This window comes from Gymnoscopelus microlampas (assembly GCF_963454915.1).
Source record: "Gymnoscopelus microlampas genome assembly, chromosome: 22".
NCBI lineage: Eukaryota > Metazoa > Chordata > Actinopteri > Myctophiformes > Myctophidae > Gymnoscopelus > Gymnoscopelus microlampas.
The window spans coordinates 12,655,280-12,796,859 of record NC_139959.1 but is presented as its reverse complement, the minus strand read 5'-3'; the positions used below and the strand labels follow the sequence as shown (position 1 = coordinate 12,796,859).

At 40.6% G+C, this 141,580-nt stretch overlaps 7 protein-coding genes across 11 annotated transcripts; 3 read left to right on the top strand and 4 right to left on the bottom strand.

Moving 5' to 3' along the window:
* Nucleotides 1–31,910: 31,910 nt before the first annotated feature.
* drd3 (dopamine receptor D3) lies at nt 31,911–63,581 on the bottom strand (the record flags this gene model as incomplete). Its single annotated transcript, XM_084048538.1, has 8 exons — nt 63,473–63,581; nt 56,879–57,214; nt 55,040–55,152; nt 49,347–49,483; nt 44,623–44,816; nt 41,266–41,313; nt 39,185–39,551; nt 31,911–32,107 (listed from the first exon to the last, which is right to left on the bottom strand). The coding sequence occupies exons 2-8, from the start codon at nt 57,170–57,172 to the stop codon at nt 31,911–31,913; spliced, it is 1,350 nt and encodes a 449-aa protein (XP_083904664.1). The 5' UTR covers nt 57,173–57,214; nt 63,473–63,581.
* A 4,011-nt stretch (nt 63,582–67,592) lies between these two features.
* Nucleotides 67,593–71,965, bottom strand: LOC311038703 (thiosulfate:glutathione sulfurtransferase). The gene is made up of 4 exons (XM_084048274.1): nt 71,692–71,965; nt 70,185–70,307; nt 69,427–69,589; nt 67,593–67,972 (listed from the first exon to the last, which is right to left on the bottom strand). The coding sequence occupies exons 1-4, from the start codon at nt 71,813–71,815 to the stop codon at nt 67,918–67,920; spliced, it is 465 nt and encodes a 154-aa protein (XP_083904400.1). The 5' UTR covers nt 71,816–71,965; the 3' UTR covers nt 67,593–67,917.
* A 4,827-nt stretch (nt 71,966–76,792) lies between these two features.
* On the top strand, nt 76,793–78,824 carry LOC311038724 (cystatin-B-like). Its single transcript, XM_084048312.1, has 3 exons — nt 76,793–76,960; nt 77,571–77,672; nt 78,472–78,824. Exons 1-3 carry the CDS (start codon nt 76,892–76,894, stop codon nt 78,598–78,600), a joined length of 300 nt encoding a protein of 99 aa, XP_083904438.1. The 5' UTR covers nt 76,793–76,891; the 3' UTR covers nt 78,601–78,824.
* Nucleotides 78,825–81,806: 2,982 nt separating this feature from the next.
* mix23 (mitochondrial matrix import factor 23) lies at nt 81,807–88,078 on the bottom strand. The gene is made up of 5 exons (XM_084048330.1): nt 88,013–88,078; nt 86,093–86,218; nt 85,391–85,537; nt 83,704–83,763; nt 81,807–82,148 (listed from the first exon to the last, which is right to left on the bottom strand). The coding sequence occupies exons 1-5, from the start codon at nt 88,061–88,063 to the stop codon at nt 82,098–82,100; spliced, it is 435 nt and encodes a 144-aa protein (XP_083904456.1). The 5' UTR covers nt 88,064–88,078; the 3' UTR covers nt 81,807–82,097.
* Nucleotides 88,079–88,976: 898 nt separating this feature from the next.
* On the top strand, nt 88,977–94,025 carry fam162a (family with sequence similarity 162 member A). Its single transcript, XM_084048493.1, has 5 exons — nt 88,977–89,141; nt 90,500–90,628; nt 91,361–91,475; nt 92,723–92,831; nt 92,937–94,025. The coding sequence occupies exons 1-5, from the start codon at nt 89,099–89,101 to the stop codon at nt 93,063–93,065; spliced, it is 525 nt and encodes a 174-aa protein (XP_083904619.1). The 5' UTR covers nt 88,977–89,098; the 3' UTR covers nt 93,066–94,025.
* Nucleotides 94,026–95,037: 1,012 nt separating this feature from the next.
* kpna1 (karyopherin alpha 1 (importin alpha 5)) lies at nt 95,038–105,853 on the bottom strand. The gene is made up of 14 exons (XM_084048467.1): nt 105,809–105,853; nt 103,999–104,132; nt 103,075–103,188; nt 101,850–101,949; nt 101,649–101,743; nt 101,056–101,187; nt 100,801–100,889; nt 100,610–100,709; nt 99,971–100,134; nt 99,092–99,170; nt 98,265–98,390; nt 98,050–98,177; nt 97,439–97,614; nt 95,038–97,161 (listed from the first exon to the last, which is right to left on the bottom strand). The coding sequence occupies exons 2-14, from the start codon at nt 104,122–104,124 to the stop codon at nt 96,974–96,976; spliced, it is 1,617 nt and encodes a 538-aa protein (XP_083904593.1). The 5' UTR covers nt 104,125–104,132; nt 105,809–105,853; the 3' UTR covers nt 95,038–96,973.
* A 14,276-nt stretch (nt 105,854–120,129) lies between these two features.
* On the top strand, nt 120,130–135,378 carry LOC311038726 (uncharacterized protein). Of its 5 annotated transcripts, none has more exons than XM_084048317.1 (24): nt 120,130–120,348; nt 121,460–121,500; nt 122,561–122,616; nt 122,709–122,782; nt 123,692–123,752; nt 123,875–124,055; nt 124,279–124,380; nt 124,510–124,596; nt 124,704–124,829; nt 125,124–125,222; nt 125,616–125,702; nt 125,796–125,873; nt 126,908–127,018; nt 127,124–127,249; nt 128,204–128,335; nt 128,949–129,583; nt 129,711–130,178; nt 130,374–130,627; nt 130,718–130,857; nt 131,989–132,056; nt 132,199–132,345; nt 133,660–133,823; nt 134,981–135,071; nt 135,239–135,378. In XM_084048317.1, exons 1-24 carry the CDS (start codon nt 120,313–120,315, stop codon nt 135,319–135,321), a joined length of 3,447 nt encoding a protein of 1,148 aa, XP_083904443.1. In that variant the 5' UTR covers nt 120,130–120,312; the 3' UTR covers nt 135,322–135,378. The 5 variants fall into 5 exon arrangements, with proteins under 5 accessions (XP_083904443.1, XP_083904442.1, XP_083904441.1 ...); XM_084048316.1 differs by having other exon boundaries at nt 130,715–130,857; XM_084048315.1 differs by having other exon boundaries at nt 130,374–130,857; nt 133,669–133,823.
* Nucleotides 135,379–141,580: the final 6,202 nt, after the last annotated feature.

The following is a 141,580-nucleotide window of genomic DNA, read 5'->3' as shown; positions in this document are numbered from 1 at the left end:
GGAATATATGAATTTATCACCCAATTACTGCGTTCAGTATTGCACAAGTTGATTGTGTATTCAGGACAAATCTAGTTGTATTGTGTGGATTTGTTGGCACATGGAAACCTTTATTGATGTTACCATTGTACAGTGTGTATACTGAAAAATCTATAGATTTGTTTTTTATTGACTGACGAAGCATATGGACAAAACAACCGATTGCACATTTTGCTCAAAAGGGTGACACAAAAAACCCAGAAGGCTTATTTCCATTGTGGTCCTATTTGGTGTTGTGACAAGGGGAGAAACACAAAATACAGCAAGAAAGCAATAAAATACATTAAATTCAGTTAAAACCAGGACCAAGTGGTATTAAGAAAACCCTTTAAGGATGGATGGTTGACAGCCCTAAAACAGTTCTGGAGGCCAGTGGTGAAAGTGGTGAAAGATCATTGCTGTCCTTTTCCCCTTTCAGGCATCTTGGTTTCTGGGTGGAAAAAATATGAAACATTCACACATGCTCATTAACTCTAACCTTGGAAAATAAACCATGGTATTTAAAAATATCCACATCTGACTAAAACTTATATATTTATTATTTATATTTTGGATACTTAGCGCTAATCTTTGTTTATCCATCTTTCTCCTCAGTGGGTTGGCATCGTCAAATTTATTGACGCTCTTTATTGGCATTTTTTGACACAGGCTATGTCATCTGTAGTGCTAGTCTGAAGTCTGCACAAAGTTTGGGCTATATGGAGTAGTTATTCGCACTAGTTGACGCACTTTAGTAAAAATAGTAACCCCTTTTAATACTGGATGTGTATTTTCCGTTAGCCCCTGCGCATAGCCAATAGAGGGAGCTTTTTCTCTCTAGTACCAACCGAGAAAAATCAATGTGAAATATTACAAAAATATATATTACAGATAGAATGTAAATCTTTTGATTTATATTCAACACACTAATGGGAGCCAGTGTTTCTTGGAGAACAAACATGCTGTTTTACTGAATTTGGAAACGCCACTAAATCCAGTTAAGGTGTATTGTGCTGGCCGTTTTGGCGTAAACATGATGACCATTAAGGAAGTCAATTATTTTCATGAAGCTGTGTGTGTGTGTGTGTGTATGTGTGTGTCAGTTTCACTGCTACAGTGTGAGTGACAGTGGGGCTCCCTTTCAAAGAGGCCTGATTTCCACACAAATCTCCAGGTGGCCCATGTAGCTTGTCTGAACCAATTATACAGAAGTAAAAGTGCTCCTCCAGCGGATCATTAAAAGTTTCTCTCTCCATTCCTCTTCTCTCCTGGACAGCTTCTGCTGTGTGAATAAGGCCTCACCTTTATCTCACACACCCAGATTGCTATTGACTATTATGGCAGCACAAAGAGCCTACCTGCTCTACAAGCAATAAAGTGGCCCTTCAGAAGAGCCAGAGGTACACGATACAAGATTCTTTATTTTTTACATCCCTTTATATTATTATGAAGAGTACAATTCTTGGGTTTTGACTCCTTGACATTGCAGCAACATGAGAAAATAGCAAAAAAATAGCAATGAAATAACTACAAATGGCAGTAAAATGGTATTGAAAATACAGCAATTGCAACAATATAGGTGCCTTTGTTAGGCAATGTGTGTATGGGTCCTATCCCTCTCTTCATTTCATTCATGTATCCGTATACATATCCTTTATGAGGGAACATAAACAAATATATAGTTAATACAAAAAAAATAAAAATAAAGGGGGGGGAGGGGGGCGGTTAGGCTTTGTTGTGTCATTTTGGTAATAGGTCTTCTGTTTTATTTTATTTCGTTTTTGTTTCTGAATACTTAATATTTAAACAAACATTTCTTCTTAAAAATATAGTCCTTCTAGCGTCATTAATCAAGTTACATTTATTTGAAAGATAGAGAGCCCTTTCCAACAGCTGGTTATTAGTTTGAGAGCTGTTATTCATCAGAATCCCAAAAATGTATACATCTTCCCTCTGTAAACCTTTGGGAAGTGTTCCCAAAAGTATATTGTGTTTTTCTAAGTTAACAGCTCTTCCAATATTTGTTCTATAGTTTGTGAAACTTTGGACCAAAAAGTTTGTATTTTGGGACATGTAAGGAAAATATGGGTATCGTCCGCCTTATTCTCCCTACATCCCCTCCAGCAGAGTTTAGTGTGTACTTGGATATCGACAGATGTTTGGAAATACCTTATATTCATCTTTCAATCATATTCCGGCCAAAAAAGGGATCTTGTATGATTGAAAATGTCTTTAAAAATCTGATTCCACTCATTTCCTTGTATAATTATTTTCAATTATTTATCCCATTTATCCTTAATGTGATCTAGATCTTAAATTTTGTTTTCCTGAAATATTTTATAAACTTGCCCAATTGTGTTTTTGTAATCATGTCTATGATGGGATTTGACTATATATCTCAGGAGAGGGTCTCCAAGAGTTCTAATTTTGAGATTCTCTTTTAAGTAGCTCCTCACTTGCAGATATCGATAAAAATGATGACAAGGAAGACCATATTGATCTGCATTCGAAAGAGATCACCCCTCTTCTGAGACCTTTCCCTTCCCATATTTTAAAAACAATCAATACTGTTTGGAGTGAAATCTGAGTCACATGGCATTTCTCTCAGATAGGTAATTTCTTGTTCTTTGACTTTACTTATTTTACATATTGTTTTCCAAATTTTAAATGTATTACGTATAGAGTGATTTAGTCTGTATTTTATTATAAGATGTAAAAAATCAATACTGAGTGGCTCAACTAAATTAGACTATGAGCTTCCATTTAAGGCTCTCATTATTCATCCAGATTAAGATGTTTTTTTTTTAGAAATTAGGTCCTACCCCTCTCACGCTCTTGCTCTCTCGTTCTCTGTCTCCTCCTCTCTTCCCCTCTCTCTCTCCATACAGTATACTGTGTGTGTGTGTGTGTGTGTGTGTGTGTGTGTGTGTGTGTGTGTGTGTGTGTGTGTGTGTGTGTGTTTTATACATACATAGATACTAGACCGTCCTTGGGAACGATGCAAGTCGGGAACAATGCAAATTGTGAATACATGCATTGTGCTAACATGTTGCGTCATGACGTGTCGATCAGTGTGTTCAGGTTTTGGTAATCCTTTTCCACCACAGGCCAGTGTGCTCATCCCCGGTGAGATCCTTGGTGATGTGAACACCTGGGAACCCGAACTTGCTGCCGACTATACAATACAGCAGATCCGTTGATGGGAATGGCTTCCATTCTTCATCCTCTCTTCCTGTAGCCTAGTCCACAATCAGCCCCTTGTGATCAGTCCTATCACTGTCATTGGCAAACTCAACCAACAAGGTGGTGCCATGTATGGCTACGCAGTCGCGGATGTACAGGGAGTAGAGGAGGGGGCACACTGCCCTGGGAACCTGCTGTGTTGAGGGGCAGATCGAGTGTTGTAGTCCATCCTCATTCCTCACCACCTGGCATTGACTCCACAGGAAGTATAGGATCCAGGGGTTGAGTCCTAGGTTCCTGCATTTTGGTGTCGAGTCTAGAGGAGACTATTCAGTCGAATGCTCAACTGTGGTCTACAAACAGCGTTCTCAATTTACTCAGGCATTTAGCAGACGCTCTTATCCAGAGCGACTTCCAATTGGGGAGTATGCAAACTAAACATGAACGGAACCCAGATGGATTATAATCCGATCTAATTGGCTTTGTATGCTGTATACTTCATGTAAGTTGTGACTGCCTGACTTTACAGGTTGAGCTGAACATTTTTATTTTACAAAGAGTACATCCAAAGGGAATATGATTAGATATAGTTAAAATGTGTTCTATGTGTACAAATACAATGGTGAACAATATAATTATAGTTATAGTGCTCAGTGCGAACGGCCCTTTACTCTGTGCCTCTGCCCCAGAGGTCAGAGAAAGTTAAATGAATGGTCAGCTACATTTAGTTTAGTAGGACAGAGGAATGAACAAAAAGATCATACGTAGCCAGATGTGACCTTTACTTATGAGCATCGTCATCAAGTAATTCTGGAGCTGGGAGGGAGATATTTTCATTCAGGATCATTACTTTGCTGAACAGGTTGTTGAAAAGTCAGAGAGTGCAATGTGGAAGACGATTGCGTTTGCCTAAAGCTGAGGTTCTTTCACCCTTGTACTGTATGTAATTGCTACCACACACTGTAATCAAGGGATATGGCTTGATGTGATACATTATGTCTCTGTAGGGCTCTTTGCACTTTTTTACCATTGCTTGACATGTCATCTAATGATGCTGTGACTGCAACGTACCTCAACAGAATGATAGATATATCGATAGATAAATAGATAGATAGATAGATAGATTAGATAGATACTTTATTAATCCTGAAGGAAATTTGTTCTGTTCAACTGCTCCAGTTGCCATACATTCATACAGATTTGTCAGTAAAAGAAGCTGATGAATATAAAATACATTACATCAATAGAAATAGAATTCAGTGAAAAACGAATATGTTATAAAGTAAAAAAAACGCAACACAGTTAAACAAACACAGCTCAGCTATAACTGTGTGCTGATTGGGGGAATGGAAATGATATATACATGTATCATGCAACCAAATGTAGTGGGTGTTGTTTGTGCTATTTCCAGGGCCATAATTATTATCAGGGGTAATTTGCAATGCAAGTTTAAACTAAATTTAATTAAGTGCCACAGTAGCACGTGACCTATTTGCCTTTATTCCCACAGGGACAGAAATATACGCAAGAGCGATGATATTCTATTTAGCATATCACCATGTTTAATTTCCGTCTAACCCTTCAAACCAATGCAAATAGTCGATCAAGCGACAACTCAAGTGTTCCTGTGTTGGTTGCCATTACTTATTCATGAAATCCCCCAAATAACCTCCTGACTGGCTTTTTATTGTAACACCAGCCTACTTACCCAGCCTGGGTTGTAGAGCAGGAGCACAAACAAACCAACAAAAACATGCTTAGAAGTAACCTCAGCAGTTGTCTACCACACCAGTGATAAAGTGAGAAGTGTCTCTTGTTTCATGACAGATCTGAACTGGACATTGGTACTGTTCTTGTGTGAGGAAACACATAAGAACAAACAAAACAAAACACCCTGCTCAAATTGGCGTGTAATTATGTTTTTCTTTTACACAGTGTTTTGGTTATTATAATGATGAAGTGAGTCTGTCCTTTCGCTGCCAAGATCCTAACGTGGTGGATTGGCCAGTGTTACATGGGACACGATTTGGTGCTGGATGTGTCTACCATCATTTTAGGGCACCATAGGTCTAAAGAGATATACTGTACATTTGATTGATTTTATTGGCAAAAATGCATATACATAATTTGTCCATGAAAATATCTCTCACTTCTCACCGTTTTGACCAAAAAGGTCCAGGAATTTAGGAACTATAAGCTCTTGGAAACGTGAGAATATGGCAACAAGAACACAACAAAGAGAAATGTGGTGGGAGTTGCTGAATTCATAGTGTCATTCATTGTTTATTTTGCACAACTGATTTTTTAATCATCGCCAATTAAATACTTTTATTTGGTCTGGTACATTCTGCAAGATGCACTGATGTGCCTGCAACACCAATAACTCTGCTGCTACTATTGCCTCCTGTGTGTATATTATAAACAAGTGCAGTGTGGAATGTAAATACATAAACATTCATGTAATTTCCTGTTAGACAGCTTAACTAAAAAACACTGTAGAGCTCAAGACCCTGATGCTAGATAGGAGAGTGTGGAGGGCAGCGATTCAGGAGTCCCGAGTTGGTGTTGGCTAGACTGCACTCTCGCATCGCATATTCAAATTTATGCCCTTTCATAACTCTATATTTTTATGCCTCCGCCGATGACAGCCGTGGCAAGAGGCATATCATATTTTCGGGGTATCCGTCCGTCTGTCCGTCCGTCCCATTTTCATGAATACGATATCTCAGCAACGCCTGGAGGAAATGTCATTACATTTGGCATCTGACATCTGATTAGAATTTGGGGGCCAAAGGTCACTGTGAACACACATTTTAATTAATTCAAGTTGATTGATTGATATAATTCATAATTATACCAAAATGTCACACAAATGTCTAATAGGATAAAATGATGACGTTTGCATTAACCACTTGAACCCTCGCATTCCTATTCTGGGTGGAACATTCACCAGAAATAGAAGATCTACAAGCCCACAATGTGTCGCACTGCGTATTGAACTGTATATTGAATACAATATGTAGTGGAGGTCCCTGCTTCATCTCTCTGTCAGCTAGGGGTCCTTGGCCTGAAAAACATTGAAGACCCCTGGATTAGGACATGGACATTGAAAGTCTGTAATTGCCTTTAAAATTAGTGGGAGGGACCTATTTCTTACCAACAAAACTAAAAAGCCATTATATTATGAACACAACATCCAATGAATCCCAAAATGGAATCAAATGTTGAGAGGCCTCCATAGAGCGCACCGCCAAACACACGCACACTCCTGCCCATACAGGACACCACAAATGCAAAACGTTGCACCATATGTCGTAGACATTCTATTTCCCCTGCAGCTTCCTCACGTCCTGACGGCTGTAATCCATGACTTAGTACACAAGCCCTGGCTAGGCAACCCAGCCTGGCAGAGATATGCGCTCTGTGGAGTGCCCCTTTCTAGTTTCCATTGAAATGGCTTTGAACATGAAGCAGAAACATGCAACTATAAACACAATCCCAATGAAATACCTAGCAAAGACATGCTTTCTTGTGAAAATAGACTGATAATTAACACATATTGGAATAGTTCTTAAAGTCTCCTGCTGTGCAGGAATTAAGATATGCAGGTGTTAGAGGCTGGAGCTTTTGAGGAACTTGAGATTTCTGAAGGTTTTTTGTTTTATTGGTATTTTCTTTTCTTACATACAGAAAAAAAACAGAAAAGAAAGAGCCACAACCCTGGTATCTTGTTGTACCATAACACAAAAAGTACAAACAAAAGAGACACAATTTCAATGAAAGTTGAAAGAAAATGTAAAACAAAGATGAAAACAAGTCAAAGAAGTTAAGTATACACAGGAGATTTCTGAAGGTTTTAATCACTTTACATGTTTGTTGCCTACGACAAAGAGGTTTGTAGAAGGAATTAGAAATGAGAAATCTTAGACTGTTTCAGAGAGCACTGTACTTCTAACATTGTGTCATTTGACTGGTATTTGTACCCCACTTGAGGATCAATTATCCATGGCCTAGTACTGTATCTTCCCTGCAGACAGCAAAAGTGGAAGCTATTCCTCTTGTTATCACTCTGTGAAGATACCAACCGTTTCGCCTTTGTGGTTTGACATCAATGTTTTCTCTGACTTTCAATTTCACTGAGCATGTTGCTGTGTGTGTGTGTGTGTGTGTGTGTGTGTGTGTGTGTGTGTGTGTGTGTGTGTGTGTGTGTGTGTGTGTGTGTGTGTGTGTGTGTGTGTGTGTGTGTGTGTGTGTGTGTGTGTGTGTGTGTGTGTGTGTTTTCAACTGCAATAAAGTGCTGAATGCTTTTTTTCCCAGTACAAATGAGAGATTTATGGAACGGTTAGAATGTTTTGCCTGATTCCATCTCCTTGTGTACTGAGGCATGCAGTATTGATCCAGGGGAAACCGAGCGTTAAATGACTTTGCTTTGGACATGGCACTAACATGCAATACACATTCCCCGTTGAGGGACACGGTGCACTGTAATATATTCTTTTCAACTAATGTGAGTTTTGGCATACATTACAATTTATTTATAAAATAGGACAATTTTCCTTCATAATGTAAAATATAAGATGAGATGAGATATAGTTTATTAATCCCCGAAGGGAAATTGTGGCGTTACAGCAGCACAGTGTAACAAATAGATAATTAATCTACAGACAAACAGAAACACATCAAACACAGATGTGTATATCATGCACAGTATACATTGCTGCTATGCTCACGCACCTTTTTATATCTTATCTCAGGTACTAGTGTAAATATGTAGATAACTTGTTTGGTTTTTCTTTGTTCTCTTGTTTGATCTACTTTTTCACTTGACCCCCCCCCCCCCCTCTTCTTCCTCCCCTTCTTCTTTCTATGGAAATAACGTTACGATGGGAACTATGCACAAAAACAAATTTCACCCTCTTTTTTAACTCTGTAAACCTGTGATGTGACAATAAACCTGATTCTGATTCTGATGGACATAATCACACAAGACCAGGGCCGACACAGGACCATATGTATTGAGGTAGTCCTAACCCTAGACCCATGTTAGTGTGTGTGTGTGTGTGTGTGTGTGTGTGTGTGTGTGTGTGTGTGTGTGTGTGTGTGTGTGTGTGTGTGTGTGTGTGTGTGTGTGTGTGTGTGTGTGTGTGTGTGTGTGTGTGTGTCTGTGTGCGTGCGTGCGTGCGTGCGTGCGTGCGCGCGTGTGTGGAAACAGGGATACTGGGATACTGGCAGCAGCTGAGGTTGTGCTGTAGCCACTCATCCTCTTCCTGTTTAAAGGGATAGTTCACCCAAAAATTTTTTTTTTCTATCGATTAGTCACCCCATGGAGACTTGAATTCATGGACATTTTTTTGTTTTTGTCACATTCCTAAGCCAATAACACACACACACACACACACACACACACACACACACACACACACACACACACACACACACACACACACACACACACACACACACACACACACACACACACACACACACACACACACACAGAGAGAGAGATGCAATGCTGAAGTAATCAAATAAGCAGCAGGTGTTGTGTTTATTTTCATTGAGTTGGAACAGCGTGTCTGTCTGTGTCCACGCATGCGTTCTGTAACTCGAAACGTATGACACATATCGCGTCAGTGCACAGGGCAAAATGTGGGAGAAAATGGCAAACATGTATTGATTATTAGAAGTGGAGACACATGTAAAGGTAAAAAATTAAATGGTTTTCATGCCAGAGCCATGAGCGATTTTTGTGGCAAGTTTGAAGAGAATTGGACAACTGCTGTGCTATGAGTTTGTAGTCTGCATACATACAGGCTGGCTGGGGCCGAGCCGGGCTTCAATTATAGTAGAGAAGATAGTGGAGAAGATGGAAGGTATTAACAAGGATTCTGCTACATTGGCCATATTTATCAATTATAGTAGAGAAGATAGTAGAGAAGATGGAAGGTATTAACAAGGATTCAGCTACATTGGCCATATTTCAACCCTTGGTTTTTCATAATCAGAACAGGAAATGCCTTTCATGGTCTAGACCTGCAGTAAAGTATTAATTGTCAGTGGATGCCCCTGAAAAAATACTAGAGAGCAAGAGTAGAGCGAGGAATGTAATTATGACTCAAATAGGCAAAGTGAGGAAAGACCCAAACCAAAAGTGAGAAAAAAGATTCTTCTGGCAGCTGTGAAAAGTGTAATAAATCAACTCAGAATGTTTTAAAACCTGGCTGGCATACTGTTCTGGGATGTTCCAAAATAGATGACCCCCCCCCCAGAAAGAGGGTGGGGGTCTGAACATTTTGAACCCCATAGTTTGGAGTCTAGAACCAAGAAGCAGTTTCCTTTGCTGTGTGTCACTTCCCGTCCCCGTCTCTCTCCTTGTTTCTGTCACTCTGTCTACACTGTACATCAAAAAATAAATAAAGGCAGAAAAGCCCAAAAATATCTAAAAGGAAAAAAACATAAATTTGAGATCTTTTGTTGATTCTTCCCATCACTCAATTATCTCTTGAAACCTTCTCACCTTGCGACCTTCACATACTGTACAGTATGGGGAATAGCCAATGCACTTACACAGCAGTCAATAAACACACACATTCTTACTGTCCATTATTCCTACCGATCAATAACATTTTCACACAATCTCTAATGAGATATATAAACACGAGCAGGCGAAATTGAACGATTCAGGCTGATTGACATGGGAGAAACTAAGTGAGCGTTATAGGAAGGAGGGTGGCAGTGGAAGACAAAGGATAACTCATGGATTGGATGCTACACTGCGTAGCCTCAAGACTATTGCTGTTCACCACTGTCGACAAATGCCTTGACTGGCTTCCCCCAGCAGAGAGGGGGAGGGAGGTGAAAATGGATGCAGGTGATGGTAAGCACCAAGGACAGCAGAAACCTTTTAGAAACCAAAGGTTTCTGCTGCCCTCGGTGCTTCATCTGTTGGAGTAGTTTAAACGGATACAGTTAGAGTGGGCACCAAGGAAGAGTGGGCTCCTTGATGCAAAATTGACTATTTTGTCCAAAATGTAAAAAAAATATATATTTGAAAAATGGTCTTAAGTAATGTAAAGTATACATGATGTGAACATGCACGGTACATTATTATCAGACTTGCCGTAAATGCACCCTTCAGCTTCTTGTTTCTGCCCCCAAAAAATAAAAGAAATACAGGTTTTGTAACAATTTGTAGCAATTGTAGAAATATTAGGCCTTAATTGTCAAATGTTCAATCATGTTCTAATCATGTATACTTCACATTACTTAAGACAATTTTCCAAATATTAAATGTTTTAACATTTTGGACAAAATAGCCAATTTTACATAGAGGTGCATGCCCACTCTTCCTTAATGCCCAGACTGCCCACTCTTCCTGTTAACGTTTAAACCAGTGGTTCTCAACCAGTGGTCCGGGGACCACCAGTGGTCCTTGAGGGGGTTCCAGGGGGTCCCCAGCCAAATTAATAGTTAGGAACCAATTTGACCCTTACTGTAGGCCTATGTGTCTGTAACTCTGAGAGAACCAAATGGACCCTAACGGGTCCATTTGGTTCTATTTGTACACTTTCAGAGTTAAATGAACACTAATGATGATGATACAGTATAGATTGGGACCCCCAAGAAATCAAAATGGTTGAGTCCCAGGCATATCTTTTCAAATGGGGGTCCGTGGGCTAATATGTGTCAATTTGGGTCCTTGACACGAAAAAGGTTGAAAACCACTGGTTTAAACTACTCAAACAGATGAAGTTAGTCTATGAGCTATAATGAAGGCCATGTGTTGCATTCGAACGCTGCTGCAGATGTCATGAAACAAAATTAAAACTGGGGCCCAGTATCAGACCTCAAACCTATGTCCCTGTCCTGAATACTTATATGAATGGAGGACCCGGTGTAGCAGCGATGGAGAGGAAGGGCGTTCTCATGCCTGGTTTATAAAGGATTTGTGTGTTGTGAATGTGACTGGAGAAGTACAATATACTGTACATCCTACCTCTATTTGTCGGATAATTGGCAGCCTATACTTAGAAATGAATGACGGGTACGAGAATGAAATGTGTAATTAATTAGTCATTATTTATGACACTTTTTGGACATCATTTTAATGTAATTATATTTTATCTGGTGCTGCTGTCACTCGTCCTCTGTCAGAATAAAATAGATGAGGACCAAGCCCCCTCTGTCTACCGTATCTCTCACACTGACACATTCACATTTCCTCTCCCCCTCAACCCATTCACTCACTGAGGGTCTCCCTCCCCCAAGAACCACCACCACCATCCCAAGGAAGGCTTATAGCTTTAATTGCTCGACAGAATGCCAGAATGAGGGAAGTCTAGGTGCTGCTGAGGGCTCAGACTGAGACAGGTGTGACCGTGCACAGAATGCATTACTTATGAATGCCTGTAGTGATGAAATATTGACTATGTTCTTAAGAGTGCTTATCTGCGGCAAAAAGCAATGTCCTTCCATTTGGGTAAAATTGTAATTTTGTGGCTGTAATTCGCTCTTATATCTGCCTCTGCATCCAAGGTGAATGAAAATGAATCACCCCCCTCGGGAAGTACTGGCAGGCTCCCACTTTTAGATTTGCTTCCAGTAAAGAGACGGAGGGAGGAGGACTGATTAATTCTGATTCATCGGCTCCCTCATTAACTCTTAAAAGCAACATTTCCAAGGCCGAGACCTGGTCTGAAAAAGATAATCAAGAGTGTCTTTGTGATGTTAATTCTGGGAGCTTGGGACCCTAATCACTTTTAAAAGAGATTAATCCAAAAAAGCATCAATGAAGCCCTCACGCTCTAAAATACAATGCAACTTTGGTCGAGGTTTTGGTATGTGTAGTTACCTTGCCATTATGTGACTCAAATATTGGGAACATATCTTCAGTTGCTCCCGTAGTAACTCTATTCTATTATTATTGTCTTTATTATTATTGTGCGTCTCGTTTAATGACCATTATTAATGGTCATTAAATTAAAGGGTCTTTCATATTTTTCATATTCCATCTTGATTGGCTAAGAATGGCTTCCAAAGTTTGCAGAACTGCTCTGTTTTGAACAAAATGCCTCAAAACATGAACACAGCATGCAATTTCTGTGAAATTTTGCACGCACATTCCCACTACGCAGAAGGAGAAATGCCACCTGATGTAAAACGTTGTATGTGCACTCATAGAAGCCAAGGAAAAAACCTTTGCCCTGCATTTTTCACATCTGCCTTTTATAGCGCCACCAGGAGGCCGACTTATGTAAAACATATTTTTGGATATTACTCCTTCAGATGACATCTAAAGTTTGCAGGAGTGTCCTGTTTTGAACAAAATGACGCAAATCATGAACGCAGCGTCCGATTGCGGTGAAACTTTTGCACAACCTTTTTTTATATTTGTCATACAGGTACAAGCAGTGAAATGTTTCATGTTCTGCAAAACAACAGCAATTCAATATACAATGAGATAATGATAGATGTAATACTGGATTGTCATGAAATAAAAAATAAGAATACCAAAAATAAGGTTAAAACTGCAGGCAATACACATTCTAACCTTCAGTTGAAAAAAATGTAAAGACGTAAAAAACGGAAAGACAAAAATTTGCAACAGGCTACCCTTGTAAATCGGCTGTCTATTTTTGAGGAATTTTGAAAATCTGAGATGGTTGATGGTCAAACTTTATGAATTAATATAAATACATTTTTAAATATTAGTTATATTAATAACTGTTGTACCCCTTCTCCTAAATGAGTATCACCTTGCTTTCACTGAGATCAATATCAATGTCATCCCTTTAAGTAAAGTAGTGTATCAGATAAACTAGCAACTTGTACTACTACTTATTATTTGCATCATGAGGCTAAGGCAAGTTTGAGGTTTTGACATTTTGCTAGCAGAGGCAAAGCTGTAACAATTACAGCCTATCATATACTGCACCCCTTCCCTGTTGTTGTCGAGGTGGGAGAGGTTGGCATGCAGAACCTTAGAGATGGCGTTGTCAGTGGATCTGTTAGGACGGCAAAATGATTTGTTTTGATTTCAATAACAAGGCAATTCAATGTGCTTTTATACAAAAGAAAACACATTATAAAAGGACGTTTGAATTCAGTACAGTAAAAAGAAAGGAAAAAGGTGCTTGGGTGGCACAGTGGTAAAAGTGCCTGCCCACCACTGCAGAGGTTGTGGGTTCGAATTCACCGTGGTGCATCCGCCCGGGCGGGGAGAGTGTTACTCCACGTAATCCTACAGGCTGCGGTGACTCCTGTCAGCAGGGATTATTGGGCGGGAAGAGTAAGGCTCTATATGCTCCTGCTGGCAGGTGAGTCAGTAAGATTCAATAGCAGTGACAACACAGCAATGTGTGTGGGGAGAAATAAATTGGCATAACGACTAGATTGAGACACATAAAAAACACATTCAGGACACAGAGCAAAAAACTAATAGTAAGACAAAAGAAGTGAAAAAATAATGAAGAATACGAATACAAATTAAATTACAGCACAGAAGGATAACAAAAAAAAACATCTCAATGCAAGGCAGCATGTTTATTCATGCAGTGTGATGGGGTTCCTCTGGGAGTAGGGACTCTTCAGTGGTTATCTTGGTTTAGGGCAAATTAAGCTCTGGCAGTGCAGAACCCTTTACACACTTTCGATCTCATTTACAGACTACAATCGATACTGATAACTAGCAATAGCTCATTACAAATGCACAATCACAAAACATTCGGCCCTCGTTTAGGTGTTTGTCATTCAACCTGAGCCGAAGAGAATGGTTTCTTAATTAATCAGGGGCCATGACACCTCACAGGGGACATGTAAACTATGGATGAGTTGCAAATGAGTGTGGGCTCAGCTCCACTTCATGGGTTGACGTAGGAAGGGGTGTTTGGGCATCGCCTATAGCCTAATGCATGAAGAGATTTGCAATGTTAATAGAGGCTGTGGGGCAAGATTCACCAACTGCTGAGGAAGATAACAGCCAATTAAGAGTCTTTAAGAGTTTTCCACAATTATACTACTTCTACACTGGCCAATCAATGCCCCATAAAGAGTCCAGGGTGAAAAGGCCAAAACGTATCCATCTGCATGCAGCATCTCATTGTCAAGATTTTTAAATTATGCAAAAGCTCTATCTGTGGTAGCTTTTAATTGATGTGCTCTCATGCGGCTCTTTAAATATGTTTTCCCTTTTTATGGTTTATTTTTTAAATTATAACTCCTTTTGGTTTTCACATAAGTTCAGTCATGAACAATTCATGTGCATTCAGACACAGCGTGTAAAATAAAACACACAAAACAAACACAAATATAGCTTCTAGCAGCAATACGGGGGCCAAGCAATGCAATATGCAACATAGAAAAAGCAATGTGCAATATGCGCAATAAGGCATTGAAACATAATAGACTGAAAAAGACTGCAATTAACAAACGACTGTGTTTATTATGTTGCTTATAATGGTAGATTTCAAACTCTTGTTAAAATTTCAGTTATCAAGATAAAGGTTTGACCATTTCTGTACTTCATCTAGACAACACAGATGGATTGTAAGTATTCTAATTAGGTTTATGCATTTTATCACTATAGGGACAATATGCATGTAGTTAATCGGCTTCATTTTTTGACAGTGGAGGTCGGGGTGCCCTTCTACCACTGTAAGAAGTTTGGAAGAAATAATGCCCGTTGCATTTAAGCCTGAAATAGGAAATAAGCTACTAGCGCCACCATTTTGTTTTCACAGGTCAATATTTGAGGTCAGGGTGCTGTTTATAATAAAGATCTTATATGATTCTAACAGGGGAAACTAGGTTTCAGCTTTACCCAGCTGTGGTGATCATATTTAGCAAGCAGGGGCGCAACTAGGGGACAAGATTAGAACCCAACTCATGGACACCTCAACCCATGGCCAGGGACAGGAATCAAACCATTGATCTTCAAACTCACAGGCTGCCACTCTACCCATTGCGCCATGGCCACCCTGTTGGTGTCTGTTGATGAGCATAAGGTCATGAACCAAGCCCCTGTTTCACTCACACTACTCTAGCTCAGTGGTTCCCCAACCTTTTAGAGAACCAAAAGAGAAATTTGATTGCCGTTCCGGGACCCAAACTAGTGAAAATAGCCGATCTACAAGCTCACAATACACTGAGATACGAAAAGTTGAGAGCTTGTGGATCGGCTATTTTAAAAAGGAAATATGTTGTATATTGAAATGAAATACTCTCAAAGTAGAATTTCATGTTATCTTTAAAAAGTCCACATGCATTAATTAATAAGGTCATGATTTGTGTGTGGCAATTTAAATCAAACCTGCATAAGGCAAAGCTCGAACCAGGGACCTAAGGACTCACAGACAGGCACTCTGTGACTTGAACTACTGCTGCTACACCCAAGCTGTGATCGAGAGAAAGCAACCTATGCGGTTAACAAATGAGTATTGGAAACAGACAGTTGCGCAGCATACTGAGGGATTCTGGGTATTGTAGTATCTTTATTATACAATATTCATTGGCTCACGTAGCAACACAAAATGTTGAAAATACGGTTGATTTTATGTTTTTGCACATCAAACACTCAAACACTTTGGACTGACGAATGAATGTAATTTCATAAGTTGATATTTGTGTCCTCTTTTGGAAATATAGAGTGGGAAGTACAGCTGCTAAAAATAAATAAATGCTCCATTCCCATTGTAATGCAATGGCATAATCCACCCTACAGTATACATAATTTAAAAGTGCAGTGTGACCGTGCCCTAAGCCAATATAATACAATATATTGTTGTCATTTTTTCACATACAAACTTCTCTTCAAGTGGATAGATAGTGTGTAGAACGTTTCACGCAAATCACTCAAAAATTCCAAGCGGAGTAAAAATGTAAGTGTTTTTCAAACTGCTAATGAGTCAATGAGTCAAGGCACATGTGTAAGCAAGTTTTATGGCTATAGGCCAAACAAGGCATGACTTATGCTTGTTAGTAAGTTAGCATTTTCAAACAATTGCTATTGCCCCCCCCTTTGGCCAATTGGAGTAAGGTTGGTTTCAGCGCCATTTGGAATGACTGTGTATTGAAGTTTCATGACTGTAGCTCAAACAGGGCATGAGTTATACCTGTTTGCATTTTGACCCTTTGGTCAGTGGTTGTGAGTTTTATTTATTTTCCATGACCCTCTAGCATTACACCAAGTTTCGTAAAAAGCGACTGCACAGTTTGGCCAAAAAACGGCGGAAGAAAAAGAAGAACAAAACCAACAAAAACAAAAGGGTGCCTTTAATTAGCACTGACGTGCTTGGCCCCCTAATAATAATATCAGTCCTACTATGAATGTGCAAAATTTCTGTCCATATCCAGAGACCAGAGTTCCTGAGTTCTCTCTGATATTTTTCACTTTCTTTGGCTCTGGAGCTCTACGTGTGAGGGTCAATGAAACAATCATCCAGCACAGCTAGGACAATGTTTGGGAAATTTGAGATGGCAGAGATAGCAAACATTTTCAGAAGGCCACAACAAGCCTGAGGGTGCCTTAAATTGGGAGTACAGGCGATAATACAACGTTGCACACATGGCTGGACCTCCTCTGTATAGTTGTCTGTCTGTAAGAAAGTACTAGTGGGCTTACCCTGTATTTCAGGGTAAGCCCTTTGAGTTCTCAACACCAGAGTTACCACCACCTTGTTTTACAGTACAGTAGCCCAAGCACCTGGCTTTTTAACTTTGGGTGTGCATGCTTTATTGTCTCCGCCAGGCAGAAAGGCATGGCGAGAGAGTATGTTTTACCCCCTGTCCGTCCGTCCGTCCGTCCGTCCGTCCGTCCGTCCGTCCGTCCGTCCGTCCGTCCGTCCATCCGTGTGTCCGTGTGTCCGTCCGTGTGTGTGTCCGTCTGTGAACAGCTAATCTCCGGCACCGTTGGCTTGATCGCAGCGGAACTGTGCACACACACTCCCTGGATGCCAATTCAGAACCTCTGGCCCAAATGTTTCACATGGGCCTGTTATAGCGCCACCAGGAGGCCGCTTTTTGTAAAACACATTTTTTCACAGTACTCCTACAGATTTTGTCCAAACATCACGCAAATCGGTACACTGTATCTCTATAGTCATTAAACGAAATGGGTCTTTCAGATTTTTCATATTCCTTCCTGATTGGCTAAAAATGGCTTCCAAAGTTTGCAGGACTGCTTCGTTCTCAAATCATGAACGCCGCTTGCCATTTCCATACAATTGCCCACGCATATTCCCACTAGGCCGAGGAAGAAATGCCACTTGAAAGTTTTCAAATCAGCCTCATGGTGGCGCTATAACAGGCCGATTTGCATTTTTAACTATAACTGCACCGATCTTCGTGAAACTTTGCACGCACACTCCCTAGAGGCCAAGGAAAAACATCTACACTGCATTTCTCACATCTACTTTTTACAGCGCCACCAGGGGGCCGACTTATGTAAAATACATTTTTGTAGATTATTCCTTCAGTTCTTCTCTGTGGCTGAACAGCAGCACTGCAGCAGCTCATGGAACAGCGGCGTTCCCAGGAATTACATTTAGGGCAGGCGAGACCCCCCCCCCCCCCCCCCCGGGGGTACTCGGAGAAAGATCTCGGGGGAAACAAGTTAACAACAACACTACACACACTGACTACAAAACTGAAAAACGTTAATAAAAACAATATGCAAGTATAATCAATCAATCAATTCTTCAGCGGTGGTCTCTTTAGGTTGTAGTTTAGTAATGAATGGCTCAAGCTGCTCTCAGAGCCCCTTTTATACCAGGTGAGTACAGGTGATGGCCCAGACCCCCACCCCGGCACTCCTGGTACCCCATGAAGACGAAGGCATACATTTGCATCACTATATAGGCTGCCTGTTTTTCAGTCAGTCTTTTACTTTATTTTCTAGGGGAGGCGAGATTCTAGTTCCTGCCTCTATGGTGGGTACGCCACTGAGAGCGTCACAATCATTTTTAACCACTTAGCTTTGGCTATTCGAAAATAGCAGATCTACAAGCTCATAGCGCGGCACTCGGTGCTGCGCTATGAGCTTGTAGATCTGCTATTTCTGCTAAAATCTTGAAAATGTGTGCATATCTTTGAAATATATATACATTTTTAAAGCGAACATTTTTAACTCAAATCTTTGCTTCTGGGGGTCCCTGGCACAAAACATTTTCAGATGGGGGTCTGCGGCCAAATGTATATCAATTTAGGGGTCCTTGGCATGAAAAAGGTTTAAAACCACTGTTCTAAATGGCAGTGGTTCACAAACTTTTTAGCTCAAGAGTCTTGAGGCTTGGGTCCCGGCTCAAGACCCAAAAGAGAAATTTGATGTCTACCCGGAATCATACGAGAAAGTAAAATGTATAATAAGCAAGAAAGGAAACACGGCTGCAATAAATGAATCCAGGGAGAAAGCGTGGCAAAGTAGGCTATTGCCTACAAATTAAATGCACAAGTTGTCCAAAAATATATACAATTTATATACAAGTCCATAAATATATAATTCAGTTAGGCTTAAACATGAGGAGTGTATAGTGAATATTGGAATTATCGCCTACTAATCTACAATGCATAGCCTATTATATGCGCCATGCATCCAACCAATATGTCTGAGTCTGTGCTCAGGAATGTGTAAAAAACAAAAAATCGACATGAATATAAGGCTTCACGGAGTGTGTAATTGATAGAAAATAAGTATGTTTTGGGTGAACTAGTCTTTTAAGAGTCTTGTTCAGGGACACTTGCTGAGCCCTGGGATTAAACTTGTGATGTATGGCTTGACAGGCAGGCTCTCTAACCATTCAGCTATGGCCACATCATCAGCAGTGATTCTAAGGCAGTTCTACTCTGTAACAGTAAAGGGGTTTCAGGGGAAACCAGCAAAATGAGGAATAATATAATAAAAGACTGTCTTGCTAATAAAGCGTCATGTCTCTCATTTTCTACAATGTATTTGATATTACCTTTTTATTATTTAATAAATTATGCATTTCATCCTCTATATATTGTCCAGCAACCTTTATGATAAAGGCGAAAAGGTAGTAGACCCGTAGGAGCCAGATTGCTCAGATGCCAAGGAGCCTATGCTGGGATTCCATCCCATGACCTTGTGGTGTGAAGTCAAGAGCTCTTCCAACAGAGCTAACCAAGCACACTGACCTTTGTACATTGACATTACATGAACGTGATGGGTCATTCCACCAAATTAATTAAAGTAATTTGGCTCATGCACTTTACAAGTGGGCTTATTGTCAGCAACAGCCAAGAACACGGGAGTCTATCCCTATTACAGCACTAGACCCCAGGGAGACAGACACATGCTGATTTGCCATTTCCAGGATTTGATTTCCAGGATTTGAGTCTTGAGTCCCAAGACTCAAGACCCAAAAGAGTCTTGAGTCGAACGTGTTAGATCCACGGAGACATCAAATTTCTCTTTTGGGCCTTGAGTCTTGGGACTCAAGGCCCAAAAGAGAAATTTGATGTCTCCGTGGATCTAACACGTTCGACTCTGATCCGGGGAGACATCAAATTTCTCTTTTGGGTCTGAGTCGAACGAATTACTCCCGCGGAGACATCAAATTTCTCTTTTGGGCCTTGAGTCTTGGGACTTGGGACTTGTTTAGTAGGAACAAGTCAATAGGCTACAGCTGTAGAAATATTGTGTTTGGTTATTACAAAATATACACCCTATGAATCTCTCAAGCACACTGCACACATACTATAGGCTGTAGGCTAATAGCAAACACGCACGCACGCACGCACGCACGCACGCACACACGCACGCACGCACGCACACACACACACACACACACACACACACACACACACACACACACACACACACACACACACACACACACACGTTTGACCTTATGAAAGCAGAAGGTTTAAGGATCAAACCTCCTGAAGAACATTTTCACTGTCCATCTAAATTCTAAAAGGTGGGTTAAGTATGACGTTCCCAGTTATAGCTTCCATGCCAGCGTGGCTTAAAAGGTAAATACGTGGTTCATAAACCCAGGATTCCTGGTTCAAATCGCACTCAAAACAACTCAAAACAACTACTAAATAAAAGCTGAAAGGGTAAAACAACTCAAATGAAACTGTGGTCAATACAAACTGGTGATGGAAAAAAAACACTAAACAATACAAAAAACACCTCGATCAAAGTCATGTGAAAAAACGGAGTCCATAAAATCACAAAAAAAGAAAAGACTTTGCATAATATGTACATTTCTTAAGCTTTCACATGTATTAGGATTTTGAGGTTAGATTTAAGAAGTTAAAGCAAGAGGTGACAGGTCAAAAGACGAAAATTGAGCCAGAAATAGTAGCAGAAATACAGCAATACATAAGGATGCTGTTATCAGATCATGGCCTCTGATCCTTCAATGTATGTTATTTCTGACATACAGCAAGTCAGACTGCGGGTGGGAAGTTGGTCGGCGCAGCTGTTGTCAAGAACTCCACCCAAACTTTTTTCAAATCTGCCTGTTACAATTCTTTTTAAGTATACTCTCTCACACGCACGCACGCACGCACTGTAGAAGGTAGAAGCAACATTGTCAAGTGATGTAACCTGGTTGTGTCAATTGAAGTATTTTTCATAAGAATATTATAATATACAGGAAAACTGTGGAATAATGAAATGTGAAATTAAACATAATCCTCTGTTGCAGTGAAATGAAATGGGTTTTTTTTTACATAATGATGATTTTTAGAAAACATGTTTTCTCTGCATTATGTCCCGCTCAATGTGACAAAATCTGCCAAAAAATACATCTAGAGATAATGCTAATACAATCTACTTGATTTTATATTTTAAAATAAAGTCATATTTTTAGGCACACTTTCATTCTCCATCTAAATTCTACTAGGTTAAGTATTTCGTTCTCACTTGCATTTTCTGTGCCAGCGTGGCACAAAACATAATGTCAGGGTTTTATAAACCAAAGGTTCTAGGTTCAAAGCTCAAACTCAACAAACAACTAAAACAACTGTGAGATCTAACTGGTGTGATTAAAAAAGCTGGTTCAATAAAAAACTAAAACTACCATGAAATCGTACCATGAAAAAAACACTAACAGCTGTCAAATTAATAAACAATGGGAAAAAGAAACTAAAGGGGGAAAAAACAACAAATAAGTCTAACAAAAAGACCCACTAAAGAATTGTACAAAGTTATGTTTGACCATTTGAAAATAGATCTACAAATCACAACGCATTGTGAGTTTGTAGATCTGCTATTTTCAAAAGATTTTGATACATTTTGAAAACTTGAAATGGGACTTCTGCACTTTAAGTACATTTTGATACCAATACTTTTGAATTCCTGACTTTTACTTTAGGGTAGTGATACTTTTAAAATGTGAGTACTTTTTCCACCACTGTTTCTTAGTTGTCTACTGTCTTGCATGCTCTTCAGCAGTGGTGGAAGAAGTAAACCCCAGCATCCCTATTCTCGGGGCGAACATTCGTCAAAATTAACCAAGTTACAAGCTCACAACGTGTCGACGTGTTGTGAGCTTGTAGATTAACTATTTTTAGTGAAGAGATGTGGTGTAGACGGGAAAAAGGTAAGCGGTCCAAGTAAAGTTGCAACTTTACAAAGAATAGAGGGTTTAAGTGAAAATATCAATACCACAATGTAGAAATATCCTGTGCATCTAAATTCTAAAAGGATAAGTATTTCCCTCCCATCTGAATGTTTCATGTCTCTGTGGCTCAAGAGATGTGTCACTGTTTATGAACCAAAGATTTTAAGGTTCAAAGCTCCTAAAGAACATTTTAGCTGTCCATCCAAATTCTAAAAGGTGGGTTAAGTATTACGTCCTCCAATGCATTTTCCATGCCAGCGTAGCTCAAGAGATTATTCCAGAGTTTTTAAACGTAAGATTTAGTATTCAAAGCTCCCACAGAACATCTTCCTTGTACGTCTAAATCCTGAAAAGGTGGGTTAAGTATTACGTTCTCAGTTGCATCTTTCATGCCACCACGGCTTAAGAGAAAGCTCTGGGGTTTGTAAACCGAAGGGCTGGAGTTCGAAACTCCTGGAGCACATTTGGATTGTCCATACCTGTGTGGCTCAATAGATAAGTACAGGGTCTGAAAGCAGAAGGTTTGGAGTTCAAAGCTCCTGACATCTAACTTCTAAAAGGTGGGTTAACAATGAGGTTCCCAATTGTAACTTGTATGCCAGCGTGGCTTAAAGGATAAATACATGTTTCATAAACCCAGGGTTCCTGGTTCAAAGCTCAGATTTAGGGTTCAAACCCCCTGTAGAACATTTTCACTATCCATCTAACTTCTAAAAGGTGGGTTAAGTATGACGTTCCCAATTGTAACTTGTATGCCAGTGTGGCTTAAAGGATAAATACGTGGCTCATAAACCCAGGGTTCCTGGTTCAAAGCTCAGCTTTAGGGTTCAAACCTCCTGTAGAACATTTTCCCTGTCCATCTAAATTCAATATGGTGGGTTAAGTATGACGTTCCCAATTGTACTTTCCATGCCAGCGTGGCTTAAAAGATAAATACGTGGTTCATAAACCCAGGGTTCCTGGTTCAAAGCTCACTCAAAACAACTCAAATAACAACTAAACAAAAACTGAAAGGGTAAAACAACTAAAGTGAAATTGTGGTCAATATCAACTGGTGATGGGGAAAAAAAACAATGAACAATGAAAAAAACACTATAAAAAAAAACATCGACCAAATTACTGTGAAAAATCGTCTCATAAAATCGCAAAACGATAAAAAAAAAACTTTGCATAATATGTAAATTTCTTAAGCTCCTCCCCCTGGAGGTGGACTCCGTCCATGCTCCTCCCTCTCCTACCGGAGCTAAAAGAGGGCGTGAGGAGGGAGGCGGGCTTCATCCATGCTTCTCGCCTTAAAAAGACCAAAAATTGAGATCTTCCCTGACCAAGATTCAAACCCACAACCATCCGCTTGTGAAGCATATGCTTTTCTCTTGCACCACCAGGCCTTTCACATTAATTAGGATTTTGAGGTTATATTCAAAGTTAAAGCAAGAGGTGACAGGTCAAAAGACTAAAATCCACAGCAAACACCTCTACCCCTGACAGAATGACTGAATCTACTAGATACACCCTCTGATGATCAGGGAAAGGGTTCATTATGACACAACTGAGATTTAGGTTGTTTAAAACCATCTGTTAGAAAACCTTTACTCTGACTGAGTCTGAACCCAGATTTACACCTTCATTGAAAGCAAACAGAGAGATGTTTCGTAATGTCATTAAAATGCATACCCTTTTTGTCATTTATAAATTCCTTAGTTTCAGATGATCAAAACTATAGCAGTTTTGGTGTTAAATCAAGTAGGCTACATTGTTCTCACTTTGGACTGGACATTAGAAAATATGTCTGGAAAGTGTTCCACTATAGTTCCTCAAACAGAGCTGTATTATGACCACAAATCCTCTTTGATTAGCTGAATTAAGTTTGAGAAAATACCACTTTGCACTCATGGCATGCTGCATATCAATCAAATCAATGATCAATTATAGGCCGAGCTCCATACTTCGTTTTGAGGTATTCCAGTGACTCAGGGATAACAAATTACGTAAATTGAACCCAACCACTTAAATGTAATGTATTTATTGCAACAACCAAACAAATGGCTTTGTTTGTAACAAAATGAGGAAACAAAGAAGGTTTAAATGATTTTATTAAAACTAACTTAACCCCATATGGGTAACCGGTGTCCCTCAGGGCTCAATACTAGTGAATTTTCTGTTTTGTGTTTGGGGGGAAAGCTTTGGCAGAAAATAGCCCATCGACAAGCTCACAACGTGTCGTAGTGAGCTTTTCAATTGGCTATTTTCTGCTATAGCTATCTCCACAATACGGATACTGGGGTGGTTAACAGTGCTTAAAGGGCAAGACCACTTTGGTAGACGTTTGGGTTGTGTAGTTACCTTTCCAAAGGTGGGCAAGAAATCTAAAATAATTGCTCCATTGATAATTCAAAATATGCTCATTGAATTACATTGTATGCTGAAACGGCTCTCAAAGTCACTTTTAGCATAAACGAACGCAAATAAAGTTGATTCAGACAATATAAATCACCAAACCCAGTACCGTTTGTTTTTGAAATAAGGCTAACATCCTGTTGATTTTGCCATTTTTATTAAAAAGAAAACCCGGACTGGATCCGCAGACCAGGATTCGGATCTTCAAATAGTAAAATCAGCAGGAAGTTGACATTTTTATTTAAAAGAAAAAACAGTACTGGGTTTGGTGATGTTCTATATTGACTGGATCGCTTTGTGTTCGTTTATGTGCTAAAAGCGTGACTTTGAGAGCTGTTTTACCGTACTGTACAATGTAGGCATATTTTGAATGATCAATTTCTATTCAATGGCGCAATTATTTTAGATTTCTTGTTCACCTTTGGAGTTACATCATGGCAAGGTAACTAACTATACAACCAAAACCTCTACCAAAGTAGTCTTGTCCTTTAACAACCAAAATCCAAAAGGCCGGAGTGCTTCCAGTGAGCTTCATGGTGAGAGAGAGGACAAGAGTGAAGTCCAGCCACCTATTTTATAGAGGACAATCCAGGTGGACCAGATCTCCACTGATGACACACTCCGCCCTCCAATCATTCTGAAACACATGACACATGGTTAGTAACCATGACAACCACACCATTTACCCTGACAACCCCCAGGATTGTCACAAGAATTAAATATAAAAATAGATAGCTGTGCTGTAAACAATTTAGGCTGACAAGAACAAAAGTATTATGGCATTGAATAGCTTTCTTTTTTTTTAACAACAGGACTGTATGGCATTTTGTTTAAGCAAAAGTATTGTATGACTTCATTTTTTTAATGACACAGTTGATTTCTTATACCAGGGGTCTTCAACCTTTTCAGGCCAAGGACCCCTTAGCTGAGACAGAGATGAAGCAAGATCTAAAATGTCTTTCTGTAAAACCTTAGCTGGGCAGAGTTCTTTCAGACATAACACCCCACCTTTAACTATCAGGAAACAGGGGAGGGACGCAGTCCATGGGTCTTGAACCTGCGAACTGTCTGTAGCAGAGGTAACCGATCAAGCACACCACACCACTGCGCCAACGCACCTATGGGTTCAACAGGTGTCTCTTCGTGGTTTTGACTTTCTTTTTTGTATTTTTGTAAATTTCAAAGTACTACAACTTTGAAGAATGGGAGGACTGGGCTTTGAACATGGAACCTCTGTGCTAAGAGTCCAACCTTTAGACCACTACCCCATCTCTCAGCCACTCCCCCCTCATGTCTCTTTGTGATTTTGACTTGCTTTTTGGCCTTGAAAATTTCAAAGTACTACAAATTTGAAATATGGGATGACTAGGATTTGAACATGGAACCTTTGTGCTGAGAGTCCAACCTTCAGACCACTACACCATCTCTCAGTCACTCCCTTCACATGTCTCTTCGTGGTTTTGACTTTCTTTTTTGTATTTGGCCTTGAAAATTTCAAAGGACTTTGAAGTATGGGATGACTGGGATTTGATCATGGAATCTCTGTGCTGAGAGTCTGATCACTATCCCACTACACCATCTCTCACTGACTAACAGCAGATATCTCTTAGTACTTTTGAAGTGTTCTTTTATATGTCAGCCTTCAGTTTGTAAAGTTGAAAAACAATGAACCATAGAAGTGCTGGAATTTGAACATGGAATCTCTGTGCTGAGAGTCTGACCTTTAGACCACTGCACCGTCTCTCAGCACTCCCTTCACATGTATCTTCGTGCTTTTGACTTGCTGTTTTGTATTTTGGCCTTGAAAAATCTCTCAGCCACTCCCATAATATGTATACAGTTAGTAAAGTTGAAAAGCAATGAACCATGGGATTTGAACATGGCATCTCCTTCCTTGGTGAGAGTCTGATCTTTAGACCGCTACACCATCTCTCAACCACCCCCAGTATATGTCTCTCCGTACTCTTGAAGTGTTTATATGTCTACTTCAGTTAGTAAAGTTGAAAAGCAATGAACCATAGAATGACTGGGACTTGAACATGGCATCTCCATGCTGAGAGACTGATCTTTAGACCCATTTTCTCCCATTACACCTACAGCTTTTAACCAAACGTCATGCAAATCTGTACACAGCATCTCTATAGTCATGTGATCAACCCGGATCTGTCCGATTTCCCATATTGCATCCTCATTGGCTAAGGTTGGCTTCCAAAGTTTGCAGGATTGGTCCGTTTTGAACAAACTGCCTCAAATCATGAACGCAGCTTGCCATTTCCATAAAATTGCACACGCACATTCCAACTAGGCCGAGGAAGAAATGCCACTTGAACATTTTCAAATCAGCCTCATGGTGGCGCTATAACAGGCCGATTTGCATTTTTAACTATAACTGCACCAATCTGCGTGAAACTTTGCATGCACACTCCCTAGAGGCCAAGGAAAAACATCTGCACTGCATTTTTCACATCTGCTTTTTACAGCGCCACCAGGAGGCCGACTTATGTAAAATACATTTTTGGAGATTATTCCTTCAGATTCTGTCCAAAAAACATGCAAATTGGTACACAGTATCTCCATAGTCATGTGATTCTGATGGATCTGTCCGAATATTTCATATTCCATCCTATTTGGCTTACAGTCGCTTCCAAAGTTTGCAAGATTGGTCAGTTTTTAACAAAATGCCTCAAAACATGTGCAATTTCCGTGAAATTTTGCATTGCAGATTCCCACTAGAAATGCCCCCCTTTTCACATTCACATTGGCCTGTTATAGCACCACCAGCAGGTCTAATTTAACAAAACACATTTTTGGTACAAAATACCTCAAATCATGAATGCAGTGTCCGATTGAAAGGCCTAAGAAGAAATGCCACCCTTTTCACATTGGCCTATTATAGCGCCACCAGGAGGCCACAATGACCTACATGACCTGGTGGAGACCTGTGCTCCTAGGAACTTTTTCTAGTTCAAGTAGGCTCTCTCCCACTCCCTCCCCCTCTCAATGTCCCTTTCTCCCTCTCCTTAACTCCATCCTTCTCACACACACACACACACACACACACACACACACACACACACACACACACACACACACACACACACACACACACACACACACACACACACACACACACACACACACACACACACACACACACTTTCTGGAAAGTTACTACCCCAGTGGCATTAGTCTTTAATATTGATGAAGAGATCATACTGATTCATTCATCCATAAGGCATTCATTTTAAGTTGTTGTCATGCCTGAGCAAGTATGATACGGTTTTGTGCATTTGTCATGTTCTGTGTGAAACGGTGTGTGTGTGTGTGTGTGTGTGTGTGTGTGTGTGTGTGTGTGTGTGTGTGTGTGTGTGTGTGTGTGTGTGCATGCATGAGTGTGACTAAGCGATAGAATGAGTACAGTAGGAATTGCTCCATATTTTTGCTTTGATCAAGTGTGACTTGTTGAAAAAGGCTTTAAGCTTGCTCCCCGCCACATCTGAACACTACACGTGTGCCAGGCTGCCACGGTGAGATCACATGTTGTGGCTCTTCATTTGCTTGAGATCTATTAGTGGTTCTAAGACTTCAGCAACCGAGGGCTTGCATCTAATTACTGACAAAAAGATTATTAATTGCCACCATGCACTTAAAGCTGTCCCTATACTGTGCATATACTGTATGCATGCATATATGGTAGAGGCATGAGGCTTTTCCCGTATTTCAGTCATATCTCTCTCTCTCTTGCAGATACTTTGCAGGTTAAACAGACGTGTGTAGGAAGGTTAGGGGGCCTAGCGGTCATTAATGCAGATGGAGAAGAAAGTGGCTTTATACCTCTTGACATTCCATCTGCCGCTGCTCCTCTTGCTACCTCCGTCTCTCACCCCTTTCCTCTCCCCAGGGTCTCAAAACCCTAATTTCATTACGAAGTGGAAGTGTTGGGCCGCCAGGGGCTGAGCCTTTTATAGCCTGTTTGTCTTTCCATTATAAACAGAGTGAACAGGGGCTGTGTGTGGGGCTATGGTGTTGCTATAGTAGCAGTCAGCCCTTTTCTGTTATGCTAGCCGGCTATACCATTAACCACTTAATCCCTATATTTGTCGTACGACAAACAGCGAAAATAGGCTGATCTACAAGCTCACAACATGTTGCATGGCGATGTGTTGTGAGTTTGTAGACAGATTTTAGTAGCCAATAATTTGTACCCCTTTTTCTCCCCAATTTAGTCGTTATGCCAATTGATTCCTCCCCACACACATTTCTGTGTTGTCACAGCTGTTGTATCCTACTGACTCACCTGCCAGTGAGAAGCCCCCAACAGGAGGACGTAGAACCTTCGTCCTACTCCTCCCGCCCAACACTCCCCGCTGACAGGCGCCGCCCTAGCCGGTAGGAGTACATGCAATGACCAATATCACCCTCCCCGCCCGACCTCCCTCCCCCGAACACTATGCATGTGTTTGCATAGACGCCCGACTAAGCCGGTTGCACCACGTGGATTTGAACCCGCAACCTCCGTGGTGGCGGGCAAGGACTTGGTGGGCAGGGACACCTCCAATGTTATAAATTGTTTGCACTTTATGAACAAAAATATATACATAAAAAGAAAAATAGAAAAAGCTAAATATATATATATTTTGTACCACAGACAGTTTTTTTGTGTTATTTATCTATCCACAATCCTTCCAACAAATCCAACAAATTGAAAAATGGTCTAATAAAGAATCGCCACTGCCCACGTGGACCAGTCAGTCATCTTTGACAATAGTATGACTCCAAATTTGGGCAAGGTTTCAGCCCGATTCGAGCCCCTTCACTTATAGGCTCGTCAACCATGCATGCCACACAAATACACACCTGCCCATACAGTACATGCCCAAAGACAGCACATGTTTGCACTTGCACAGACATGCATACACCTGACATCACACATGCCAAGATGCATGATGCAACAAATACACCACTATTTGTACACAAACAAACGTAGCATACCAAATGTAAGGGATAATGCATTGGGGGTATGTTATGTCTTTTATGAGAAAATAACAGGAGGCTGCCACAGCCACAGGTAAGAGAAGATGCAGGGGGAAGTTTGGGATGGAGGCATGCGTAGCCTAGGAGCATGAGTGTGGGATGAAGACTCCAGGTGGGAGGAGTGCAAGCCAGAGACTTTGCCTTGGGGGGGTCCATTGAGCGTGGGAGTCCGGTGAAGGAAGCTGAACGTAAAAGGTACAGAGCACACTGACAGGTTGCATTATATCTGCTGCCATTCAGCTGGCAGGAGATGTAAGTCACAGAGCCGAATCGACGTAATGTGTAAAAAGGCACAGCCGGCAGGACAGTTGGGTCTGTCAAGGCCTTTCACAGGAATGTCAGGCTCTGTCACAGCCCTGTCACAGGGATGTCAGGCCCTGCCAACAACCCTGTGACATGATACCATGATACTGACATCATCAGCACCATGGTCAGTATCCGGACAGTATCATGGTCAGTATCAGGTCAGTATCATGGTCAGTATCATGTCACGGGAGCCACATCATTGTTAGACCACTTTTCTATTTGTTAATCAAAGTAATTGAAAGGATTGAGGATAGAGGTAAAAAGAAAAAAGAAAGAAAGAAAGAAAAAGGTTCTAAGAGATTTTATATATATTTTAGTTTTTTATATTTGTATTTTTATGTATGTATTTGTGTTCATAAAGTGCAAACAATTTATAACATTGGAGGTGAAGCTGAGTGTTTCCAAGTTGCCAGTTTTTACATGCCATGTTACGAAGCACACACAGAGGTGGCTGTGTTTGGTTCTGTGTAAATGTTTGTCCTGAACGACCGAAACGTTGAAATAATAAAGAGCATCTTTTTTTGTAGGTTCCAGACAGTGTGTGGGACCTTTTTCTTTGACTTCATAGATCCCTTTCTGGTTCTGTGTAAAAACAAAAAGCAAAGCTGGCACAGGATCTCTGTGTAACAGTGGCTTCTGTCTCTACAGCTATCCATCTTTTCTCCTCCTCCGTGTGTCTTCTTCCCATCTTCAGCAACCCTGTTCCCCATAGTCTTCCGTTTTCTTCCTCCTTTCTTACACACTCCTACACACTGTTTTTCATCTCTGTCATCATTCTCTGACATATTTCCCTTTTTCACTCTCAATTCAATCACCTCCTCACCCTGCTCCTGTCTCTCTTGTTCTCTTTCATACTGTAGATCAGATTCCTTTTTATCTAAACCTCCCTCTTCTCTTTACACTCAGCTGGGTTCTTGATGTGAGCTGCGTTCCCAAAGGCCAACTGGCTTTCTAATCCACTAATTCCCCATGATATCGCGGAACACATATACAGTAGACACAAGTGTTAGTGTATGCGAGAAAGAGACAAGGCCTTTGTGAGAATGTACATACTGACAAGCAGCTTACGAATGTTCCATTAACTTTATTCACAACACAAAAGTAGCATAGCCTGCCAATTTCACAGTTTTTATACCCCTGCCTGAATTGTTAAGAACACAAATTCCCACCCACAGCTGACTTCGAGGCAACATCCTCAGATCTTTCAAGCACACAGCAGGCAGCTCTAAATCATAGGAGAGCTTCATCAATAAGCTGACAGGAAAGTACAAAATAAACAATTGAAATGCCTTCAATGGGTACAACATCAAAGTCTCACATTTGGAAAAGACGCCATGTTGAGCACAGTGCCGTTACAAAATACATGACAATCTTCATAATGATTCGAGTCTCATCAGGGACTTGGTTGACTTTTTTCCCCTGCACAATGCAAATTAACTACATGGTATTGTGACTTGTACATGCTTTGGTGAGTAAACATGATGGGAGGTGGTTGGCAGCAGCAGGCTATAGGCAGCCTTAGGGTAGTATTGTCTCTCAGCCTCATATCCGAGGTCTATTCATTGTTCGTCTCAAATCTCCATCTCAGCTACTTTTGAAATGAGTTCAATCTTGTGTCAGAACCAAGTGGGAAACTTCTTTATTTATGTATTTCCAATTAAGCTTTGTTTTTTTCATCCAAGTGTCGTTATGCCAACTCCCAAATTCCCCACACATTTCTGTGTAGTCTTGTCACTGCTGCCCCTACTTGCACACCCGCCAGTGATGAGTCCCCACCGGGAGGACATATGAAGAAACACCCAACTTCTCACTGTTCCAACACCCCGCACTGACAGGTCCTGCCCCAGACTGTATACGCTGGTGCAGTATCAACGATTGCCAGTTGTGATTACGGACGCTTAACCAGAAATTTAAAACCTGAATTCTATCTACAGGTAATGGCGAACATTGGGCGAACAGAAAGCAGTGAACAGTAGAACCATTTAACCAAGCAGTGCACATATATCACGTCCACAAATAAGTCCACACACTGTTACATCAATAAAACAAAATTGAACATAAATATGTTGAGGAGTGATGCCATTCAGAGGGTGCCTCAGCCCTCTTTAAAAAAACAAACACTTGAATTGGTGGAGTCTTGTTTCGGAATGAATCTAAGTAACATTTGTTTGTCGGCTGCATTTATTGCACATCCCTTTATGAGATCATTTGCATGCTTCATGTTGGCGCCATGGTATGTCTTCTGGTATGGTCTGAAACAGGTACCTACAGTATTGGGCCCCGACATGGCCGCCATGTTCTATGTGAAGCAAATGTCCCCAGGCGCAGAGGAAAGAAATGGCATGCATTTCCATATCGGCTTCAAGGCACTCCCTCTGTCCATCAGCAGCTGAGGATCTTAATGAAGGCCCGTCTGAACTCAATATTGAAGGTGGTGTAGATGACTGGGTTAAGGGCACTGTTGACGTAGCCCAGCCAAGTGAAAGCGCCGTAGAGTTCTGGGGGTATGTAGCATGTCTTGCAGTGGGTGTTCAGGATGTGAGTCACGAAGAATGGCAGCCAGCAGATGAGGAACACCCCTGAAGCACCCAGATATAGAGGGAGATGGACAGAGCAGGGTAGGTGAATGGGTCAGGGGACACGGTGGGAATAGAAAATAAACAGATGAGGCCGATAAAAGGATGGTAAAAAACGAATGTGAAAATGGGTGAGTGGGCGTGCGTGTGTCCGTGTGCACGCGTGTGTGTAGTGAAGCAAGCGGGAACACAGTTTGAGAGTGTGAAGAAGGTGGGCCGTAGGAGTGGAGAGGAGAGGAAAAGAGATTAAAAAAAAACATTAGTCACACTAATTAAATACTTGCATGCTTTTGCAATCTAGTTAGTTAGTTAATCAGTTAGTTTATTTGTTTCGGTCATGGTTTAGAAAAACAAACAGTTGAGCATACAAAAATATTTTCAACAAGATCATTTGACCGAAAAGGTTTGGGCTGAAGCCGAAGCTTATTATGCCCACCTTATTAATATTCAAATTAAATTACTGTCACAAAAGAAAAGGAAACAAAAGAGTAAAAAAGAAAACAACCAAGTGTCAACGATGCTACAAGTCTTACATATCAAAACAAGCGAAACAAGCGAAACAGAATGAAGAGAAACTTTTTTAGCGTTGCATCCATTACACAGAAAAAACAAAAAAACTAAACAAAACTAAAATATTTGTATTTATCTATATGAAGTGGTAGCTTCATATATATAAATATGTTCATTGTTTATATTATGTTAAAGTCAATTAGATTCACATACATATTAGTATACATACACACATATATACATATACTGTGTGTATATATATATATATATATATATATATATATATATATATATATATATATATATATATATATATATATATATATATATATATATATATATATGTGTGTGTATTCATATAAATACGCAAGTGTGCTCGTATGCACACGTACATATGTGGAAAGATGTAATTAACTATATCACTAGTGATTCCATATATCTATTTATTACCTTTGCTTTATATGTTAATTAGAATTTTCTTATAGAGTTGCTCAGTTTAAGTTCATTGTCTAATTTATTCCAAATGTTTACCCCGGTGGCAGATAGGCATCTTTCTCTAGTGTTTGTCCTTGCAAATGTATTTTTATATATAGCCGTTCCCCTGAGTTTGTACCTGCTTTCTCTGAGCTCAAATCTAGCTTTCTTTTTAAGCTGTACTTTGTTAATACATATACCTATACTGTATGCTCAAGATGTATAAAAGGGGGAAGAAGCCAACTGTCATGAGTCACCTAACCAGGTACGTCTCACCCCAACATTGTATTATCGTTTACAAATGACCACACTGTGCCATCATTGGGGGGCACATGGACTTGACTGAGCGCAATTAGGTCATCTTACCACGATAGATGAGTGATCAGTGCAGTGGTTCAGGGTTAGGTTTAAGAGCCAGGCCAGAGCCATGTAAAGAGAGAGTCGTGACAACAGTCCAAAATGTTTGATCATCATATGATTCATGTAGACCTCAGATAGTTCCAGTTACTGTACATGTTACATGATTGTGGATGATAATATACAATCTGATTCTTTAAACGTCTTATGTTTTAAAAGTGCATCACAAATGCACAATTCTGCTGCAACTCTACTGTGCTACAAGTGTTTGCTGCAAACATCCGGGATCTATGGAGACAATTGCTCTATCGGAGTGAACAGAGATGTGGCGACTCTCTCTTTACATGGCTCTGAGTTGGACCATGCCTGCATCGACATGGCTGATAATTGAAGCATGTGAGAAGCTAATTAAACCAGTGTCAGGTGCTACTTCGTCTAGACCAGTGCTTCTCAACCCTTTCAGGCAGCAGCCCCTCAAAATAATAAAATTTGAACTGGGGAGCCCCCAAAATGATCATATTTGAACTGGGGACCCCTAAAATAGGGTACCCCCAAAATAATCATATTTGAACTGCATTTATTTTTTACTCGGTTCCACAGATAAATATTGTGAAAATAGCCAATCTACAAGAGTTGCGAGGCGTTGTGAGCTTGTAGATCGGCTATTTTCACAATTTCTGATTCCTATTCCTCTTTCTGATATTATTTGACAATTTGGCCAAAGTTTGACCAGTTGTTGTAGTATACCGGTAGTTTGTTAATTACATTTGATGCAGTAATGGCAAGGGCGTCAATGTGGGCTGAAGCTGGGGGGGGGGGGGGGGGCAAGCGTAGCGTCCACAATCCATTCCGTTCTGCCAAACTTCCCTCATTAACCTTAGTTAACACCGTTCTCGTTGTTGTTGTCGTAGCACTAGCAGTGTTGCCAGCTTTTGCGAGAGAAACAAGCAACCATGTATATGAAAACAAGCCCATAATCAGACTTGGCAACACTGCCAAAACCATTGTGGGGATTATACACGGGGGGGTGAGGAAATAAATCCTTCAAAAAGCATCGTGTTTGTGTGGGAATGATATTAAATAGATATTTTAAAATTCTTATTTGTTCATTTTGTATTCATTTACTGGTCTAGACACATGTGTGAACCTCCTCACCCCTGAATGTGCCAGACTGCATGGCGTTTCAGTTTGTTGCACCTCACTGCAGAGATGTGCAGCAAGGGATAATTGTGGTGTGACGGTTGATTTAAGCAGTCAAACATGGCCCGAGGCAAACTAATTACACTCAGGGCTGAGTGTGAAGCACACCTGTAGTGCCTTGATCAAATCGATGCACTACACACACTCAAATGAGATGTCATGACAACACTATTTCCATCTGCTTTTACCGTCTTTTCTCAATCACATTCTCTTTGAAATGCATTGACCAGACGTCCTGCTGTGGCCAGGTTTGCGTGCCAATAAAGCGGATGCTTTATTGGTGGGTTTCAAGCGTTAGGCTTTGGCTTGGCATAAATTTGGTGTTGGGAGTATTGTGTGGGTGGTGGCTGAATTAAGCAGTCACACCTGGCCCGAGTTAAACAAATTAGACAGTGGGGCTGGGTGTGATCAATCTGGGAACCCATTCGGTTAAAAACCTTAATACCAGCTTGTGGAGCAAGCTGGTCTATATTCAGTTCCTGCGCTAGTAGTGAAGGTAATGGTAGGTAATTATAAATAAGGTACGGTCATCTACATCATTTTCGCTATCCGGCAATTCTAGCCGGCAGTTTTGTCGTACTGGGAGGCAAGCTGCAGCCGTGGAATACACTGGAGTCAATCAGAGCCAGGTGGACCAGCTTATGAAGAAACACTATATTTCTGAACGATTGAGACCCTTATAGAATACTCGGTCCAGGAAAATAAAAGAAGACATATCACACATTGTTTTCTGCTGTGCTGCTTTTTCGGTGTATACACTGTATACGTTTATTGGGGTATCTAAAGACCACAAAGTATGTTTCTGACCGTGTCAAATTATCGCTAGCCTGTCCATCATTGACCGTCTGGCAACCAAATCTCACGATACCGCCGAGACAGTATGGGTGAAGAGTAGTGTGTCTGTATCTACTGTAAGTTAGCGACGGTAAATTAGCGACTGTTGCGCTGAATTTGGTGACCAGTCAAATTCTTAAATTAACTTAATTAAGGTTTCGAGGCCAATAGGCTCGAAGCCTTATTACATCTGTAAGAGTTCATGATCTTCCGCCGGTTTTGCCAGTTCTGGCCTAACCGCGTGGTCACTTTTTATGAAATTCGGCAATATGGTAGAGGGCTATGCCAAACGGCGAAAACCCGAAACTCACAAACATTGGCCAAAGGGTGGCGCTGTAGCACTCAATTGAAAATGCCAACTTTGAACAGGTACAGCTCATGCCCTGTTTCACCTACAGCCATGAAACTTTGATACACACATGCGTCTCCTCATGCCTAACAACTTTCACTGTTTGACTTTTGACCTCTGACCTTTAGATCTCCCACCATTTCGAATTCTATGAAAAGCAGTAAAAAGCAGTAAAAAGCCTACTCCTCCTGGGATTTATGAGCAATCAGTACGAAACTGTATACACATGAACTTTGGACCAATGCCGACAGACGTAACCAAGCGGATTTTCCATAAGTGAAAACGTTAAGCTTTTATAAGCCAATGAAAATTGCAGCTTTTTTTAAATTATTCATCTGCCCCTAACACATACATGCAGACTCACATTTGTTTGACACTTTGCAATATTGTAGAGGGTCCTTCCAAGTATCACTGAAACCAATCTTACTCCAATTGGTCAAAGGGGGGCGCTATAGCAATTTTTTGAAAATGCAAACTTTAAACAGGCAAAAGTCATGCCTCGTTTGGCCGACAGCCGTTAAACCTGCTTACACATGTGCCTTGACTCATGAGGAACACATGTATCACTTTGACCAGTAAGCTCTGCCCTTAGATTGTCTGCAATTTTGAGCAGTTTGAAAAACATTTAAATCCAGGATTTCTGAGCAATTTGCATGAAACTGTGTCAAATACATGTTTGAGGCCCTTTTCACAGGTTCAGGTGTGTTGGTTCAATAGCTTGATCGCTTAATCATCTGCCTTGAAACCATAGGGTAGCCGGTTCGAATCCCACCTCAGGTAGACTTAATTATAATTGCATTGCACACAACATGACTATATCAATGAATACATGTGCAATTGTTAAAGATGACGAGAAATGCATACTTGAAAGTAGTCATTTTCAATGTATGACGTACTTCATTCGCGCTTTTGTTTTGTTTTGTTGGATTCTCCCTTTTCACTGTCTAAGGCTGTGTATTGGATAGCTCCACCAGTAGAGTGTGAGTCTCATGTGCCGAAGGTCCCTGGTTCGAATCCCACTTATTACAGTTCACATTTAAATTGCATTGTACAAAACATGACCCTGTTAATTCAGACAAGTGCAATGTTTAGACAATAACACGAAATGCTTTTGAGAGTAGTTTTTTTTTATGTATGACATACTTTCTTGTGAAAATAGCCGATCTACAATCTCACACCTTTTTAGATAGCAACGCGTTGTGAGCTTGTAGATCGACTATTTTCCACTAGTTTCCATTCCGAAATATATTGAGCAGTTTGAAAAACATTTAAACCAAGGATTTCTGAGCAATTTGCGTGAAAGTGTGTCATGTGTGTGAACTCCCTTTTCACTAGTACAGGTCTGTTGGCCCAATGGCTTAATCATCTGCCTTGAAACCACAGGGTTCCTGGTTCGAATCCTACGTCATGTAGAATTCATTATAATTGCATTGCACACAACATGACTGTATCAATGAATGCATGTGCGATTGTTAACCAGTAAACTCCGCCCTTAGATTGTCTGCAATTTTGAGCAGTTTGAAAAACATTTAAATCCAGTATTTCTGAGCAATTTGCGTGAAAGTGTGTCATGTGTGTGAACTCCCTTTTCATCAGTTCGGGTCTGTTGGCCCAATGGCTTAATCATCTGCCTTGATACCAGAGCGTCGCCGGTTCAAATCTCACCTCATGCAGACCTCAACTCAATTGCATTACACACAACATGACTGTATCAATGAATAAACATGCAATTGTTAAATGAAACGCTTATTGAGAGTAGTTGTTTTCAATGTATGATGTACTTCATTCCCTCTTTTGTTTTGTTTTGTTTTGTTGGATTCTCCCTTCTCACTGACCAAGGCTGTCGATTGAATAGCTTGATCAATACAGTGTTAGTCTCATGTGCCAAAGGTCCACGGCTCAAACCCCACTTGTCACAGTTTACATTTAAATTGCATTATGCAAAACATGACCCTGTTAATTCAGACATGTGCACTTTGCTCTCTCTCTCTCTCTCTCTCTCTCTCTCTCTCTCTCTCTCTCTCTCTCTCTCTCTCTCTCTCTCTCTGTCACAGTCTGTCTGTCTGCCTGTCTGCCACTCTGTCACTGTCTGTCTGTCTGCCAGTCTGCCACTCTGTCACTGTCTGTCTGTCTGTCTGTCTGTCTGTCTGCCAGTCTGCCACTCTGTCACTCTGTCACAGTCTGTCTGTCTGCCTGTCTGCCACTCTGTCACTGTCTGTCTGTCTGTCTGTCTGTCTGTCTGCCAGTCTGCCACTCTGTCACTGTCTGTCTGTCTGTCTGCCAGTCTGCCACTCTGTCACAGTCTGTCTGTCTGTCTGCCAGTCTGCCACTCTGTCACTGTCTGTCTGTCTGCCAGTCTGCCAGTCTGCCACAGTCTGTCTGTCTGCCAGTCTGCCAGTCTGCCACTCTGTCACTGTCTGTCTGTCTGTCTGCCAGTCTGCCACTCTGCCACTCTGTCACAGTCTGTCTGTTTGTCTGTCTGCCACTCTGTCACAGTCTGCCAGTCTGCCAGTCTGTCACAGTCTGCCAGTCTGCCACTCTGTCACTGTCTGTCTGCCAGTCTGCCAGTCTGCCACAGTCTGTCTGTCTGCCAGTCTGCCAGTCTGCCACAGTCTGTCACAGTCTGCCAGTCTGCCAGTCTGCCACTCTGTCACAGTCTGCCACTCTGCCAGTCTGCCACTCTGTCAAAGTCTGCCAGTCTGCCAGTCTGCCAGTCTGCCACTCTGTCAAAGTCTGCCAGTCTGCCAGTCTGCCACTCTTGTCACAGTCTGCCAGTCTGCCATTATTCTCGAAACCGCTAATTGCTGCTTGCAGCTATATTATTTAGTTGTTTTGGTCATGTTTAGTAAGATGCAAGAGTCATGACAGTACTTTTCAAGGGTTTCAGCTTGGCTCAAGCTGGTATAATATGACAGTTTCATTCATGTTTTTTTTTAGGTGTGATTGATAATGGATGCATAGGATGAATCAGCCATCTGCACACACACTAAGGAGAGACAGCCTCTGTCATAACAGGGTGTTTCCATCTGCTCTGGCTTGCACCAACTTCCCCTTTCTACAACAAATGTGAGTGTTTGTACTTTGTAGCATGTCCCTGTGTGTCGAAACCCATAAAGCCACTGAGGTGGTGTGTGGCAGGCAAATTGGCACAGCCATCATCACAGACAACCTGGTGGACACTGCTCGTGACCAGCTGCTGTTGTAATGTGTTCCTATCTACAGTAAGTACGCATATGGCAATGCAGCAACAGGTGCATTAGAAATATTTATTTAAAAAGGAAAGAATTTATATAATATATAAAATGTGAATAGTTATATCTGTATCCTTTTCTCAGCACAATGCAATAAGCACTCACCGAGCACAATGGCCAACATCTGAGTCGCCTTCTTCTCACGCGTGTGCAAGCTCCTGAACCGTGGTTGGATGGACTGGGAGTGGGGTAGGGGCTGGATTGCGGTGTGTATGCGTCCGTTGGACACCTCCTTCACCTCACAGCTCCTCCTCCTCACCGGAAGCTGCTCCTCCTGTTTGACCCCCTCTCCTTCTTCTTCACCCTGGTCAAAGTCAGTGCGGCCACAGGTTGGGTGGGTAATGCTGCAGTAGTTCTGCATGTCCACTTTGGGAAGTAGGTTGTTTTCCGCAGGGCCTGTCCGTGGTCGTTTCCGCCTCAGGCATCCTGGAAACAGTTTGGACTTGGGGGGCCCGGGGGGCTCCGCACTCTCCTGTTGGTACAAATGACACAGCAAAGCTACGTAGGCTAATAGCACAGCCTCAGAACTGCTATACAGTTCTATAGTTGTCCGCTGCTTCCTATTAAGCAAACACACGCACACCTGAGACAACTTAACTCAATTTATTTGTATATAGCCCTTAGCCACTGTTACAATCTCAACAAACTTTACAGGCCCGCATTTGACAATGGAAACAAAAACAACACCCCCTGTCCTTCAACCGGGTGAGGGAAAACTCCCAGGAAAAGACCCCCTTCAAGGGTGACAGGCGTGTAATAGGTGCCGAGTGGTAGTAAAAGTAGCAAATAATACATAGTAATAGTATTAATACATTAATAATAAATACTCTAAAGGGGGACTATTACGGGAGAATACGTTTCACAAGATAATTGCCATAAAATAGAGGGCCGATGCAGGGCACCAGGCCCCTAGCTCGGAATCCTGATTTCTGTTTCCTTCTCTGACCCCGAGGCTATGTCATAGTTGTAACAATACATGTTTGTGCATGAGCAAACTTAGCTTTCCGTGGCCATAAATTGCACCCTACAGGAACCAAATATTGGGACATTTCTTGGTCTGGCGGAGCTGCATGCTGAGTTCGACCCAGTGATGAGTGAACAGGTCAGACAAGAAATAGTCTGGGAGACGGCTCAGCGCCTGCACAGCAGGGGCGCGGCCACTGCGTTCTGATTCAAATCAACAGCCAATGAAGAAAAGGGGGCGGGATCCACATGCAGTGGGTGTTGCATGTAAATATGAGCGACGGGAAGCAATTTCTCCTTGAGAAATTGCGGCCGCCATTGTTGTGTACTGCTGTTTGCCTCTCGTCGGACTGTTTAGACGAGTTGCACAGCTCTCAGACCGGTAAGAGTCGTGTCCGCTCAGATTCTGAGCGTAAGTTACATCCCGCACACAAATACCGGGGCTCTGGCCCAGAAGTTCCTCGCCCCTCCCGTTTGTATGCGAGAGCTGGCGAAAACTTCTGGGAACTCAGATTAGACAAGAAAGAAAGAGAGTGCTGGCGAAACAATATTACTTTTTTATTTATTTAATGTGAGTGTGAGCTTAAGCTGTTTTCTATCTATAACTGTCCATGGTGGAAGTGCATATACAGTAGCCTAATGGGTAATATGGGGGCCCCACATTAGCTCTTGCAACGGGCCCCCAGAGGCTGCCCCTGCACACACACACACACACACACACACACACACACACACACACACACACACACACACACACTTCAAAGGCTAAAGAAACAGCACTGACTCTGGATCAATGAGAATATGATAACACAGTCATAAGGGTTAGTCATCCAGTAGACCAGTGGTTCTCAAACTGTGGGTCGATCTAGAAGCTCGGCTATTTTCACGATGCTTATCTGTGGAACCGAGTCAAACTAAATTGAATGCCTCAACTCCTACTTTCCAAGTGCTTGTCAGGGTGGGGGGGGTCCCCAGTTCAAATTATTTTGGGGGGTCACGTCACGGCCTGAAAAGGTTGAGAACCACTGCAGTAGACCAGTGCTGAACTCGTATACACCCACGCGAGCACACGCACGCACGCACGCACGCACGCACGCACGCACGCACGCACGCACGCACGCACGCACGCACACACACACACACACACACACACACACACACACACACACACACACACACACACACACACACACACACACACACACACACACACACACACCTACCACTGTAATCCTGGTTGGTGATAGGCCACTCTTGACCTTGGGGGTCTCCTATGAGACATCACAGGAAGAAATTACAAAAGCTTGACAAGATGAGCACACTTTATAAAGCCTTGACTTCATACACAAGTCAAATGTTGTTATTATTAATTAATTAATTTGTATTACATTTCTGTCCCAATGCATTGTCCCCAGTGTAGACCCGTTTAACCACTGAAACCCCAGCATCCGTATTGTGGGGAAAGCTTTCGCCAAAAATAGAGAGCAGATCTACAAGCTCACAACTCGCTGCGGTGTGAGCTTGTAGATCGGCTATTTTTGGCGAAGAGATTTGGTGTAGAGTACTGTTGGTCGCGGACCAATTTTTGTGGGTCGTGAGTATATCCCCTTTTTTTGCTTCCTACATTAAAAAATATTATTATTATTTCAAAACATTTAAAAAAGTTGAAACAAAAAAAGTCACAACTTTTCATCAATTAAAAACAATAACAACATTTTTCAAAAGTATTTCATAAACAAAATAATCTGTAGATCTGCTATTTTCATCTAGTTTGGGTCCCGGGCAAATGTCTAATTTCTCTTTTGGTGTAGAGTGAAATAAAGCAGTTGTAACTCAGGTCCACTTTACTAAGAATAGAGTATGGAATACAGAGTGGTTAAAATCGATAGGTATTCCAATGGAGCTCTCTGGGCCTGAACGCCTCAATGCCTACAGCTTCACCTAATGAATCCAAAAACACTCAACTACAGCAATTACTTTACTATACTATCAGAGAGGGACTGCCAGCTGATTAGGGCCAGGTGTGTTTGATTTAGTTTGGCTTTTCAGTTCAGTATGTTGCATGCATTAGATGAGGGAATTTAATTGAGAGCTATTTTTGTTTGACATGCTATTCCTTGTTTTTTTTTTGCGTTTTGACTGTAAACCATGTATATATTTTATTTAGCAATTTGGGACTGTTTAAATTCGCTATCACTGTATATTGTATGTATATATTTTTTATTATTGTCATTCTATTCTATTTTCTAGCTTTAATACTTTTTTTGTTACTGTATATGTAGCACAATCTGCGGGACAAGTCCCAACAACATTTTGCTGCTTGTACCTGTATAAGTCAGTGACAAATACAACTTCTTGAATCATGACACGCACGCACGCACACACACACACACACACACACACACACACACACACACACACACACACACACACACACACACACACACACACACACACACACACACACACACACACACACAAAACACTTTCTGAAATTAAAAGCACCATCTGGCTCACAACACACACACAAGCATAAAATAAACATATGCCTAAGACCTCACTTCCCCCACAAAGATCGAACATTTCTCCTTCAAAGGAATATTATTCGATTTCACATTCAACAGAAAATTTAAAACAGAACAATACATGCTGAATTCAACTGCATCCTCCTACGACTACTGTATATATCACCACTAAGTACCATCTCTCCCTGTCTCTCCCATATGTCTCCACCGAGACTCCTCTTCTATCATCTCCACTGAGACCTCACCTAAATCCCAGAATATTCACACAACCTCACTGAAATTGTCTGAAACAGACACATTTATCAGCCATTTCTAAAACTGTATCTATATGTTCCAGGCAGTATGCACAAAACAGAATACTCTAACAGAATATTTCTACATTGCTGTATTCATACTTATAATTAATTAAAGAAAATACATTTTCCATCACTGGTAGCCTCTACCTCCTGATTCTTCACCTCCATTTTCTTATCGCAGACTGTCAGCCGAAGCTCCTCGCTCAACATGGCTCTGTGTAATGGAAGGGTCTGTGGGAGCGGATAGATAGATGTGACAACAGAGGAACCAGGGCAAGCTTCAAGCTCCACCTCAGCTTTCACCACCTACCCTGCAGTGACAGTGATCAAACTCGCCCCCAAGCATCTCAACTCCTTTGCATTCAATGCACTTGCACATTAAACAAGCTAGCAATGAGCTCCTTAGTGCCAAAGCGAAAAGTTGCCAACCAGAAATATGTATATACAGTATCACTTGACTTACCCACCAACATTTTTAGCGGTGCCAACCGCTCTATATCTGACTTTGTCCGTGTGTCCGTGTGTCTGTCCGGGTGTCCGGACACCCGGACATTCTTATTGGCTGGGCTATAAACAAATATTGATGACAACATCAATACGGGGCTCATCAAAGGCACCGCTTCCTTCACACAGGGTTTGATTTTTTTAATGCTATTACCGGTATGCTAAAGTAAACAACATGATCGTATGATTTTGTCAGCAAATCATTTAGATACCAGCTACCAATAGTCAATATAATAGGCCAATACCAATATGCAATGCAAGAACCAATTGTGAAAACATAGGTCAACAGCAACTTATGTGATCTTATACAGTCACCTACTGTATAAGAGACAAGAGGCCCTATACAGTATATTGCATGGCGTCTTATGCCTTATGACCAATCTTATTAGGCCTTTTTATTATTTTGAAAAACAATTTAAAATAGTGAAAATAGCCGATCTACAGTGACGTGTTGTGAGCTTGTAGTCGTCTATTTTTTACAATTTTAAAATATTTTTCAAAATAATAAAGAATGCCTAATAAGACATAAGACGCGAGCAAAATAGGGCCCTATAGCTTTTATGTTTGAGCTGGGAGACAAAACCGTAGCCTACTACAACAAGCCACATCATAATCTACTAGCACTTAAAGGAAAAATGGCTTTGACAGTATGTACATTAGTGGCTATTATTGCAGCTACAGATAAGAAATATCCATGTAGAAGTTAAACTGGTGTTCATGGTATACACAAGCTAAAGGTTTGTAATACATTTCTCACTTGCCCTTATATCAGGCTAATGGAATTATTATCTCCCGTTCCGTTCGACAATAACCATCTCAAAAGTAGTGAAAAGCTGTTTCCTAAGCCAGTGATTCAACCCTTTTAATTGCAAAGACCCCAGTTAGGCCACGGACCCCCATAACGCTGACAGTACAAATGAAACCAAATCCATTTTGCTCCTAACTATTAATCATTTAGCTGGCCTCAGGGACCCCCGAGGCCATGTTGAGAAGAACCAGTGTGTAGGTACTGTAGCTTACAGCAGCAACATATTTTTTTGGACAGCACACAGCAGGCTCTGAATATTAAAACATTTAGCAGCCTCCTCCTGACCTCACGTATTTATTTTCTTGTCTCTCGCAGGCAGTTGCATCCGCACAACGTTGTGAGCTTGTACATCTGCTACAGTATTGTCGGCATGCGACACTGTCGTACGACGGAGTGTAAAACCTGGTAAATGCCTAAATTGTAACTGTAATTGTGTTGTGGTCTCACCGCAGATGGTAGGACTGAGTCTGGCTGGACTTTCCCGCTGGCCTGGCGGAAGGTGATCCTCTTCCGTCTCATCCTGAGGAAGATGTAGATACGTATGTACACCATCAAAGTGACGATGAACGGCAGGTAGAAGGACACCACCGATGAATAGATCACAAAGTCAGGGTTGGAGATGGAGCACACAGTGGGATCATCTGAGAAAGGGGGAGGGAGGTTACAACCATGTGGCACACAATGTCAAAATCTCACATGTAAAACAGACCTTGGCAACTATTAGACTTTTGGGACCTAGATTCCATCCAGAGCCATGTTTTATTTATTTTTATCTCAGAGAATGGGTGGGTGTCACAGGGAGTGTCCTTGACTGGTTTTCAGTCTTATCTCACAGGCAGATGTTTTTCAGTTGCAGTGGGCCCTCATATGTCTGTCCCCCTTTCCTGTGGGGTCCCCCAGGGCTCTGTGCTTGGTAGAATTTTATTTGCACTGTATTTGCTGCCACTAGGACACATTATTAACTCTTAACATCTCCTACCATTTTTACGTGGATGATATCCAGCTGTATTGCTCTTTTAACCCTGACTGCCCTGATGATTCTAATTCTAATTTGAACTGTTTTACATGAGTGTTTGTCTGCTATGAAGGTCTGGTTGGCAAGTAACTTTCTCCAACTAAACATGGCTGAAACCGAGGTGCTCATTGTGGCCTCTGTTGCTTCTAAGGTGGCTGGTTGCGTTCCAAGCTCAGGAACCTTGGGGTCAATTTTGATCAGGCCATGCACCTCAACATGCACATCAAGTCAGTGACCCGTACCTGCTTTTTCCACCTCAGGAATATCCCGAAGCTCAGGTCGATTGTCTCATATACTGACCTAGACATTATTATTCATTTCCTCTCGCCTTGACTACTGCAATTCGGGTTTTCACCTGCCTCAATAAAACTTCCATAGACCGCCTCCAATTTATTCAAAATGCTAGTGCTCACTTGTATAGAGCTCTGCATGGTCAGGAACCTGAATATCTAACTGACCTGCTAAAATGATAAGTGCTCAGCAGGACCCTAAAGTCAGCTGACCACTATAGGTCATTACAGAGCCAGGAACTTTTTTTTACATTAACCACCTAGCATCCCCATTCTGAGGGGAACGTTAGCCGAAAATAGCAAATCTACAAGCTCACAATGCTTCGTGCTGCAAGGCTTAGTGAGCTTGTAGATCAGCTATTTTCGGCAAAGAGGTTTGGTGTAGGAGGTAAAAAGAGCAGACCAAGTACAAGTTTACTAAGTATTGAGAGTTTAAGTGGTTAACTGTCTGAAAATGCACATTAATATGAATCCAACACAACGCTACACAACGATAGTGCTGTCAAACAAGTCTATGAAGCTATCTATGAAAAGGTTTAATCTGCAACGCAATTTTATACAATATGTAGTGGGGGTCCTGTTTCATCTCTCTCTCAGCTCATTGGCCTGAAAAAACTTGAAGACCCTGGTCTAGGGGTTCAAATTCACAGTAGTGCAGCCGCAAGTACACAAATACCCTTGGAGGGAATGCAGGCAGGGAGAGTAATAAATGTCACTGCACGGACACAGGGTGGGGCGGCGCCTGTCAGTTGGGGTGTTAAACGGGAGGAGTAGGAAGGAGGCACTATGTCCTCCCGGTGGGGGCTCCTCACTGGCAGGTGAACCAGCAGTGGCAACACAGAAATGTGTGGGAGCACTGGGAGGGTTAATTGGCATAAAAACTAAATTGGAAGAAAAAAATGGCAAAAAATTATTATCTCCTCTTGGAATTTAGAAGAAGAAAGGAACTATCTGAGGAGCACAATTGGGACAGGATAGCGTGAGTGGATTGATCAGGTAAAGGAGCTGGACATAGGGTGCATTATGGATGACTTCATGGAACCCAAAGTGGTGAGTACTTGATGAACTGACAGGTCGTCTGCCAATTTTTCTAAACATTCTAGCTATTGATCATGTACAACAGTGATTGATCATTAATTTTAAGCGGGTTTGAAAATGACAAGATTGCTGACAGTGGTGCTGAACAATGATGTGTGTGTTTTGTTTGTCGTGTGTAATCTGTACTGTAGTGTCAGGCACACACTGTGGTGTTATTTTGTTTCCCTTGTTTGTCCATTTTAACTAATCAATCAATCAACATGAAATAAAAAATAAAATTTAAATCTTATAAATGTTTGCGAGGATGTCTCAAATGGTTTGAATTTGTGTGAGAAAGATTGACATAGATGGAGAATAGGCAAGACACCATTATTTGCATGATTTCTTTTCTGGGACAGACACAATGAAAGTTCAGAGGGAGACAGCTCTAGGAAACTATAGTACATCATTCCGTAATACAGTTGACCTTGTCACACCAATATGACTGCTAACGTTCCTGCAGGCAGTTTATGTGCACTTAATTTTGAGTTGTATCTACTTGTAACTGACACTGCTTTGTCATTAGTTTTGAATGATGTCCTCTTCGTCTGCCTGTCTCTTGAAGCCTGTCTCTTGAAGTGATGTGTTTGACGCAGTGACTGATTATATTGCAGGTCGGTGAGAGAGATTTGACAGCGATAAAATGAAGATGGATTACTGCCTGTGGAAGATTATTTGCACTATTTGTTATTATAAATGTCCTGTGGTGTCCCTGGCGGTGAGTAGTTGACGATAGACTTACCAACATGCCTCAGGGCATGCTTATATTTGTTATTTTTTATATTAATGTGTTATTGTTTGCCTATGGGAATGCATCGGAGGGAATTATATATTGTGATAAATGTTACTGGTTTGTGTTCATGTAATCGTTTATTTTATCCTATGGGAATTGGGCTGAAGCCATGATTGAGAGGAGTACCGTATTCATGTGAGCATGTATTTATACCCCCCCCCCCAACAATTAAAGTATTCCTACTGTGAACCAACGCCATGCGTATTGATCCCAAAATGTATTACAGTATTAACATCCCTTGACATAATTTCCCTTAAAAATGAAATGTTTTTTTCCTAATAAACAATGTATGATCCCTCTAAATCATCACCCACAAGAAGTGTGTGTCTGCATCTGCATATGTCCTTCCCTCAGCCTGTATTTCTTATTTTACTTTGTTGTCTCCGCCAGGCCGAAAGGCATGGCGAGAGAGTATGTTTTACCCCCTGTCCGTCCGTCCGTGTGTCCGTGTGTCCGTGTGTCCGTGTGTCCGTCCGTCATTCGATCTGTCTGTGTACAGCTAATCTCTGGCACCGTTGGCTTGCTCGCAGCCAAACTGTGCACACATAGTCCCTGGATACCAGAGCAGAACCTCTGCCCCAATTTTTTCAAAGGGGCCTGTTATAGCGCCACCAGGAGGCCGATTTGTGCAAAACACATTTTTTGACAGTACTACTACAGATTTTGTCCAAAAATCCCGAAAATCGGTACACAGTATCTCTATAGTCATTAAACGAAACGGGTCTTTCAGATTTCTCATATTCCATCCTGATTGGCTAAAAATGTCTTCCAAAGTTTGCAGGAGTGCTCCGTTTTGAACAAAATGCCTCAAATCATGAACACAGCATGCAATTTCCGTGAAATTTTGCACGCACATTCCCATTAGGCCGAGGAAGAACTACCATTTGAACATTTTCAAATCAGCCACATGGTGGCGCTATAACAGGCCGATTCGTGTTTTTACCTATAATTGCACCGATCTGGGTAAAACTTTGTACGCACACTCCCTATAGGTCAAGGAAAAACCTTTGCCCTGCATTTTTCACATCTGCCTTTTATAGCGCCACCAGGAGGCCGACTTATGTCAAACACATTTTTTTATACTACTCCTTCCAATTTTATCCAAATGTCACGCAAATCGGTACACATGATCTCTATAGTCATGTGATCACGAAAGATGTGTTTGATTTTTTATATTCCATACTGATTGGCTAAGATTGACATCTAAAGTTTGCATTATTGGCTTGTTTTGAACAAAATTCCGCAAATCATGAACGCACCGTCCAATTGCGCTCAAACTTTGCAAGCACATTCACACTATGTTGAGGAACAAATGCCACCCTTTTAACATTGGCCTGTTATAGCGCCACCAACAGGTCTAATTTAGCGAAACACATGTTTTTAACAAAATGCCTCAAATCATGAATGCAGTCAGTGTCCGATTGTCGTGCAAGGCCTAAGAAGAAATGGCACCCTTTTCACGTTGGCCTATTATAGCGCCACCAGGAGGCCACAATAGCCTACCTGACCTGGCGGAGACCTGTGCTCCGAGGAGCACTTTTTCTAGTTTGGGATGTTTCCGTACATCAACCTTTGTGCAGTATATACACACAAATATTGGTTCCTCAGTAGTTCTGGAGCAGTTAATTGGGGTGGTTGAGGCGCTATAGCACTGCTACTGCATGTACAAAGAACCCGTTAAGCCCCTTTATGGCTCTTTAGAGGTTCAATATTGTTTATTCAGCTCAGTTTCCCCTATGATTACGGGGAAAAATTAAGAGGGGCAAACTTTGAATAATGTGTTTACAAACTGCAAGTGACAAATGCTACTTGTTATACGGTACCTTTCATTGAGTTTCTTTATGTGCATTTCAACTTCCATTACTAACTGAAGCTGTACTTCTGTCAGAGCTAGCCAATACCCTTGTCCCACAACCTTACGGGTCAATTACACTCAGCTAAATGAACACTCCGGATTTTGTACTTTGTTGCTGCCCACCACTGGTTGACCACTGACCTGTGGTGTTGAAGCCAAACAGCAGGGGGCACGATACAGCAAACGCCAGGACCCACACTGTGGCAATCATTACAGACACCCTCTTCCTGGAGCTGTGGGTAGTGTTGTACAGGACAGGCATCACCACGGCTGTGTACCTGTGTGTGCACACGCACGCACGCACGCACGCACGCACGCACGCACGCACGCGCCAACACACACACACACACACACACACACACACACACACACACACACACACACACACACACACACACACACACACACACACACAGAAAGAGAAAGACATACACAGCATTAACGTACTGTGACAAGGGGCTTGTGGAAGACATTTTAATTAAGGAAAATAAGTGCTGACAAAATGGAAAAGGAGTGATAATTAGAGAAAGAGGGAGATAAAGTAACGAAGAGAGACCAAGAGAGAGAGACTAAGAGAGAGACAGAAAGACAGACAGAGAGAGAATGTAGTTGTTGAAAGAGGAGTGTGATCGGGATGTCAGAGAGATGGGAATAAGCAGCAAACGTAGCACTCTGCCTTCTTCAACAAACATGTGTATGCCACGAATGTATAATAAGCCTGGGAAAAGGGTTCAGAGCATAAAGCCATTGTGCTGGAAATCAACCAAGGACAGATGTGACATTATGTTGTAGACAACTGCCATGAATGCTTCATCAGAGTAATTATTCTATTCTCAGGGTAAAACACAGGGTGAAGACAGGGGTACAACAGCAGACTCCATGTCTCATTAACATCACAAATATGATGAAAAACTAGACAGACAGACAGACAGACAGACAGACAGACCTTTATGAAGTTCAGTTGTCATGGCAGTACCGCAGTTATGAAACACAGGACAGGACAGATACAAAAAAGGATACAGCTAGGACTACGAATAAATTAATAATAATAGTAAAAGGCTGCAGATCAAAACGCACATGAACTCTTGAATGACTCTTAAAGACAACCTCTGCACTCATCCCTGTCACCGACAAGACATTGCTGTCGAATTCTGGTCTGACTCTGTGACAGTACATTGACTCGAAGCTTATTGCTATACCATAACCAACAACACGTCTTCATAGTGAACAAACGCATCACGTAGGCCTCCATGGATTGATTAATTTGTCTTCTCTGTCTGACATGGAAGCACAGATTTGCTATGAATGGAAACATCTGTTTAATACCTATCTATTTCGTATTTCTATGGTTGTAATCAATCGCTAAAACCATTGAGAAGGGAGACCACTGTACAGAACCAGCTCATTGTGAATTGTACCCATGAATGTACAGTATAGTATTGCCATAGTTTTCTGCAATCTTGCACGTACCTGTGGAGGCACACTATCTTGCACACTAAGAGGCATACATTATAACAAGGGTTCCCATAGTTCTCAGACCCCACAAAATAATCATATTTGAACTGGGGACGCCCCACCCTAACTAGCACTTGGAATTGTAGGAGTTGAGGCACTCAATTTAGTTTGACTCGGTTCCACAGATAAAAATTGTGAAAATAGCCGAACTACAAGCTCACAATGCCTCGCAATGCGAGGCATTGTAAGCTTGTAGATCGGCTAATTTCACACACACACACACACACACACACACACACACACACACACACACACACACACACACACACACACACACACACACACACACACACACACACACACACACACAATATATATATATATAGAGGTTGTGATGACTGCGCAGAGACCCTGGGGAGACGTATTAAATATTAAATATAACACGGAGAGGAAAACAAGTAGATACATAATGTAAATACTGGATGTACTGTGTAGAATATCAAGGTTAAACATGCTAACTAATGCACAACACTCGGCTGTACTAACATACCAGTGGAGTACAGTTAATATGCCATAGTCACGCAATTTACCAGCAGTGGTGGAAAAAGTACTCAAATGTTTTTACTCAAAGTATCAATAGTGCAATGTAGCAATACTCTGTTACAAGTAAAAGTCCGGAATTAAACATTTACTTGAGTAAAAGTATTGTTATCAAAATGTACTTAAAGTACCAAAAGTTGAAAGTACTCATTATGCAGAATGTCCCGTTAAAGTTTTTTCTTTTTGTCTTTTGAAAATAGCAGATCTACAAGCTCACAATGTTTCCCATCGCAACGCATTGTGAGCTTGTAGATCAACTATTTTAGATCGGCTCGTAGATCGGCTATTTGAAAATGGCCGAAATGTATATAGGGCTGAAGTGGTTACTCATAATGGATGTAAAGATGGATGGATGCTGGATATGTATCAAGGGAAATCGTGCAATGAAAGGAAATGAAATACTTTATGGGGGTAAACGATGTTCAAGGAACCAAAACTATGTTGAAAATAGTATTTTGAAAACGTAATCTTTCAATTTAATTAAAAAAAAGTTTAATACTACATTTTTTATATTTTTTATATCTATACAATACTATCTAAATGTACAAATATAAAGTGCAAAGCCTGTATGTGTAATTTTGAGTATGAACTGCAGACGTATGTATGCGTTAGACTGTTTTGTAATAATAATCCAAATCTACAAAGTAACTATAGTAACTAAAGTTTTCAAATAATTGTAGTGGAGTAAAAGTAAAGTAAAAAATACACTATGTTCTCTCCACGTTTCTCTCTAATTCAGATTGCAATTGCACAAGCACACACCTGTCAAGATCTATAAGTTAACGCAGGTTGAAGAGAAATGGCTTAGACACATGAAAACTTCATACAGGGCATGAACTGTTCATGTCATGGGAGAATGGTATAAATATGGTATAACTAGAGGGACTAGGACAACCAAGAGAGAATTACTTATTCATTCCGTTGGATACATCAGGAATGAAGAGGGTACGGGAATCAGTCTGGTTTGTTTGTTTGTTTGTTACTATAATACCTTGTGATGGTACTTTTTTCCCCATGTTTACTAATTTAGTTTAGATTGCTTTTCAGAACTACATACAAACTGAAATAACTACACACAGAGCCGGCGTAAATACAACACACTGTTTATTGAAGTTGCTTTATCAGAAGTTATTTAATTTGCATTCAATTTAGTTTTCTTTGAGTAACCAGTTCTGTGGAGAGCTGCTGGAGGTGATTGGCTGACCAAGGAAAGAGGGACCAGCTGCTTCAGATCTGCTTAAGGTGATGGGGAAATTGGACTGCACCATTTTTCCTTCTGGGAGAGGCAGGGTGTTTATTACATTTAATACATCACATTAAAGCCGCCCCCACCCTTGCCCTGTTCAAAGCCTCCCTCAAAACCCACCTTTTCAGACTTGCATTCCCTGCCTAATTCTATTCCCCATCTCTGCCTTTTAATTTTAATGAAGTTTTTTGGTTCGTTTTTAGCCTTTTAACTGTTGTTCTCTTAATAAAGTTGTTACTTTTTTGTTCTGTTTTGTAAAGTGACTTTGAGTACCAAGAAAAGTGCTATATAAATTGGATGTATTATTATTATTATTATTATTATTATTATTATTATTATTATTATTATTATTATTATTATTATTATTATTATTATTATTTATTAGATTTCTGAACAAAATTTATTTTGGGATGTTCAGTTGCATTGTAATTTAATTAGTTAATATTAGTTAGTGTTGTATTGGTTTATGTTGTAGTTATTGTTGCTTGTTTAAATGTTATGTCTCAGTGTATTTCCCTTTCTGTTAAGATTGGACTGATCACCCAATATTATGTTCCCATCGTCTCATTTTGATTGGGTCAGTCATGCTATGCAGTTGAGTTCTGTTTAGTTTGTATAAGTTGACCTCATTTGTTCATCTATAAAAAAAAAGTCCAAAACAAATCCACAAGTCTCCCTGTGTCTCGCTTGCCAAACAAACTCGGTCCCTGACATATAGCTTGAAGATCATTTAGCTGCCTGAAGAGATGATTAACATTTGGGTCCAAAATCAAGAACAGATAGTCGGATATTCATGAATTAGTGAATGATCACTAGTCTGCCCTGACTAGCAAAAATAACACCACAACTGATCTGTGGATTTTAATTAGGTGAAAGTGATCACTAGGCTGTTCCAGTTCTTACAAACACAACATCAGACTTTCATGAAACTTTGTGGGAGTGATCAGTAGGCTGTCGACTGTTAACAAAAATAACACTTGTATATTCATGAAACTTGGTTGGAATCATGATCATTAGGCTGTCCCGGCTGCTAGCAAAAATAACCCCATACTGATATTCATGAAACTTGGTTGGGGATATGCTGCCCAGAGTTCGCAATCAAAGCCAAGGTAAACATCAATTCATGCAACTTGGTGGGGATGATCAGTAGGCTGCCCCGAAGAGGTGAAGTTTCTGGGGATGCCTCACCTGGTAGAGTTCATATACAATCACAGTACTTACACAGCTGGCCTGAGGCCCTTTGCTGCATGTCCTTCCCCATATCTCTCTCCTGTCACTTCCTGTCTCTCTCCATTGTCGCTATCAAATAAATCCTTGAAAATGCCCAACGAATGTGGGTGTTCGAATATATATAAATATATATCTGTATGTAGGTATGAGTATGTGAATCTGTGTTATGTGTGGAGGTACATGGCTTGAATTATATTTTATATTATGTACATTTTTGTATCTTTTATTTCTTGTATTTTATTTCTCTATGTGTGTATTTAATTTTTTTTTCTTATTTTTCTGCAATATTTGGAAGCCTTTTCACCATGCTGTTAGAATTAGGAATGAATCATTGGAATATCTACTGGCAAACTACCATGGACTTTACCATCAAGGAGAAACAAACTGAGAACTTTCTAAAAAAGGACTGAAGTTGCTTTAGATAAGGATCCCTCTCCTCTGGACTGAATAGCAATATAATGAGTGTTAAAGGGATTCTAGGCAACATTAAGCCTAAATTTAATATATATATATATATATATATATATTTTGCATTTTTTCCCCTCTATCAGCCACTATATAATGATGCTGGGGTGTTTTCCTGCATTGAAACACAGTCCTCTTTCTGAAATCCGTATTTTCCCTGTTTATGTTTGTCCGGGGCGTAAATTAACGCACGCATGTGCACGTCCGTGCGCGTCCGTGTCCGTGTGAACTTTTTACTTTCGGTTTTAAAACGCTCTCAAACTTCGTTTTTGAGGCACAGAATTTACTTTTAAGATAGCGTTTGGATAGAATTTAGTTGTTTAACTTCATATATGTGGTCAATTTATCATGAAAGAGCCTATTTAAAAATACAAATTCAGAGAACCAGCAGGGGCGGGCAGTTCCGCGAATTATATCCGAATAAAGCAACCTATTTTCGGCATGGCCCCTTCAGAAGTCCCCTTAGCTCTATGGAAGTCCCTCCTGCGTCACCCCCTGGTGGTCGGGGAAACGAACTGCTGGAGGCGCGGTGTTTGTTTATCTCTGACTCGCCGTCAATGCCTTTAAAGATACTTGAAATGTACTAATTTAATGTAATGTGATGCCCAAAATGACCTGTCTGTTCTAAAAACGTAAGAAAAAAAAAGCCCAACGAAATATCTATTTTTAAAAAAAGAGAGCGATGAAGTTTTGGGTTGAAAAGGTGAAATGTCAAGGTCATAATCAAGAGTCATAGAACAAGAGATTTAGGTGTGGGCAGGGTTCAGACCCTAATTGTTTAATTATTTCTGCCCCCCACCCCACTCCCACCACACACACATACAGAATACACACTCACCTGTCAATGCTGATGGCGCACAGGTTGAGGATGCTAGCGGTACACATCATCACATCCAGCGTGACAAATATGTTACAGTAGAGCCGACTGAAGAGCCAGGCACCGCCAACTACCTGGACAGGATATACAGACACGTCAAACCACACAGAACTCCTCCCTCCCTCTCTCTTTGAATCTACATACACATGACATGCAGTGTGGATCATTTGCATGCTTGTACGCCAAAAGGCTTCAAAGTGTGACTGTGCTCTCATGTTCTTCACTTGACTGGTGCCACCTGCCCTCTTTATATTCCGCACTCCCCTCACATGTCCCAGAGTCGTAAAAACGATGGCATTTGCAAGTTGTCTCTATCCTCCCAACGCATGCTCGCATGCACGCACGCACGCTGGGTGAACAAGACAGCACAAAGGTTCGCATCAATCCCCAGCCAATCTCACACAGATCCTCCCACTCAGGTTTGTCTTTAGGGAGTTTAATGCTGTATATTTAATAACTGAAAATATAAATTGCCTGTAAACTGTAACTGTACACTACAGTATCTCCAATACGAGTGTATAAGCCCATACAGAAAGCATATTGGGTGCACGGGGAGCGCACGCCCATTAGTGAGGACCATTTATATGCAGATACAGTAGGTTGAAAATGGGTGAAGTGGTCCTTTTGACCTTGTGTGTTTAGCTAGTTTAGTGTGTGTGTGTGTGTGTGTGTGTGTGTGTGTGTGTGTGCGCGCGCGCGCGTGTGCTCGTGCGCGTGTGCGTGTGCGTGTGCGTGTGCACACTTACACACAGTCAAAGAATATCTCCAGTGCATTTAGAATTCTGTGCCCAATGTCTAATGGGTTCAACAAAACAGAAGTTTGTTCTTAAATAAGTGCGCAGGAAAGAGTGAAAAGCTAAATAATTTTGCAAGACACATCGTCCTAAAATGTCTTGAATAGTGAGTAGTCTGTAGAACACTGGAATTTGTCTGGCTCAAATAAAAACACAAATGTATTGAATGACTCATGATTTGCAGTTGGCTTGCTTTGCACATCGTTATTTTTTTGGGGCCAAATCAATTATTGAATGCAAATTAAGTAATTATGAGTCAGTCAGTATGTCTACAACAGTTAGTCATTATGTACCATAAATCAGGGGCGTGTGGTTGTGGAGATACGCTAGCACGTTTTCAATGGATGAAATGGTTAGTAGAGGGCTATGCTTGGCAATGAAATATTTCTGCAGGTCACACTACGTACATAGTGTATAGCGTAACACGGTAGAACACACCACTGATTCATCCCCAAAAATTATGATGATGAACAACACCGATTTGCACATGTGTCCAGTGGGTGCATCTGAAACGCCCATATATGGGCATATCAGTCGGATCTGCGGTACGACGTAGGTGTACCGAACTCTAGATGTGAATGCCACGTAGCGGTCCGAACCTCTATGCATTTCTAAAAACCACAGACACACTTAACTACTTTCACTTTCAGAATTGTCAAAAAATATAAAAAATAGAATATATACAAGCTCACAAACACGTAGCGATGCGACACATTGTGAGATGGTAGATCAGCTATTTTCGGTACTTTCGTCAGAAACTGTTGTTCAACGAGGTAGGGGATTCATTTACGGAAAGAAAAGAAAAAAGATAAAAAGTTGACATATGGCAATACAAGGTTTCTGCCCGACAGCAGTGATATCGTAATTGATAATAATTTGACCCCCGTTTTGGGAACCACTGCCTTAGGCAACGACAAATGCCTCGGTGACAATTTATCTTTAATCTGTCAAATGTGGACCCAAGCCTAATGAGAAACTTTGGAAATGCAGGCCGTGAAGTCCTCACCTCCAAGTAGACAGCCCAGGGCATGACCAGCGAGGCCACCAGGAGGTCAGCAACAGCCAGGCTGACCACCAGGTAGTTGGTGGTGGTTTGTAGGGAGCGCTCCCTCAGCACAGCCAGACACACCAACACATTCCCAAAGACGATGGCCAGGATGAGCAGAGAGTACAGCATGGCGTAGTAGTTACGCTCTGTGTCCTCCTGACTCCCTGCTGCCTCCAGGCTCCCGTTCCCTTCATCTCCTGCGAGACGGTCGGATTCATTCCAGAAGCGCTCAGCGCTGCTAAACATCGCCATGTGGACGTCCCGCTGACATGGGAGATGAGACGGAGGAGAGACCTGCCAGAGAGGAGCAGAGTATGATTTTTGTCTTCCCATCATAACCCCTTTCCCCCAAACAAACATTACTGTATGTAACATATAGGCAGTAGTTCAGTGCTCATTGCATGCGGTACCACGGCGTCCCACCAGTCTTTTGAGCAGGAGCACGCGCACACACATGCACGTCCGTGCATGTGCGTACCCGTGAGAGTGCGTCTACCTCGCGTATCGATCAAAAACAACTATTCACACCTTAGCACACAGTACTTAGCAGAACACACAATGAACCATTGATATGCATCTAGCCAGGGTCATTCCTATGTTAATTCATTCACACTGTTGACACTCGGCAGGTTACTTATCGATACGCGAGGTAGTTTTTGATCAAACTCACGGGTACGATCGATCTCACGGGTACGCACGTGAACATCCGTGCATGTGCGTGCCGCGTGCGTGTGCTCCTGCTCAAAAGACTGGCGGGACGCAATGCAATGCAATGCACCACTGCCACTATACAACACTGCATATAGGACAATCCTTTCTTTATCTCTTGCCTAACCTCTCTCCACACTTGCACAGACACATGCACGTGCGTGCGCACACACACACACACACACACACACACACACACACACACACACACACACACACACACACACACACACACACACACACACACACACACACACACACACACACACACACACACACACACACACACACACACACACAAAACACTTTCTGAAATTAATGGCAGGACAGACATTTTAATGGGAAAGCGCCTTCTGGCTCCTGGAGAATCCCACTGGTTTAGAGGGATAATCAGTGAAATGAAATTACATTAATTTCAGCTCAGAAATACAATAATATTCATAATTATTATAAAAGTTAATAATGAATAGTCACTACTTTTCCAACAGAGAACAAGAGATATTTCATAGAACAGGAGCTCTTTTATTGTTCAAGGTCTCTTAATACTTTTTTTTGCAAATTGTTAATAAAGTATTCAATAAATCAATACTCTTCATGTTTAAGGCAGGTTTTTTCTTTTTTACACTAGAGAAGAGTTTCATACAAAAGTATAATACAAAGCTGCAAAGCGTCTGCATCTTCACAAAAAGTCTGTTAATGGGGTGTTGTTTGTCTTCTTATAAATAACATCAGCACATTGGTCCCAGTATAGTTTATGATCTATAATAAGACCAAGACATTTATACTCCAACACTAACTCAATGTCCTCTGATACTAGAGTGGGTGGTGAAGCATGACATTGAAAATCTAAAATCACCTCTTTGGTTTTTGATGTGCTCAATTTCAAATAGTTAAAAATAATTTAGAACTGGACCATGTTCGACTTCATCCTGCCAGTCCAGGGTTTCAGTCAGTAAAGGTGACAGTACACTGCCCTGTGGTGTGCCAGTAGAGGTAAAACTCACATCTGACATTGTGTTGCCTACCCTTACCCTTTGAGATCTGCCCATAAGAAAATCCAAAATTAGTTTGTGAGTCCAGTCTAAACTGCTCTTTCAGTCAGTGTCAGCCATATTGGGTGAAGAGAAATCTATAAAGTGGACTCATGCATATGTTTTACAACAACAACAACAACAACAACTTATAGAGGGCCCAGAAGGACCTGCTTACTGGAGTTGATAATGTGCGTTTTGATAATTGTCTCAATTGATTTAACTACCAATGAGGTGAGGGGAACTGGCTTGGAGATATTAGTAGAGGATGAATGAAGGACTTTAGGAAGTCGTTAATCGTACAATAGTGACAAGTTGGGGCAAAATCTAACCATGCGTCACCTTGCAATGGGACTACCCATTCTCGTTTTTCAATGCTCCAGTAGTCCCACCCACGTAATGCAGAAATGCCATTCTCATTTCCAACTCGTAATAGGTTGACACGTCAGCTAAAACACGTTTAACACTAGCTAGGCGCGCCATCAGAAGCGGACGTGAGCCCTGTAGCTGTAAGGCACCCTCGTGCGTGGCGTAACCCTAGCGAGTGGCTGTGCCGAGCGGTGCGAAATCCGCTTCTGCTGGCTCAGTGCCGTTTGAGTAGCATACCGGTTTTGAATCGTGAATCATTCGTCATCGTCAGTATGCGACATGACAAGACCGCCTCATTGGGTCATCGTCTGACGCAGGGGAATCCCGTCACTGCAAATCGGTGCCGCATGGTCAAATCCTGTCCCAACTCCACTACATCTCAGAATCATTATTCATTCATTATTCCATTACATACACATTTGACAGATTAATAGTTATTTTGCTGATATAGATTATTAATAATCAATTAAATTATGAATCAATAATCTTCTAAATGTTTCAAAAATAGCTCACAACGTGTCAGGATGCAACATGTTGTGAGCTTGTAGAATAGCCAATAGGGCTTAAGTGGTTGTTAATGATCAATAATTATAGTCCAATATAAAATGATATAATGGTTCTGAAATGGCATTCTGCATAATGAGTACTTTTACCTTTGTACTTTAAGTATATTTTGTTTGTGCTTTGACTTAACTCATTGAGTGCCAGAACTTTTTTTTTTTTTGTTTTACGTTTTGTTTATTTGTTTTTGTTCTTTTACATACTCCTAGGTAGTGCAATTGAGTGCCATAATTGCCAGATTTTTAAAAATATTATTTTGTCCCAGTGCCAGAGTTTTTTTCAAAGTAAAAAAAAAGTGCTTAGGAAGCGAGATACAGCCTTTTTCAGTTATACGCTGAACAAGGAGTGGATGGAGCTGCAAATCTTCAGATGATGATATCTTGGGTTCTGAACATGTTTAAAAAAAAAAAAAAAAAACTATTTTTTCAAAAACACGTCAAACACGTCATTGGCACGTTGCGCCATAGCGGTAAAAACACGTGAAACACGTTAATGGCACTCAATGAGTTAAGTAACTTTGAATGCAGGACTTTTACCTTTAAAGCATTTTTACACTATGGTATTGCTACTTTTAGTGAAGTCCAAAATCTTATACTTCTTCCATCACCGGCGGCGGCTCGCAAACATTTGCTACACCACGTCCTGAGAGGGTAACCCATTTCTTTGGAGGTTTTTACTGAGGTTACGTTCAGGAATAAGCTTAGGTTTAGGCATAGTTTTACTGAGGTTACGTTTAGGAATACCTGGTGGCAACCGTTCCGAGGTCGCCGGATTTGACCTGAGGCGAGTGTGTTTTGGGGTGAGCGTTCTTGTATTCCCTGAGAGAGCTGTGTGTGTGTCTCTTGCTGAACATATATAGAAATAGACCTTTATTGGGACCTTTACAGGAATGGCACTGACCTGAGTGAAAATTTAATTCATTTTGTTCGCTGAAGAGAAGCACACCGTTTCAGCTGGGTGAGTGTCTGAATTATTTTGTCACTCTCATCTAAGTCACCCTGAGGAGTTTTTTTGCAGAAGGCCCATGCCGGTTTTGCTCCATTCTCTCATTTATTCTCCAACCATACTTACACCTGACTATAGTCCAGTTAATATAATAGTCCATACACCGTTTGTGACTGCCTGGGTCAACATATGGTAAACAAACAGATCCATCTTATTCACCCCGGTGAGGGTGTAAGGTGGAAGACCCAGTGGAGCCAGACGATGGTTTCTGGCTCAAATCCAGAGACATTTTATTTATGGTATTCCTCTAAAGTCTACTTCGATGTAAATTGGCTGCAGCAAATTTGATTAGGATCTTGTCCCCCTCAGCAGTAACACATTTCCTGAGCCTCTGGCTAATGACTGAGCGAGCCTTCTGGGGCACTGTCTGTCTGTCAGTCTGTCTGTCTGTCTGGACTCTGGAGGGTTAGTTACACAGCGACCCAGTGTGTTCTGGGAGACTAGAGCACATTAACTGATAGCAACCACCTCCGCAAGTGGTGGCACACATGTGCGCGTGCACACGCACATACACAAACAGTGTATACAAAATCGCTGCACCGTGTTTGGCCCCAGTTGTACCTGTGCATTGACTACGTAAGAAACACAAACTTTCCACTGTTTGCCATTATTTCAATGTGACAATGGCACCAGTTCTTGAGAAGCAAATATTGTAATAATAAAGGTGGATGAATGGGAAGTGTACATACATAGTGTACATCAGTGGTTCTCAAAATGGGGTCTGGGGACCCCCAGGGGTCCATGAGAAGGTCCCAGGGGGTTCCCAGCTAAAATGTAGCATTGAAATCAGTTTATATACATAGGCTTTTTCTTTTTTATCCTTGAATCGTGGAATATTCTTTGAAACATCTTAACAGACATTTACACATTCACAGCCAAATACACATTAATTGACATTAAAAAGTTTGAGAAACACTGCATGGTGGCTGGGTTTCCATTGTCACATACAATTACCATTAGATCACAATCAAATGGGATTCCATCAATACCAAAGGAAGTCGATTGTTAATTGGATCATATATCTGTTGAATATCCCGATGAAGCAAATTGTCACCCAAACGCAGGACTGCCAGGCAGGGTAGTGTTCAAAACCCAACAAAATGGGTGTTTTAGTACAGGAGACAGGTGCACATGAACATCTCAGACAGACTAACACATGTGACACAATACAATGACTCATCAAGGACTCATTGGGGAACAAGACTGATATACACATGAGGGGTGATTACAAATTAGATACAGCTGGGGCAACCAGAAACATGTAACTTAGAAAACTAGACAGGAACACACATATAAATACAAGACCTTAACACAACAATCAATGACACAAAAGTCTGTGACTAAACCCCCCCCCCCTCTCTCTCTCTCTCTCTCTCTCTCTCTCTAAGGACTGCTCCAATGTCCATGAAGAAGAGACTTGAGAGGACTGTAGAGAGGGGACAATAACATGCTTGAGATATCAGGTAGACAGGTGGGCAGGCAGGGAAAGGGGCTGAAACCCCCCAGAGCTTTCTTCAACTGCCAGGACAGGCACAGGGGATTGACAATGGGACTGGAGTGGCATAGGACAGTCAGCACTTGAATGACCAGGACTTCAAGAGGAGAAATCGGAGCCATCACGACTAGAACTTCTAGGAGTGACACCGGAACCCGCCCAACCAAGACATCACAATCACAATGTGTGCTTCAGTAGTATCCACACCAACAGTTGACTAGCCGGTGCGTGAAACGATTTCCCCAAACAGTGGACCAGCCGCTGGAGCATCAACAAGTCCACTTGCCACTCTCATAGCCTAAAGCTCTGGTAGCCTACTGCAGTCACACAACCATAGCTACATGAATACAGGAAAGGTGGGCACTAGGGAAATCTGGGCACCATCTTTTTGGGAAGATGGGGCACTATATAGGAAAGAGTGGGCACCAGGAAGACTGGGTACTGGGAAAACTGGACACTAGGAAGAGTGGGCAATAGGTGCACTGCCTGTGAGACTACATTCCCGTGCTGTCACATGCTCAGTAGTCCTGCTGTAGTTTTCGCCACAATTAAAATAACAATTGTTTTCAGTGGTTGCATAGACGTTTATCATGTTCTGTGCATGCTCACCTAACCAGTAATCAGAAAACATGAACAATGCCTGTATGAATAACGACTATGGTCATCTCTGTGTATAGTGTAGCCTACTGTTTAGCTGTTTTCTATCCTAACATTGATCATTTGACACTTTTTTGGTATCCTTAGAATGTTGAGGTATTTGACAAATTTCTTAATTTGTTCTATATTTTAACATCAGTACTATTTGGGCAAATACACATTGTTAGAAAGGCACCAACAAACATAGAACCTATGAACTAGACCAGGTAACTAGGAATACAAGACCTATAGACACTACAATCAATGACACAAGTCTGTATGTGACTGTCTGTGACACAAATAAAGGTTTAAACGCCAGATTACTGTTTTCCTGTTGATGTTTGTCGGTAAGATTTTGCCAAGAATCTCAATTTCCAGTTTAACTTAATCATGCTGTAGGATGTAGGCTAATCAAGAATAGGCTAAATTTAGTTACCAAACGGCATAGGCTATGTCAGCCAAAGAAAGACACGTGGGATTTATTATAGTTAGTATACCCCAAAAATAAAATTGTAGCTTTTTATTATTATAATGATTCTTTCTAGCCTTTTCTACACATGCAGAATGATTAGGTGGTGATTGATTGATTGATTGAATACAAACTTGCAAAAACAAGGCATGGTGGCAGATTTACCCCCCAGGGCTTGTGTCCATTAAGGTCCTGTTCCGTGTATTCAATTCATCGTGACATTTAAAGACAAACAATAATTTACAAAATAAAAAACCCATCATATCGAAGTTCCATACCTGTTACTCTTTTCCAGCGAGGAATTCATGAGGTGCCATCACGGGGTGCGTTATAAATCCATTTCTATATAAAAGTATAAAAGGAGCGCTCATTCTCTGTGCGCACAGGAGAAGCGCACCGAAGGCATGGATGGAGCTCTGTAGGAAATTCTCTCTCTCCGCTGATCCGCTGTCCGAGCGCTGGCCGCATGAAGGAGAAAAGTTAACTCCGTCTAACTGTTAAACAAATAGATGATAGTTTCCACGGATGAGAGACCATTTTCTGTTGGAAATGAATGTGCGCTCCTCAAGTCCGGATCCTTATGGAAATGTAAAGAATAACATAGGCTACGTGCTGTAGCCTACGTCACCGTTATCGTTCTGTAATCCCACTTGGCCAGTGGTGGAAAAAGTGCTCACATTTTCTACTTAAGTAAACGTATCAATGCTGCAGTATCAAGCCAATGGGCTTTCTTATCTTGGTTTTTTTAATTCCTATTAGCTGACCTTGTATTGAACTGTACTTTCATGTGCTTTTTTCTGCAAACTTCTGATAAAGTATTCAATCAATCAATCAATCAAAAGAAGTATAGAAATACTCTGTTACAAGTAAAAGTCCGGAATTCAAATTGTACTTGGGTAAGAAGTACAAAAGTATTGGCATCAAAATGTACTTAAAGTACCAAAAGTAAAAGTACTAATTAGGCAGAATGTCCATTTCAGGTTTTCAGATGTATAAACATCTTTTGAAAATAGCAGATGTACAAGGTCACAATGCATCACATTGCTATGCATTGTGAGCTTAGATTGGTTATTTTCAAATGGACGAAATATACTACACGAAAACTCAAAATAATTAAGGGATGAAAGTGTTCCCTACATTTCTTTGAGCAGTATATAAAATCTACAAAGTATAGGCAAACTAAAGTGTTCAAATAAATGTAGTGGAATAAAAATATAATATTTGGATCCAAGATGTAGTGGAGTAGAAGTAAAAGTATTGGAAATACTCAAATAAAGTACAAATACCAAACAATTGTACTTAAGTACAGTACTTAAGTAAATGTACTTTGTTACTTTCCACCACTGGTAATCCCACCTGGCTCCATGTTACACCAATAAAAACCTAATGCAGTAAAAACCTGACAGTAAAAACCTAATGATGCAGATAGGCTAAAGCAAACAATAATGTCTAGAATAAATCACTTATAGTATATAATGTCACTGCCAAAAGCCCTAAAACTAGGCAACTCAAAACATCTCTACAGAAAGCCATCTTTATTCATATTTTAAGCATTTAAAATGTGTCCCAGCTTATATGAGCCCATGGCCTGCAATATGTTACCATCGTTGAAAAGTTACATCCTGTAATCCACCATCCATGGCCTTGACCTTATAGATGTTTATCTTTCAGGAATGGAAGACAGAAAGCACCCCTATATATGGACCTCAAAGCAAAGCAGTCCTTCAAATTTACAAGCAGCAATGGGGAGGTGGTGAAATGTGTTCAATAAACCCCACAGCAGCCGACAAATAGCTTCAGCGAGCCATTTCTAACCAGTAAACGTAATGATTTTGTGTCACTGTGTGTTAAATGCGAATACCTCCAGGCGTCCTTGAGGCTAACAGGAGATTTGATCCAGGCTATTGCTTTCTACACAGAGCTCATATTATGCATGGTTTATCAGTTGTGCAGAACTGAGAACTGAGAACTTCTCAAATGATGAGTCAGATCATTTCCGATACTGTAATATATGTTATAATGTGGATGTTTGTTTTATGATTCACTTCTCAGTGAGAAGTGAATAATTAACAAGCATCCACGTATAATCTGAAATTGATCTTTACTCGCTCGTTTTGTTCTTCTTTTTTAATCTGTGGCACATGGGTTGGCCAACACCCAAGACGTAGAGTACATGCTGAGATTTGGCCCAAATTACATTGAATAGCACTAGAGGGGAACAAAGGCTTCAGCTCATCCAAAGCAGTATAAATAAAATTGAATTGTGCGTAATTTCTTGTGCAACACTGCAGTAAATTATGAGTCTCAATTGGTTGCATTTAGAACAGTGATTTATGCACGTTGAACATCAGTGGTGTGTAGCAATTGGTACTACAAGGCACAAGAAAGTCACAATGAAATAAAAATAATTGTTATCATGTGTTTAACAATTTATGGTCCCTGCACAGGGGGATGTAAGACTATTTAAGATTATTTGAGTTAGTTAACCTATATACATTTTAGTAAATTGTCATTGAGCCTTGTGGCCCAAAGCCACAAGGCTCCCTGGTAGTTAAGTACCCTGGGCACAGCATGCCCCCATTAACCCGGTCTATAATATGTCCATGTCCCTGCATACAGAACAGATATAGAATCACCTCTGCTTTATAAACTCACAATAGTCCACTACTATGCTGCTCTTACAAAGCATGGAAACGAATCCACCTCTCTCTCTCTCTCTCTCACACACACACACACACACACACACACACACACACACACACACACACACACACACACACACACACACACACACACACACACACACACACACACACACACACACACACACACACACACACACACACATTACTTTTGAGTAATTTGCATTTGACAGGCCTGAATGTAATTTGTCACAAAACAGATTTTAAAAATATACATAGACTTTGGTATAAAAAGAAAAGAAACAGAAAGTTATTTCATTAGTTTTCATTTAGTTATTTCAGTTATGTCAACGTGAGAACATACACGTTCTTAGACTTAAATAGGAAGTCTGTATCTTCATTGCATGTCATGCATGTTCCCAGAGGAACATAAGGAAGGATGCAGAGACCTTGGGCTGACCCCTTAAGCTATTGGCAGATGTTCAGAGCAGTTACTCTACACTTGTCCAGAGGTTAGCGGTGAAGGTCAGCCGTGAGATGACCCCAACAATAATGGTTAAGATTAAGAACAGTGTTGAGAAATGAAAATGTGAACCTAATTTAATTCTTCGATGAATTGAGTACAAAGGACCCCAATGGAAATAAAACATACTCTCTCGCCATGCCTTTCGGCCTGGCGGACACAACAAGCCATAATGCTTTCTTGGGTTTAAAATCCTCTTAACAGACCTTGTATTGAACTGTACTTCCCTGTGCTTGTCTTTGCAAACTGGTAATAAAGTATTCAATTAATCAATCAAGGCTGGGTGAAGCTCTGCTTAAACTGTGCTGCCATCTATTGATCTAATGCTTGCAGTGCAGCCACTGAAGGGTTTCTGCCAGTGGTTCTCATAAGTGGTGTCTGGCGGCGGGTACCCCCAAGGGTCCTTGAGGGGGTCCCTAGCTAAATTAGTGATAGCATCAAAATCAGTTTAACAATTTTAAATCCTATTTTATAATTCTGCTAAAAAAAATAGCCGATCTACAAGCTCTCGTGATGTGATAGGCTGTGAGCTTCTGCTATTTTTGGAAAAATATTTTTGGACCCTGGCACATCTTTTTAGATGGGGGGCCCGTGGCCAAATACGTATCAATTTGGGGGTCCTTGACATGAAAATGCCACTGCTTTATACTACACTACAACATCTGAAACGCATCTTTCTAGTTTGAGACTTGTAGGCTACTTGTAGGTCACGTGATCACGCACTGCAGCTTACTGTTCTAGCTCAGTGGTTCTCAACCTTAAGGAATTCTATTGCCTTTTTAATACCTCAAAAAAGATAGAAAAGAAAAAACACCATTACTGTATCAAAAGTAAAACTGGTCAAACATTGACCAAATTGTCAAATAATATCAGAAAGAGGGTCAAAATTGTGAAAATAGCCGATCTACAAGCTTGCGAGGCGAGAGCTTGTAGATCTGCTATTTTCACAATATTTATCTGTGGAATCGAGTTAAACAAAATGTAATGCATCGACTCCTACAATTCCAAGTGCTTGTCAGGGTGGGGGGTCCCCAGTTCAAAGATGATTATTTTGGGGAGTCGCAGCCTGAAAAGGTTGAGAACCACTGCTCTAGCTTACACATACACACACACACACACACACACACACACACACCATACAAGTGCCCATCATGGTTCGTAACAATGTACAAAAACAATACATTTTCATCCAGTTTAATTTAATACACTTTTAAGATTTACACAGGGACATTTCTTGGGGTTAGGGTTATGATTCACTTCTCTTACAGTGAATCATAAGTCGCATTTTAAAGATATATAGGTTAATGTCTTAATGATTAGACATGCAGCAGGATAAAGATAGACATGCCATCATTCTATAGTCTAGGGTAAACATTCAATATGTAGTAGCTGAACTAATAAATGCTGAGGTGCTTAACTAGCCTAAAATTGTGAAGCATAATTTCACAATAATCAATAAACTGTCTGATCTTTATGTCAACCATTAAATTGAAGGTGCAGTACTTTTAGAGTGGAAATGATAGGTCAGATTTCAGTCCTCTGGATTAAGGGAGCAGATTCACTTTCCTTCACGGGCTGCCCACTCAACGTACCCTCCTTTGTAATGTCTTGCCCTGAGAAACGAGAGATAATGGAATAATAGAGAAGGGCATGGAATAAAATGTAAATGTATTTTCTCAAAGGCAATAACATTTAAAATTTTCCATAACATATTGCTCTTTCCTAATTGAAAGTCATTGAAAGTACCACATAATCAAGTTTATTTTTCACATTTTTAGAGCATATCCATAGTCATAAATTGAAATTTTAGTGAATCAAAAGTGCCTCAAAGTCCAATATTAATGAGTTACTTCCTGTCAAATCAAAACGTAATGTGTGATTACTACATCAACCCCTTGTGAATAATCATGAATCATGATTTCAGCATTACAAACTCGCTTTAAACTAAAACAGTACACTAAAACATGTATCTGAATTCTGAAAACATTTGAGGTGAGATATAGGCAATGCAGTAACATAAACATTCTTCCGCACTGACACTCTCTCTCTGCCGGACACAAGGCTGTGTGGTTTTACATTCCATAGCCTGAGGGGACAGCTTGACTTTGTTTGACTTGGATTTTAACAATAAAGGTATAGCAAACAAATCTTTCACTGTTCAGCATTCTAGATACAGCATAGATTTTTTTAGTTGATATTTCACAGCAGTACCCAATAAAGATTGACACCTAATAGTTCCAGAGCAGTAGACAGCCCACTGTACAGTTTGCGATGTTCAATAGCCTTGCTAATTTGATTGGAATGATGGAATCCACTTTAGTTGGGCTGGCTGGAACCCAGCTCATTAGGTTAAAGATCAGTCAATATCATTTATCAGCTTTTTGGTCAATACATGTCCTCTGCTCCTTACACCACAAGTCATGGGAATGGAAATGAGTGATTTATTCTGCAAAGTATCTCTATTCGCTCGAGGGTTATATCCTACCATCACAAGTGAAGGTCTTGCAGCGGTTATCAGTTTAAGAATAGATTTTAAGATTTTATTGATTTAAGGGTCATAAACAGCATGAGGAGGGAGCTAGTTGAAAACACGGAGGTGCTGCTAGCTGCCAGGCTCACCATTATGCCAGCCATTCTGTAAATCGTCAAAGGTTGCTGTTTTCTGCTAACCCCTTGGGGAGATAAAGCTTTAGCTGACTCTGATCACTCAGCTGCCGTATAACCCTGGCCTTGGGATCTGATGAGCGCAAGCTTATCCCTCCGCTCACCCAGGGCAAATAATGGCTGGGTAGGCCTATATTATAGCAGTGGTTCTCAAAGTGGAGTTTGGGGACCCCCAGGGGTCTGTAACCACTTCAACCCATTGGCTATTTGGAAATAGCCTATCCACAGTCTCACAACGTGTCGTGGTGCGACGTGTTGTGAGCTTGTACATCTGCTATTTTAAAAAAAGACCAATTTGGGGGTCCTTGACATGAAAAAGTTTGAGAACATCTGTATGATAGCAACAACAGCAATAGCAACAATAATAGTATTAGTAGTAGCAGATGAATCAAGTCTTCTTTACCTGCTAAAGCCTAGCTGACGAGCAATAGCCAGTGCTTTCATGCTCCTGTTCCCTCGTTGGCAATGGAACACTATGTTGTCATCGTGTTTCCTGGGGACTTTCACCTCAAAAAGCCGTTCAAAGTGCTCTGAGGACAGTTTCAATGATTCCTCCAGGTGACCCACTGAAACATAGAAGCATACAAGCATACAAACAAACAAGACAAGCACAGACAGGCACACACAAACACTCACAATAATCGTATCGTGGAGATTTTAATTTATCGTGAAATTGTCCTGCGTCATACACTAGGAATTAGCTTTTGTTGAGCTGCAAATTCAGTACCACTTAAACCCTCTATACCCGGTAAAGAGTGCATTTGATCCACTCTTATTTCACTCTACACAAATCCGTTCACCAAAAATAGCAAATCTACAAGATCACAACGTGTTGCAGCGGCAATTTTTTTGCAAACGTTCCCCCCAGAATAGGGATGCTGGGGGTTAACAAAAGTGCCATTTTAAGTTTTAAGCACGTTTTGATTTCGCAATATCGTTAATCACATTTTTTTTTTTTTTCATATAGTCCCATCCCTAAATGACAGTTTATAAAAAAGGAAAACTGCATACAAATAGATGTAATGATCTAATTTAAACAGATGCTCCTATCCAGAATGAAGTGCAAGATCAGATTAAATGGCATTTACCCTATAGTCAACAAATGACAGGGTAACGTAAGTAGAGTGCAAAGAAAACAGGGGCAGACGTCCTGAAACTTACATGGGATGTTAATGGAGTCTGGAATACGTCCAGCCAGGAATTCATCAAGATTCCGGACATCAAATAGCTGAATATTATGGCCCGTCAACATGGTTTTCAGTTGCTCATAGGTCACCTCTGAATCTGAAAGGGACAAACAATAGAATAGAGAAAATAGAGAGGTTCCATTATAATAATAATAATAATAATAATAATAATAATGGTAATAATAATAATAATAATAATATAACCTTTCTTTATATAGCACATATCAAAACAATGAAGCAAGTGCTTCACAGCTGCCATTAACAAAAATGGCAACAGAATGTCACAGAATGGATAATGAAAACAGTAAAACAATAATCATAAAAGTAAAAGAAGCTTAACATATAGGCTGCTTGGATAAAAGCTATTACAAAAAGTTATTACATTCTGAAATAAAAAATGAACCCATAGGAAACCCAGTTGCTTTTATACAACGTACCATCCATAGTTTAAAAAGGACACTGTGCAGTGTGTATGTATGCTAAACACAAATATCTTGCTGATGGTAGGACGATTGTCCTGAGAGGCTAAACTGGGCCTTTCCATCAACAATAGCATGAGGCTTCAAAGGCCATTGGGACATTTTAGTGAAAGGGAAGGGACCATGGCATTTCTATGAAGCCTCGTCATAGCAGAGTAAAGACGGCAGCAGCTAATGAAATTAATAACTAGAAAAAGTGCTCCTTGGAACACAGGTCCTAGGAGCACTAGGTCCTAGAGATTATGTGTACCGATTTGCGTGGAGTTTGGACAAAATCTGTAGGCGTATAAAAAAAGTGTTGAGCAAAGATCGGCCTCCTGGTGGTGCTATAACAGGACAATGTGAAAAGGGCCTCGGCCTAGTGGGAATGTGCGTGCAAAATTTGGCGGCAATCGGGCGCTGCGTTCATGATTTTTGTGCAAAAAACGGCCTCCTAGTGGCGCTATAAAAGGCTGATGTGAAAACTTCAGGGCAGAGGTTCCGCTCTGGCATCCAGGCAATTTGTGTGCAGAGTTTCACGTCGATCAGGCCTACGATGCTGAAGATTAGCTGTTCACAGACAGACAAATGGGCGGCTGGACAGGCGGACAGGGTGCAAAACATAGTCTCGGCCACCCCTTCGGCCCATTTGATTAAGGTATGCGAAGAGTAAACATTGACAATAGTCAATAGGCCTATTGTCAATGCTTGATAACTGGTAGGCTACACCTAATCCAACGCATTCCTATACATTGTATTAGGGTAGCTGTGTATCCAAACAATGATGACACAGGTCTAGGGCCACTGTGGGTAGGCCTATATGTCAATGGAACAGATGTACGCAGACTACGCACCGACGCACAATATACATAATTGAGCTAAATTTATGTGACTTCTGTAACCCTATGAGACTTTCTTATGTTATGCTGCCCATCAGATAAAGTAATTACAGTACATCATTGAATGCCATTCAAGTACAATTCAAGCCATAAAAACAGTTATAAAATGATGGATGATCTTTACCACTGTCGATTGGCTGGCCAGGCTTTGATGCTGATGTAAAAGTCCGCAAAACAGACAAACCATAGATGAACCGGAGGTTCACAAAAGTCTGACAAACATGACGTGACAGCACAAAGGACAGCATTTTGAAAAGTGTCAGAGGAGACTGGGATCAATCCAGGTCGAAACTTTTGTGCACCGCCGAAATCAACGTCACGTGATATTTGTACAAATAGAATACTGATAATAATTTACTTTCTTGGCAAGAAAATAGCCGAATTCTAACAAGGTTCACAGAAACGAACCTTACATGAACCCAAGGACGCTTTACATATCCAGACAGGCCCATGCGGTGTAAGTACAGTACTACAGTATATTAACTGGACTCTGGACTGTGGTGAGGTGTCACAAGTATGGTTAGAAAATAAATGAGAGAATGGTGCAAAACCTTAGCCTGGAAAACCATCCCCCCCTCCGGAAAACTCATTTGTATTTGATATGCAAATGAGATTTCCGGAGGGGGGATGGTTTACCAGGCTAGCAAAACCTGGGCTTTCTGCCAAAAACTCTAACTATCTGTAAGTGTGTGTGACACACACACACACACACACACACACACACACACACACACACGCTTTGTGTGTGTGTATATATACAGAGAAAAAGAGAGAAAATAATAAGACAAGCCAACCCCAGATTTATCAACTCGTTCTTAAAGGGCAAGAACACTTTGGTAGAGGTTCAGGTTGTGTAGTTACCTTGCCATGATGCAACTCCAAAGGTGGACAAGAAATCAAAAATAATTGCTCCATTGATTAGAAATGTATCATTCAAAATATGCTCCTCATTGACTTACATTCTACAGTGAAACAGATCTCAAAGTCACTATTGTTTATGAAGATCTCTGTATCTGTCAGTCCCTGTTCCTTTTATGCCCATATATGGAGATCTCTGTATCTGTCACTGCGTAGATACAGTACTAGTCTGGAATCTCTGTGTGGAACCTGCATTTCCAAGGGGCGAATAAAAAACCTGCTCCATATTTGCATACTGGTTCCTGATTGGTGCCCCACAACTTGGGGGGCAGAAAAATCGAATCACAACCGAGCAGGGCCTGACTAATTCTACCAAGCGCTATTTTTTATTTTTTGCACTGGCAGATTTGTCTGGTTTCTAGGCTGGGATAGGATATCAGCGAAAAAAATTGTCTGCGGTTGTCGGAAAAAAAGTGACGGCAGCAGGATTCAATCCCAGGAGGTTGGGACTGAAAGTCTAATGATTAGCAGGGCACAACACCAAGGTAGGTACTGGAATGGGGTTTTGGGCTGTATTTGAATATGACTCCGCCCTGTGGGCTTGGCAGAATCTAGTTACCTTGAGCCACCACCGAGGCACCACCGAGCAAGCTCAGGCCAGCGAGTCGCCGTGCCGAATGTTGCGAAGTCCGCTTCAATCGGCTCAGCGCTGTTCGGGACAGAATCGTAAATCTGGTAACCCCCCCCCCCCCCTCGGTACCTCTGAGATGTCAACACCACCTTGCGCGCGGTCCAAGCTCCAATCAGAAGCCACGTCTGGCTGGCCCCGCTCATCCTAGGAACACAATTATCACAACACAGACGGGATTAAAACACATATCTATAGAGTACCAAAGTCCTGACGAGAGGACCCTATACCCCTGGGTCACAGATTATTTTGCCCATAGAGAAATCTTAGATCATATGATTGTTTGATTGAACTAGACCATACCCGGTGAAGGGTGCCCTTCACCATACCCGGTGAAGGGCGCGCGTCCCCTCGTATATATATAAAAATTTGCTATATAAAAGAGCAAAATAGGCTTGCTATTTTCTGTTGCCCTGCAGCAGGCTTGAGTATATTTTTGATGGCATTTTACACCACTAACAACATTAATCAGAGAATCACACGTCTTTGTCACAACTCGTGTTTTGTCTTTTTTAACCAACACAGTACAAAGTACTGGACACACAGATGACACACAGGTCATAGATGACTCAGGTCATGAACCTGGAAATACAGGAAAATAAACATTGTATTACCATATATTCATAGCATATATGATTCACAATTAAACAGCAGGTAATGTAGCACAGTCTATCACAGTAGAACCGAAATAGCAGAAAATGACTACAATACCCATGAGGCATTCTGAACCATGAGCCAACAACGCGTCGCCCCAGCTACCATTAAGTTACAGTGTCCAAGTTACAATACACAAAATACACCAAAATAATACTTTTCAATGGACTACTTGGGTAGCACTGATAATATTAACCACAGTAAGGTTCATAAAGTGTGTTGATGAAACGTTTACATTGTTGATTAAGTCACGATGACGACGTTAGCATTAGCGTTAGCCGCATGCTAGTGCCAAACGTCCGTTAGCTTAGCATCACGCTAACGGCTCATAGTAACTTGGTTTGGCTAATAAACATTAATCCCAACTAACGCCAACACAGTAATGGATGTAAACATACACAGACATGCTTTGGACATTATTATCAGGTTGCATGTTGGTGGTATGGGGTTCGTTTGGTTTGGCCTCGTTTTCATAGACCTCGTTGCTTGTTTCTCTCGCGAAACCTGTGGCCATGTTTCCCATTGAACCCGGAAAAAAAACCTACGTCCGCTGCCACTACTGCTCCCGGTTTGGCTACAATGGGAAACATGGCCACAGGCTGACTAAATAAGCGATTTAAACGGGTAGTTTCGCTGGCGACCTAAAATATTATGCAGCCGACCAAACCTTAAACATCCGTGCGGTTTAGAATCTACCATTAGTTTTGGGATACGATGTATACAAAAGGGTAAACAGCGGAGCCTTGGCGGACGTTCGCCCGATCCTGGAAGAGAACGACATAGAACCGTTCTTTATGGAGCTAATGTGCATCGTGTGTGGGGAAACAAATCTGGAGTGTTTACTTTCCACAGCAGAGAGTGGGCGGGGTCTATGGTGTAGAGTCGGTGTTGCCATGTCCGCCGATTGTAAGCGCTTTAGGGCCAATGTTGGTGTTATAGGGTTAGTTTGGTTTGGCCTCGTTTTCATAGACCTCGCTGCTTGTTTCTCTCGCGAAACCTGGCACACAACGACGCATGCGCAGTTTGATCAAGAGTCCACCCTACCACCAACCACCTACCACCACCGTGAGCTTACTAGAATTATAATAGGATAATTTATTAACACTGAATTTGTAAAGAGCACAGGGAAGTACAGTTCAATACAAGGTCTGTTAAGAGGATTTTAAACCCAAGAAAGCACTATGGCTTGTTTCAATTGGGGTCCTTTGTACTCATCGAAGAAAAAAAAAGAAAAAAATATAAGAACTGTGTTCCAAAAATAAACAAACCATCCAAGTGATTCTGTCAGGTATGTGACTCTGTGTTGTTTATGATATTGGGTTACATTTGTGAACGCACCCTTACCCTTCCTACCCCTCCAGCAGGGGCATGTGGCATAATATATATACTGTATATATATAATATAAAACGGTGTGCCACTTTGCCTCCTTCGTGTTGCATTACTGCCACCTTCTGGAGTTGTATACCCCCGACCATGTCCAGTTTGTCATATTTCTCTCAACAGTATTATTGCTCTCTTCAGAAATGTAATCAATCATACTTGCATGGGTCCTTCCCCAATGAAACCAATATGCAATCGGCATGCTCTGCCATTAATTGAAATGTTGTTGTTGGTCTTCCATTGTAGACAGCGCAGACCGCGCCTCTACCGTGCATGTGTCCTTCACTGTTTACAGTTCAATGGCAGTAGCAACTTGGTGTTGTTAGGTATGAATGTATATATTTGTCATTTTTGTTTTGTAGAAATACATTATTAACAAGGATGGGTTTCGTCGAGACGAGATTGTATTTCGGGAAATGCCCTCCGCTTCTTTAACTTTACTCTTCACATAGACTGGTTTTACCTGTACGTTAACGGCAACGCTGCGTCCATAGGCTGCGTCACCATTACTAAAGCCTGCTCAACCATGATTGGTCAATATTACTAGGACTACAAACGGAAACCAGAACACTGTAGTGAACGCCTCCGAATAATATATTTGTTTCTGAGGGGTCAATTTATTGTAGGCACAAATACATATTGTCATTTTATTTATTTAGTCTACCGAATAACAGGGATTCTTACTTTTTAACGACGGTAAATGTGTGGGTTTATACAACACAGAGTCTCTAATTGTGGCATTGTTGGGTTGTGTGGCATAGTATATTAGAACACCCCCCCCCCCTCGTAGTGGATGGTATGGTCCAAAACGGTGTCATACGTAGCGTTGCCATGTCCTCTTATTATAAGCGACTTAGAGCTTGTTTTTTCTGGTTAGTTGCTTGTAAATATTGGTCGTTGCGGGTTGTTTCTAAAGTGTATTTGCGTATTTGGGCTTGTTTCCTAAATGCTGTTAAAACCAGTGTTTCTCAAACACTTTCAAGTCAAGGACCCCCAAATTAATATGTATTTGTCCCCTAACCCCATCTGAAAATGTTTTATGTCAGGGAGCCCCATACCAGATTTGTGTTGTTACGATGTTTCAAAAGTGTCCTCCAAATATTCCACATTCTATTTCAAGATTTTTTGAAAATAGCAGAACCACAAGCTCACAACGTCTTCATACTCAAAATATTAATCAAAATAAAATATTTCCAACATATTTCTAAATTATTTTCTTCTTCTACTGAAATATTTTATTTCTCATCAGGATGTAATGATCATTAGACTCAGAGAAACCTCCCAGAAACACTTCCCAGAGAGAGTTCAGAGTTTGAATGAATGTCGAATTATGTGCAGGATGTCACTTGCATACAGAAGTATGGGGACACAATTTAATTGACTACATTTATTAAAATATTTTATTTAAAAAGAAAAATCCTCTCTCTCTCACTTATGCCAGTGTGCCAGTGATCACCCTCCCCCGTGCTAATGTTGGTACATTGTTATGAGCACTTTACTAAACTTTAGTAGCAAGTTTACTAAACCTTATAGTGCTCATAATGGCCTAGTGCACTAGTTACTTCTTTCGGGCTTGTTTTCATATACCTGGTTTCTCTCTCAAAACCTGGCAACACTGGTCATATGACTCAGGCTCGCCACTGTAGCGAAAATCAGCTGAACTCTCTGTCAAACACACAATTACCTACTGAGACAGTTTACATTGTGTACTTTTTGTTGTCCGCTGCTGCATAGATCGACACAATGGCCATGTGTGGAGGAACCGGTGATGTGAAGAATGCAGATGAGGATGTTCAGAAGATCTGTGACGATGTGAGTATAGATATAATATAATAATAATAACACAATATTTCATTGTTAGAATGACATCGCCAAATCGAGGCTAGGCTACAACACAGTTTTTGATCCAGCCAGTGTATTGTTTAATCAGTGGTAGAATGTAATTAAGTACATTTACTCAAGTACTGTACTGTACTTAAGTACAATTTTGAGGAATTTTGACTACTGGATTATTTTAAATGTTCAATACTTTTACTTTTACTTCTAATCCACTACATCCGAGGCAAATATTGTACTTTTACTCCACTATTATTTGACAACTTTAGTTACTTTGTAGATTTGCTAAACATTAACCACCTAAGCTCTATATTTTGGCTTTATAAATACATTAATTACATTAATACATTAATTAATAATGTATACATTTTGAAAACTTTAAATTGGACATTCTGCATAATGAGTACTTTTGGTACTTTAAGTATATTTTGATGCCATTACTTTTGTACTTTTACTAAAGTAAATTCTGATTCTGAATACCAGACTTTTTCTTTACTTGTAAGTTAACGAAGTATTGCTACTTTGTGGTATTGATGCTTTTACTCAAGTAAAACATTTGAGTACTTTTTCCCACCACTGTGTACAGATGAAGTCGCATGTACAGGGGAAAACAGGGAAGACCTACGACGTTTTCCAAGCCAAGACCTACAAGACCCAGCTTGTTGCTGGAACCAACTACTTCATCAAGGTAATGAATGAGCAATATTAAACTAAATACATTTAGGGGGGGAAACGGTCCCTCAGAATCAGATATGTGGTTCGTGTAATTCCTGAAGTAAAAGTTTCAATACTGCAATGTAGAAACACTCTGTTTGGTAAGTAATCAAATAAACATTTACTTGAGAAAAAGTACAAAGTATTGGCATCAAAATACTCATTATGCATTATGTCCCGTTTCACAAGGTATCATAAAATGTATTCAATCTTTTCAAAATAGCAGATCTACAAGCTCACAAGGCATCAACGCCTTGTGAACTTGTAGATATAAAATATTACAAAATTGTACTTAAGTACAGCACTTGAGTAAATGTACTTAGTTACTTTCCACCACTGTGTAATTCTTTAGGTGAGAACATTGGCCTTTTATTAGTCATCATGTCCATTCATGTTGACGTTCCCATTAGGACACACATGGATATGGTAAAACTAGCCATTTGATTGCCTTAAAATGTTGGAGAATACACAACAAATCAAAGACCTGGAGCCCAACAGGATAGGATGTTTGTTCTATAGGGCAGTGGTGTGTTCTACCGTCAGTCGCTGTATACGCCGTACACAGTCCAGATTATTTTGGGAAGAAGCGTATACAGTCTAATAACCATTTCATCCATTGAAAACGCGAGAGCGTATACCCACGGTCACGCGCATCGTATCGTAGCGTATACCCTCCGAAAAAAACTAGAACACAACACTGCTATAGGGAGTATAGAACACATTGTTAAAATAAATTGTATTGGCTCTTCTTAACCCTCTTATCTCTCCTGTAGGTTCATGTTGGTGGAGAAGACCACGTTCACATCCGTGTGTATAAAACGCTCCCGCATGCAGGAGAAACACTAAGCTTGCACAGTGTCCAGGAGGCCAAGGCCCACCAAGACTCCATTGAATATTTTTAATACGACCATGTAACAAGTTTAAACTCCAGTGCCTATATGAGTCACTTCTCACATCCTCTATATCTGTATCTTTGTGCTACATTATTCAGCCATGTTAACTTTGAATCTCATTCCAGACAGAGTTTTACTGTCACTGAGGAAAATATGTCCTGGTATTGTTTGGGAATGAGTAGGATAAATTGTTTTGTTACATGATTTAATAAAAAAAAGCATCCTAAGAAAAATGTGTGTCATCTGTTTCAAAACAAAATGATTGTTATTTTGTGGCTACCTGAGATCTTACAAAATATGAGCAGGGGCATACTGTATCCAGTGCGTGGATGGGTGAGTCAACCATTCCAAGTGAAAGATGAAGTGTCAGCTAATACAAAAGCCTCAAATAGTCATTCATTATTGTGTAGGTCTATACATGTGAATTACTCACTACCACACCCATACTGATTCAGTTTGTGTCTTTAGGTTGGCCCATATTGCAACTTTATATAACTGGTAAATTGTGTTGTGAGATGATCAGCAGCCAAAATCAAACCATATTAATCCTTCCAGCTAACATAACTATTGATGGCTGAAAAAAATACGTCAAGTATCAATTAAAAACCCATTAAAACCGGGAAAGCATCAGTCATCTTAGATTCTTGCGTTGGCTATTCAAAGATAGCAGATATACAAGCTCACAGCATGTCACTTTATACCACGCTGCGAGCTTGTACAGCTGCTATTTTTTGAATATTTTGGAAAAATCGTGAAAGTGTGAGAACTACTGATATAGAAAGCATTTGTAGACTCGGCCTCAGGTCTTAATGGGTTAAATATGAAAATGACATTGCTCTACAAAGAGTTGAGCTATTCAGTTAAATGATTTAATTGTTTATGTAACCTGTTTACATGACTCTTTAGCATGGCTACTCAATCAACAGGCAGCTGACAGATGAGTCATCAGGTCTGGTATGCCCTTTTTCTTGTTTAGCGGCTCACAAAAACCCTGAAAATGTGAATTTTCCACTGCAGTATTCTCACCAAAATCAGTCCACCTACACAGCCGACTGAAACAAACAGCAATGTAACCTGTTATTCAAGATTGTTTCCACAAACCAGCTTTGGCACATCTCAGCAACTTCATCTGAAATGTCCACTATAAGCCACATGTATACAGACTAGTGAATTTGTCACAGACTAGTGACAAATTAAAAGTAAACCAACAGTGTTTTAGTAAGGTGTTAGGACTCATGACTGAACTGCCTGAGAAAGAGTTCTTGTTCTCTACATGCGTTGTTGAGTAGTCTGTAAGATTTTAAGCCAATTGTTCATTTGCCTAAACAAAGTTTTCAAAATAGCTGTTTGAAGGCATTACAGCTATACTTTTGCATTGTACACTGGTCTCCCTCAATTGTTTTTGCCTCCTTGGGAACCCTAGGACTCAACTTGGCATAGATTCTATAAGACTCTGGAACTCAGTTAAAGGGATGGGGTTAGCTAATAAAATCACATTCTGCGTTGACATTAACAGTCACATGAGGAAGTTGCTCCTCTGTTTTTCCATACCGCACCAATGCTCGAGCATCAGTCATCAAATGTGCAATTTAGCCCACAATTCCCAACCCTATTTAAAGATGTTTTTTCCATTCCAGCAAGTTATGCTAATTATTTTGTTGGAAAAATGATGGCACTGTATTTAAAACACAGCTAAACATACATATAAGTACATTTAGATTTTTTTTTAAATAATCTACTAAATTATGACTAAACTTAAACCTTATTTTATACTTTGTTGTATAATGCTGCACAAAATTAGCCAATCCAGCCATTTTCACTATTCAAAACGAACCCCCTTTCATATTCACAAGAGCTTTTCCTCTTCCCATCCTGATCCAAAATCTAGGCCAACTGGGCCTGCTCAGTATTTTATAAATGTGCCACAGTTAACTGCTTAATTGTATCATGCAGTGCACCTGTATAGAAGCAGTCATGTATAGTTGTTTTCCACTTAGTTATTCAAGTTTTCCCTTTAATTTGTCAGCCCTCCATACATGTACGTACATCACATTCACAGTCTTCTGTGTCCAAGCAGCTGCCGTATTGACATCATAAATGTCATTGTGGTCACTCACTCATGGCAAACTAGGTAGACAATCAGTACTTGGCCTATGAATTTTGTTTACTCTGCTACACAGCTCGACCAGAAGAAGCAATTCTTTTATATGGCCATTTATGCATATGTATCACATCCATGGGTTGTCTCGGCTTTTATAGTTGTTTGGGTTGTTACATAAAGCTTTTAATTGAAATTAAATTAATAAATAATAAGTGTTATATTTAGTGTTTTTTTACCTCAGTAATATTTTTACGCTATGCAAAGCATCACCTTAACAAATGTCTTGTATGTGTAAGCAATGCAAATAATTCTGATTAGGAAATAAGCATATTATGGGGCAAGGGGCCGAACACATGTCCTACACTAATGTTCTTTTTTTTTTTATTGTTGATTTAAATTTGCCTGATGAAGGTCTAGCACCAACATGTTGCAATATATCATTACAAGTTAGTGTGCAGGATGTTTGCAACTTTTAACCTACACTACTGTATAGCCACAGCAGCCTCTGGAGTCACAGAATTGTATAACAATTTCTATTGTGTGGGATAAAATGTGCAATACTGAGGCACATTGATCGACTCAGTTGCCCATGACATGACAATAGAGAAACCTCTTGCACTCTGTAACACAGTATTCTGATCAAAATTAATATCAAATATGTAGTGTAAATACTGAATCAAGCTTCAACACCCTCTGCAGTGCACACAAAAGCCTGAGTACGAGTAGACATTAAAATGACCCCAGAAGTGTTTTAAGGAAACACCCCCTTTTAAGTAGTTGGGAGATTCCTAACTGTAATAATCATGCTCTTTGTTCAGCATCAGGTGATTCTGACAAACAGAGAAAGGTTTAGCACGTGTTTGGATTAAGCAATGGCCCATAAGTGTACCCAAATTGAGGAACTACAAGAACTATACAGTAACAACCTTTTCTCATCGTTAAATATGGAATAAAACGGCACTTAAAATTGTAAATATAGTGCAAACTCGCCTCATACGAAACTAAAGCAATGATGTGGATGAAACCGTACCACGCTGCTTGTATTTTCTGTCGGAAAATAAGATGGATTTACTTTTAATCAGCTTAATGATTAATTTAAACCACAGACAAGAGCCACTGAAAAACACTTCATTATATTTTTCTTTAAAAAAAATCTGTCTTTTTTTTTGGTACAATTTCAGAAAAGAAACACAGAGATGACTGTCCTACAGGGGTGGTCTCACATTAATGTGGTAACACCACAACACTGGTCACAATGGTTTGAGTGTGGGGAAGAGGTTACAGTTGCCTGGGTGACAAACGTCTTGGTTCCAGAGCACAGAGGCAAGTCACAGTTTCAGCTGCAGTCATGATGCAGCCTCCTGATGTAGCACTTCTTCTTATTAGCCGGCAGACAGACAACAGTTCAATTCACCTTAGGAGGCGTGTAGTGGATACGGCACCTTTCACTGAACACCTGGATGAAAATAAATACAAAAATAGAATCAACGTTAACCATTTATGCCCCATTTCAGCAAAAATAGCCGATCCACAACCTCACAACGTGTCAAATTGTGATGCACGGTGAGCTTGTAGAATTTCACTATTTTGAAAATGTTTTAAATAATTTAGCCTATAATGACATGCCCAAAATGGGGTGGTTAAAGGGTTACATTTTTTTTCATTGGAATATATATTCCACATAAAATGTGTGAAATCACAATCTAAATGACCAATGCAATCCATTGTAGAAACTAAAGTATGCATCAGGAGTACTTGAGTAGAGTGAATATAATACCTCTGTTGACTATGAATTGACCAGATATGCCATTTTCACATGATATAAGATGTGTTATGTTGTAAGTTTGTTAACAGACAAATGGAAAGGAGCGAAAACATAATCCCTGTCCAAGTCTATTGGCAACAAAATATAATGACGGTATTACATTACAAACTTGGTCAAAAGCTTGTCAGGAGGTGGATATGGCCTCAGTCCACCAGAACAATTAGGCTCACTTGTTCACTATGTAACTCATCTCCACACAGATGTACTTGAGGACCTGAACAGAAGCCTACTATTAATTAGTTCAGACACTGCCTGTATATGGAAAAGTTAAACGAAATGCTACTAATGTTCACTATGGCAGTGGTTCACAAATGTTTGGGGCTCAGGGCACCCCTATACATATGCTTTTCATCCATGGCACCTCACATTACATTGATACTTTTCACTCTAGCACCGTACATTCATGAGACAGAAATGGTGCCATCTTAATGAGCATTAGTGAGGACCAGTTACGGTATATGAAGATATGGTTGAAAATAGGTGAAGTGTTCCTTTAACAACTTTTTTATTTGGTTATGAACCAGATACATGGTTCAAGGACAGCATTTATACAGTATAGCGCCTTTCTCCAAAGTGCTTTACAATGTATTTCACATTCACCCATTCACATACCGATTTTGGAGGATTGCTCAATGACAGGTCGAGATGCAGTGGAATGAGCCTGGGATCGAACCGGGACCTTCAGATTTCACGGTAGAAAACCTTCAGATTGTCTACCTCCTGAGCCACTGCCACCCATCAGAGTGCCAATGGTATTTTGAGTTTTGAGGTTAGAACTGTGTTTACTGAAAATACATTTGAGTCAGACTTGTGCTCCTGGCAGCACCCCTTGTCTTGGACTGTTTGGCTGCTGGACTATAAACGAACATGACTTTAACCATTTAAAACTCTTTATAGTTCTTTTACCGGGGTCCCGAAGGGGTCTATACTTGGTCCCCTTGTTTTTTCCCTCTACAAAATATGTCTTCGCCTACCTACCTTGCGACGTGTTGAGAGATTGTAGTCATCGCCAAATGTTCACCAATTATGACATGCCCAGAATAGGGACGCTCTGGTTTATGTAGGTAGGTTAAGGACTAGTCTGTCATTATCTGTTACAATTACATGATAGTGCAGGTTTTTCCCCCTCACTTTTAATATTGAGCAACATGTATACTGTATCTTCAACAGATAACTGTCTTCTTACCTTCAGACTCCTGTCATTGACAACTTCTTCAACATTCAGCTCTGACTGCATGAATTTTAACTGGAGGAACAGATGATACATCACATAAATTGTTATTAAAAGCAAAGCAATGATATATATAATAATACATATTCTATTTTAGGTAAATGTTTTTATTTCAGTGTAAATGTAAAGAGACAGGAAACCAAGGAGAGAGACATGCGAGACAAGACAGAGGTCATATTCAAACTCACGTCCTCAAACTCACTATAGGAGCGGTCTGTACACTAACATTATTGCACAGACTTTATTCTTTTTAAATGTGTATGAAAATGCCAACATCCCCCTCTGTTATGTGATAGGAATTGGATTAGGCATACTGGCCCTCATTTATAAACGGAGCGTATAAACCGGTGCATAATTTCCATATATTCGGCCGTACACCAACGCCGAAGTCACATTTATCAACGCATACTACACAGCTGATCCCAGCGTACATTTGGTCCCAGCCTTGATAAATCTGACGTCTGAAAACGAGCGTCATTTAAATAACACGCCCTTAAATATTCTCAAAAAAACCTGATTTTACGACATGAAGAACCAGAATACGACCAAAGAAAGAGCTTAGCCGGCTCGCCTCGCTGCCTGTCAAGTCACATAAACACACCCCACACACACACACACACACACACACACAGGCACGCACGCACACATGCACACGCCCCCCTCTCTCTCTCGCTCTCTCACACACACTCACAGACATGCGCCCAACTGCGTCTTTCATAATCCGTTACGGTGCAATCTTTGTCAGTCAGTAGGCTTGTAGCCTACATGAATGACATATTATGATAGGCCTACCAATCACATCGCCATGAATGGAATACGTTTGTATATTTATTTACCCCATAGCGAGCAGTGCGCGTTCGATAGTTACACTAAAGCAGTTATGTATTCCCCATGAGACTCGGGCGGTCTGCAGACTGCAGTGATCCCGTGCCGCCACCCACGTTATAAGAGATTGGATCGTCAGGTTTATATCCTTAACCCAGCCAGGTTGTAGCCTATATAACTCTCTATGACATAACTCCATACCATAGGACAAGCTACTGTAAGTTTGTAGACCTCACTGTCCCGACCGCGCGACTCCCGACGCAAAAGCGCTCGTTATTTTGAAAATAGCAGATCTACAAGATCACAACGCGTCGCGATGCGATGCGACGCGACGCTGGCTTGTGAGCTTGTAGATTTGCTATTTTCAATGCAGCCAGATCTACAATCTTATCTGAATGACTGTTAAAGCAGTTTGTTTAAATTAATTTATAATGTTATATTTTCACAGGGATTATTTATTAGTGTAGATATACATTTTGGAGTGGATATATGTGTCCAGATGCCTGTCAGACCGTCAGACAATGCTGCTCAGCAGGTCTAGAATGGAATAAACGGGTGCAGCCAACGTCAACAACTGGTCTCGACCAGACGTGAGATCTCAGCGTAAAGTAGGATGAAGCCCACGTCAGGATATATTGATAAATGCCGAAAGGTGCGGTGATCACGCCGTACGCTCATTATTCGGGCTGCACCGCGTTGATAAATGAGGGCCACTATATCTACCAACGAGCCCCAGAACATTGTCCCTTTCTCTCAGCTGTCTCACATCTTAGATGTGTGGTGTTTAGTGCCCTCTAGTGTGACAACAATGATTTACCTTTGTCTGCTCTTTCCTGAGTTGTTTGTTTAGGTCAAGATTTTCGTTGTCTTTTGCTCTTTTTTCACGCAGCTGCCCCACCACCTCTGATGTTTGGGCAATGCACGCCTTGATAGCTTTGTCTCTGCTCAGATGTGCCGCCATCATCTGCAAGGTACATGGAAAACAATCCTTAACCACTTGAGCGTCCTAGCTCCCTACTCTGGGGTGACCTTTTGTCGAAATTAGCAGATCGACAAGCTCCCAACATGTCGCAATGCGACATGTGACGGGCTTGTAGAACGACTATTTTCCACGAAGATATTTAGTGTAGAGTGAATAGGGAGTATAGTATAGAGGGTAACCGGAACGCTCACCCCAAGACACCCTCGCCCCCATTTATTTTGCGGACCACTCGCCCCCAGCGGTTCTTGTATTCTTGTAATTGTTTTACTGAAGTTAAGGTTAGGAATAAGGTTAGGTTTAGGCATAGTTTTACTGAGGTTATGTTTAGGAATACCTGGTGCCGAACGCTCCGAGGTCGCCAGATTTGACCTGGGGCGAGCGTGTTTTGGGGCGAGCGTTCTTGTATTCGTATAGAGCCCTGGGGGACTCTGGTCAGCTCAGCATATGCTGGAAGGCAGCAGTAACAATATAATGACTCAGACATATAATATACAACATCCTAAACTAATAAATCCAGACATCAAAAATCATACATACCGATTCATAGAGTTGTTTGCATGTCTGTGTGGCATCCACTTTGCCCGAGAAGGAGACTGTGGGCACAGTGGTGTTAAGGGCATGGACAATGCGGTCATCTATGCTACGCATCGCCTTCAGGACCTCCTGATGGAAGTATAGACAGACAGATTGACAAACAGCAGCTGCAAATTGAAGCAGTTATTAAACCTACAAAAAGGCAATCATTAATGACTGCCAAGAGTCAAGTCAAACTAAAGAGTAAACTCAGGTTCCCAGATGTCTATTGTCCATTAATAGAGAAGCTTTCTTTAGTGTGAAAAAAGAAGATACAAGTCCCTCCATAATGTGTAGAGGTGTAGGTTTAATTTTAAACAGCCTGCCCTGTTCCTTATTAAAATTGTCATAGCCTTGTATCAAGACTATCATAGATGTATTTGATCGATTTTGACATTTGCATACGAAAGTAAAAGTCAGACTCGATTAAATACATCTATGATAGTCTTGATTCAAGGCTACAATTGTCACAGCTGAAACCACCTGTCATAGTGCCACATTTATAGTGGCACTGTGTTCCTCGGAGTACACACCGAGGAGGACCTCAAATGGGAGACACACACCACTACTGGCTCCGCCACCTGTACTACAACAGCTCAGCTGAAGGCATTCTATCAGGCTGTGTCACAGCGTGGTATGGAAACTGTACTGCCCGAGATAAGCCTACAGCGAGTAGTGGAATCGGCAGAGCACATAATGGGAGGCGAGCTCCCCCCGCTCCAGACACTGTACAAAAAGCGGTGTGTAGTCAAAGCCCGGCGCATCGTCAAGTCACAAACTATTCAACCCTCTACAACGACCACGGCCGGGCAAGGGGGCCTACCGCAGTATCAAGAGCAGCACCACCAGGTTCATGAACAGCTTCCACCCGGCTGTCGTCAGACTGCTGAACAACAAGGCTCATGCCTTGTTCAGCCTGATGACAGGCGGTGCTGTCAGGCTGGTCTCTGACCTTTGCTCTTCCTTGGACATACCTGTGGATTATACCAGGGACAAGTGTCTTGGAGTTTTTCCTTGCTCTTCCTCATGGACCTACTTGCGGATTATACCAGTGTCAGTCTACTTTATGTGGATTATGCGGTCGACACATGCTGACATTTTGCACCTTAATCCCATGTACAACGCACTGACTTTTGTCTTTTTTTGTGTGTTTTATCATGCACAGTATACATCTGCTGCTATGCTCACGCACCTTATATATTATCTCAGGTACATATTTACTGTGTAAATATGTGAATATGTAAATAATGTGTTGGTTTTCTTTGATTGATCTCCCGCCCCCCCCTCACTTTTTAACTTCTGTAAACCTGTGATGTGACAATAAAAGCTGATTCTGAATAACAACGTTTTAAACATGAGACGACTATAAAAGCATGCGTGAGAAACTGTACCAGTGTTAACTGTTTTATGATGCAATACTTTTCGCAACTCTTCATATGGTGACCAAAATAATCTGCTACGGTCTATTAATTAAAACGTTGCAATTGTTAAAAGGAAGATGACAACCATTCTCTTGCAAAAAAATAAGACCTGGCTTTTAGGGGTCTGGGGATCTTCTTTTTTTTTTAAAGCATTTTTGTGATTTGTCAAAAATAACAAAAATGCTTTTTTAAGTCAAATTATACCAAGATCCCCAAACCCCTAGGCCACTGTCAACGTGAAAGGTCCATTTACTTAATGGGTAAGTTATCCAACTCCGTACATTGAACTCAATGGCTGTGAGACACAGAGCAGACGGGGTCACTCATTCAGTTCATTGCCCCGAACTAAGACCAGGATTACATTTCCTCTACAACCCCGTCATGTCTCGAATCAGATGAATGTCATCTCAATAAAACATTTACACTAAATGAAAACGCAAATACTTGCACTGCAATATATTACCTGAAACATTGAAAAGTCCTCACAGTTTAAAGTTCCACCGGGCGCCGCCATGGTGGACTGCAAGGTCCTCTGCTGCGCAAGCTGTCCGACACGATGCCTGAATTAAATAATATGGAAATAAGAACATAATTCAATTTGGGATAATTTGCGTATCTATGAATTAAACACATGTAACATTAACACCAGTTAATAATCGTTTATTTAGGGACAATTGTATAAAAGTTTAAGTAAAGTAGCTATGTATTGATTATGCAGTTTTGATCAGGCACATGGTTCGGCCTCCTGTATTTCTGCCAGAGGGTCCTGTTCATTATGTATATGGCAAGGTAAATAAAAATAAGGTACAGACATCTACGTTTTCACTTTCCAGCTGGCAGATTCGTCGCACTGGTAGAGAAGCTAACTGCACTGGTAGGCAATCTGTAGCGTGGAATACTTTTTACCTCTACTCCACTACTACATCAGTACGTTTACTTGTACTTTTACTCCACTACAATTATATGAAAACTTTAGTTACTAGTTGCTTTGTAGATTAGGATTAATATTACAAATCAGACATTAACCACTTCACTTCATTTAGGCCATTTGAAAATAGCCGATTTACAAGCTCACAATGTGTCGTGATGGTCGCATTGTGAGCTTGTAGATCTGCTATTTTCAAAAGATTTTTTAATACATTTTATACATTTATTTTGAAAACTTGTGAAATGGGACATTCTGCATAATGAGTACTTTCTACTTTTGGTACTTTAAGTACATTTTTATACCAATACTTTTGCACTTTTACTCAGGTACATTTAGAAAACCAGACTTTTACTTGTAACAGAGTATTTCTACAATGCAGTATTGATATTTTTACTTCAGTAAAAAATGTGAGTACCTTCCACCACTGTCTGCGTCAATGACGCCTGCCTGGCTCGTAGAGTGGCTGCACCTTCTTCTATCATAGCCGTGGTACATGGAATCTGTCAGAAGCAACAGCAGCAGCGGCTTGACTTTCAACACAACTGATCCTATCCAGTGTTTCATGGCGTCGTAAAAAAAACTATACTCGACTGCGATTATAACCTCCATGTCCTTACAAACATGAATTTCTTCAAATCTCGGAGTGTCATTGGCAACTTGATTGGTGCGTATTGTGTAGTTCTTTATATTCAGCGTTGCTTTGTTTTGGTATGCATGGGGGGCACGGGGGGCATGGACAGGACTGGCACAGTGTTTACACTACAGCCACTACTGTGCTGCTATAAGTACACGGTGTGCTAAATGTATCTTAAATAGCACTTAAGTTGCCCGTCTGGCCACATGGTTTTGGTTTTGTGGGGAATTGATAATATAATGTTACACTGACTTGACTGTTCTTCTGTAGTGGATTATTCTTTCATTCTCTAGAAGACTGAGGTTCATAGTTTTTAATGTAGGGACGATGTGGCTAGAAAGTGGTGCCAGCTGTATTTATGTTTATTTAGTGTTTTGTTCTAAACATAAAGACGATTGTCCCTAAAGCACATGAAAGTAACACAACCTTTTATATTGAAGGTTAATTGTGAAATGTAAGGTGGGGTAAGCAATCAATAAGGAAGGTATTGCATGCACATCCGTGACCCATGGTGCAAGACAAGCAAAAGTATCATAAAAAAAGGTCTGTACCCTGTCTGGTGATGCTGAAAAGGATCCGCTGTATTTTATTGCCTCGTCAACGTTTCGATCTATTCAGATCTTCATCTGGACATAACATGATGTGTATATATATATATATATATATATACACATGATGACATTTACATCATGTATATGTCCTGACTCCTGATTTTATTTTTCAGCATCACCAGTGTGCAGACTTTATTATTTTTGAGTGGTGCCGAAGGCAACCACTCCTATACATGACTTTGTCTGTGTGTCCGTATGTATGTATGTATGTATGTATGTATGTATGTATGTATGTATGTATGTATGTATGTATGTCTGTCCACAAACATTGATGACAACATCAATACGGGGGTCAATACGGGGCTCATCAAAGGCACCACTCACTTCACACAGGGTGTGATTTTTTTAATGTAAGCAATCAATGCCTGTTCCTTGATTGCTATATATATATATATATATATATATATATATATATATATATATATATATATATATATATATATATATATATATATATATACTTTTTTCTTTCGTCAATTCTTTCAGCTATTGTAAGTGGCATGCCAGGATAGTGTGTTGCTATCTATGAAAGTGTACAATACCTTTTCTTTAAACTCTTTTAGCCTTTACCTGAATAAAGAAAGCGCTGGAGCAACTCGGATGATTGGAGCCTTTTTATTTTAATAGCAGGGTGCAGAGCACAGGAAAAAAAACGACATTGTTTCAATGTCAGATTATCTTCGGTCAGGTCAACCTTTTAGCCTTTATTCAGACCTCAAGATTAATTTATAGCCTTTATAGATATTGATATGCTCTTGCTCTTTTTTTCTCCCACAGGTCAATGGCGCAAACAGGTTGTGGAGACAGGAAGCCGTAGAAGTTTGTGCAATAAACCCGCCGAGGCAAAACCAGAGCTGCCGGCACCTGTAAATCCAGGGCCCCCACCTGCTGTCCCAGCAGCACCCGGTACGAACACTCACACTCTTTGCAGAAGAACTCTCCTCCAGTTTCTACAGCTACAACTAGCACGTTATGATACAAAAGCTAAGCTGGGGGGGAAAATCCTCTGCCAAAGAAATTATAATAATACATACAGTTTAAATAGTACTTTTTTGAGTCCTCAAAGTTGCTTTACAAGACCAAAAAAAAAAAAAAAAAAAATGAGGGATGACTGACTAATTTGAATTATTATTCTGATCACATCCAATCACAGAATTTACATTTGGTCAACAAGACAATGTTTTACTTTGTACAGTGATTGAACATTATTGGAAATTACTGTCATGTCTAAATTAAAATGTATCATAAGTAAACCCCTTTTCCCATTTTAATCTAGTTTAATTTTATTTATTTTTCCCAATACAGTTGTTTTTGGTTTTGTAAAGTGAATTTGACTACTCAGAAAAGCGCTATTTAAACTGTATGTATTATTATAATTTCTTTGGCAGAAGATTCTTTTCCCCTCAGCTCTGCTTTTGTACGTCATAACGTGCTAGTTATAGCTGTAGAAACAGGGGGAGAATTCTTTTGCATGTCCCCAAGGATAAGGAACACAGGAAGTGGAGTCACAGTGCAGTGACTGAACTGATGGCTTAGAAGAGCCTATCAAATTAAACATATCTTCAATCAATTTGGAATTTGGAATCAGTTTAGGAATTTGTATGTATTTGTTTGTCTTTTTATTTTATTTTATTCCAGCACCCTACTCAGCAGGGTTCAAGCTCCCAGGCTATAAACCATCAAATTTTGATAAGAAGATGTTGCTTTGGTCTGGACGCTTCAAGACAGCAGACCAGATCCCAGAGCTTGTGTCGTAAGTAGCTACTTCCTGTTTACACCAGACCTCCCATGAACACTTGCATCTGATTGGCTCTTTACATAACTTTATTAAGTACATCATAAGCACAGAGCTAGGTAATTGGTTGAGTGGTGTATCTGGGGGCAGCTGGTCTTTCAGGACAAACAACCATAGTTCAAACGAGTTCTGTTTGGAGCTGGAGGTAATTATCCTGGTTCCTGACATTAGTGAAAAGATGACAGAACTAATGTTGTCTAGATGACAACAACTGATTACCATACCATATCACTCATATTATCGACAGACCACACACACTGCCACCTCCAATAATCTCAATGACTCTTAATGAATGAATCCTTAAATCATACAGATATGGCACTTGTCTTTTTGATCATTCTGAATTAACACTTGTATATCGTTGCTGTCTCATCCTGATTTTAACACTCATATATCGTTTCTGTCGGGTAGAAACCTCAATATCTCTAAATTTGTTATGTTTATGCATAAATGAATGCCCTACTTAGTCATTCTACAGTGTCACACAAAAGGAGCAAAATAGCCGATCTACAAGCTCACAACGCGGCGTGATGCGGCGCGTTGTGAGCTTGTAGATCGGCTATTTTCAAATAACCTATGTATAAAATAGGGCTAAAGTGGTTAATGTATGTTTTATAATATAATAATTTATATCTGCAAAGTAACTAGTGACTAAAGTTGTCAAATAATTGTAGTGGAGTAAAAGTACGGTGTTTCTGTGGGTTTTGCCAGCGTGATCTAGTATGTGATGACACTAGCATAGACTCCCATTGTAAGAATGGAATGTGGAAATGCTCTGTCTATCTCAATGAGGAAGTTCCAATGTTTGGAACTACAGCCCATTGCAGCCCACTTTGCGGCAAGATCAAAGTGTGACGGAACTCTCTCTGGGTCTAGGTTTTGCTACACATTGAATGGGTTAGGGTTAGGGTTATGAAAAGAATTAACAAGAGCTTGTGATTAAATAATAACTACTAATTGGATCCATTGGAACACAGGTCCTTTTTGCCATTTCCTGAAAAGTAACAGTTTTTGACATACAAGGTTTCCACCCGACAGTGACGAATGACGATACATAAAAACTGCTAGCAGAATGATAAGGTTTTCATAATTTTAAAAGAACGTATTAGTGTTACCAAGGTAATAACAACTGTAGTAGTAATACTGTAATGCTTTTCAAGGTATTTGAGAAGCCATTGACATTTGTTCATGTGCCTGGGCTGCAGGTATGATATGATTGATGCTGCTAGAAACAGAGCTCGAGTGAAAGTCTGCTATGGGATGATGGCGGCGACAATGGCGGCTTGTCTGGTGATGGTGATCCTGGGCAAACGGGTGAGTGTCAATATACAGCATTAGACAATGCATTTTGTGTGTGCACAATGTATCCTTTTCGTTCAGGTTCTCAACTCACCTCAAATGTGTCATCCTTTGGTCCAGGCTGCAGGCAGGCATGAGACTCTCACGGGCCAGAACATGGAGAAGAAAGCCAGGTGGAGGGAGGATTATCTGAGAGAGAGAGAGGCTGCTGCTGCTGCAGCTGCTGCTCTGGAACAGAAGCCTCAATAACCAGCACCGCCATTCAACACACAATGGACGTACCCCCACAAAGCAGGACCCTCAGTCCCTCTTCCTCTGTGCATCACAGCAAGGCTCATCCGATCTCACCCTATGTGGGCATGTAGAAGCACCAAAACATAGATCACTTTTTGCACAATAGTGCTCATACAACCTCGAGATCAGCATTGAATACAGTTCATATAATTAAACCACACTGATCATGGATAATTGAATACATCTCCAACAGCAAATCAGGGTTCATAGAGAATGTTATGGTCAAAGGTACCAGTCATTTTGAGGATTTGTGTTAAAACTTTTGTCTAATGAAAGGAGTAAATGCTGCACAATTTATATAAAGGCAAACATCCCTCAACATGTGTCAATCTGTTCAAATGTTGAGGTTTTTGGTTACAAGGATCAAAAAGGAGAAAGGTAAACCTCCATAAAGATTTTACAGTTGACATTGCAGTATGGGTATTAAGCGTTCAAGGCTTTTTTTTTTTACTTCCACGTTTTTAGATACTGCAGATAATCAATTGATAAAATATTTTATAGGAGAGGATACGGTTTTATTTTTTGGCAGACTAGTTTGCTTCAACTTTTCCATCCATTTCTCTTTTCACCAGCCGCAGTTTTATAGGTTGACCTACCAGTAACCTGTCACGCCATACGGTACCTCTTTCTCAGGCTGTCGTATACAAATGCCTCAAGTGTCTCTCTGTTATAATCCAACAATGGTAAAGACGGCCCGCCCCGTTTTCAGCTGTGTACAGTGCACAGTATACTATGTTTTCATATGAGAACGATAAGAAGTGGATCAGAAGTGATCCTGTTGTTCACTTTTTGGCCCCCTCCTTAATGGCCTCATCAGTAGACTTGCTGCTCTGATCATTGCTGATGTAACACTGTTTCTATGTAAATACCTGTCGTAATAAACAGTTAAGTAATCACAAAAACAGACCAATAAAATGAGTACTCATGACTTGATGATAAAACACACCTGAAGTCGGTCAGAATCACTGATTAAGAATAAGTGCTAGACCCCAAATCCAGTATACATTAAAGTAGTAGGAATTGAAGAAATCCCCAAAAATGAGCACATCCCAAATTTCAAATAAGTGGAGGACAAAGTTCTCACATTTCCATATTAATTAGAAATGTGGGATGTGCTACCTTTTGGGAATTCTTGCAATTCATATTTTTGATATTCACCGATGTTTCACAATACAAATTTTAACAACCTCAAATTTGAGAAGGCTGTGAAATTATGTTCAGCGATGTGAACTGTTGTGCTTTTGTAATATTTAATAGACTAAAAAAGTGTGTTTTAAACCACTTATACTTTCAAGGGGGTGTACATCATGGCTGGGGGATGTACTTGTACATCAAGCCGCCTCGCACTACAGAAACAGGAGATAAGTCTCCTTCCCTATGGTCCACATGGCTACTTAAATGTCAATGTGTCATGGACAGCAACGCCCCACACAATGTGCCCCTAACTGCTCCCTAGGTGCTGTATTAATAGCGCCCAGGGAGCATTTTGATGGGTTAAATGTAGAGGGTGAATTTCACGGATGTGAAAATGTTCCATCTGTGACAAAATTCTGTGACCCTTTCCTCTGGACTGGTGACGGGAGGTGCTTTTTCTGTGGGTGGGATTTCATACATTAATCAAAGATGTTACCTGCCTGGGTGCCTCAGCCAGTTAGTGCAGAGACCAGACCATACTATATATACATACATAATATAATGACCATAAGGTCATTATATCACGCTCTTAGCATGAGGACACTGGTCTCCTACTTATCTTGAAAGGCTCTCCTCTGTCTCATTGGTTTCCTGTCTCTTCACAGACCCGTCTCAAATTAGTAAAACAAAAAGCCAAAAAGAAACCTCCCAAATAGCCAATGAATTTGCAACTGTAACTCAAATGACTGTGCTTAACTACAATAAAAGCATTTCACAAATAAAGCCAAGAATAAACCTTCCAATTAGCCAATGTATTTTCAACTGTAAATGACTGTGCTTATGGTTCTAACCACAATAAAAGCATTTCACAAATAGTAGGTCATGAAACAGCATTTATGCAAATGGCATAACAAAGGACAGTTACACAAACTCAATACAACAGCAGTATTGAACATGAGCTGGTCATCTCGTGCAGAGATGTTTTGACAAAAGTAAGAAATGTAAAGAGGACTTGGTAAACAATAATTCAGCATTGTTAACTTATGTAATCACCAGTATTTTTAAGTTTAATCTGGATTTTTATTTTCTTTAAATTACCCGGCTGGATTTCTGAATACGGATTATGGCACCATCAGAAAAATGACAGATTCTGCACCCCCCAAATAAAAAGTATCTCTCAATATATTTTGTACAACACTCTAGAGTAGACCTTCCCCCCAAAATAGGTTTGTGGCAATGATTTAGAAAGATTAAACTAAACAAACAAACCTGAAATTACATTGGGAAGTCGTATTTTGAGACTTTTTAGCTAAAAAGCCAAATCCAAGAGATATAATTTACTTTGTCAGGGTAGCGTTCTTAGAGTTTTGATGAGGCATCATCTGCTGACTACAATTAGTCCGTCATTAACAGTTTTCAGTCCTCAATATGCTGGACCCCATCGTGGGGTGGGTAAACAGTGAGGTGCATTGTCGTCCTTGCCACACCAACAGGAGACTGAGGATGTAGACAAACACCCCTTTAAGCCTCACTTCCTGAGGAGGGAAGAGCTGTGCCATTAACACAAATGAATCATTCAAATGGCGAGCGTTAAAAACTACTGTATGAGCTGGCGTCGGTCCCGAACTAAAGTGCTGCAAATAAAATGGAATTATGGTAGGATTATAATAAAATTCCCACGGGTCTGCCGTTGGACAGGCTCCAGGGTTAAGTCTTATTTGTCTCGTCTACGTCTGTCCATTAAGTCTCAGTGCGAGGGAAGACTCCAATTCCCATGGTTCCAAGGGGTTTCGTGCGTCACGCCATAGGCAGGAGGCAGTCCAAACTCTTAGGGCTGGAGGGCTGTATGAGGATAGAGAAGAGTCCCCCCCGTCCTCCCACTCTGGAGGAAGGAATGCATGATATGGTATCCAGGGAGGGTGCACAAGCAGCCTGGTAAATCACACAACACAAGCTCCACCCCTCACCAATGCTGTCGCGCTCCTGATTCGTCCATCCATGGCTGGAGAGAGGAGGTAGTGTAAGGTACCTCTGAGTCACGTTTTAAGTGCCTTCAGTAGAAGTCAGTTCAGTCCATAAGGGTGGGACTGGCCACGTCGCGCCATTGACCACAGTCGTGTGGTCAGTCCTACGGTCAGTCCAGTGTTAAGGATTGACCATTATTCTCTAGGGATCTGAGTGTGTGTGTGTATGCATGTGTGTATGTGTGTGTATGTGTCTGTGTGTGAGAGGGGGGATTGGGTAAAATCACACCCACAGTGTCTTGAGAGTCACTAATGCAGTTCCATCAGACAAGCAGCACGGTTCAACAAACTCTCATTTGCTCGCAAGAGATGGGATCGTCAAATAATTATGGGGAATGTAGATGATGGGAGGCGAGCCTTTTGACATGGGATAAGTTCAATAGGAAAGTCCAAAAAAGTAGAGGGCTCATTTGGAGTCAGGAAAAGGGAAGTGAATCCTTCACAAACTGACTAAGACTGCATGACTTGAACCTGCATTGCACACACGCACACAGATGTGCTCCGGTAATAGCATTACACTTTTTTTTATAATCATGATAAAGATGATTAAATCAATCTCTCTTGAGTTGGGAAGGGGATGGGGAGGGGAATTCGAACCAGGTTTTTTTTTTCACCCGTGGTTGTGGGTAGAGAGAAAGAGAGAGACAGGGAAAGGAGAATGGTTTCAGTGGGGATGAAGGTGGCGCATGGAGGGGAGAGTTGGGATTATAGCTGAAAACCCTCCATTGGGCCCTCGCACTGCTGGAAGAGGAACTGCTGCTGCGTCAAGTCGACAGCTGGGGCCAGGGATGGGTCCTCGTCCTCAGGGCTGAAGTAGCGCTCAATCAGATCAAATGCCTTCTGATAGATGTCCTGGTTCTCGTGACCCTGGAGGAACTCCAGCTTGTCCAGACCTGCGGAGGAAGGTGGACCCATAGGCAATGGCATTAAAAGTCTGATTCAATCTGTGGTAAACGCTGCAACACCATTATCAAAATTAGGCACTGGGGTTGCCGTTTTGAGTAGCCGGTATAATTTATGTACTATCTAATTTATAACTATGACAACGTAGAACTCCTCACAAGTACAGTACCAGTAGCATGGGTAAAGGATTTAGTTTGCAAGCGTTTACATCAGGTTAATATTGATCCAGATATTATAGTAACATGACAAATGTGTCAGTATGCCTACCATACGCCTCCTCTATGTTTGCACAGTAGGGGTTAATGCCACCACCCCTCTTGGCCTCCAGCTCTCCCAGTCGCAGGATGTTCTCCAGACCGTTCAGAGCCACTTGCACGATCTTAGAGTCCATCAGTGTCAGCAGGTCACACAGTGGCTTTATGCAGCCCAGTTCCACCAGACATCTGCAGGGGGCAGTACACACAAACACAAAACATCAAAGGAGAGTCTGAAATTGTTGCTTTTAATTTCAAGGACAACCGTAACTCAAGAGTGTACAAATGAAATCAAATTTGGTTTCATTTGTACTCTCAGTAAGGGTCCATTTGTAGACCCCTCAAGGAACCCAGATGGTCCCTGGACCCCACTTTGAAAAGATCCCTCAGTCAGAAAAATCATCTCTTTACTTCTCTTCACTCACGTTTCAATTTAAAAATCCTACAGCTAGGGCTGTGACCGATAAATCAATAGCCATTTACTGTGTAACGGCAGGTGAATGCAATTAACCACCTGGTAAAATAGAAGAAACAATGCTTCCAGCCAGGGTTGGTGACAATTCTACGGGTTATTTTCATGGCTCCGTCAAGATAGGCACGCTCTGTTCATAGTTTGGGTCTCACCTGATCTGCTCTGTGGAGCCTCCAGAGGTGGCGTTGGTGATGGCCCAGGCAGCCTCCTTCCGTGTGCGAAACTCCGCCACTTGCAGGATATTAATGAGAGGAGGCAGCAGTCCTGCATCCATCACCATCTAACGACACAGGGAGCGAAACGGTAAGCATGGATAAACCATATCATGACGCTCTTAAGATTAACTGCAACACGCCAGCACACGCACCTGTATCTGTGCTCGGTTCCCTGCGGTGATGTTTGAGATGGTCCAGCAGGCTTCCTTCTTGATGGACTCCTTGGGGCTGCTGAGGAGGTGGAGCAGGGACTGCAGGGCCGAGCAGTTCAGAATCACCTGGACAATACAACAAACACACACCCAAAGTCAAAACTAAGCACGCCTAGTTCAGTCGCAGCCTGGATAAATCCGGCCGACCCGTGGGATCCAATTCAGTTTTGGTGGCAGAACTGGTAATCTGGAAGTTGAGTCATTCTTTGTATTTCTTGACAATGCTAAGGTACTTTCCTGCTCAACTTGACTTCTCCTTGAATACAATTACAGTTGGATTTACAATGCCCTAAAGCGCAGAGCAAGCACCAAGTAGTTTCCCACTTAAACCCTCTATACTTAGTAAACAAATACTTAGTTGACCAGAGTTGGCTCTGTACTTGGTCCGCTCTTTCTTTGCGGCCACGCCTAATCTCAACAGCCAATTGCATTGCTACCCGTTAATTTTGACCTACAAAGGGGGACAAAGCTAAGTTGATAACGTGCTTTGCCCCATAGGGCAACATATGAACTATTTTTTAATGTTTTTTTTTGTAGAGGGCAATTATAGTGTATTAAGATGGGGTTACATATGACCACTGCTGCTAAAACACTTACAACCTACCTGCTTACCTTCCTCTTAACCCACAAACATACATTTTAGGGGCCGGGCACTTTAAAAATTATGCCAATCAAATAGATGCCCCTAACTATATCATCGTGTGGCATTATATTAGCTTAAGTGCTATTTAAACCCAGGCCTTTCTGTTTGCAGATGTCACCATTACCTGTGTCTGTAGGTCATCTCCTGTGACTATGTTTCCAACGGCCCTCAATGCCGGGGACACCACTTTATAATCCGAGTGCCTGGAACAACACACAGAATCACAATGATCAGTGTGAAACACCTCTGTGTAAAAGCTAAGACACACCTCACCACAACTCACTGTAGTCGACTCTTAAGATGATAAATGTAGACAACATGTATCTCTGCAACAGTGAGGGAAAGTGGTCAGATTGCCCACAGCCGTTTGAGTTCAACACATAGGTTAATAATTAATTGGATCTAATGCACATTACAGCTTGTACAACACAGTGTTGTTAGTCACTCACTGACTCACTGTCAGTTATATTGGACACTAAGAGGGTGTTTCAAATTATAAATCAACAGTAAAAGAAGCATACAAAGCGGCTTGGATGTTCTTCTTTTGAGTGGTGATACAATAAAACAGGGCTGGCTGTTCATTTAAATATAAACATGCATATGGTGCTACAGAATATTCTGCTATTATCTTATTCACAGCTTATGTTGATCTTAATGCATTATAACCTAAAAGTGTCCCTAAGGAGCAATTAAAGTCAGTTCAAAAGACTTTTGGAACACAACCAGCAAGTGGAGCAGGTCTGCACTTTCCCTCCCTACAGTAGAAGAGGCGATGGCATGTGTTAAGCCAAATACATGCTCCTTCCGACGTCTAAACTTTTCCCCGGAAAGGGAGGTGATATTAACAACAAATTGATGTCATTCCGATCTTCTGATGGCCGGTCTCAGAAGTCGTGCACCCCCAGATGTCCTGACTCTTCAAACTAGTTCGGAAAGACTGGTCACCGAACCGTCAGAAGGACATGTATTATTGGCCTTTAGTGTGATCCTGTGGTTGCCTTACAGCAGTAGCTCCACCAGCCTGCGGCAGACTCCCGAGTCGATGACGGCCTGGATCTTGTCGTTAGGGCCATCAGACAGGTAGGAAAGTGCCCAGCATGCGTCGGCCAGGATGTCTGTGTCATTGACAAACAGCAGCCAAGCCAGCACACTGAGACACGGGGACACCTGGAGGGAACACAGGTAAAAAAGGCTTTATAAAAGGCACAAGCATCAATTCGGTTACGCCGTATTCACACCAAGAGCGGTCATCCGCAACCGCGGCGCCTTCTGAGAAAGCGCCATGGTACTATGCATTGCATATAGCAAGAAGTGACCTCGCTAAGCCCTTCGCAAAAAGTGGTGTGAAAAAGTTGAGTACCGCTCAACCTTTCTAGACAAAGAAAGCAGCCATTCAGAAGCTTGCTGTGGACTGATAGAAGACGTGGACTAGGCTTACACACAAAGGTGATGTGGATGTTTCAGATATTTTGTACACACTCATTTAGCAGAAATGTCGCTGCTGGTGTGAATTGGGTGTTATTGCACTGAAATCAGCTGCTATGTTTACCCTCTTCCCTATTTACAACAACAAACAGCCTGTAACCTTGAGTTATGGTGGGCAATGTGGTAGGTGCACTGTTACTGTATCTGGATAAATTACCTTGGTGAAATCTGGAGGCGGGTTCTTCCCTCTGCACAGGTTTGAGAGTGCCCAAACAGCGTTCCTCATCATTGTCAAACGATTCTGCCTGGCCAGCAACCTTAGAGAGCAACGGCGTTCTTTCAGTTAAAGAGCAAAGTCACTGCTTTATCAGTATAAGATCAAGTGAAATATGCTGAGCTGCCACTCACTGCACCAGGGAGGGTAGGATGTTGCAGTCCACCACATAGTCTCTGCATTCTGTGCTATCGCCTGCTATGTTCCCCAGGGCCCACACCGCCTGGTGGAGATAGTCGAGGAAGATTCAAACGGGGATAACAATTAGTCAGACATCCATTTAAGCCCTATATATGTTATTTGCTACGTTCGTTATTTTCCTTCCCCCACCACATACACAAGTTTGACGTCAGAGTTTAAGGACTGGGGTCAATTATAAGATTTCTTACCTGTTCCTGGACGTCTTCAAAGTCAGAGCTGAGCATTTCTATGAAAATGGGCACAGCTCCTGACTGGATGACCACACGAGTCTGGTGAGAGGTCCCCGATGCAATGTTTGTCAGCACCCATGCAGCCTCAAACTGAAAAGAACAAATACATGTCTCACTTTATTGTAGTTTAATAAACTAAACTAAAAATTGTGCTGTTTCTCATCTAGACCATTGCTTTTGAAAGGGTTTCAACAGGGGCCTGAGGTTTTGAGTTGAGTGTTTCCCAGTTCGATCCTGCAGAGTTACAATCTAGGCAGGGAAGTGAATGAGCAACACTCATCCCTCCCTAAATTCCCACCGCAGAAGTGCCCATGAGCAAGGCACTCAGTGGCCAACAGGAACTGTGGTTGTACTGGGCAGGGCCCAGGCGTGAATGTATGTCAATGCTATGAGTATGAAACAGGGATTTGCAGTAAAATGGAATTTGTAGTCAGCGAACCTTCCCTGGGTAAATAAAGGTAAAAAATTATAATTCAACCTTCATTTGACCTTGTTGTTGTGTTAAGACAAACGTCCTGCACACAACTGCCACAATACCACATGAAGTTTACCTGTAATGTGCAATTTTCTCTCCTCTTCAGGAACTCCACAAAACGATCTACCACCCCAGGAGTGGCAATGACCTCATCAATAGGGGGGTTGGGTTCTGTGTAATACCAGGCAAAGCAGTGTGAATGCAGACTCAGAACACAGGCAAGTTATCTAATGAGGAAAACCACATTGAAAGGTGAGGCTGTGGCTGGCACCCTTACCTTTAGACAGGAGCTTCCTGAAGCGCTGGGTACCTACCAGCTGCTGCTCAGGAGAGTCTGAGAAGATCATCTGAGTCATATCCTCAGAGATCGCCCCACCCTGTGAATGTTTGAAAGATGATCGAACAAGACAAGGCGGCTTTACATTAGGGCTGCAACTATTGATTATTTTCTTAAACAGATAATCAAGAAGCACATTTAAAATATATATATATTATTATTTAAAAAGAATCATAATAATATAACACAATTCTAATTTATATTTTTAACACATCCCTGCCATTCAGACAGAGATCTCCATCATTTCAAATCCACCCGTTGACCACCCGTTGACCACCATTGGCGGAGATCTCCGTCTTTTGAAAGATTTTTTTTTTTCCCCCACTAGAGGAATGATGATACATAACAATACATAATTAATTAATGAATACCTGGCAGGGAATGTGTTAATATAATCATTTTAAAAACATCTGATATCTGTCTATATCACAAGCACTCAAGACTAGAAATAATTACTAATAATAAGAGACACAAAATAAATCCCCCATGTGTTTAATAATGGACTGCATGTGAAGCTGAAGTGACAAGCAACTGACATTTTTGTTTCTCCAGAAGCACTTGAACATAGGATGGAAGACAGTCAATTGTGTTATAAATAAACAATGATTGTGTTAATATGATAAGCTTACATTCATATTACACACCATAGCATAGGCAGTCCTGTAACTTTCACCACCCAAAAAGAAGAAATTTAATCCACAAAAAGTTTTTTTTTTCACCACAATCGATTATTATTTAAAAATAGATTTTTCGATTGATTACATTGATTAGTTCATTAACTGTTCCAGCTCTACTTTACATGACTAAATACTGCCATGCAATAATAATAGCAAATGTATGTGGTTAAATATCTGTCTACAGCCATGAAAGACAAGGCCAGCAGTTGCACATAGTCTATTGTTTTCCTTCCCCTTTCTATCATAAACACATTGTCTACCTCTCTCCATCTTTCTCTGTGTCTGGGGCATGTGAGGAAAATGTTTTTTGGGGGGTTGTGCAAAGTGCGTGAATATGAAAAGGCTTGGGGAAAAGGATCGAAACCGCCTTTATACAATATAACAAATGCATGTTTTATGTAGGCTGGTTCCATACCATCCTCACAATAGAACGATAGGAATTCAGGTTAATAGGCTATAAGCTCCCCTTTAAAATCAATCTTCCTTACCGCGAGTGGATCCATGTTGTTGGCCTGGGACTCCAGATAGCCACTATCAGCCATCCCATCATCGTCCAGGGCTCCATCCTCCTCCACTGTGGCAACATTCCTCCGTTTGAAGAGCTGAGACAGCAGAGAACAGTGTGGTTCATTTACATCTACACTAGTAAATACAGTATATTAATCAGACAACACAGGATTGTTGAACATTTTCCTATTTGTATGTATGGTTATTTTGTACAATAGTTTGTATAACTACTACACTTTACTATCTGTCTATTCTTTATTTTATTATTTTTTTCTATTTAATGTTATGCACACTGTTGTGGAAGCTTGATGTACACATGTTTTACTGCCTAAAATGCTATACCAGCAGTTTTGATTGATTGAATATTTATATTAACAGTTTGCAAATAGTACAGAGGTACGATTGAACAATGATGCTAAAAGGATAACACAAAAAGCCCTAAGGGCTTGTTTCCATCCATTGTGGTCCTATGTATTCAATTCATCAAGACATTTAAAGACATACAATAACATACAAGAAATCATCAACACTAGTAGCAATAAACATACCGGTATGTCATTTATGGTGTTAAGCTTAGAATGCTTTTCTAGGACCAGCTGTAAATTGCAAATGGTTGAACGACAAAATTGGGACGCCAGGGTTAAAGTGGTTGATAAGCACACCAACGCTAACAAGTCATTGGAAAAGGCAGAGAGGGCCTGGGCCGTAGCATGACGGTCCAGGCACCAGGGTTCGACTCCCGTTCCCGACGACTTTGTCGCCCCCCATCTCTCACCCCATTTCCTGTCAGCCTACTTTCACCATCCCTCTCTAAATAAAGGCATAAAAACAACCCAACAAATCTTTAAAAAAAAAAGAAAAGGCAGAGGGTTAATTAATTACCATTCCCCCCAAACGTGGCTTACCTGCTCATCCTTCTTCTGTTTGCGTAGCTGTAGACCTTCCTCTTCCCTCCTCCTCCTCATCTCGTCTGTGTTGAGCGACTTGTTCTTGTAGCTCTTGAGTCGTGCATTGTCCTTGCTCTGGCTCATTGTGTAGCCTAGTAAAACAGAAACGTGTAGGAGTCAAACTCAATGAAAATTGGGCCACATTACCTTAAATAGATACAGTATACAGGTTGTAACTAAGACTGGCCAATGTGGACATGAATCCCAGGTCAGGACTGTTTCTACATCAGCAAAAAGAACAGTCATACAGAATACAGAATTACAGATATATTAGAGCATGCCATGGCATTGATCAACCCAGGCTAAAGCAGTCGTTCTCAAAGTGGGAGTCAGAGGGTCTTTGAGGGGGACCCAGGGAGTCGCCAGCAAAATGAGTTAGTATAGCGACAAAATCCGTTTCACCGCTTAACCCTACTTGAGCTTTACACTAATAGCTCAGAACGACACATTGTGAGCTTGTAGATCTGCTCTTTTCAAAACATTTGGAAAAATCTTGAACATTTTGGAATTATGCAAATAAACCTACGCCTTCTCTTATGAGGGCCCCTGGCACAAAATCGTTTAAGACAGGGGTCTGCGGCCAAATATATATATGAATTTGGGGGTCCTTGACATGAATGTTGGAGAATCCCTAGGCTAAAGTACAAAATCCCTCCATTACAACAAATGTATTATTTATTATTATGAAATGTGCCATGAAGCATACACACCAAAGCAAAAAGACTCAAAATCCTAGCAACAGAGAGCATCACCCATTTAAGGACTTATCTCATTCCAATATACATTCTAAAATACTATATAATATGGATACAGCAAGAATCATCCCATTTGGGGTTTCTTTCATCAGTTGAGAGTCCTCCTCACATAGGAGCCGAGACCAATACATTGATGAATACATTATTAAATGAATCCAATTTGCAATACTTTTACTTCTTCTCCACTACATCTCAGAGGCAAATATTGTACTTTTACTCCACTACAATTATTTGAAAACTTTAGTTACTAGTTAATTTGCTGATATCAATTATTATATTATTATAAAACATACATTAACCACTTCAGCCCTATATTTTATACATAGGCTATTTGAAAATAGCCGATCTACAAGCTCACAACGTGATGCCTTGTGAGCTTGTAGATGTGCTGTTTTCAAACATCTCACAAGAGTCCCTGACATGTTGGACCACTATAGTCTGATCACATCAACTAAATAAAGAGATGTCCTTATATATTGGCGATTAATCCTCCAATAACTTAAATAATGAATAAATAATAATAAAATAAATAAATAATGTAGGTTAGATAACAGTTTAGGTACAATAACCAGGCATTCATAATTTGACACAATGTCATGTTGTTGACAAGGGGGGCATCTGAGGATACTAGCTAACGTTAGCTTGGTGCTAGCACTCGTTTAAAAAGCGGTGACCTTCAGTGATTCACAAAGCTATCATAACAACACGAGGAAACGATGAATTAGTAATGATTATGAATAAATAATAATCTGCCCCGGCCTAACATCACCTTATACGTTCTAGAGAAGGCTAACTGCATTAGCATGCTAGCTAATGTTAGCCTGGTTTAGCTAAAGCTAGCCTTAGCACCTTGACAGTGAGATCTATAACCTCTTAATGTCGGCTCAAATCACAGCGTTAAAACCCTGATGAGGGGTCGCTAAATGTCTGCCGCCACTGAAAGGCTCTGCATTGAACCAGAGAAGATACCAAACTACACGATAAAGCAGTGTATTTGTATATTAATGTCTGACCTGTCAGATCGGGCTCTCTAATCCCCTTATTCGCTACTAGGCCACAGTTTTTCTACCGGTGTAGATGTGCGCATGCGCGACGTTTACCCCCCAGTTGAGCATTCTCGCGAGAGGGAGAGAGAGCGATGAGAGAGAGAGAGAGAGAGAGAGAGAGAGAGAGAGAGAGAGAGAGAGGGGGGGGGGGAGGGAGACGGAGAGGGAGAGAGAGAGAGAGAGAGAGAAAGAGAGAGAGAGAGAGAGAGAGAGAGAGAGAGAGAGGGGGGGGGGAGAGGGAGAGGGAGGGAGGGAGGGAGAGATGGGGGGGGGAGAGTTCTCGCTCACAACATAATTTATTTATTCACTTACAATTCGTAACAAACCAAGCCGCTTGAACATGTGTTCAGAATTCAGCATGTTTGATGATTTAAATTGCGGAGACTGGAGAGACCTCTTATTTATTATGGCGCTTCACTGCTTCCCAAAGAGTGCTTCCCCCTACACGTTAGTGCCCCCTAATGGACATGTCAATTATCACGGTAGTCTGTCTGTCTGTCTGTCTGTCTGTCTGTCTGTCTGTCTGTCTGTCTGTCTGTCTGTCTGTGGACAAAATCTGTTCTGTAGGAGTAATATAAAAAAATGTGTTTTACAAAAATTGTCCCCCTGGTGGCACTATAATTGGGCAATGTCGCCTTCGGCCTGGCGGAGACAACTATAAACACACAACATTAACATTAAAAACTTTAAAGTTATAAAAACTTTTCTTTTTTGTTATATTATAAATGCAGACAGTATTGTAAACACATATTACACACAAGTACTGTATTTATCTCATCTCATCACACTAAGGCCAGGGAAATATATACTCATAGTGTTCTTTGCCTTCCTTTTGTATCTCTGTCCATATGAATTCTGAGATGGATGGATGATGTGAAAAATACCAAGTCTCGACTGGTTATTTTGTCCTATCAGAACTTAAACCCAGATGTCTGACCGTGGTTCACAAGGTGACTTAGTAGCAGAGGCTGAAATGGAATAAGTGGAAAGAGCTCCATATAAACATGAGAGTATCTGGGTTGCTAAGCCCAAATTCCCTTGTTAGTTGGCTATATGCTACAGAAGGTGCTGATCTCTCTCTCTCTAGTTGAGAGTTTGGAGTTGGCATTGAAGATGTAGTCTTGATGAAATCTATGTCAAAGAGATGAGTCTTGGAGATCATTTAACGCTGTGTGACACATCCATTATATCCGAATGCCAGTCATGCCCATAAAATGGAGTCTATAATTTCAGACTTAGATAATACAGTTAGCTCCATATATGGAGTTCCAGGTCCTTCATGATATGGTCTGACTCACAATGGTAACCATAATGACTGGGACTCGCAAATATTAACACACACACACACACACACACACACACACACACACACACACACACACACACACACACACACACACACACACACACACACACACACACACACACACACACACACACACACACACACACACACACACACACACACACACACACACACACACAATGATGACAAGCTTGAAGGACACAATGGCACAGCATTCTCACATGTGTTCCTGCTGTGTGTGCCTGTTTAACTCTTGACTGAACAGGCTAATATGATCAACTGACAAAAGCCATGAGCTGACTGGCAAGTTGGAGCAAAGTCTGATTTATAATAGAACATTTTGTAAATGCTGAAGTGGTGGTAACTGTGTAACAGCAACTTGTCACTGACGTTACGTAGTGGTACAATTTTTTCTACGTTTTTTTCTTCTTCCCATAGCCTGACAGGTGTACACGTGCTGAAAGCCCATAAAGTCTTGCTCTTGCACAACCGAAACCAAACTGTTTATGCGTTTGATAAAAAGGCCATCGTCTACACCAGTCTTGCTCTTGTCCTGGCACTGTTAAAAGGTAATTCTGTTGATTTTCATCATGCTATTTTGTTGACACTTAACAACCAATAATGCCTATAAAAGGTCATGTCTACAATGCAGCACAAGAATTCTCTAAAATTATACAGATTATATTTTAGAATAATCTGAAAGATGTAATATTATTGACTATTCAAAAATTATAAGTGAACTCACACATAATGTATTGATATCATCATGACTTTTGTTGTAGTTGACCACAATGGGAGAACACAATATTAGCCTTCTGACCGTCACAGTTGGGTCCGTTCTACTCTTTATCAATACTCTGGTATTCAACGCACTGGCAGGAGGTGGAATATGTAAGTTCAAGTTTTGTTACTTTTGATGATACTTTTCTTGGTTACTGTACATCAACTGTATCCCAGCGTTTTTTGGTTAAAACCATCATTATAAGAAGTATTATTATTGCTATTATTATTTTTACCATTTGTTTCTTAGATCCCTTTGTGACAAACACAGGCAACGTATCAGATGCGTTCGACACAGAGCTCACACCTGTAGGATGGACCTTCTCTATTTGGTCTATCATCTACATCTGGCTCACTTTAATGTTACTTTACTTTCTCTCTGGCCTCTGCAGAAGGTAAGAACCTGCATAGGCTATGTTTAAACACTTACAGCATAATCGTGCCTAGGGCTGGGCAATATGACTTCAAATCAACATCACAAATTCGATTATTTCAAACGTTTACCTCGATTGTGATTAACCCAGCGTGTTAGAAAGCTACCCACGTGCACACGTGTGTGTGTGTGTGTGTGTGTGTGTGTGTGTGTGTGTGTGTGTGTGTGTGTGTGTGTGTGTGTGTGTGTGTGTGTGTGTGTGTGTGTGTGTGTGTGTGTGTGTGTGTGTGTGTGTGTGTGTTGGTGGGGACAAATTGAACCAAATTTGATCCACAGAGCAACCCACCATTCTTAAATGATGCATGCAACAGCCAATATTAACTGCTGGGTCATATTTGACCCGTAACACCACAGACGTTACCTTTCTATTAGAAACCTTCAGAATTTTCTAAAATGGTGACAAATTATTTTGTAAAATAGCTGTTTCTGAGGATATAATGAAGCCGTGTTCCCATAAGAAAAACAAAATGCTACTTTTTATCTAAACTTGAAACTTCTTAAAAGTTAATTATGAAAGGGTTGATAGTTGATAGATAGATAAATATGTATTTATCGATCTGATAAAACATTTATTTCATTTGTATGTGTCAGTATGGTGGAATTGCCTGTGCCTCCCAGTCAGTGAATGTGTCTTGATTGTTCTTGTCTAGCTGGGCCTTGGTATGTGTCAGCAACAATTAGATAGCAGGGTATTAAACCTTGCGATTGTTCACATAGTATTGAAGGCTTGGTGACCCAGACGATACTAGTTCCCTAGGAGATGCTTACAGTTTGGGCCTACAGCAGACCGATGACGTGATGATGGAGGAGGAGGAAACCTACGCTCTGTGTATAAATCTCTGTACTTTCTGCTGTTTAAACTTCAGAAACCTATCTGGAAGCATTTCCGACGCTTATAAGATATTTTCTCGGAATAACCCCTTTCATAATTAATTTATTTAATAAGATGTTTCATCTTTTTATTGGTTTAATTCATTTATATTTGACAGACAGACAGTGAGCTGTTTTAATAGAGAATTTAAAGCTATTTAAAGCTACCAGTGAAAATTGCAGATATACAAGCTCACGTGTAGATTGGCTATTTTAACAATTTTTGTACGCACCCGTTGAACAATGAAGAACTGTGTATGAAATCCCCATCACTAAAGTGGAAAAGTTGGAGAGGGTGATCAGCACACAACTGAAACAGTGGCTCGGAATTCCACGGTGCTTGAGTTCCATTGGACTGTACGGAACGGCAAATTGGAATTACCCATTGCAGGTCTCGTGGAAGAATTCAAACGCACCAAAGCAAGGTTGGTCATGACCCTTACTGAATCTGAGGATGCCATCATTCGAACAGCAGCCCCCCGGGTGGCAACGGGAAGGAAGTGGACTCCTGCAGAAGCTGTTCAGAATGCAAAGTCTGCTCTTCACTTCAGGGATATGGTTGGCCAAGTCCAACATGGGAGAGCAGGTCTTGGACTCATCCCAAAAAGCTCCTCGGTGGAAAGAAGAAACACCTGTGCAAAAGAGACGGCTTGTGGTAGAGGAAGTCAGAAGACAGGAGGAGGCAGAACGACACGCCAAAGCCGTCTCAATGGCTAAGCAGGGCCGATGGACTAACTGGGAGAGTCTGGAGAAGAGAAAACTCAGCTGGCGTGACATTTGGGAGATGGAGGGAGCCCGGCTGAGTTTTGTCATCAGAGCCACGTATGACCTGCTACCCTCACCTCAAAACTTGAAGCTGTGGTACGGAGAAGATCCCGCCTGTTCCCTATGTCAAGCACCTGCAACCCTAAGGCACATTCTATCAGGGTGCCCAAAGAGTCTTGCCCAAGGCCGATATACTTGGCGACATAACCAAGTACTCAGAGAGCTGGCATCAACATTGGAACAGAGGCGAACCACAATAAATGCTCTCCCACAAAGATCATCAGGAAAGGTCCACTTCACACCATTCGTACCAGCAGGCCAACCTCAAGAGCACCATACAATATCAAAGAATACAGAATCTATTAGCTGATTTGGTAAAAATGTCTGCACACGCAGGAAACCGGGTTCAAATCCGGGGTAGAAGGGGAAAGTTACAGTTACAGTACAGTACTGTGCAGCTGTAAGTGGTTAGATTTAGTAGATTATGAAAAGAAAATAGTGTTGATTCGTTGATATACAAGAAATATTAATATATATACAGTATATAAATATCGTTTTCGATACGTTTTTGATTAATTGCCCAGCCCTATTCATGTCTTGATATTACAAATGTATTTTTTTTGTCTTGGTGGGTGTGTTGAATTAGGCAATATTACTGTATACTGTATACTAATATAATTTTTTCTTTTTTCTTTTATCCAGGAATGCATATGGTTATGTTTACTGCAGTCCTCCAGTTCTGTCACATGGATTCTTTATTACCTGGTTCTTAAACATGGGCTTTAATGTAGGATGGCTGTTTCTGTGGGACAGAAGGTGCTTACGTGATGAGTGTTTTTCCACTGTTCTTTGCTTCTGATACGGCATAATATACTGTGTACTATACTGTATATGATGTGTTTGGTATTTATATGTTTCTAAATATAATACATGGTTCTATAGTATCTTGGTTGTGTTGGTAGGCAATAGAATGTAATCAACTTGACATCCATACGTGTGAGGTGTGTTTATGACAATAGCAGTTGTTAATAATGACAATAATGTGACAATAATGTAACAGAACATTTCATGTGATTTGTTATTGGATTGACACAAGAGGTAAAGGTCTGACTGTAGTCATTCATGACATTTGGATTGGTTTGCATTTCTTTGCCGGTGTAAAATACTTGCATGGAAAAAAGCTAGACATGATAATATGTGTTCTGTTTTATTTATCATTTTTAATCAAAGGTTAATGATCCCTGCTGTGTGTTTCCTTCTGATGATCGCCTGCACAAACTGCATCATGATAGCATTCTCCTGTCATGGGCTCCATATTTATGGAGCCTGGCTCAACAAATACCACAAAGTCGACCTATGGCTCCTACGTGTGTTTGTAAGTAAAGTTTTGGGTAGGCTATACTGAATATCGAGTTAACTCGCCTCTCAGAATATCTTCCTTCATAATCGTAGCAAATGTATAGCACTTATACTTTGATGTGTGGTTGTGTATCTGAGCACATTCTTCTTAATGACAGATTCAAAATGGCGTGGCTATGTACACAACATGGACAACAATTGCAACTTTGGTTAACCTAACCATTGTACTGCAAAATGATGCAAAAATGCTTCCAGCGGATGCTACCACCACCTCACTCTCTATTTTGACCGGAGTGTTGTTTTTGTGGTGAGTATGGTAAAGAATAGAACGCCCATACTGTACTCTACCCCGCTTAGTACGTTCACCATATGAGCACAGGTGGACGAAGTACTCGACCCCAGTATTTAATTAAGAGTACAGATACTCCTGGTCAAATTTACTCCACTACAAGTAAAAGTAGCAGTCAAAATGTTACTCAAGTAAGAGTAAAAATTGCTTTTAAATATACTTAAGTGTTCAAAAGTACATGCTTTGAAAAATACTTGAAAAAGCCAGAAACACGCTAGTGTGAGAGCAGAAGTGTGTCCAATTACATTTTAGGGAAGAAAAAATAAAACAGCCAACCTAAAAGTACTCAGCCTACAGTACCTAGAAATGTACCCAAGTAAAAGTAAAATATTTGTCTTGGAAGTGTACTCAAGTAAGAGTAATAAGTATCAAAAAAATCTAATACTCAAGTAAAGTACAGATCCTCAGAATCTGTACTTAAGTACAGTACTCAAGTACATTTACTCCGTTACTGCCCACCACTGCATATGAGGTAGAGGGAGCAGTACAGCAACAATAATATACAGCGTCATTAGTGCAACAACATATGTGCAAAAGTAATTCTGCTTTTTGAAAATAAAATAAAAAAAACAGATTTTATTTCTTACAGGTTTGTGCTGGAAAACGGTGTCCTTGATAAACATGTGCGGTACATCCTCACCATTTACCCTGTGGTGATCTGGGCACTCACTGGGATTCTGTTCAATAAATATGATGCTGCTGATCTCAGCCGCAATAACATCTTCACAGGTGAGGAACTGAAAACAACCTTATGGTCATGAAAATGTTAGATCCCACAGATGTATACAGACTTGATCCTCATCAGTTATTCATTGTGATGATCATGATATACAAGGAGAAGATCATTAGATATATTTTTACATTCTACCTTTGGACATCAAATTAGTAAGGAGTGACATTCAGTATAGCAGAATATTAGTCTGTCTACTGATATGTACTGTAGTAATACTTTTCCTCTATTTCTCTCTCTTAGTGGCGCTGTTGGCTACAGCTTGTGTCCTGTTTGTCGGAAAGATTCTTTTGGTCATTCAGAAGCACATCAAGCAGCCACTGTACAAAGATGCCTGTCCTGAGGCCATGTCACCAATGGAGATTGCTGAGAAACAGAAAAATATATTTTCCTAGAGGTGTAGCAAGATACAAATTTGACAGGAAGACATGTCAAGGCATAAATACACCTTTTACTGATAGGCAAGAGGGGAGGAGAAAGGAGGTTATCAAAGGTGATTGGAATTAGGTGAGCGAGGGAGGAGTCATTATCTGATGGATCGGTGGGAAGTGAACAAGGGAGGAGTTGTTATCAGATGGAGGATGGACTGGTGACAGATGAGTGAGGGGAGGAGTTGTTATCAGGTGACTGGGTGAGGTAGGTTATCAGTTTAGCGATCATATTTGCAGGGGAGCAGATTTGATCAGATGCTTTGTTTTAAGGCCTGGTTTTCAAGTTGCCTTCCCGTTCCCCCTGAACAGACATTGTTCCAACTTCATTCAATTCTCCATATTGATCTAACATGATAATCAATTATATATTAGCAAAAATGAATGTACTTTTAATTGCCACCCGGACATTTGATCTATTTGAGGAGGAATCTACTTTGATGGACACAGAACCTTGAACACACTGTTAATGCATGAATCCTGATGAAGGATGAATCCTCAAATGCTTTTTGGGTGTGTGTTTTCTACTAGGCAGTGAGGAGTTAAACCTATTCTTGATCACTATAAAAGAAATTGACAGAGATGTATCCTTAATCCCTATGTCTCATTTTGACACTTAATGTCTGTAATCGGGAAGCCAGTTTAAAGTGTTATGAGATAAATGCAGCGTGTCATCTGTTGTGGGACAATGTCTGTGTAATGTACATATATGTGTATACTGTATATGAATGTGTAGTTTTCTCCACTGCTTTGTTTACATTTGTTATTTGTCATACACTGTAAATACTGTAATGTTATTTCTTTCTTCCAGTTCACTGTACATCTGTGCAAGGTGAACTGGCAATAAAATACATAACTTTGAATTGGACCTTGTAGTTACTTTGTAATATATTTTTATAGATTTTTATTTACATACAATACAAGGTATCACTTCCATACCCTACATGTCCACCCCCAGACCTCACAGTGCCCAGGGGCATACATTGATCTAATTATCAGTCTCACACTGTATTAAAATGGGCTCGATACTGTAGGCTGCAAGAGATTCAACTGGACATTAAACATGAATTATCTTAAGAGGTCTGCAGTGACAGAATGAAAAATATGAATACATCCAGCTACCGGTATTTAGATATTATTTTTAACTTATCAAAGCCATACTATCATGATTTTAGCATAGTGGGAAAATACGCATACTGATTTGGGCTAAGACTCACAGTTCCACTTTGAACTGTTCAACTGTTAGGACTCAAACAGGCAGGTTTGGATAAAGTATTTATTTTCCTGTTTTACCAGTTCTGCTTTTCCCTGGAAAGCAAACTAGGCTAATCTGTCTCCAGCCTCAACAGAGTTTTATGGTCTATGTGTGTTTACATTGTGAATGGACGATATGATGGTTTGACACTGACAGCTGTTGTGTACGATGTGTACAATTATGTTTTGCAATACATACATCATTATAATAATAATAATTATAGCCTAATTATTATAATACAAATATTTTTTAGGATATATTTCATAACCTGTTGGCAAGAGAAAGGTTGATACCGTAGTTACATATGCCTCTATAGAAACACATGCCAGATAAGAGGTCCATGTGATGTGTTGACTGGCCATAAACCTTCCTCTTGCGCAACTTATTCTATAATCTATAAAATAGGGAACTCCCCCTCCCATACATTCTGTCTCCTTTTCACTCTGCTATCCACTACACACACACCAAGGGAGTGGCAAGAAAAGGTATGTCTAATATTGTCTTGTTTTACACTTACAGAGGTTAATTGAAGAAAACAGCTACCACATGACATGTGCCTGAGTTAATGTATGGATTGGTGGATCAGTCATTGTTTGACTTTGTCAGTTTCTTTCAGCCTAGACATTAATGAAAGGTCTAAAATCTACTATGCCAATTATATAATTATGTTGTAACTTCTGCTTCAGGATGAATGGAATGGTCTTAACTTTTTCATTGTCATGCAGACTGCAGAGTGTTCACATTCACAAATAAAGCCCTTCATACTTCCATGACAACATTACTCAAATGTTATGTTTGGTGGCTAATGCTAAAGCAGGTTTACTCTGATACATCCAGAAGTGTGCTCTCTTTCGATCAAAATGTTATATTTGAATATTGTAATGATCATGAAGATATTCATTTGATACATTGTCCTGTGTCTTTTTTTAAAACAGTTCATCAGAATGGAGAAACATGATCGTGGACGTCTGGCTGCTGTACTAGTTGGATTTTTTCTCTTCCTCCTTAGCATAGGAACCAACGTGCTAGCTGTACCTGGAATTTGTACGTTTATGTCTTCATTTGAAGTGTCCTAATTGTATCTTACTTATAAGCTTGTATTTTGTACTTACTGTAAAATCACCACAGTAGCAAACTATGGTGTACATAATGGTGTACATATGGTCTACTACATTTTAATAGAAATATTCTACTTTTGACGCCACATTTCTAGGAAGGGACTGGGACTGAAACCGTGAAACGTACACAAATATATAACCTAATGAACAAACCCCTAGAGCCCTATTTCAAATCCTATATTAAAATTGCCTAGAGGGTGGGTGGTCGGTTGGGCAGTTGGGCGGACGGGCGGACAGACGGTGGACGTCACGTCACAAACGTAACATGCAGACTTGCAGGATGGTCCGATCCGGCACCAAACTTTACACAAACACTGGTCAGGGGTCTGCCATCAGAATAGCCACACCAGGGTGCCACAGGCGCGCCATTGCTCCAATACCCACCAAACATTGCACAAACACTGTTCAGGGGTCTGCCATGACAATAGTCACACTCACACATGGGGCCACAGGCACAGTGTTGATCCAATCTGTACCGAACTGGGCACAAACACTGCTCAGGGGTTTGCCAAGACAATAGTCACACCAGGGGCACGTCAGGGTCCCTCGGGGGCCACAGGCACAGCATTGCTCCAATCCTCACCAAATATGACACAAATGCTGTTCAGGGATCTGCCATGACAATAGCCACACATAAGTATGGTACAATACTCACACCAGGGGCCACATGGGGCCCCCAGGGGACAAGTTAGGGGCTCGGGGGCCACAGGCACAGTGTTGCTCCAATCGGCACCAAACTTGACACAAACACTGCTCAGGGGTTTGCCAAGACAATAGTCACACCAGGGGCACGTCAGGGTCCCTCGGGGCCACAGGCACAGCATTGCTCCAATCCTCACCAAATATGACACAAATGCTGTTCAGGGATCTGCCATGACAATAGTCACACCAATTGTTTTTTTTTTAATTTGCACACATATGTGTCTAACATTTCAAATGGCCATAACTCGGTGACCATGCTCTGATCAGCACAATATAGGACTGGATTTGAAGACTGAATAGCGGCCTGAAAATCTATAGTGAACATTTTCACATTTCAGAGAATTTCAGTCGATTTCTGAAAATGTACTTCCTATTTTGTGCTTTTGAATACTTGAGTATATACTTTGTCCACCACTGGTCATATGTTTTGATGTTTTCTCCCCTAGTTCCATTTACGTCCAGCACAGCCAATGTGTCAGCTGTGTTTGACACCCCAATCACTCCTATAGGATGGACATTTCAAATCTGGGCAATCATTTACACTTGGCTTATTGCGATGCATGGCTACATCCTCTCTACCATTTGCAGAAAGTAAGGACCTGTGCTTTTACTGTTTGATAAAAAACACTAAAACAAAAACAAAAAAAACGAACATTTACTCATTTTATCATCTTAAATGTTTGCAAGGGTCACACGAGGGGACAAATAGAAGTTGTTGTGTTTGTTCTAACTTGCTTGGAGTAGACTAGCACTCAAAACCACTTTCCATCAGGACAATTCAGAAAGTGTCAATTGAACTGTTACAGAAATGAGAAAATTATACACATTTTACCATGGTTGTCTAAACGTCCAGACTCTTATTTTATAATGTGCAAAGGACATCTGTATGATGACGACATGTTCTAAATCATTTTTATTTTATTTTATTTAAAGTTTTGTTAAACAATTTTTTCAATTTACCTGTATTTATTGAATCACACAGTTCATGCTTCCTTTCTTTAGGAATGCCAATGGTTATGTTTACTGCAGTCCTGCGGTGTTGCCTTATGGATTATTTGTGAGCTGGAGCATAAATATGTGTTTCAACTGTGGCTGGCTCTTAGTTTGGGACAGAGGGTAAGGGACTGATTCACTTTTTGTTGTCATGTTAATTCAATTCAATTCAGTGTCTGACATGGGGCACTCTGTGTTTCTACAAATGTATTGTCAACAATTGCATCATCAGGTTGTATAATTGAAAATCTTTTCAACAAAATAATGAAATGTCTTTTTCTTTTGTCACCTTAAAGGGTGATGATTGCCGCATTGGTTTTTCTTGTTCTGGTCATTTTCTCAAACTATGCTGTGATAGGCTTCTCCTGCCATGGGCTACATGTGTACGGAGCTTGGCTCAACAAATACCACAAAACGGAACTCTGGCTCATACGTGTGTTGGTTAGTATGACAGTTATATTGACATTACTGAAAGTAAAACAAGTTTATGTACTGTGTCCAAGTTATTTTTAGTTGATCTGTCATGGTTAGTGTGTGATCAATCAAACATCCACTGGACTTGACTCAAGGTAAACCTAACCTAAACCTAATCTGCCAACATACAGTATTATGTTCATATGAGTGTATTCCATTTTCATATTCTTATATTTGAAGGTTCAGAATGGTGTGGCTATGTACGCAACATGGACAACAATTGCAACACTGATTAACCTGGCCATTGTACTGATCTATGAGGTAAACATGTCTCCGACGGATGCTGCCACCATTGCACTCTCTGTTTTGTCTACAGGGTTGCTTGTGTGGTAAGTATATGTGTAGTGATTCGCACAGAGAGGGAATCGAACCCCAGTCTCCCAATCGGCAAACCGGTTGCCGATTGGGAAAGTGGGGTTTGATCCCAGCTCTGTACGAATCACTACATACTGTATGCAGCAGTCTATTCTATGGGAAAAATGTTTGCAAAGTCATAGCCGAACACAAAATGTCTCTTTCTTGGATGTGTTCAAAGTGATAAGGATGTGTTTAATGTTTCGTAGGTTTATCCTGGAGAACTTTGTCATTGACAAACATGTGAGGTATATTCTCACAATCTACCCTGTTGTGATCTGGGCACTGACTGGGAACGTGGTCAAAAACTATGATGCTGCATCACCCAGTCGCTCAGCCATTTTCATTGGTAAGACACTGAGCATTTTACACCTCTGATGTATCTTCCAAGATCAGTGATTCTTAATCATTTTCATATCATGGACCCCCAAATGTATTTGGCTGCGGATCCCCATCTGAAAATATTTTATGCCAGGGACACCCATAAGAGAATATTTCTGTTGTTAAAATGTTCAAATTCATTCAAAGAATTTTCACAATTCTTTTAAGATTTTTCAAAAAGATAAAAAAATTGCAGATCTACAAGTTCACAACGCGTCACACTGTGACCCGTTGGGAGCTTGTAGATCAGCTATTTTTGAATAGCCAAAGCATAAAATATGGGTAAAGTGGTCAAAATGTTATGCTATATTAACAGATTTAGGTGGGGACCCACTGGAACCCCCCCTGGACCCCTGGGTCATTTTGAAAGCCACTGATGTAGCTGTCTGTATAGGCATAGGACCACCAAACTACATTCAGTGTCAATCTTTATGTCCATAGTAGAGTAGACCTCTATGTAAAAGTAGTGGTTGGTGTCCTTTTTTTTCTCCTAGTTGTGCTGTTGGCTGTAGCCTGCCTTCTGTTTGTCACAAGGATTATATTGGTCATTTGGAGGCATGTCAAACAGCCACTGTACGAGGATGTCAGCCCGGAGTCCATGTCACCGATGGAGATAGCTGAGAAGCAGAAAAAGATATTTAGCTAAATATCCAATTTGCTCATTATTTTTGAATAGACAATACAAATACCTCATGTTTATACAGCCTAATATATCATGATCAAATCGTTTTTTTTATATTCTTATGCAATTGTTTGAAACTGTTTTGTTGATTACACTAAGGAATCACCACTTTTTTGTTGACACTTTCATTAACAAATGAATGTGCAAATTGTATATACTGACATGATTTTCACGTGAGGATTCTTATCATTTAATCTGCAACACACTTTTAAACTGCAAATGACTGGGATCTGTGAACATTTTATGGCTGTTTGCCAGCATATTTAATTGCTAACTAACAACCCTCAAGACATAGATAAGCACTGTTACAACACAACTTTCAGAGAAGGGTGTGGCGTTGTTGGAAGAATTACCCATAAGACCAACTATGTTTATCAAGTACCTTGTCAGTATTTTTTATTTACTCAGTATTTCAGGCATGTTTTGTTTAAAACATGTAGCTGCTTGTGCTTGTATAAGTTAGTGACAAATAAAACCTTCTTGATTCTTGATTCTCTTGATTTCAATGCTAGCTTTATTTAAGCTTTAATTAATGAACAATGTACAAATGTTTTCCCCTGGTCTTTACATCATTTATCTAAAATAAATAATACGTTTTAGATTGTAACAAATGTTTTGATAATGTATATGCCCTTCAAACAGATACTGTAGGCCAGTGGTGTAAAGTAACTAAGTATATTTACTCAAGTACTGTACTATTACTACTAAGTACAATTTTGAGGTATTTTTTACTTTACTGGAGTATTTCCAATTTTCAGTACTTTTACTTCAACTCCATTACATCTCAGAGGCCCATATTGTACATTTACTCAACTATTATTTGAAAACTTCAGTTACTAGTTACTTTGTATATTATTATTACAAAACTTACATTAACCACTTCAACCCTGCTCTATTGTGAGCTTGTAGATCTGCAATTTTCAAATGATTTTTATACATTTCATACATTTGAAAACCTGTGAAATTGGACTTTTTTGTACTTTTACTCGAGTACATTTTTAATTCCGGACTTTTACTTGAAACAGAGAATTTCTACATTGCAGTATTGATACTTTTACTTATTAACAATGTGAGTACTTTTCCCACCACTGCTGTAGGCCTACTATAAATTGCTTGGACCAGACAGGTAGGCAGGAAGCATCCAGTAGGTGGCGGTAAGGTTGTGCCTTGCATTGAGCTATAGAAGGAAGTAACAGATACACAGAGAGCTTCCGGAGCGTTAGTTCAGTTGTGACGCGCAGGGCGGGCTCATACCTCTATGGGCGGGCTGTTCAAATGATTTAGTACACAAACGAAACATACAGTTTGTTTACTATCGCTAGCTAGCTAGTTGATTTCCTGGTGCTTTTACATGTTCACAGAGTTTTTGCTTTTAAATGACGCGTCCCATGGCCGTAATTGAAGTTTAAAGAACCGCGTTTGGTTTTAGGAAGATACTTAGCTCGGTGGATAACATAATTAGCAGTAAAGAAACCGCCGACTGAAAGGCACAATGGAGCAACGGAAACACCCCTCTACTCCTACTCTGGTAAGGTTCATTATCGTTAATTTAATTCGTCACGCACCTGATGTGTATGATTAATTATTGTGTGAATTGAGTAATGATAGATTGATGACCACCTGGGTTGAGTTAAAGGGGAGTCTTTTTTTTGTTTGTTTTCGAGTTCAGGACAGTGTTGCCATGTCGGCTTATTATAAGCGACGTTGGGCTTTCTTCCCCTGCAAAGTTGCTTGTAAATATTCCTGTTTTGTGTTTAAAAAAAAAAGTTTAGTTACAATTTAGCCATTTATCAGACTCTTAATCCAGAGAGATTTACAGTAAGCAAGGACAACACAAGGGTATACATCAAATGCATCGAAATAGTAATCTAGGATCATAAGTAAACCAATAACAAGAACCTATCATCAGTCTAACAGTAGAATATATTAAAACAAATCTGTACATTGAATATATACACTATAGGATGCCAGGTTAACAATTTGGGCCCAGTTATTTGGGCTTGCTTCAAGTGGTGTTTTGTTTAAACCAGTTCTCAAACATTTGCATGTCCAAGGATGCCCCAAACTAATATATTTCTCGGCAGACACCCCCCCCCCCAAAAGAGTAAACTACAGAACATGCCAGGCTTGCATAAAGACTGACATGTGAGTGATGTGTCACAGCTGCAGCGAATCAGTTATAATTGTAAATGTGCAAGCGTGTTAGGATTTTTTTTTTAACAAATCAGCTCAGGGTTTTTTCATGACCCTATTAAACAAGTTAAAACAAAGTTGATATTTGCGTTTAATATATTTTATAAAGATGGGGAGACCCCCTGATACTATGGGGGAATGTAGCTATTCAACACTTATTTTAATATATCGCTTATAGCACTTTTTATACACACACACACACACACACACACACACACACACACACACACACACACACACACACACTCTTGTGTGAAACTTTATTTTTCTTTTCTTGAGCCAATCTGTTCCCATAATTTCTTTCCTTCTCTTCGGCTATTGCAATGCACTCTATTATCGGTAAATAGTCCTGCTTTTCTAAATCAGGATTTCAGTCATTTTGTTTGACAAATTATTCCCCAAACTGAACATGAACTACTGTTCCAATGTCTATTGTTTATTTGCAGAAGAGGCCCCAGAATCGCCACTACTTCTTTCACAAGAAAAGGTATGCTTGAAAAAGAATACTAGGGCTTGTCTTTGTGATTATTCTATTGATTACTTTTTCCATTAATCACAACGCATCTCTGTCATTTAAAGGGGCTACACCATGAATTTCATTTTTTTTTTAGGTTTTTAGTATTTTTTGGGCTCCCCAGTGTCTCTTGTACCCCAAAAAATATTTTTTTTTAACATTCAGTCATTCATGCTCATTTCATGGATTTCCTGAATGGGCGTGTCTGAACAGGCCATTTCAGAATGGCAGGGCAAGTGATGTCACTTGCCCTGATTTTGCATTGATGATGGCCAGACAGAATTGCTCAGTAGCTCCCCCCTGCCCAATAGGACGTTTTGGTATTGCAGCTGAAAAAGCTTGGAATGACAGACAGTCAGATTGTGAGAAAAAATATCTGGATGTTTTTTAGGCTTACAACCTGTTTAAAACGTATTAGGGGGCAATATTTATAGATAATATATTTTTTTTAAATTCATGGTGTAGCCCCTTTAAGATTTCTTTGGCTATTCAGAAATAGCAGATATACAAGCTCATAGTGCGGGTGCCATGCTATGAGCTTGTAGATCTTCTATTTAGGAGAAATCGTGAATATTTGTGCAAATCTTTGAATATAGATATAGATAGATAGATATATAGATTTTTTTGTAATTTTTTTTGTAAAAAATATTTTGTTCCAGGGACCCCAGAAGCAAAGATTTGAGTTACAAATGTTCGCTTAAAAATATATGTATTCAAAGATTTGCACAAATGTTCAAGACTTTTCAAAAAATAGCAGATCTACAAGCTCATAGTGCTATGAGCTTGCATATCTGCTATTTTTGAATAGCCAAAGAAATCTAAAAATTACACATGCTGCATTCCCGGTCTTAATGGGTTAATGCAATTATGCATTAGTTATGTGTACATGAACATTGATCTCTAGAGTTGAATACTATTTCAGACATAAACTTAAACTAAGTGGCATTTGCCTTTCTGTGCATTCTGTACATCAAAGTTGCCTTTCAGCCTCTTGACTTATAGAGACATTTGTTTTTAAATTATGTCTTCTCAGCCCATTTACACAAAGGGCAGTAAAGCTGTCTTTGGAAGATGTTGATAAGATTTTTGGTAAGTGTGTGAAGTTGTATCACTAGAATTTTGGTACTTTCTTTTATCATACTTTCCCCTGACATTGACCTATGCTTTTATTTAAAATTCAGACTTGTATGATGATGATGAAGACGACATGTTTCCCCCCTCTCCGGTAGAAGAGACACAGGCCAGGGCTGCACAGGTACTGTACCAGGGCAAGTTCGTCCTAGTCAAAATAATCTTAGGTACCATACCATGTCACTTGCTATGAATAAATGGTGTAAAACTGATACTCTGGTGAGAAAGTAACTTTTGCCTTAGCTTTTGTTTTGTAACAGGAGGCTCACAATACAGAAAATAGAGCCCATTGCTTCAATTGTATTATTTATAGTGTTACTTTTTGTGTTCTCACTTTTTCTTTCATGACTTTCAATTGCACTAAATCAATCTTATTGCCACATCACAAGTTTACAGGTTCAGAGAAGTGGGTGCAATAGATGTTTGTGCAATCTCCCTTTGTAGTTTTCAGGAAAGAAAGGGGGGGGGGGGGGTAGAAAAAGACAGAGCAAGGAGAAAAAAGGGGTCAAAACACAAATTAAAGATGCATTATGATACTGTATACCCACACATACCATTTAAAAAGCAGGTATGTGCAAGATGTAAAAAGTAGCAATGCATTGGCTTGTTTGTCCTGTATGAGTTTTCTTGCCTGATTGAATGAAACTGAAATCCCGGCCCGAAAATATATTTTGTGTTTACTAAAGAACCGGGTCTTCTCTGTTCTTTAGTGAACACAAAATATATTTTCAGGCCGGGTGATCAGAATATAGAGCCGTTTAATACGTATTTGAACAAAAACATAACACTTCACAGGGTGTGAAGTTCACACCCCAGGTGACCCCACTCTACCTCCTGAGCCACTCACTGCCGTCCACAGAATTCCATCTAAAACTTGGAGTAATGTGTATCATCAGAATGTTACGTTATATTACATGTACTAACAGCAACACACCTGGTATATTTTGTTTTGGATTTGTGAACAGTTGAGCTGATTGGATTATCTTTTATGCTTAATCCAGTTTTTGTTTTCTATAAAAAAAATCCCTTTTAGGTTCCCAAAGGAAAAGTCCTACAATCAGCAACAACATCCAACAGACCAGTTCTGGATATTGGTACGAAAATCACAAATTACATGGCTGCCTTTGGCATTCTGAAATATTCAGTTTTGGAAAGTTGCTTGATACCTTTTTTTCTGAGTGGTGTTTTTTTCTTTTGCTTTCTTCTCTTAATGTAGAGTTAAACAGCCCATGTAAAAACCTTGCATTGTTTAAGACCTCGAGTCCCATAGAGAGGGATGAGAACTCGAGTCCCGTAGAGCGGGATGAGCAAGATGACATGGGAAGACTGTCTCCAATTCCCTTCTACATTGATGAGGAGGAAGAGCCAGAGAGGGTGCTACAGAAGACCACAGATGTGTAAGGAATATTGTTACGTACAGTAATACATTTTAGATAGAATTTGAAGAACTTTTATGTATGTAGGGTTCTGTGTTAACACCACTGTTTCACGAAGACAACTTGCATTGTTTTGGATAAACAGCCGAATTCCATTGGAAATGTACTACACAGAATGTAGATTTTTTTTTTCTTTTTTTTTTTCTGTGCTATGTTTTTCTTAAGTGCCATTTGTTTCCTCCAGGATGCATACATTTGAGGTGGAGTCTCCTTCAGAAAGGATCACTTTTAAGAAATCTCTTGCCCCCTTGAAGAAGGTGGCAGCACCACAGATGGCAGCACCACAGTAAGTGTCCTATATTGTGAGTTTGTTTTCAGGAATGAATATTGTTTATCGATGGCCCCTCTGCAGGAAAGAGAAGTTGGTGTATTCTTCTGTGCCATGTTTTTCTAAACTGCTTTTTGTTCCCTCTAGGATACACACTTTTGAGGTAGAGTCTCCTCCAGAGAGGATCACTCTTAAAAAAACTACTGCCCCCTCAAAGAAAGTGGCAGCACCACAGTAAGTCTTTTTAAACTCCAGTGCGGTCGCTGGTCAGTTTGTTTTCAGGAACGAAGATTGTTATTGACGGTCATTAACTTAATGAAATTGTCCATGTTTGATTGTAGGCAGGGGTATGGACACGTACCAGTAGTGTCAGCAGTAACTCGGGAGCCTCATAACACGGTTCAAGAGAAGAAATCTACTGGGTTAAAAGAAACTCCTGCCACTTCGAAGAAGTTGGTAACGCCACAGTGAGTCTTTTTGAAACTCAAAATGTCCTCTATGGTTAATTTGTTGTCAGGAATGAATCTTGTTTTGTGGTCATCTTACTGTTTATTGATGGTCCCTCTGCAGCAAAGAGGCTGATCCAGTGTCATCAGTAAGACGGGAGCCTCCAAACCACTCTTACTGCTGATAGTGGACCGGTGTTGCATGAAGCAAACTTGATATATCTCATGTACTACACAGAATGTAGAAAGAAGTCGTGTATTTTTACTTTTTTTTCCTGTGGCATGTTTTTCTAAACTGCTTTTTGTTCCCTCTAGGATAAACACTTTTGAGGTAGAGTCTCCTCCAGAGAAGATCACTCTTATGAAAACTGCTCTTACTCTTACTGCCCCCTTGAAGAAGTTGGTAACACCACAGTAAGTCTTTTTGAAAGTCAAAATGTCCTCTGGTCAGACAGGTGTCCCTGCAAGGGATGAACATCAACATAAACAGTGGAACAAAAACTAAATTCAGCCAGAGGGATGTGTCTTTCTGCAGGAAAACACCTCAGCATAATTATATAGTGGGTGATAGAGGAAAAAAATGCAATATATATGCGTTTTATATTTAGGCTCAAATGTACCTAATTAACCTTTAAACACCACCCAGCCAGCTTGAAAGTGTCTGGTCAAGTTGTGTCATTGTAGGTTTTCTCATTGGTACTGTAAAATGCATTGCTACGCATGATGCAGTGTCATCAGTATACAGGAGCCTCCAAACACACTTTTTTCTGTGCCATGTTTTTCTAAACTGCTTTTTGTTCCCTCTAGGATAAACACTTTTGAGGTAGAGTCTCCTCCAGAGAAGATCACTCTTAAGAAAACTCTTGCCCCCTTGAAGAAGGTGGAAGCACCACAGTAAGTCTTCTCGAAACTCAAGTTTCCTATATGGTCAACTTTGTTTCAGGAATGAATAGTTTTGTTGACGGCCCCTTGATTGTCCCATTGCAGCAAAGAGACTGGTCCAGGTCCATCAAAAGCACTCAAAGAATCTGAAATGCCTGCAGAGGTCCGAAGAGAAAAGCCAAAGTGAGACCTGATTGCTATCTTTTATTTATCAGAAATGTTTTATATACTTGTTGTACCAATGGGGTGATTACACAGAGACCAGTCGCTACAGGTGCAGACATTTCAGATTGGCATGACAAAACAACGCATCGTGCCAAGCGGCGTGATAACTGATGAAACAAACACAAGCCGACATCAGTCTAGGCCTGTCACAATTAATTGTCGCTCAAATAATTGCGATAACAATTTAATTGCGTTTCTATCATTGAACATTATTAATAACAATTACATTTCTGTTTGGCTTTTAGGCTTCATAAACAAAAGGTGCACAGATACTTAAAAAAACATATCGGGAATAGCCGTTCTACAAGCTCAATTATGACGATTATGCAAAAAAAGTATTACCATTAACTCAAATAATCGTTGTCCCACCGTTCGCATACAGCATCAAAATGGGAAGGAGCGGTGCTACTCTGAACCTTGCACCGAAAAGGTTCCAAATATTTTCACTTTTATGCATTATGCTAAAACATGATGCAAGAGTCCCCCTCATGAATACTCATGTACATGCCAAGTGTGCCGCACCACTGGAAAACAATAGTTTTGTCGACACGTTTCTAGCGGCGTGTCTCGGTGTGATCGCCCCCTGTAGTAGTTTTGATGAGCCACATCAGAGGGCAATCAAGTTGCCCTTATTTTGACTTGCTATGATTTAATAACTATGACCAGTGTTGCCATCATGTATTTTTATTATAAGCAAGTTTATGCTTGATTTTCGCTTGTAAATATTTTTAGTTGCGTTTTTTTGGGCTCGTTTCCTAATGTCGTTTAAACCAGTGGTTCTCAAACCTTTTCATGTCAAGGACCCCCAGATTGATATGCATTTGCGATTTTCAAATAGCTAATGTATATGATTGTAGTGCTCATAGCCTAGTTGCTTCTTTTGGGCTTGCTTTCATAGACCTCATTGCTTATTTCTCTCGCTAAATCTGGCAGCACAAAAGTTGTTACCAATGTATATTATGGAAGGACTTATTATCCATGTTTGCTTGTAGGCAGGGGAAAGGAGACAAACTAGTGTCTGCATTAAGTCAGGAGCCTCAACGCGCTGCTCAAGAGACTGCATCTAAAATTCCGGCCCTCTCGAAGAAGGTGGCAGCACCACAGTAAGTCTTTAAACCCGAGTGCGATCAATGGCCAATTTGTTTTCAGGAATGAAGATTGTTATTGACGGTCATTCACTTAATTAAAATGTCCATGTTTGCTTGTAGGCAGGGGAATGGACACCCACCAGTGACGGTCGTAAGACAGGAGAAGCCTCCAAACACTGCTCAGGTGAAGAAATCCAATGAGTTAAAAGAAACTCCTGGCCCCTCGAAGAATTTGGCAGCACCGCAGTAAGTCTTGTTTTCAAACCTAAATGTCCTCTATGCAGTGGTGGACGAAGTACTCACAAAAGTTTGGTATTCAAAATTTACTTGAGTAAAAGTACAAAAGTATTGGTATCAAAATGTACTTCAAGTAACCAAAAGTAAAAGTTGTCATTGTGCAGACTGTCTCATTTCACAAGTTTTCAAAATGCATACAAATATTTTGAAAATGGCAGATCTACAAGCTCACAATGCGTCGCAAGCTTGTAGATCAGCTATTTTCAAATGGCTGAGGTATATGTTAAGGCAGAAGTGGTTAATGGATGTTTTGTAATCTAATGATAATGAAAATCCACAAAGTAACTTGTAACTAAAGTTTTCAAATAATTGTAGTGGAGTAAAAGTACAATGTTTGACAGTGGAGTGGAAGTACTCGAGTAAAGTAAAAATACCTCAAAATTGCACTTAAAGGGGCTACACCATGAATTTCATTTTTTTTTAGGTTTTTAGTATTTTTTGGGCTCCCCAGTGTCTCTTGTACCCCAAAAAATATTTTTTTTTAACATTCAGTCATTCATGCTCATTTCATGGATTTCCTGAATGGGCGTGTCTGAACAGGCCATTTCAGAATGGCAGGGCAAGTGATGTCACTTGCCCTGATTTTGCATTGATGATGGCCAGACAGAATTGCTCAGTAGCTCCCCCCTGCCCAATAGGACGTTTTGGTATTGCAGCTGAAAAAGCTTGGAATGACAGACAGTCAGATTGTGAGAAAAAATATCTGGATGTTTTTTAGGCTTACAACCTGTTTAAAACGTATTAGGGGGCAATATTTATATATAATATATTTTTTTTAAATTCATGGTGTAGCCCCTTTAAGTACAGTACTTGAGTAAATGTATTTAGATACTTTCAACCACTGCCTCTATGGTTGTTTAATATTGGTGCTCATTTTTGTGTTTATTGATGGTCCCTCTGCAGTAAAGAGACTGGTCCAAGACAGAAGCCTCAAAACACTGCCCAAGAGCCACCGGTAGAGAAGAGCCCCCGTGGGGAAACAAACTTTGATGCCTTCCTGAAGCTTAAAGAGACTGGCCGGTCTAAACCTACACCGTGAGTTGAAATACCCATACCAGGGTCCGTACGCGAGCCAAGCGCCAATTTGTAGTTTATTTTATTTTATCTGACATGTACATTTCAGAAGCCACCTGACACTTAGGCACGTGAATTTGTTTGCAGCAAAATATAAGCATTGGTGTGTCATAGCATGGGTGACATTTTTGCAATAAAATGCATTGATGGCTAAGCATGAGTAAGATTTGGGACACAGTTGTCAAATGGAGCATTTTAAAGTTAAAATTTCTCTCGCTCCTAGTCGGTTCTCTCTACCGTTCTGTCTTATGCTAAACGTATAGGTTGTCATGAAGTTGTGCATGCGTGTGCATACTTTTTTTTGACATTGTCATTATTATTGCTAATGCAGTCATTCTTACTGCTAATGCAGTGGTTCTCAAAGTTGAGTCAAGGGACCCTCATGGTTCCTTGAGGTGGTTCCAAATGGACCATTATGCCGGTATAATTTTTCACCTGCCAGACATTTCGCTGGTGAGCGAAACATTTCATTTCAGACCCTGACACATTTCACTAATAAAGTTCCTTTGTACACTTTTTAATGATTTGAACATTGTGAAACATGACCTAATCAGCTTATAATTTGTCTTCAAAGCCAAATGAAGATATGTTTGCCGATAAGGGCTCCAACACCTCCTCCTGAGGAAGACGAGTTCAGGATACTGGAGGAAGACGACGTCCCCCTTATTTATAACTTTTCCAGAAAAAACAAGAGTAGGCCCAGAATGAAGCAGGGGACAACCTCAGATGCCGAAGTCAAAGGATCAGTGGACAAGTTTTCTCTGGTTGAGACTCAACCAGAGGAGGCAGAAAAACGGCAAGTGTCCAGCGAAGCAGGTGGCACAGACGACAATCAGACTGGTAAGATCCCTTCTAAGGAACGCACGGCAGCAGAGGAAGAACCTAAAGGCCGTACCACTAATGGAAAAGAGTCTATGGAAATCAAAAAGAGGGGTCCAAAATCAAGAGATGGCAAAGAAAAAGCGGCCAAGACCAGAGTAAAGTCCACAAAAAAGACCGGAGAAGGGATCGAGGAGCCTGAGGATGCTATGGAGCTGCAGAGCCAGAAGCCACCTGGTAAAGGGCATGGAGGTCAGACCAGAGTCAAGTCTACAAAAGAGACCAGAGAAAGGATCCAGGAGCCTGATGATGCTGTAGCCATGATGCAAAGCCAGGAGCCACCTGGCAAAGAGCATGGAGGTCTACACCAAGACGAGGATGTCACTTCAGGTAGGTTGCCCTCTAATTTGTGTGTGCGTGCACGTCTTGTGTGATTGCATTTCTCCAGTCCCTTGCAGTGTTGAGTAACGTCACAATAGCCTGATGAGTCTTTTTCTGTTGCCTCCCTGTCCCATAGCTGAGAAAATCAGGAATCCAGGTGGGGGACCAAAACGTACGTCCAAGGATCTTGCTGATGGAAAGACAAAAAAGCTGAAAATACCCAGTCCTGTTGAAAATGCCTCATCTCCAGACAGATTTGTGGCAGGAAAAAGGAAAAGGAAACCACCCGGAGACTGGTGGCTGAGCCACGGTCTGGACACGGCATCACCGGACGTAGACACTGTAAAGATCAGTCAGCATGGAGAAGTTGAGAAAACTCAAAAGAAGCAATCTGAGCCTGGGCAGAAAGCTTACAAAAAGAAAGCTGCTCTGACCAAAGTGAGAAAGGAGAAGAAGAAGCAGCAGCATCACACCCCAGAAAAGACAATGTCCGTTTTATCAGAGCAGGTTCAGAACCAAGAGGAACTACAGCAACAGGCTGACTTTGACCCTGTACCGTCTAGCTCCTTAGTTTTCCCACTTGGAGAGGCCAGCATCATGACAGGTGACATTTTCATCGAGGCTGTATTTCAGACTGTCAAGCATTTAACGTCAGATCAAGTTCTTTAAATTTCATCACTTGAATACAACTGCATTTACTGTAGTCTTATGTTTATAGACGGATGTATCATGAAGCATCAGGAGAGATTTTAGCATCAGGAGAACTTAATAACTCATATTTGTTTCTTGTACTTTACAGGGGATCGCCTTTTTGACAGAATAAACCACCACACCCCTAATGCAAAAGTGCACAACAAGCAAGCCTCCAATACGCCCAAAACCATTCCAGAGCATGTTGCATCACTGTTGCCGGAGAAATGGAAGAGGAAATCTGTAGTCTGTGAAGTGCCTGAGAATGACGTTGAGATCCCAGCCATCCAACTGCAGAAACCGAATTCCAAGAGCCCCAAAACGAGGAAGAAGGCAAGAATGGAAAGGATGACTGCATTTGAGGTCAGTTTCAGTACCACTCGGACTCCTTACACGGACAATAGCAGAAACAAACATCAAATAGAGGGTAAAATATTATTCCCTGTCCAGCAGGAGCAGGCTTCGCTGACCAGCGATGCAGAGTGTCCTACTGTGGAAGTTGTTGCCACAGACATTACAGAAACTTCTGCAGAATGCTGGCCCTCCAAGAACGACCGCTTCCAAAACGGCAAACGCCGCTTTAGTGACAACAAGTAAGCATCTCTTACTCATAACCTTGCATGCGCTAACATCTCTTGTTGTCCATTTCTAAGTTAACCACGACCTTGATTGTGACCGTGACCTTTTTCAGCAGGCTGCCCTAACAGATTATTAACTTCTGGTGAAAAGGGTCGTGGTCAAAATTAAAATTTTAAATGGTCTACATTTTAAACCTTGCATAGTCTTGGTGGAGGTACTTCTGTATGTATTGTGAAATCTTTCTAGTTTGTCACAATGTGAACAATATAACCAGTACTTCTGTATGTATTGTGAAATCTTTCTAGTTTGTCACAATGTGAACAATATAACCAGTAGCAACGCTTGTACTGATAAGAGAAGATAAAACCTACGTGCAAAATGTAAGAAGTTACAAATGAGTATAAACAAGACGTGTCTAACAACGGCCTTTGCAATCCCAGGTTATGGATAATAAGTTACTACGTGTGCAGTTTGTGAATGAGATGGCAATGATGTGTTAATGTGAGCAAAACCAACATTCACCTGCAAAATGGTTGTCCCCACACAGAAATCAGACCACAAGAGCAGATAAAACGATATAAATAGAGGTTACGGGAATCCTGTCATGACGGAGACATTATCAGGGTGTGTGTGTGTGTGTGTGTGTGTGTGGGGATGGATAATTTATCCTGTGTGCATCGCTAGATGCACAACACCCAGCACTTTTGTAATGGTTTAAAAACAATCTGGCCTTGTGAGAAATCTTAAATCAGCCATCACCCACGCTTTTGTGGGACTCTGATTGGTGTAGCATCAGCTGAGCTGTGTAGTTCGCTGTGATGTGTGTGTGTGTGTGTGTGTGTGTGTAATACTTTCCTTAAGTTGGAATCGACACTTTTACAGACAAATGCTGTTCTAGACAACTCGCTGTAAAAAACAAACAAAACATAGTTTATGTGTAGCAAATATGTGCCTTATAACATGTCTAATAGCCTGATAATCTCAACCAGAAAGGGGATATGGTTATAATGGTAAAAAATAGGAAATCATGTCCAAAAGCTCTATTACAGTCAGCACACCCAACAGCTTGTTAGAAATGCTGGAGCCCTCTTTCACAGCAGTGCAGGGCTGTGCCATCATGATGTCATGCCTTGTAACCCGCACAGGTTACAAGGCTTCACAAGTGGACCATCCTCTATGATTGCACTGGAAGCTTATGAGGAACAGGATATGGGTATGTTTTAAGTATTGTAATATAATTATCCATCTCTTAGCTTATTTATCTACAAATATCAGACATCTGCTTGACATGCTGTATTTAGTCTATTTACCTTTTGACATAATTGCACAGCCTAACGGAAAGTATAATTTAACAGTTTCAGTTCATCCATCGCCTGGGATCCATTCTGCCTTGTCTGCCACACAGCTCTGTGTGTTTCCTCTCGTACCAGTGGCTCTGCAGGCCAGTGATGAGGAAAACCTAACAAAGTGGTTCAGGATACTCTGGCCTGCCACTGTAAAGAGTAAGCAAATATCTGATTGATTTTGTTTGTTTGTTATTCATTGTCCTGACATCATTATTTAAGTAAGTCATATAAATGGCTTTGTTGAATCATTTATAGATGCAGGTAACTACCAATATAAGATTCCATTTTGCCCTTTAAAATAATATATATTTTTTATAATATAATTACAGAATTGTTGGCAAATGGCAAGTTGATAACAATGTTTGACGTAAAACTGGTTACAAGGGGATTATTGTCATTAGTGTGTGACAATTATGTTGGCGCTGGGCCTCATTTATGAAATGTGCGTATAATCAGATTACAAGTGTTTCCATGAACATACTATCATTATTCTTCTTATTGGTACCCACAACACTCACATGTGACTTGTATATGCGTTTGGAAACATGTATGAAGGCTCCCAGAATGCCTTATTCTCTATGCAAATTCAATTGCAGTAGCAATTGAATAACCTCACAAACAAATGGTTCCGGTGCCCAACGGAGAAAAGGCCTGTTCAACTTCACCAATTGCTCATTTTTGACGCAAGATCTATAGGGGCATAGACATGAGGCAAATTTAAACCTTCTGTCCCTAAGCATGTTGAACAAATTACATCCACATTTGCAAAGTGTTGCGATATCACAGTAGTGTTGTTAGCTGCGTGTCCTGCGTCTGACTCCAAAAGGACGCATTAAACTCACTATTGATGCGTCCCCTGGACGCACAATGTCTTGGCCCAAAACGAATGTCTATTAGAGATGAGACACTTTTTGTTGTCTCATCCCAGCATTTCGAGGTCTCCTCTGAGTCTGAACTGATTAACAAGTTATAATGTGTCTACCGGTAATCAGCAATTCAAAACCATTTCTGTTTCAGTCCTCACATTAACTGTAATCTGTGTGCGTGCTCATGTGCGCTCAGCTGAGACTTTGTCTCGAGTATAAATTAAGCATGAAATTGCATTGATAGACAAGGGGACATTATCATTGAACAGTTACTTTGGAAAACACCTGGAAGCAACTTGACAACAACTGCGCAATTGGTTCAAAAGAGAAGGCAGGCACTTCTAGTAGGGAGGGGGCGGTGCTCAATGCCTCTGTTGGACAGCTGAGAGAGAGAGAGACACACGCGCACACAGGCTTGGTGTGTCCCTTGAAGGTTGCTCTGTATGTTCCGAAGTCTTTAATTCGTTTTTCTCCCCCGCCCCCCCTCCCTCCAAAAAGTGTATATATATAATCATGTGTATGTATTGTAATGATGCATAAAATGTGATTATATAAAACGTGTAAATAAAACATATGTTTCCTTTTTGGCTTTGACTTCTGATAGCTGCTGCAGGCCACATTGACCCAGACGCCTTTCGTTGGTTTTCCTATCGAGGCAGCATGATGGGCGTATGTGAGGACATTCTCCACAACAACTTGTGTGTTGGGAAGATGTTACTGGGCTCTCAAGGGCAGAAACCTCTGTGGGTTGATCACAGTGCTACAACGGTGAGATGCCTCTCTGCCGCCTTTTTGTTTTTGTACTTAACACATTGACTGCCTAGAACGACTTAACTAGTTTTTAGCTTTTCATCACTTGCCTGCCAAGATAGAGTTAACTAGTTTTTAGTAAAAAAAAAAAAAAAAAAAAAAAAAAAAAATATTTGACCCAAAGACCAAGGAGATATGATTTTTCGAAGATCTTTACTCTCATCCACTTCCTTGTTAACTTAAAAAATGTATATCTCGGCTCCTGAGTACTTTTTTTTTTTCATTGAAAAATCTCTGGCATGAATAACAATAGGCAGTGAAAATAATTCAGGCAGTCAATGTGTTAACATACAATATGTCACTAGGATTCGGGCGGTTACGTGGCCTCCACACCTACGTCGCACCGCCGATCCGACCAATATGTCCGAGTCAGTGTCAGGGGCTTGGTGACCTGGTGTACCCTTCTCTTGTGCCCATATATAGAGATCTCTTACAGTATCTGTCTACCAGTGCCCCTTTTATGGCCATATATGGAGATCACTGATGTTATTATATATGCTGATACATACTGGTTGGATCGGTGGTTCTGGACAACTGCATATCCATATTTGGACATATCGGTCGGATTTGCGGTTCTAGACAACCGCATATCCGAACAACTCGGCGGCGGGCACTACACTGCCTCGAGTCCTTGCCGATTCTCGAGCCGAGTTTGAAGTCTGTCGGTCCCATATGCACATGACCAATATGTGCATAGCAGTCGGATCTGTGGCTCTGAACAACCGGATCTCCATATATGCCTATATGGACATATCATGTTTGTTTATGGTTATGTCTGAGTCATAGTGACATGCCTCTCTCTATCTCTCTATCTCTCTATCTCTATGCCTATATCGGGTTTGTTTAGTTATTATTATATCTGAATCAGAGACGTGGCCGTTGTCCTGCCTATATATGGGCGCATGGGGTTTGTTTATGGTTACGTCAGAGTGACGTGGCCCGCCAGTCCTCTCTTAGCAAAGTTTAATATAGGAACTCATTATGTTGTACCTTTTTTTTATTGTTCCAAAATTTTTGATTAGTCTAATTTCCAATCGTATAATTGTTCTATAAACACTTATCTTATTAGACTACTGCTACCCTGTCTAACTTGTGCATTTTCTTTCTGCATTAAGGTATATCACGTCTTGAACAGCGCTGTGAGTGTAAAAATTGATGGCACAGTCTCCCAGTACAGCCCTGGACTGTCCTTCACTGTGCCATGTGGTGAGCATTTGACAATTCATGGCCTCACAGTAATTCTATTTTTCACAGTTTGTGCCACAGTGATTGCATTTTATTTTCTAATTAGTTCTTACAGTAATTATTTTTCAGTTTGTGACACAGTGATGTGTTATTTACTAGTTCCTTATTGTATTGTTCTATTCACACAGGGCATGCGCATGCAATCAAAAACCTTACTGATGAGCCAGCAGTGCTGTACTTTACGAGGATACGCAGCCAAAATGCTGATTAAATCAGCATTTTTTAAATCAGTCATCCTACAAACAGTGTGATATGTGGAAGAGCTCCCAAATGATTTTATTTTGTATTTTTTGTAATTAATAAAGATTTTCTATGGTATTGAATATTTCACCTTTTTGCTTGTTTGAGGATTTTAAATATTGTTTATGTATATACTCAAATATTTGGGCATTTTTATGTAATAAAACCATTTATTTATACATTAATCCTGGTAGGTCCTTGATACTAATATTTTCACAATAGTTTAGCGTTATTGAATAATGTACTTGAGTACACATTTGTATAATGAAGTTATTTTACCAATTTCATCCTGGCAGTGGGTGCCAAATGCAGCTAATTAAAACGTATCCAGCGTTATAAAATATCTACATGATATCTATGGAAGACCCTGCACTATACCACAGTGGGGCAGTTTTCAGACAATTCATAATATGATTGGTCTTCACTAATGCTAATGAGATGGCACCATTTCCGTGTTCTCCCTTTCATGGGCTTTGGACAGTTCAGAAATCTGCCTTCCAATGACTAATAGAGATTTCAAGCTAATGGAAAGTTAGAATGCTGAAATAGAAGCCTGCATCCATAAATTGTTTGAAATCTTGTTTGAAATGACCAAACCTACTGAAGAAGTGAGAAGCCAGAGCATTAGTGAGGACCAGTTCTATGAAGAAAAGTTAAAACGAGTAAAGTGCTCCTTAAAATGTATTCTTTGTTGGCTGCAAGCGGTTTCATATTCAGATGTACTGAAAGTCTACACATGAGCTCAAAATACAAAATGGTACACAATATCCCAAGCTTGTCTGAACATTTCTATTAAAGCTGCGGCAGGATTGTTAGAACCTGAAAAATCCTTGCCTAAAGATTTGTTTATAACATACAGCCATGTAACATATTCCTGATAGTGGAAATTAAAAAATTAAAAAATATTTATACAACAAGAGATAGGTATGAAGGATGCCATTTGTTTCTGCAACAGAAAAGCGTCACCAGATTGCGTCATATCTTGTCCAAGTTTTTTTCCCCTCATAAATACTGTCAAACAGTTTTTTTTTATAAAACTATATGCCACGTGGATGGAACTACTACAGCTGTAAAAATGGGTTCTCCACTAAACTGCCCCCCCCCCCCCCTACACAGTCTTAAAAGTATGGCAGTAAGCTACAGTAGCCTTGACTGATTTGTAACTATGCTTAAAAGAGATCCTTGCTGTCTCCGTCTTGGCAGTCAGTTTGTGCTCTTGGTAGTGAAACGGAGAGACACAGGGTGGCACTGTGGTGCAGCAGTTAGAACACCTGTCGAATTCGGATGATGCCTCAAAATACATGCTTTCAGCTCTGAGCATTTTCTCACTGAGAAAGTGGACAAGGTGAGTTGCGGTATATATCCCAAAATGTGATGAATAATCAGGATTTATCAGGATTTATCTTTATTGAGACTTAACAGGCTGATAAACAGACTGATCATGAACAAGACTTTCTGATTCAGAATTGTATAAGCCCTACATCAAATTAAACTCATGTGGATGTAATAACTCAAACAGAAATTCCGTGAGCCCACAAAGTCAGTTGCTAATTCCTGTCACTTCAAAACGAATGGAAAAGCAGCATCCGCTCACTCAACACTGTGCAAAAGTCACATTTTTATTGCAAGCCCGGCATTATGTCTGAAGAAGGTCTCAGGACTCGAAGGATGCAATAAAAATACAGAATTTTCCTTTTTGTCTCCGCCAGGCCGAAAGGCATGGCGCGAGTATGTTTTACCCCCTGTCTGTCCGTCTGTGTGTGTGTCCGTCTGTCTGCGAGCAGCTAATCTCCGGCACCGTTGGCCCAGTCGCTCTGAAACTGCGCACACACTCCCTGGATGCCAATTCAGAACCTCTGCCCTGGGCCTGTTATAGCGCCACCAGGAGGCCGATTTGTGCAAAACCTATTTACTCCTACAGATTTTATCCAAATGTCATGCAAATCAGTACATAGTTTCTCTACAGTCATGTGATCAACATGGATTTGTCCGGTTTTCCATATTCCATCCTCATTGGCTAAGGTTGGCTTCCAAAGTTTGCAGCATTGGTCAGTTTTCAACAAAATGCCTCAAATCATGAACTGAAATTGCACACGCACATTCCCACTAGGCCGAGGAAGAAATGGCATTCTTTTCACATTGGCCTGTTATAGCGCCACCAGGAGGCCACAATAACGTACCTGACCTGGCGGAGACCTGTGCTCCGAAGAGAACTTTTTCTAGTTTGTTTTGATTCTGTTCATCTCCAGCACCTCACCTAAGATGTATTAACAGATGTTTCTCTTTTTCTTTTCTTCTCACTTTTCTAATGAAACGACTTGAAAAAGTGTCACCAGGTGACACATCAATTCAGGTCTCAGATTTTGGAAACAGTTGTCTAGATATTGACATAACTGTCCAAGATCATTGGTATATCATGATGTAAATTCAGTTTTATGGTGGTGTGTCTCTTGAAAGGCTAATTCAAACAATTCATTCAGCCTATAGAAACAGTATGGTAAAACAGACTGAAAGCTTGGACCCTGATGAAGGCTCTTGAGCCGAAACGTGTTGGTCACTTGTGCGGTTTTTAACTTTGCCAAGCTAAAAGCCCTGACAAAATAAAGGCTTTTTTAAACTCAACTGAGCGGAGTGCCTTGGATCTTTCATAAGTTCACCTGTCTTTCATACTTGGATGTCAGCCTACTACTACAAGGGAAGGAACTTAAATGTGTTGACCTACAATTGAACCCTCTCCAATTGAGCACCCGTTTTCAGTTTCTGATGATTATGGACCCACACAGCGTTTCCTCTTTTCTCTCTTCTGAAAGCACGTTGCCACCATATCAAACCCAACAATGACTTCCTATGAACGGAAATAATATTTATTGTTTAACCACTGTAAGATTTGCACTTACAACATTTTGTATTGTATGTGTTGATTTATTTAGTCTATATTGTTTTCCTGCTATTGTTTAAGCTGTATCTAAACATGTTTAGCGCTACATTAGACTATATATCAACCTCATTAAAATCCTATTAGCCACACAATGAAGGTGTTATATAATATATTTTGTTACTCCATGAATCATATGCCGACAGTGTAGAAATGTTTCTCTTTCAAGTTCAAACAGCATGGCCTGTTGATAATTTTTCCTGAGAATCGCAGCAGAGTTCCAGCTTGATGTATTCACAGTGTATCTCAAAAGCCTTACATACCACAGACAAAACCACAATTTCAAAAGTAACACATTTTCTTATGGACGATAGAAAGATAATTATTGAAAGTAGAAAGTACTGTTAATGAAGGAACAGTGTTGGCTTGCTGTTTTGGTAGGGGGCACAGTATGTAGTATAGTCACTAATGCAAATTATATTGTAAGAAGATGGGACTGTTTCGGTCTACTTGCCATGCATCTCAGATGGGCTGTAGACAGTTCAGAAACCTGCCTACCAATGACATCATCAGTGGCCATTTCAAATAATATATAAAGCTTTTTTTTTCTCATAGCAATCAGCAGATCCATATAATGTGTAAAATATATCTGGTACAAACATTGTACACACAGAGAGTTTACAAAAATGTGTAAATGTGTGTGTGTGTGTGTGTGTGTGTGTGTGTGTGTGTGTGTGTGTGTGGGTGTGTGTGTGTGTGTGTGTGTGTGTGTGTGTGTGTGTGTGTGTGTGTGTGTGTGTGTGTGTGTGTGTGTGTGTGTTTCAAATTAGTGGCACGTTGTAACATGAATTTGTCCCGCATGACAAAACCTCTTATCAGCTGCACAGAAATATCATTAAAATGCAGTGTCTGTACACGTTTTGCAGCACATAACGGAAAAAGGACATTTATAATGATATCCATGCAGAGATAATTCAAAAACAGCTCCTGAGATACAGTCCTTGGAATATAGCCCTATCACCTAATTACTTATAGTCTAGTCCCTCACATGGCCTCCGCACAACTTCAGCCATCTCCCTAATGCTTCTATACAAATAAGCTCCTTCATTTATTAAATGTTGACCCCCTGTTCCTCTGCTGCAAATCCATTTTAATGGTACAATCTAACTGGAAAATGACACTCCTTGGAGTGCATATGCCATTTAAGAGAAAATCTTGAATAAATGTGAATGTATTCAAGAATTTATTCAAGAAAATATTTTCAGCTGAGGGTCCGTGGCCAATATGAATTTGCTACCATCGCAGTCCTGAAAATGAAATCACAGTTCCATCACTTTGAGGATTTATCTAGGGGTAAAGGTTTTCCAAAGTGAGCGGGAAGGTGTAGGAATGAGAGAGGGAGAAAGATTTAACAATTGGCGGTAGATTGTGGGTCTGAAATTAAAAAATATTGAACCATTTAAACATGCTCACTTAGTAAATGGCTGACCTTCCTGTCTTGTCCCTGTTTGTAACCAAACCCCTTCTATACATATTTAAGACAGCACATAATAAATTCACAGCAGACAGACAGCACGCCTGAGGGTCGGATTCCTCTTTGGTTGTGTGGTGGTAGATGTCTGTTTTTGGGTTTTTTTTTCAAAGTATTTTTATTCAAGGTTTTTGCATTACACACAAAACTACATGGAGTATGGTACTCCGAATCCCACCCACCTCTCAGTCTACATTGTCTACATTTAGATCAGATGTCGATTCATTATGTGAATCGACATCTGATCTAAATGTAGACAATCTAACTTTACACCAATGGAGGCGATGAACAACTTTGAATTGTAGGACAGCATGAGGTTGACAAGCCTATAGATCATGATTGTGATGCAACAAAACTCTGTAATTACATGTATATAACAAACGATCTAGGAATGCTGTATTTGCTCATCAGTTGTTCAAAGGATGCAAAATCATTATCTACATACAGTAGGTAGATGTCTGGTTTACCATGTAGGAGACCAAGGTTCGAATCATCGAAGCCAGAAGAGATTTTAGAAATTCTAAATTATTCTTCACTTTTTCCCCCCCAAAGATCTCTCAAGATTTTTCAAAAATAGCAGATCTACATTGGCTGTTTTTGAATATCCGAAGTATAGGGTTAAAGTGCTCAAACTGATTTTGATACTATATTAACAAATTCAGCTGGGGACTAACTGGAAACCCTTATAGGTCCCCAGGGGGTCCCCGCAACTCCCCGGACCCCACTTTGAGAACCACTCACTTATAAATGACACTGGAGCTCTGGAAACTATAGCAGAAGGAAGAACATGGCATACTAACAGAATGAAGATGTCTGGATGGAGGGGGTTGGGAGCTGACGAAACAGAGGAGGAGCCATAAATCCTGTGTTGAAGTTATCATCGCTGTCGGGCGGAAACCTTCTATGTCCAAAACTATTACTTTTCAGGAAATGGAAAAAATAACCTGTGTTCCAATGGATCCAATGTAGTTATAAATGTGTCACTTGTTATTACTTTTCATTGGTTCAATATTGATCAAACCCACCTGACAGACTTTCGTGTCGTCTGCGACTTGTTGTGATCTTGCAGGTCAGCTATTTTTGGCACTTTTGTGTGACACTAGTATGATGAAGTAGAACACTTAAAAAGTTTAAATCTGGAGATACAAGGTTTCTGCCTGACAGCAGGGATATGATTGATGTCAACAGCAGAACTCCTGTTTCCCATTTTCCAGTAAGGAGCAATCTACAGCACAAAAATGGACAATTTCTCATATCTTGTTTCAAGTAGCAGAGCTCTTGTGCAGGTTGATTCCTCGGTCAAGCCTATTTGCCCTCTTTGTTGTCTTTTGATCACAATTCTCAAAGCTGCTGCTTTGTCAGAGTGGAATTATTTGAGCTCTACTGTGGTCAGTCAGGGCCTTTTATATATTCACTTCTGCACTAAACAAAATGGTTGTATCTTTGCAGGTTTTCATTCTGCCTTCTGTAACTGTTTACACTTATGACATGTAGCCTACATTATGCTGAGGACATTGTTTTCTTTGTACAGTTTGTTATATCCCGTAGTCTCCGTAGATACTTCTACGCTTGCATTGTATAGTATTGCATATGTAAATGACTACACATGTGTGGGAGACAGAGATAGAAATAGCGATAGAGAAAGACTATTTCACCCACGCAATAACCGATTGCCTGGTACCGAAACATGAACACACTGATCGACACAAACACACGCAATCACACACACGTGTGTGTGCGTGCGTGCGTGCGTACGTGCGACCATGGCAGAGTAAGAACAGCTCAGTAAATCCGACTACGCCACCTTGGGAGTTTCATCCTAGG

What these genes read in the sequence shown, in the direction of transcription:
- mix23 (XM_084048330.1), bottom strand. Translation starts at nt 88,063, where the DNA reads ATGGCGGCGCCCGGTGGAACTTTAAACTGTGAGGACTTTTCAATGTTT. An exon ending in GCAAACAACTCTATGAATCG is followed by an intron (nt 85,538 to 86,092) that starts GTATGTATGATT and finishes TGTACCTTGCAG; the next exon opens with ATGATGGCGGCACATCTGAG. An exon ending in TCAATGACAGGAGTCTGAAG is followed by an intron (nt 82,149 to 83,703) that starts GTAAGAAGACAG and finishes ATTTTCATCCAG; the next exon opens with GTGTTCAGTGAAAGGTGCCG.
- fam162a (XM_084048493.1), top strand. Translation starts at nt 89,099, where the DNA reads ATGAATTTCTTCAAATCTCGGAGTGTCATTGGCAACTTGATTG. An exon ending in TGTCATTGGCAACTTGATTG is followed by an intron (nt 89,142 to 90,499) that starts GTGCGTATTGTG and finishes TTTCTCCCACAG; the next exon opens with GTCAATGGCGCAAACAGGTT. An exon ending in TGGTGATCCTGGGCAAACGG is followed by an intron (nt 92,832 to 92,936) that starts GTGAGTGTCAAT and finishes CCTTTGGTCCAG; the next exon opens with GCTGCAGGCAGGCATGAGAC.
- LOC311038726 (XM_084048314.1), top strand. Translation starts at nt 120,313, where the DNA reads ATGGAGCAACGGAAACACCCCTCTACTCCTACTCTG. An exon ending in CCACAGATGGCAGCACCACA is followed by an intron (nt 124,381 to 124,509) that starts GTAAGTGTCCTA and finishes TGTTCCCTCTAG; the next exon opens with GATACACACTTTTGAGGTAG. An exon ending in CGCCGCTTTAGTGACAACAA is followed by an intron (nt 130,858 to 131,988) that starts GTAAGCATCTCT and finishes TAACCCGCACAG; the next exon opens with GTTACAAGGCTTCACAAGTG.
- LOC311038703 (XM_084048274.1), bottom strand. Translation starts at nt 71,815, where the DNA reads ATGCTGTCCTTTGTGCTGTCACGTCATGTTTGTCAGACTTTTGTGAAC. An exon ending in TGGCCAGCCAATCGACAGTG is followed by an intron (nt 70,308 to 71,691) that starts GTAAAGATCATC and finishes TGTCCCTTTCAG; the next exon opens with ATTCAGAGGTGACCTATGAG. An exon ending in CGTCAGCTAGGCTTTAGCAG is followed by an intron (nt 67,973 to 69,426) that starts GTAAAGAAGACT and finishes CTCGTTTCTCAG; the next exon opens with GGCAAGACATTACAAAGGAG.
- kpna1 (XM_084048467.1), bottom strand. Translation starts at nt 104,124, where the DNA reads ATGAGCCAGAGCAAGGACAATGCACGACTCAAGAGCTACAAGAACAAG. An exon ending in GAGATGACCTACAGACACAG is followed by an intron (nt 98,391 to 99,091) that starts GTAATGGTGACA and finishes TGTATTGTCCAG; the next exon opens with GTGATTCTGAACTGCTCGGC. An exon ending in GGAACCGAGCACAGATACAG is followed by an intron (nt 98,178 to 98,264) that starts GTGCGTGTGCTG and finishes CTGTGTCGTTAG; the next exon opens with ATGGTGATGGATGCAGGACT.
- LOC311038724 (XM_084048312.1), top strand. Translation starts at nt 76,892, where the DNA reads ATGGCCATGTGTGGAGGAACCGGTGATGTGAAGAATGCAGATGAGGAT. An exon ending in TTCAGAAGATCTGTGACGAT is followed by an intron (nt 76,961 to 77,570) that starts GTGAGTATAGAT and finishes CACTGTGTACAG; the next exon opens with ATGAAGTCGCATGTACAGGG. An exon ending in GAACCAACTACTTCATCAAG is followed by an intron (nt 77,673 to 78,471) that starts GTAATGAATGAG and finishes TCTCTCCTGTAG; the next exon opens with GTTCATGTTGGTGGAGAAGA.